The 138231-nt window shown below is 45.3% G+C and overlaps 17 protein-coding genes, 4 long non-coding RNA genes and 1 other non-coding gene across 26 annotated transcripts; 15 read left to right on the top strand and 7 right to left on the bottom strand.

The window, feature by feature from the left end:
- Positions 1 to 10397: 10397 nt before the first annotated feature.
- On the bottom strand, positions 10398 to 14322 carry LOC6610220 (protein extra-macrochaetae). Its single transcript, XM_002034790.2, has 2 exons — positions 13492 to 14322; positions 10398 to 11482 (listed from the first exon to the last, which is right to left on the bottom strand). Exons 1-2 carry the CDS (start codon positions 14053 to 14055, stop codon positions 11447 to 11449), a joined length of 600 nt encoding a protein of 199 aa, XP_002034826.1. The 5' UTR covers positions 14056 to 14322; the 3' UTR covers positions 10398 to 11446.
- A 5598-nt stretch (positions 14323 to 19920) lies between these two features.
- On the top strand, positions 19921 to 19992 carry Trnam-cau. Its single transcript has one exon. It is a non-coding gene; the product is annotated as a tRNA-Met (tRNA).
- A 4431-nt stretch (positions 19993 to 24423) lies between these two features.
- On the top strand, positions 24424 to 26094 carry LOC6610218 (probable basic-leucine zipper transcription factor Q). The gene is made up of 2 exons (XM_002034789.2): positions 24424 to 24746; positions 25030 to 26094. Exons 1-2 carry the CDS (start codon positions 24614 to 24616, stop codon positions 25896 to 25898), a joined length of 1002 nt encoding a protein of 333 aa, XP_002034825.1. The 5' UTR covers positions 24424 to 24613; the 3' UTR covers positions 25899 to 26094.
- A 15520-nt stretch (positions 26095 to 41614) lies between these two features.
- LOC116801241 lies at positions 41615 to 44749 on the top strand. 2 transcript variants are annotated; one of them, XR_004361876.1, is made up of 3 exons: positions 41615 to 41843; positions 41928 to 42318; positions 42377 to 44749. It is a non-coding gene; the product is annotated as an uncharacterized LOC116801241 (long non-coding RNA). The 2 variants fall into 2 exon arrangements; XR_004361874.1 differs by having other exon boundaries at positions 41615 to 41848.
- Positions 44750 to 51208: 6459 nt separating this feature from the next.
- Positions 51209 to 51999, bottom strand: LOC116801019. The gene is made up of 2 exons (XR_004361719.1): positions 51917 to 51999; positions 51209 to 51845 (listed from the first exon to the last, which is right to left on the bottom strand). It is a non-coding gene; the product is annotated as an uncharacterized LOC116801019 (long non-coding RNA).
- Positions 51780 to 52788, top strand: LOC6610216. Its single transcript, XM_002034787.2, has 2 exons — positions 51780 to 51870; positions 51927 to 52788. The coding sequence occupies exons 1-2, from the start codon at positions 51858 to 51860 to the stop codon at positions 52667 to 52669; spliced, it is 756 nt and encodes a 251-aa protein (XP_002034823.2). The 5' UTR covers positions 51780 to 51857; the 3' UTR covers positions 52670 to 52788.
- Positions 52789 to 53246: 458 nt separating this feature from the next.
- On the top strand, positions 53247 to 55202 carry LOC6610215. The gene is made up of 7 exons (XM_002034786.2): positions 53247 to 53907; positions 54084 to 54140; positions 54201 to 54362; positions 54412 to 54489; positions 54547 to 54621; positions 54677 to 54736; positions 54799 to 55202. The coding sequence occupies exons 1-7, from the start codon at positions 53260 to 53262 to the stop codon at positions 55015 to 55017; spliced, it is 1299 nt and encodes a 432-aa protein (XP_002034822.2). The 5' UTR covers positions 53247 to 53259; the 3' UTR covers positions 55018 to 55202.
- A 107-nt stretch (positions 55203 to 55309) lies between these two features.
- LOC6610214 lies at positions 55310 to 57767 on the top strand. 2 transcript variants are annotated; one of them, XM_032718219.1, is made up of 3 exons: positions 55310 to 55606; positions 55665 to 55778; positions 56047 to 57767. In XM_032718219.1, the coding sequence occupies exons 2-3, from the start codon at positions 55767 to 55769 to the stop codon at positions 57514 to 57516; spliced, it is 1482 nt and encodes a 493-aa protein (XP_032574110.1). In that variant the 5' UTR covers positions 55310 to 55606; positions 55665 to 55766; the 3' UTR covers positions 57517 to 57767. The 2 variants fall into 2 exon arrangements, with proteins under 2 accessions (XP_032574110.1, XP_032574109.1); XM_032718218.1 differs by lacking the exons at positions 55310 to 55606; positions 55665 to 55778 and adding an exon at positions 55907 to 55990.
- A 1952-nt stretch (positions 57768 to 59719) lies between these two features.
- LOC116801020 lies at positions 59720 to 60070 on the bottom strand. Its single transcript, XR_004361720.1, has 2 exons — positions 59961 to 60070; positions 59720 to 59873 (listed from the first exon to the last, which is right to left on the bottom strand). It is a non-coding gene; the product is annotated as an uncharacterized LOC116801020 (long non-coding RNA).
- Positions 60071 to 64492: 4422 nt separating this feature from the next.
- On the top strand, positions 64493 to 70477 carry LOC6610212 (DNA N6-methyl adenine demethylase). 2 transcript variants are annotated; one of them, XM_002034783.2, is made up of 2 exons: positions 64493 to 64736; positions 68615 to 70477. In XM_002034783.2, the coding sequence occupies exon 2, from the start codon at positions 68720 to 68722 to the stop codon at positions 70292 to 70294; it is 1575 nt and encodes a 524-aa protein (XP_002034819.1). In that variant the 5' UTR covers positions 64493 to 64736; positions 68615 to 68719; the 3' UTR covers positions 70295 to 70477. The 2 variants fall into 2 exon arrangements, with proteins under 2 accessions (XP_002034819.1, XP_032575094.1); XM_032719203.1 differs by having other exon boundaries at positions 64493 to 64752.
- Positions 70478 to 70674: 197 nt separating this feature from the next.
- Positions 70675 to 72110, top strand: LOC6610211 (vesicle transport through interaction with t-SNAREs homolog 1A). The gene is made up of 2 exons (XM_002034782.2): positions 70675 to 70889; positions 70954 to 72110. Exons 1-2 carry the CDS (start codon positions 70796 to 70798, stop codon positions 71550 to 71552), a joined length of 693 nt encoding a protein of 230 aa, XP_002034818.1. The 5' UTR covers positions 70675 to 70795; the 3' UTR covers positions 71553 to 72110.
- LOC6610210 (ras-like GTP-binding protein YPT1) lies at positions 71627 to 73070 on the bottom strand. The gene is made up of 2 exons (XM_002034781.2): positions 72784 to 73070; positions 71627 to 72638 (listed from the first exon to the last, which is right to left on the bottom strand). The coding sequence occupies exons 1-2, from the start codon at positions 72961 to 72963 to the stop codon at positions 72177 to 72179; spliced, it is 642 nt and encodes a 213-aa protein (XP_002034817.1). The 5' UTR covers positions 72964 to 73070; the 3' UTR covers positions 71627 to 72176.
- A 409-nt stretch (positions 73071 to 73479) lies between these two features.
- Positions 73480 to 74465, top strand: LOC6610209 (retinoid-inducible serine carboxypeptidase). The gene is given in 3 exon segments (XM_032718745.1): positions 73480 to 73561; positions 73637 to 74094; positions 74097 to 74465. Coding segments are annotated over 3 exon segments (810 nt in total). The 5' UTR covers positions 73480 to 73509; the 3' UTR covers positions 74397 to 74465.
- Positions 74466 to 74923: 458 nt separating this feature from the next.
- LOC6610208 (retinoid-inducible serine carboxypeptidase) lies at positions 74924 to 77082 on the top strand. Its single transcript, XM_002034779.2, has 4 exons — positions 74924 to 75130; positions 75652 to 76443; positions 76497 to 76682; positions 76738 to 77082. Exons 1-4 carry the CDS (start codon positions 75064 to 75066, stop codon positions 77031 to 77033), a joined length of 1341 nt encoding a protein of 446 aa, XP_002034815.1. The 5' UTR covers positions 74924 to 75063; the 3' UTR covers positions 77034 to 77082.
- Positions 77083 to 77471: 389 nt separating this feature from the next.
- Positions 77472 to 80102, top strand: LOC6610207. The gene is made up of 2 exons (XM_002034778.2): positions 77472 to 77982; positions 78292 to 80102. The coding sequence occupies exons 1-2, from the start codon at positions 77863 to 77865 to the stop codon at positions 79915 to 79917; spliced, it is 1746 nt and encodes a 581-aa protein (XP_002034814.1). The 5' UTR covers positions 77472 to 77862; the 3' UTR covers positions 79918 to 80102.
- A 769-nt stretch (positions 80103 to 80871) lies between these two features.
- Positions 80872 to 82446, top strand: LOC6610206. Its single transcript, XM_002034777.2, has 3 exons — positions 80872 to 81211; positions 81278 to 81691; positions 81753 to 82446. Exons 2-3 carry the CDS (start codon positions 81278 to 81280, stop codon positions 82203 to 82205), a joined length of 867 nt encoding a protein of 288 aa, XP_002034813.1. The 5' UTR covers positions 80872 to 81211; the 3' UTR covers positions 82206 to 82446.
- A 323-nt stretch (positions 82447 to 82769) lies between these two features.
- LOC6610205 (proteoglycan 4) lies at positions 82770 to 85446 on the top strand. The gene is made up of 3 exons (XM_032719093.1): positions 82770 to 82938; positions 82991 to 83176; positions 83246 to 85446. Exons 2-3 carry the CDS (start codon positions 83142 to 83144, stop codon positions 85305 to 85307), a joined length of 2097 nt encoding a protein of 698 aa, XP_032574984.1. The 5' UTR covers positions 82770 to 82938; positions 82991 to 83141; the 3' UTR covers positions 85308 to 85446.
- Positions 85447 to 105201: 19755 nt separating this feature from the next.
- LOC6610203 (DNA repair protein REV1) lies at positions 105202 to 108795 on the bottom strand. The gene is made up of 7 exons (XM_032717611.1): positions 108760 to 108795; positions 107354 to 108708; positions 107022 to 107304; positions 106536 to 106959; positions 106407 to 106472; positions 105645 to 106344; positions 105202 to 105583 (listed from the first exon to the last, which is right to left on the bottom strand). The coding sequence occupies exons 1-7, from the start codon at positions 108793 to 108795 to the stop codon at positions 105439 to 105441; spliced, it is 3009 nt and encodes a 1002-aa protein (XP_032573502.1). The 3' UTR covers positions 105202 to 105438.
- A 337-nt stretch (positions 108796 to 109132) lies between these two features.
- LOC6610202 (mediator of RNA polymerase II transcription subunit 30) lies at positions 109133 to 110234 on the top strand. The gene has a single exon (XM_002034773.2). The coding sequence runs from the start codon at positions 109208 to 109210 to the stop codon at positions 110156 to 110158; it is 951 nt and encodes a 316-aa protein (XP_002034809.1). The 5' UTR covers positions 109133 to 109207; the 3' UTR covers positions 110159 to 110234.
- A 104-nt stretch (positions 110235 to 110338) lies between these two features.
- LOC6610201 (tax1-binding protein 3 homolog) lies at positions 110339 to 111669 on the top strand. The gene is made up of 3 exons (XM_002034772.2): positions 110339 to 110512; positions 110653 to 110781; positions 110928 to 111669. The coding sequence occupies exons 1-3, from the start codon at positions 110459 to 110461 to the stop codon at positions 111114 to 111116; spliced, it is 372 nt and encodes a 123-aa protein (XP_002034808.1). The 5' UTR covers positions 110339 to 110458; the 3' UTR covers positions 111117 to 111669.
- Positions 111670 to 111932: 263 nt separating this feature from the next.
- Positions 111933 to 114699, bottom strand: LOC6610200 (UDP-glucose 4-epimerase). Its single transcript, XM_002034771.2, has 4 exons — positions 114199 to 114699; positions 113831 to 114071; positions 112720 to 113010; positions 111933 to 112662 (listed from the first exon to the last, which is right to left on the bottom strand). The coding sequence occupies exons 2-4, from the start codon at positions 114068 to 114070 to the stop codon at positions 112141 to 112143; spliced, it is 1053 nt and encodes a 350-aa protein (XP_002034807.1). The 5' UTR covers position 114071; positions 114199 to 114699; the 3' UTR covers positions 111933 to 112140.
- A 4517-nt stretch (positions 114700 to 119216) lies between these two features.
- Positions 119217 to 134806, bottom strand: LOC116801107. 2 transcript variants are annotated; one of them, XR_004361778.1, is made up of 3 exons: positions 133424 to 134806; positions 122966 to 133361; positions 119217 to 122854 (listed from the first exon to the last, which is right to left on the bottom strand). It is a non-coding gene; the product is annotated as an uncharacterized LOC116801107 (long non-coding RNA). The 2 variants fall into 2 exon arrangements; XR_004361779.1 differs by lacking the exon at positions 133424 to 134806 and having other exon boundaries at positions 119217 to 122415; positions 122469 to 122854; positions 122966 to 125283.
- Positions 134807 to 138231: the final 3425 nt, after the last annotated feature.

Raw genomic sequence — 138231 nt, 5'->3', positions numbered from 1 at the left:
GAGTTGTCAGAGGCTAATTTGCTGCTCCCCTCAAATCAAAAACTCAGCCGAATGAGTAATCATCGCTTGACAGGGGAGAACGATGAAAGAAACTGGAATTGTTAATGCAGTTTTATACAACGAGATTTTAATGCTGGATATTACCTGCGCCTTGAGCTCCCTTAAAAACCTAATTTACCCCGAATGCTGGGAAAGAAATACTTTAATTGGCATAAACAAGATCTTGCCCATTTCCGTCTTTATTATTGATCTTTTAACGGACAAATATAATAATCCGATTATATACTTCCGTTTTCGTGAAAGAACTATCAATGCAATAAGGTCAAATATGTTTCATATTTTACAAATCGAGAGCAAATAAGGAAGTATTAGGTAAAGTCAAGGAAATGTGTCAAAGGCTGTATATTTCGTTCAAAAAGGCGACTCTGCAAACTGATTAAGACTTCCTGTTCCGGTTAGTCGATTTTATGTCATTAATATTTAGCATCCAACTATTAAGCCTATTCAAAAAACTATTATTTTTTTAGAGAAGAGAAGAGTTCTAAAGACAAATCTTCTCATCCCCTTCGGTGGAGTATTTTTCCAACAATTAGAGAGGCTTTGTTCCCGATTCAAAACAATTGCTTCAGATCGTCTGCATATTTTCTCCAGAGTTCAATCTGCCACTTGAGCTGCATTTCAGTGCTCGTCTCGTCATCTGCGAATGCAACAGCCTCAAGTGCCCGGTGGAGTTCCTCAAACGCTGCTGACAGTTTCGACATGTAGCGGATGGCCCGCCTGGCCTGATCCGAGACCATTCGATCTCGAACTCATCCACCGCGGTCTGTATGCTATGTCTCAATCGGCGGCGGAGATTCGTACTATCTTTTCCCACATTAATTATGGAACAATTAAAAGATGCGGGGAATTCCACTTGAATGGCTGTCAATAGGGCGAACAATGGGCATCTCGCAAGTGGGTTCCACATACCCATTCTCGAGCCCTTCTTTCCAGTCGAGGGCTTCAAAACTGCACCCGCATATACATACAAATGTACCGTTGAGCGATGTGTGAGCTGATGACCTCCGCCGTGGACAAATCTCAGAGTAACAACAACGTCTCGACACTTACTTCGTGGAAATTACCCACCAGCTGTGTGTGTTTGTTACGCATTTCCTCTCAGGTGTGCGGCAAACAAAAGAGCTGAAAGTAGGTGCAGCTGAGGCTGAGACCGGGATATGGCCCCTAAATCCGAATCCGAATTTGAGTCGGAATCGGAATCGGAGGCTCGGGATTAATGAGCGGCGAGCAACAGTTGCACACAGTACAGCAAAGTGAGTGGGAAAATGGAAAGGCCGCCGCCAAAACAGACACAAATAAGTCAAGGCACCGAGAGAAATAATGCACTGGCTTTGTTTTATGCTTTACTTTAACTTATCAACGATGTGAATAAAACAATTTGAAATGCCTTGATAGAGTAGTTAGATGCCTCCCCTATTAAACCCATTGTTGTGGAACTTTTCCCTCTGTGTAGGCTTCTTACAAGCCAAGCCGCTGAGACTCTGACTCTGTCTCCATTTGGGATTGAGACCGGGCCCGAAGACTGAGACCTGTCGGTTTGGCTAATGATGCCGCAGCTACGTGACGTTCGTTGCCAAGTGGCTGGCGAAGAATGGCTCACCTCTGTCGCCTTCTTTTCCGTTTTATTTCTTCTTTGTGGCTCATGGCTTTATGAATTGTGTGGCATTCTTTCAGACGATGTGGCTGCGGGTTTCTTTATCTGCCGACGCACCTCATTTTCCGGCTTTCGTACAAATGAAAAATTCACAAAAAAAGTGAGGGAAAAACATTGAAAGAGCGATAAGTACAAGTAGCTGCAAAGGCTGTCATCTGGGAACGACTGCCGTTGACGATCTGCATGGCTACCGTTCCACTACCTACGCAGCCGCAGTGAAGCGATCGTCATTAATACACTCGGAGATATTTCGAGCTATAAGTAGAAAATCTTTCAGTCTTTGTTCTTAAAAAATATTAAGTCTACTGAATTTAAAAAAAAATGGTTTAATAATATGCTTGCATGTGTTGAAACATTTTTGCAAGTGCAAGTTGCCGAATATTCATCATCAAAATCAGCATGCAAAAACCATCAGCAATCTCCCCATTTCGCTTACTTCTTTTTTTTTGGTACGCTTTTTAATTGAGGCGAAGACTTTCCACTATAAATCAAAGGTCTGCGATGATTTGTTTGCAATTTAAATGCAAATACCGACCACCCAGCAGCTACAGATCCAAAATTATAACTTAATTTTGGGAGAAGTCTGCATGAAACCAGCAATGAGATGAAAATGCCTTCGAGCCACATCGGCGATGAATTGCGGCCCAAACGGAGTGGCAAGAGGAGAAGGTGGAGGGCAGGTTGGCTAAAACCACAAGACAAAGCCACACAAAGCGATCCACTGCGACCAAGGGGCATGATTTGTCTTCAAAATACTCAAAGGCCCTCTCAAAACCTTTCCCCTCGCCACAAAAAAGAATGCCGAGCTTCGAAAAAACGATTTGCGTTTGGTTTTAGAATGAAATCGAATTGCGAACTTACCTGCAAAAGGTTTGAACTAACTTGTGGAACGTCATTAAATTGAAAAAATGGTAAAGGAACACTCTCACGCTAAGCTTATAGGATAGTAAGTTTAAGTTAATTTCGGTGTTTTGGTATTATTAATATTTTTATATATTTTAGAACCCATAAACTGCATTTTTAAATCCTCTTCATTGTATTACTGGTATTAATCCATAGTCATTTTGCGTGCAGTTAAGGCAAATTAACTTTGACGTATTAATCATATTCCTTGATCTCTGACAGTCGTCTTAATGCATGCAATTTTCTTAAATCTTTCTTTGAAAATAAAGGGCATCATATAAAAGCGTTAAGCTGATCACAAGGAGCGATTCCGAGAAGCTTTGTCTGATACCCTTTTCTTCTCTGCCCAGTTCCAATCCCTAACCGAGCTGCAAAAAGGCCCCGAGCCCCAAACCAATCCCCGAAATATTAATAAAAGTCGTCACCGTCAAAAGGAAGCGCAGTCGATCCCAAAAAACAGCACACACACACAACACACAAGACACTCAAATAAAAAATTGCGAACCCAACCCCACAAAAAAGATGAGCAAAGTAAGCGGAGTTATGCCACGCCGGTGTTCAGCAAATTTCAATCTCGGCTCAAAGGCAAAACCTCTCAAGGGGAACCGAAAAAAGTAGGAGACAAACCGAAAAAGGTTCGCTTTTGGCCTGCACGTGCAGCATTGAAATGCGCCGCGCGTTGGACCCAAAGGATCTTTGCCAAAAAAATAAAAAACAGGAGAAGGAGTGAGACCCAGATCCCAGATCCCAGAAACCCAGGCGAAGCCAAATGAATTGAAAGAATTCCTTGCGGAGCACATCGAGACTCATATTCAGTCCCAGACTGCGACTGTGACTGAGATCACCTTTAGAGCGGGAGTGCACTGAAAGAAAATCGTTGTAACTAAATCAAAATCTCAGGATAAATCATTTTAGTTACAGGGCTTGTGGGAATCCAATAATAAGTAATAAATATCCTTCACTTTTTAATGTAAAATGAGCCAGCGTTTGCTTGTTATGTGTCCCATTTTCTAGCAGTGTAGGGCTGCAGCTCAGCCCCCGGACCTTGGCAAACCTTCGACGAATCGTCCCAGATCAAATGGCGAGATAGCCTTGGTCGACGGATGGACTGGACTGGACTGCACTGGACTGGACAGGACTGGATGACCGTTCTTCGGCTCGTTTTGGCCAAAATGCGACGGCGAGAAGAAATTCTTTGGCTTTGCTCAGGCCTTTGATTTCTGGCTGGCTTTGTGTGCGAATAGTTTTCGGGTCTCGATCTTTTGTCGCTGGCCTTTTGTTTCCGCGGCCTTTTTGCCAGAAGAGGTGGCCCTATATTACGATTTGAATTTCAGATTGAGTTTTAATAGCCGCAACTCAGCCGAACCACACCTGCATTTTGCCCGATCTTTGCAGTTCCTGCCGTGGAGCCGCGGGAAAAAGACGATGCTGATGCCGTCTAGATTTGGGCTCGGATCTTCTTGGGGTGTGAAGTCAGCACTGCGCATATATGGCTAAGAAATTCAATTTCACGCTTCTTTATTAATTGGCCAAGCTCTGGGCAATGGGCAATCGCTTTTCCCCAGCTCTGCTCATTTTCGGTGTGGATTTTTTGGCCTCTTGCGTTAATGAGATTTTTGCACTGCGATTATAAGTCTGGATTTGAATTGGGTTTGGCTGAGCCTCCACTTTTGGCGAAGTGCAATTCGATTGCCTTTTGAGATGTGCCGACTCAGGGTGTTTTTGCCGCTCAACGCCGATGAAGCGTTAATTAGACAAGGTAGATGCCTGATAGACAGGTGGCAAAAGGAATTGAGGGAAATTGCTCGAAAGTTAAGATCAGTGTAAACTGATTTTGGCTTTAGGAAATGAGTGTAAAATGTGCTTCAGTGCATCAACCTAACTTTCCAGGAAAAGACAACGTATTTTAAAAGACATTTCAACAAACGAAATTCAATAAACATTTGCAGCCAATCAAAATGCGAAAAGCGCTGAAATAAAATAGAGTAGAATCCATAAACGAATGCAAATGTTTATGCAGAAATTGACGCACTGCAGGCGTTGCAGTGTTGACAACAAAGTTAGGCGAAAACCAAAGACGCTGCAACGTTGGCGATGCCTCAAGCTGATAGGCCAGCCCCCCACTCCTTCCCTCTACCCATTATTTTGCTCAGTGTTGGCGGCATCTGAACACTTTTTGGCAGCTACCGCGGCAACGCGTGAAAAATAATATTTATGGCAAACAAATTTCCATCTATCGACAGCAAACGGCGCCGCGACGCCAACGTGAATGCAGTTTTTGGAGGTGTGTGCTTGCGAATATGACTGCAACTGCCATATAAAATAATTAGGCAGTCAGGGGTTAAGGAGCGGAGCGGTTAGGACTGAATGTCAACGTAAATTTCCGACTCTTTGCCGGCTAAGTGCGTCCATCAATGGCTCCATAAGTTTGGCTTGGCGGCAACCTAAATCAATCCTCTGACTGAGTACGCTGCACTCAGAAAAGCGAGATTGCTTAAGCCAGAAATGTAAGACCTAAAATCGAAATTTACAAGTGAATTGGTAAGAGGACTAACCTTACATTTCATTATTTGTTCTTTTGATTTCTTTGTGATGTTTGTTCGAAAAAGGTTCCTTTTCGAAATCTCAAAAACATAAAAAATCAATTTTCCGTAGTGCACCCCCACCTTTTCGCTGGGGGCCTCCGCATAATCGTAAATTATATGCGAAGTCGGTTCCTTCGTCGCCATTTTTGGGCATCTTTGGACCGCTCTGACATCGCATGACAAATGGCAAATGTGCGACGGAAGTTTCAAGTCCGGAGTCTCGGAGTCCCGGCTTCGGATTGGAGTCTCTTTCTTGGGTTTCGTGGACTTATGGGCTGGCGGCAGCCTTTGTGTTTCGTGGCTTTCTGCAAATAGAGGAAGAGGTTGTGGCATTTGTGACAAGCTGGCTGGCTTTCATTGATTGCAAATTTAATTCGCCTCAGCGGTGACAGATAAGAATCGCATCGCATCGCATAACGAATATATCTGATGGCCACGCCCCTCCGACTGGCAATTAACGTGGCCAAATCGATCGAACTGTTCGTATCTTAAACAGAATTTGTATTTGCTGATCTGGCCAGCGATAGCGGGGATAAAAGGCCCAGCCTGCGGAGCAAGAGGCAAATTTATTGAATTTAATAACGCGCCAAGTTTATCGCAAAAAGTTTTTGTCAATTTAACAAATTGCAGCCACAGCAGCAACATGGAAACAAAAAACCCGGCCAAGCCCCCGTGCCTCGAGAGCCTCGAAAGCCGCGAAAAGCCAGTTGGCCAGGCCGTTTCCAAAGCCGACAATGGAAATGGAATTGAATTCCTAGACGGCTAATAATGTCTTTGTGCACAATTGACGGCCAAGTGGACAGGCGTGCAAATGAATGCGAGTCTCTGGTCCCGCAGATCGCCAAAGAATTATGTTACGATCTGCGGCAGGATCGGTGGATAATGGGGGAAAATAGCGGGGATCTGGGGGCTGGGGCTAAGCTCTGGTCACCGGGGAGCGATATCGCCAAGATCAATGAATCAATTAGCAAAACGAAATGAAAATGAATGAAATAACCAACTGCAGCGGCGTATTTATTTGCGATTTTCCCATTTTATTTGGCCTAAACACAGCCAAGGCGTGGGATGGCATTTATCAATGTCGGATTTTCGGCTCTTGTTCGCTACCAAGGGGTATAGTAAGTGCTATCAGTAGCTTTCGAAAGTTATAAACAATAATTGAGAATATAAAAGTCGCTTAAATTAAATAAAATTGCAATTGAATCAACTGATATTATAATAATTATAATATTATAATTGTTTAAATATTAGGGTATTATTAAGAGCAGCCAAAAAATGATCACTTTTATGAGCTTGCAGCTGCTGCTGGTGGTTGCTGCTGCTGCAAGTTGCAAGTTGCGGTTGCATATCAATCTCGTCGGCAACTCGGGTGGCGCATTAGTCAGAGCCTCGAGGCAGAGCGAAAAAAATTGAATAGCAACAATTCAATTGGCGATAAGGAATTGTGCATAATTTTATTTAATTTACGGCTTGACACTCGCCGCAGTTCGTCATTTTCTATTTTTTATTCCTTCTTGACCCCTTGTCATTCGATCAAATGTCAGGCGGCAGCAACTGCAACTGCAAAAGCAACAGCAGCAGCAACAACTGAAATTGCAACTGCAGCAGCCGCACCTCTCGACCATTGTCATCGCCATTGTTGGTGGAAAATCTGAAATCCGCGGCTGAGTCTTACCAGTCAGAGCTGTCATTAGGCCAACATGTGGCGGCCACTGAACCGCAGCAGGGGCACCACCCCTTTTCTGCACCACCTTGGCTGCACCACCCATGACAAAGCCACAATGGCCGGGTGACGCAGCTGAAATCAATGCTGTCCAGCCTTCGGGTTCCCATTTCTCGACCCACAGCCATTATTCCCGATCTTTTCTGGCTTTTCTGGCCAACTTCCGCCAGCTGATGGAGCTCGACTGCGGTGGTAGATGGTCGCTCCGTTTAAGCTTCCGATTCGTGCACCTGACTCAAACAAATGGGGTAAAACCACTGGGGCAGCTTAGAATGGCAAACTCAGATCCCAGCAGATTGAGTTGGATTGTAAAGGATCTATTAGCAGAACAAAGTATTCAACACAAGCATAATATATATTATATATTATATATATATATAAAGTGTAAATATTATTTGAAAGACATATTGCTAGCATTCTGACCATGGCTGTGCGTTTACATATGTTTGCCAGTAAGACTTCAACTTGGTTTCGATTTCCTAATTCGCGTGGAACTCTCACCCAGTTTTTCCGCTTGTCCCCCGCTTTTCCCCGCCACAAAGACAGATGGCCGCTTCAATTACACAAAGTCGGTTCCCCTTAACCCCTTAGTGCCCCACCTGGGCCAGCTTAACCCGTGGAAAAGTTGCTGAGCCGTGTCCGCGTTGCTTTCATATAGATATAGTTGAGTTAGTATTCGTGTTGCCTCTATTTTTGCTGCCGCGTTGGTGTCTTGACTTTGTTTTACTTTTCGTTTGCCGGTCGCTGTTGTTGTTGTCCGTGTTGTTTAGCGAAACAGGTGCGTTTTGCGTTTTGCAGGTGTTTCCCAAAAGCCACCACCACAGCAGCAACAACAACAACAGCTCCAGCGGTCGCGGACTGTTTAGTAGTTGCGCTTTACCGCTAGTTACACAAATTGCCACCAAGCAATACCCCCCACCCCCTCAATCAAAACGCCCGCCGCCCCTTCGATTTAAGCATTTTAACCAGCGGCGCCAGTTGCTCATGCGCATTGTATTTCGTGTGAAAATCACAATTAAATGCGATTTTTATGCGCACCTCGCCAAAGTCGTCGGCGCTGTTGATTGTGGTTTAGCTTTCATTTCGGAGACCTCAGATGGGGCCGGAAAAGACGCTTAACCCTAGAAAATCCATAATTCAATAATCCAAATAAATTAGAAAGAGTTTGAATAGAAATATAACTTTTAACGAGGGCAGCTTTGCATTTTAAAATTGTACACCTCGCACATTCATTTTGTTTAGTTTCCATCTTTGTATACGATCATTAACTGAAACCCCACAAATTTGTCAATATTTACTGAACGTGCCTGGGAATTCGAAAACATCAATAGGATTGCACAGTCAGCACCCGCTTACCTTACAAAAATTATAATGAAAAAAAAAGACAAAAAATACTGAGATTTCGTGAGATTTAGTGTTCGAAATTTATAGAAACTAGAGTTATTAACAAACATTGTTGGCCTTGAATGTCCAGAAATCATGGCGTTACGGTCAGTTTTCTATCTGAGGTTAAGTTGCATAATCCCGACCGTAATCCCCCTGGGATCGCAAGGGGTTAAGCCGGGAGTTCGAGCATATAGCTTCGCTTAACACTCGGGAGCCCGGCTGGTTCGGGCTCAGCTGTCAGCTGCGTGGTTGGAAATGTCAGCTTGACAATTATTATGTCAAAATTTTCCGGCACGGCCATTGGAAGGCTGAGCCGAGGCGACGGCATTCGCAATCGCGCAGTTGCCGCAGCTGTTGACTGCTACACGAGTTTTTATGGTAATTCAAGTTTCACTGATTTCTCGTCTCAGCGCAGTCGCACCCAAAAAAATCATTACATGGGAGAAAACCCGACTAAGGTGAGCGCACTAATTGTACCTGGCCAATGGCTCGGAGCCCAAAGCTCTGCAAACAATTAGCGCATACCAGAGTTTGGCTCGGAATCGGAGATCATTGGCCCCGCAGAACGGGCGACGTCGAATAAAACGCACCAATGCACATGGAGAAATTGGGTATTCACTCATATCTGTCACTTAAACTATGCTTAGGAATGGGATTCAAGTCCTAAACAATTGCACAACACTTGTATTACATTGTAACAGATTTTCAATATTTCATGGTTGTTATACTGATTTTTAAAATATTTAGTTACTCAAGCTCTACTCGACATCTTTCAGTGAACAATGAATGTCCCCCGTAGACAATGCATGTGAACCCCAGCGTGTTTTGTTTCTTTTCCTATTAGTTTCCAAATGCCTGGGACTTGACTTTAAACGGCTGGGCATACCCTAACAAGAAGATAGTAATGCGGTTTTCTGGCGATGGAATGGGTATTTTTTACGATTAAATAATTGCTCAATTAATGGGAGGCAATGTAATAAATCGTACTTTAGTGCAGATCTGTCAACAGTGATATTTAAAATATGCAGCAACTTTAAAAAAACGTTTTTTGAAAAAGGTGTTGTGTTAAGTTAATCACAAGGAAATCGATTCCTACTTTAATGCATGTGTAAACTAGTTAATATGGTTGCTATGATATAAATAGTTTATTTTTCAAGACCTCAAGACTTAATGACACATTTTAGGGCCTTCCATAGAGCATCCCAGATTTATGCGCTCCGCGGAAAAGCGCTTTTCGTAGCAGTTGAAAGTGTTTCCCCAGCGGTCCACTGGGTTCCGATCCGAATTGACATTTGAATGGGGCGGCTGTCACCGAGTGCTCCGAGTGGCGAGCTCCGAGCTCCCAGCTCCAAGCCCCGATCTCGAAACCAACCCGAGACTGCAGTCGCAATTGCCAATTGGTCAGTGCATTGTAGTTGCAATCATTAACGCTAATAGGCCGCTAGATAGCGGGAAAGAGAGGGAGAGAGTGAGTGGTGGGCGGTGGGCGGCGGGCCGTGGGAGTTTTAGTGGAAGCGGGAGGGCAGACAGCTGCGGGTAGCGCAGAAAATCCCAAACTAAATCCACACCCAAGTGGTCCGTAAGCGAAATAAAAGGAAAAGCAGCCAGGCCACAGCGAAGGAAATTTTCTCAACGGAAATTTTCCGTCCGCAATTCGCACACGTGTGCAGGTCGAGTTTTCCACGGGACCTACGGCCGTTTTACCTGAGAAATGGAAAATGGGAAAACCAAACCCCTAATGACAAAGGCGGCGGCTGCGTGAGAAAACTCGCTCGCCCATGAAACTCCGAGAATATCATCCACCTCATTGTTCTGGTAATTCGTTGCACTTGTTTACATGTGAAAATGGCCATCCAGCTGAGTTTTCCTCCCCCGGCTACTTGTTGTCCTTGTCTGCAGGTAGTTACCGACTTTTGCGGTAAGATCTGGTAGTTTCGTAATCCCCTTCTCCCAACGAAAATCCATTGACGTACTCGATTTTTAATGTTTTTTAATTTTTGCAATTTATTAAGAGCTAGTGTTTGTTTTTCTTTATGTTTTAGATATATATTTTTTCGCAACATCATCAAATGTTTTCTTTTGTTTTTTTTTTTACATCATGATAGAGTGTTTTTACCATCGAAATGAGAACAAAATTGTGTAATTTCGATTGCGGATCATAATTAAAATCGCATAATTATGCTAAAAAAAACACTTTGTACAAAGTATGCTACAGATCACAGAACATATTAATATATATTTATAGGTTTTAGTGTATATCTGGTAATAATTATTATGCATTATGCGTTATTTCGATTAAAAAAGAGGAAAACGATCCAAGGGACTCGGAAAACTACAAAATGAGGTGTGTGTGTTTCTGTGTGAGTGAAAATTAGTGCCTGGAAATGAACTTTCTCGAACTTAAACGCTAAACGTACTCTCTCGACATAAATTAATGAATTTGAATGTGTGTGCTGCTGAGTTGGTTGTTCTTGTTGTTTATTGGCTGTGGCTAATCAATAATAGGAAAACTCTTCATTGATTAAAATTAATAGGAAAATCATTTGGATTGAAATCATATAATCGTAATGCAGGAAACGCTGATTCAACGTAATTCCAGTTTGATGCCTGTGCATTTTCATAATTTTTTTATTGCTGATCTCTGTTTGCTTTGCATTAGTAACATTTTTTCTTGCGTTGTTTAAACCAAAACAAAACTAAAATTAGGAAAACAAAAATATATGCTTCAGTGTAATTTCAAGCGTTAAAGGAAAATTAAATTGTTTAAAGCTTTGCCAAGTTTTCTTTCTTAAGCGCCATCCTAGTTGTAATGTTTAATTAATAATCATAATGTGTACTTGCTTACGCTGCTCTAATGCTAGGTTTTGTGTTGTTGTGTTCTTGTTATTAAATGTTTAAACTAAACTCTGTTGGAGCCAAAAGCGAGGTCTCGTTTTCCCGGGCTTTCGCTTCCCCGGGAAAAGGAGCGTTGAAGAGATGCGCCTGGGCTGTGGTTTTCTTGAGAGTTTCACACGTTATCTTATGCGGAGATCTTCACACGAAGGTTGCGAGTGGAGTTTTGACTGTACTTTCATTATGCATTTAGTTAATAGGCTTATAGGTTGCGTGGGTTTTCCCGGCTGGGCGTTTCCACGCTTACGACTGTCTGCTGTCTTTCTCCGCATTCGGTGGCTAAAAAGAGAGAAGCGGGAAGATTCAAATTAGTACGTTATTAATGTGCGATTGAAATGCAATAATTAGTTTATAAGCTGTATTATTTCGCCATTCTATGTTATCAATTAGTTCCCTGTTCCACTGATTTGTTTGTTTTTTTTCTGTGTTTGGGACACTCGCCGAGAGGCTGATTTCGATGAGTGGCGGGGATGGGGCAATAAAGAGGCGCCAAGAAAATCAAACGAGCTGTCACTGAGCTTTTGTTTTGCACTTATTTGAGTTCTTTGGCACTGCGAAAAATGATTTGCATGTTCTTAGTGCATACAACATATTTTAAAATAACATTTGAGGGAGCTTGCTTCAATGAAATGCAAAAGTATACCCAGTTGAAATTTTTCCCTCAGTGTCTTGCGCTCTCTTCTCCTCCGTCTTCTGCTCTCTTACTGCGAGGGGGCGGTTGCGGAGGGGGGCAGGATCCGTGGGGGGAACACAATGTAGAAAGCGACCGACTGGCGACTGGCGCACAGCTGCGCGAAAAAAAAATCGAAAAAGAAACAGCAAAAACAACTGAAAACAACCCACAGAGAGAACATTTTGAACACGTGCATTTCTTTTTACAGTTTTCTGAGTGCCCCCATGTGTTCTTCTGTGTGTGTGTGTGCGTGTTTTCGAAAGAATTCTCGGATTGTTGGCTTGTTGTTGTTGTTGCGGCGGTGACACATCATACAAACACAAAAAATATATATGTTTGTGGGTTGCAGATGTTTTGCAACAAAAACACAAAAATTACGCACCCAAAATGAGAAAAAAGAGACCTACGCAAAGCGAACGGAGTAGTTAAACCCCTCTGTTTACTACATTAATCATATAATTAAAAAGAAACTCATAGGAAGAAATGATGAAGGCACGAGTTCAAAACCATCTTTCTGAATTTCGAAGAAGGGTTTCCACCTTCACAATTAATCAACAATCAGCGATCGAAAATTAATAACACTTGCCGGGCCACCCAGTCGATCATTTGTTTGAAAAAACCCATTGAAAAAAGCTTTTTCGAACCTGTTTTTACGAACATATTGTAGGTCTCAAACGAATTTTTTCGCCAGCATCATTAATAACCGAAAGTCCAAACACGAAGAAGAAACGGAGCCGAGCACTAATGAAGTAAGCCAAAAAATAAACCCAAATGAAATAAAATACGAAGACTGATGATTCCCCAATTCCAAATTCCGTTTTCAAGCTCGCAAGTGCGTGTGTGAGCGAGTGAGTATGTGTGTGAAATAAATTTAAGTATCTGCAGGTGTTCATTTAAAACATCACAACAACAGAAAAAGGCCGCGAGAAAAAATTAACAGCTACGTATAGGCCACACACAAAAGAAAGAAACGATGGCGACAACAACCGCAACGCACACAATCGCACAGAGACGGTCTGTGAAATGTCTATAAAAACGGAATGAATCTGTGAGGCGAAGAAGAGGGTACGACGAAATCGGGAAGGCCGCGATATTTATTGTTGTCGAAAGCCGCCCGCCGCCCAGTAAAGAAATTTCCCAAGACGAAACGCGCCTCGTTCTTACGTTAAAAAAAAAAAAAAAAACAAAAAGAAAAAATTAAACCCCTCTCACGCAAACATTCGTCAATCGCCTTATGAATGAGGTCACTCGCGAAACAAAAACAAGTAAAGCCAAACAGTTTGACACTCAATTGTCTCCTAAATTTGCAATGCAAATGTCAAACAGCTGCGGTCAAAAAAATGGCACTCAAGGAAATAGCGAAAATCGGCGGGTCGCAAACATTGGGATATGGTCACTTCCTTATCGTCACTTCTGCAATTAATCGCTTTATTGCCTAGTTAAAACTAGTGAAGTCATATACTTTAACTATTTTTAACTATGTTATTTTCCCAAAAATAACTACTTATTTTCCACAACCCGATTATTTCTTCTACTATTTCGACCGGAGCTGTGCTCATCTGCCCACTTCGTATTTGGGTTTTTCACTACCCTAGCAATTTGTTTGTTAGCTCACCGTTGCTAAACTGTTGGACAGTTGCTGCTGCGATTGCAGTTGGTGCTGCTGCAGTTGCAGTTGATGTTGCTGCTGATGCTGCTGCGGATGGGCGGGCGCCACAAGAGTGTTGGGCGTTTGGCGGTCGGTGAGCGGGAGACGGGCGGCGGGACTAGAGACTTTCGCCGGCTGCTCGGCGTTCAGGCGCTGGGCGAGGACATCTGGATCGACTTCCGCTTCCGCCTCGGCATCCGCATCCTCCATGTCGCTGTCCTCGTCCTCGTGGAGTCCGTTCACCGCCGTCAGAGCGGCTGCCGCATCGAAGTTGCCCATCTCGGGGTGCGTCTCCAGCTCGGTCTGCAGGTCGCAGATGTAGTCGATGACGTGCTGGATGATCTCCAGCTTGGTGAGCTTCCTGTTCTTGGGCATGAACGGAACGAGGTCCTTCAGCTTGGACAGATACATCTTCATCTCGGCGTTCTCCCCGTCGCCGCGGTGCGTGGGGTGGCGCTGGATGCGCCCGCTGGCATTCAAGGCCGGCATTCCGGAGGCACCTGTCTGGCAGACGGCCGTCAGGGACTTCATTCTGGAGATGATTGCTTTACGCTCCTTGAGTAGAATCTTGGCGGTTGTTACACGGTCGTACCGGATTACTTGCGAGGTTCAGTTAAAGATTGCTCTTGACTGGCTTTTCAATTTGATTTGATTTCGGCTTTGTGCGCTCACTTCACTTTGTTTTCTCACTCTGTCGATGTTCGAAACGAAACACTTTAATCCAGCGTGTTTTCTGCGTTTGCGTTCTCGATTCCTATATCTTTTGCTGCGAGCGGTCGGACAACGAATGAGTGGTGCTCGCTCAGAGCACTCGCTTTTATACCCCCCGAACGCGCATTTCCGAATACGATAGGCGGAGTCTTCGCTCTCGGGTTCGTTCGGCTGGAGAGAGATACGTGGTTGGAGAGTGGAGACTGGGGAATGTGCCTCACGGGAGTCCATGTGGAACTTGGATCACAGCTTGAAACCGGAATGTAGGAGAGTTCCTAAGAGGAATGTTTTGGAGAGGTCTGCTTTGGTGGACACGAATGTGGAAATAAGGGGTAGCCCTTCGTGTTTGGTCTTCAGAGTCTTCATTTCAAATCCACAATGAGAATGGAGTACGAATTTAAGGCTAAGAACTTGAGAGGGAAAGATGTGAAATGTGAAGTCCATGAATTCTGAAAAAAATGAGAATAGTTTAAAACAATTTAAAATACAACTGAGCATATATACCATATATATCCTTTCGGATACTTTCAGTTCTTGACGAAATATCCAACAAGTTCTACAGCCTGTTTGCTCCAACATCCACCTAATTGATTTATACCCCGGTTACCAAATGAAACTTAACCTTACCACAACATCCAATCCACAAAATACAATCCAAATTCCACACATAGTAGACGCTCATTAAAGCACTAACATTTCCCCTGATTCCACCACGGTCCACAGATACTCACCTTTGTAGACCCGGCTTAACGAATTCCTCTCCAAAACACTCCAAACAAATCTGAGTACTCTCCACCAGATGCAAAATGCTCGGATTTTTGAAAAGGGGAAATGGTTTTGTGATTGGTCGGCTGCTTTTCTCGGCTGAAAATGAGAAAACACGAACAGTAACTCTCGCAGAAAAATTTTCCTCTCACGACTGCAATGTTTGTTTTTCTTTTTTCTCATGTTTTGTGAATGAGCATGAAAATGAATGAAAAGTGTTTTGTGGGATAAGGAGGTTCTACAATCAACACGAAAAGGCAAAAAAGACAATGCGAGTGGTTCAACAAGGGCTTGATTAATTACAGAATGAATATTAAATATATTCATGAATAAATTAGATTTTAACCACTGTGGAATGGTACATATTTAAAATCATTTGAAAATAAAGGGGAAGATATGTATGTAAGTATTTATAATAAATTATTATGGGCTAGTATCTTAGCTATATTGAATAACAATAACTATACAATCCAGTTAAATTCTCGTATAAACACAAACGATTAAACGGTAGTCGTTCAATCTGTCATATTAATTCCTAAGAAAGATAAGCGTTATGCGCCTCCGTTCAATGGAAAACTAGTCGTTATCAGTGGATTGACCAAATTCTTATTAACGAGTTTCCAAACGGCTAAATCGAAATACACGGCTTATCTGCATCTTATCTTAATTTGGGTCCCCGACATCTTGAACACTCATAAGAGTTCGAGGCGCCTCGACTTCCCTCCCACTTCACTGCACCGAAGAAGTTGCAGGGCTTCTGGGCAAGAAATCCACGATCGTATTTCACACACATGATGGGTACGATCCATTGAGGAAATTGTGGAAATTTTCAATGAAAATGAGCGGGCGCGTCGTTGTTTGTGGAAAACGACACGTCTCTCTGGTTATCGTCTGCGTTGGAAATGGTTTTGAATTGGTTCGCTATGGCTGAATGGGAGACATGACTGGGCTCGAAAAGCTTGTGTTTATTGCTCTTCGGCTTTCGTGCCTTTAATTACTACGGTCTATTTGCAAATTTCCGTGGAAACGCAGTTCAGGAATGTCCCGAGATCATACATATGTTCCTGGAAATCGGGGAACAAGGTGTTGCATGAAATACAGCAGAAATCCATGTTCCATGTCGAAAAACTAGACTCGAAATAACTAAAAAATGCTGGCAAAAACCAGCGACACAGTTCAAATTTCCCAGGGGAACGGAAGGCTAAAAAATACCGATCATAATTTTATGACTGCTGCGGCAACGACGTCTCGAGATGATTTCACGTCTTCTTCGCCAGATTTCAGGAGACTGGAACTGAAACGGAGCATACTTTACGACTCGCGAGTGTTTCGCCTGAATGACAAATGAGCAGCGCCGCCGAAGAACCAACAACAGGTTAAAAGCAGCAGAAACCTGGAAAAAATCTAGAAAATCTGGAAATACGCAATTTAAATACCCTACGTCTGATGGTAAATTGTATTTGATTTGCAGCAGTTTTTATTTATACTACCCATATCTGAGATGTATGTTAATGAACTCTTCCTAAGAATCATTGGTTTAGTTCAATATATACTACAAGTGTAAACTTAATATTCAAAGTGTATTTAAATCTGAAGGCTTGAGGGCCGCTATTTGCAAGCTATAGAAACTTGTGGAGGATGCGATGAAGATGAGGATCACATGTCAATCAGCGGGCGGGCACTTGCGGTGGAGCAACTGGTTGTTTTCCCTTTTTTTTTTTGTTTTCATATATATATAATATATTGGGATAGGAAATCGGGGATAAGGGGATAAGGGGATCCCGACGTATCCCAGAGATGGCGTTGCAGATATGCAGCCGCATGCCGCGCCGCGTGCATTGCATGTTGAAATCCAATACCCGTCACTCAGTCCCGCTCCTCCAGCCCCAATCTCCAATACGATCCCATCCGATCCGATCCGATCCCCATTGAAATCCCAGTCCCAGCCGAACTGATTCCATTCCAATCTCAGCTGGGCTGAGGACATCTAGTTGCCATTAAAGGGGTGCTCTGCCCTGTCACTCTCCGGTGACATCCCATTAATGACTTCGCCTTGGAATTCGGAACCAATTTCGTTTCGCTGCACCGATAAAAATTTCCACACTTCCCTTGGCAATTGCGAAATATAATGGGATCTTGTGGTTTCCATGTGCTAAGTGCTGCTAAGGTTCCCCACTTGACCATTTCGGTTCAAACTGAATCTTGAGCAGAAACTTGGGAATACATCCACTTCTTTCAGTGTCGTTTATTTATAAACATATTTTGCATATGGCCAGTGATGATGATTGGCGATTGGTGATCCAAGATCAGAGATCCCACTTGCAGTCGACGAGGCTTCTTGTCTTGGACTTTTTTGCTTTAGCCGCATCCGGCCTGTGTCGATGGTTTTTTCAGGTTTGTTTAACTTGTTGTTGTCCGTATGGTAACTGAATACTAATTTCGTAGCAGAAAAAGTTCCATTGAGGCGTCGATGATCGCTGAGCTTTTGTTTACTCACTCGCTCCAGTCGCCCCCTTTCCCTTTCTCCTCCGGGCGAAACAATAAACTCAATTGCGTGGGAATGGGAACTGAAACATAAATGCTTTTTTTTTTTGTTTACGCATGGGTATAACTGCCGAGCTCAGCTGGATTTCAGACTCATGGTTGGTCTGATTGATTTGCGTTAGGGGTATGCAGATCATGGGACCAATAACTATAAGTCAAGTATTCTAGTAAAGCAGAAAAAAATATACATAAAACTATTTATTAACGGAGCGCTAAGTAATAGTAGCGATGGAAGCCAAATAGAAGTCGACTCATTGAAACCGAACTATTCAAGGATAAAACAAACTGAAACATGGCTTCAAGAGGAAAACCAAACATAAACTTAAACTTAAACACAAACTCAAACCCCAATCGAACTGATGGGTAGCTGCACTGAAATAAATTCCTAATTTATAAATATATATATAAATATATATGTAAATGGAGTATTGTACTCTTTGGAGCTGAAAAGTTTGATATTAAATAAAACTATTTTTGTTGAAGTTAGGAAATTTGGAGTGGATATAATTTCATAAATTTTTTCGTGTGTTTTTGCCAAAAGTGAAACAGCAGTGAAAACGGCGGCAGAAGGCAAATGAACTGCTGTCAAAATAACCCCAGCCCCGTAGTTAGGGTAAAAAGGACACTCGGCGACAAAAGGCGCACAAAGGACATATCGATGGAAGCCAAAGTGGGAATGCGAATGGGAATCGTGCAGCCGGCGTTACGATAGTGTGCGAGACAGGGACGGGGAATCGAGCGAGAGTGAGAGAGAGAGGGGGATAGTGTGTCAACCAGGTGAACTGATCAGATGCGATTAGGGATTATTATGCTATTACGCAGGATACGATTAACAATGCCCCTCCTCGGCCGGCAGGACAACAGCAACTGCGCCGCACGCCGTCACATATGCTGCAACATATTCCGTTCCCTCGAATCCGGAAAATATATATCCCCGTACATGGTTAGGCAAATGTGCGCTGTATTTTTTGCTACCCTAATTGACTGGAAAAACAGCAGTTGGAGGGCAGTTGAGCAAATGCATCGCATCTGCAGGATAACTGCGCTCCTATACCAAAAACCCAACGGCTGCCTTTGTTTGAACTGCATTTTACCGTTCCGACACACCGGGCTTTTTTCACTTTCCCCGTGTTAATTGCGAGCAGCTGAGGTAAGGGGAAATTACGAGTAAATATGGCATTAAATATTGATCACACTTTCCAGTAATATGTGTTTGGTAAGAGGTTGATCAGATTCGGAAGTGCTTAGTTTCGTTGTTATGCGGGTTAGTGGTAACCAATTATTAAGCTATAATAAAATATATTATGTAATGATTATAACAATAGGAATGTGCTGTTTCTGGGCTGGTATAGCAAGGTATAATATCTCCAGAAGACATGCCAATTACTTACCATCTTAAGCAAACATTTATCGGCAAAATTGAAACCCACTTATGGCTGCGCAAGGTGGTCAAGTTGAAACGCAACAAAACCGATCATATCTGGGTGGAGTTATCCTCATTAGGCGGGCGACAGAGGTGCCCGAGTTCGGATCCGTCTAGACGGCAGTAATGGCCACGGGCATTAGAGGCTTGCCAAAAGTGAGACATTTGGCTGCTGCAACTTCATTTGGGACACGGACTGCGACCAGGTAGTCGGATGTGCAGCAGCAGCCGCCTCTTGGCACAAATATTATGGCCACAATCCGCTCTTCTGGTCACAACACCATTTCCCACTCCGCTTGTCCTTTTTTTCGCACAAATCGCAGCAGGTGGTCAAAACCCACGTATTCTCGTGTGTGTGTTTTTGGTTTTTGTTTCGGCCTCGTCAATTTGTCGCCAGTTGCTAATTGCTTACATTTTCCGCCAGGCAGAGACAGCCCCTGCTGCCGTTGTTTTTACTTTCAAGCTAAGAGATGATCGAGCCGGGCCAGGAAGGCCACTTGCCCACTTGGCCGGCCACTTGTCATATCTGCGATGATGGATGGGAGCGAAGAGCCGGTGTCGTGCAGTGGCAAATGGCTTCTTGAGCCGCTTAAGTCCACAAAAGAGCCCAAAAGTGGCTTCCTCCCGATGACTGCTTCCCGATAGCCCACTCGAAAAGGGGCTAAGCTGACGTCTCAACTGAAGGTAATCACTCCTCGAAGGGAGTCGTCTCTAGTGGCTACCCGCAGTCCCCTGATAAAGTATTTTGTAACTTTAAATTGAATAACTCATTTACCCAAATGAATCTGATGCACATTTAAATGATGCTCCAGAGTTAGTTACTCAGTGTGGCACACCAAACAAATCAATGGTGTTATATATAGAGGCATTGTTTAATAATTATATACCAAAGGTATGCCCTATTAACCTTGATTTAGTTGTTGCACATCGAACATGACGCAACTTCACATGCAAGCAGAGTGGCGCAGTGGAAGCGTGCTGGGCCCATAACCCAGAGGTCCGAGGATCGAAACCTTGCTCTGCTATGTGCTTAGATTTTTTTTGGGAGATGAAACAGAAAATATTAAATTTTTTTGAAAAATATGTAATATTTTAGTGAAGAACTAGAAGCTATATATATTCGAGTTACTTTTGTGTCATTTTCTATCAGCATTTATCAGCGATGCTGCAAGAAACGAAAATTCTAAATAGGTTTCTTTGTAGTTTGAGTTGAAAAATTTCCCATGGAAGTACCATGTCCGGCCAAAAGCTGGGGAAATCTCAAATGCCCACATAAATCTTTCGGCCATCTATGCGGGTTCTGAGATTTCAGTTCTGAATTCCAGTTCGGGTTCGGGGTTCTCCTCCTTTATCAGCTGCACAGTTTCCGATGCCAAAATGTGAGGAGCAGATATCGCACAGCTGCTCGGGGCATTCCACGCACATGTCCACGATCCGAATGAGATTTCCTCCGATTCTGGGGTTAAATCGAGGAGAAGGCGGTGGCCATGTGCTGCTCTTCAGTTTGTCGACGGCGGCGGCGGCTGCATGCCATAAAAATGATGAGGCGAACTGGTTGCCAGCCGTCGATGGAAGTCGCAGATTGGTCTTGGTTTGAAGTTGGTTCCCCTCTAGAAGATGCTGATAGTTGCCAAATGTTGGTATAAAAGCCGCTAAATAAATAAATCATATTTATAAAACATCACCCGAGAAGCGAAATGATACTTTGTATAAAAAAACTAATGAAGCTCTCTAAATAGGTTTGAATTTAGTTATCAAAAACCATTAGCACAATGTTAAATGGAAGAATTTCCAGGAGCCAGAGCTCGTTTATTCAAAATAAATAATATATGATCATCCTTTTTGACTTAAGTACAGTATTCCCGCTCCACGACCCTCAGAATCCGGCAGAATCCGGCATATGTGCCGTGGAAGTAGCCAAGCTGGCATTTCTGATGCCAGAGTGCCGGCTGCATGTGTGATCGCGGATCGGGAGTAGGGCATCGGGGCGAGGAAAGCGCACACATGTGACGTGGACAGCTGGGAGGATGAGGTGGAGGATGTGGCTGCGATGGAAGGGCCTTGCCGAGGGGGTTGGGCGGCGAGGCAGGGAGGGTGAAAGGCAGGCAGAAACAAAGGCAAGCCGAACCGAAACGTCCTTGCCCCGCAGCAGGAAGCTACATATGCGCAAGCTGCGCATAAAAACTTGAACGATCGACACGTGTGCAGAATTTCCGCGCGCTCGCCGGCAAGAGGCCAACAGCAAACAGCAATCGCCAAGGAAAACGTGTGTGGAAATGTATCGCATATGTTGGATGGATGCAGAGCATTCCCAGACTGCGCTATCGATATACTGCCAATGGCAGAGCAAATCCCCTAGGCAGCTGCTCCAGGCTGGCCACCAAAAACGGTAGCCGTGCAACTTTCTATGCCCATGCAATCAAATCGCAAAACGCACCGCAAACGAGGGAAGCGGCGAGCTCGTGAGGCTGGGAGGCTGCCAGGCTGGTGGGAAGTAGGGAAGCTGGGAAGTTGAGTATGAGCCACTGCAGCCAAGCAACTGCCAATGCCGATGGACGGAGTTGCTGCCTGACTTTCATTAGCATTTCTAACGGCCAACGCAGCTGGCAAAGACGAACTCCACACCACTCCGCACCACTCCACAAACAAACAGATGCTGCCGGCCACCGAGGCCAGGAGGAGTAAGTAGCCTCTGGACGCTGGACGCGAACTGGATCGATTCGAGACGACAACGTCATCGGGACGGCGCCGGGGCAAGGTGAAATGTGTCCAGGTGCACTCGGGAAAACTGGGTGATTGATTGGGTATTTAGGCGGGGAAGTAAAGAGGGTAATATACATTTATAGGGCTATATAGGTTATAGCTCTGAGAGTATGCAATAAAAGTTACTGAACTTTTAGACTTTCGGTGACTTTAATACTCAAGTAATTTCTCTGCTCTATGATTATATTACGAATATTTCGCGCAGTGCATGTGCAACAACTGTACGTTGTATGCATTTGCGTTGGAAATATATTTTTAATTGCTATTGGAATTTTTCCTTGTGCGCCTCGTGGACATCTTTCATTCGCTTGCGGATTTCGGACTGCGGATAGCGGATTCGTGTGGGTTGCCAGTTGCAAGTGGCCAGTTGGCGAAATGTATCGCAGTAGTTGGTCTGCCACAGTTGCAGTTGCAGCTTACTTGCTGGCGCACCATCAACTGCGTGACAATTGTCCGGTTGCTGGTATTGAATTCAATTAAAGCCGCTGGCAAAATGCAAGAGCTGAAGCCGCTGACCGTTTGACATAATAACTGGCCACATTAGCAGCAATTGGTAGTGGTCAATTAACTTTTTTCTGCCCGTTTTCGCTCTCCTTTCCCCATTTTCCCCGTTTTCCGCCACGCTTGTCGCGCTTTTCCTTATTTGCAACATTCATTGACACCTGCAATTGCGGAGTTGCAGGTTGCCAGTGCTGCTGTCGTGTTCATGTTGTTGATTGGCAATCAATTTGTTGTCCGTTTTTATGATTCGCAGTGCGTCAATGTCAACTAACTGTTTTTCTGCCGCTCTCTGGCAGTTGGTTATTTATTATGTTGTTGCAGTTGCAATTAACACGGCAGCAACATGCCGCATTTCCCGCAACAATGGCCAAAAGCAAATGTTGCATGTGGGAGTCGCAGTTGCAGTTGCAGTCGCTTTTGCGATGTTGCTTCTGTCGATTTGCGGCGCGTGTTGCAGACGTGAAACCAGCAGCAGTCTGCCAGTCTGCCAGTCTACCAGTTTTCAAGCCAGCCGAACCCAGACATATGGCCGAGATAAGCGGCATAATTATGCAAATTTGTTATAACAATCAGCGGCACCACAGCAACAACAACTGCAATTCCAAGACGACGGCCACATTTTATGGGCAGCGTTAAACGCCGTCAACAGCAATTGCAATTGCCATTTATGGGGCGTTAGAATCTAAGTTAGTACATAATCGCTTGTGATAGTTTTTATTTATTTGCCTATATTTAATACCCATACCCGCGCCATCTTAAGTTGGCGCTCCCAGCGATGAGATCCCCTAGGAATCGAACAAAGCCTTCATAAATCGCCTTTGGCCAGCCCATAAAAATCTTGGAAACTACGTTTGCAAATTTGAATACAAACATTGACAATTGACAGAGTCAGTCCGCCGCAACATTGGGCAGCAACAAATCAATTGCAGCAGCAGCAACATTCTCGTGCATATGGTAGGATACAGTTAGAAAAATTCTTGGTTCTCACAGAATAAATATTCGATCACCCTGATAAGACACTTTATTACTACTTAAGCATAGGTAGATTGATTTGTCTTTACTCCAGACTTTTGTGTGGTGCATGCAGCATTCGAAGCCATTCTTTCTGCGAGTGCCTTTGGTATTCAGATTCCTTAGTGGCTAGGCTACGATCATTGTTTTCCATTCTCCATTCTGGCTGGTGACTACGCATGCATAAATGCCTTTATAATCATTTCGTTGAACAAAATTTAGACGTCACTTGGCTGTCAGTTGGGGCTTGATCGCCTGACGAGCCGGACATGTGGAAGACTGTGCAGGATCGGAGGTCGAGCTCGGGATCGGAGGAGAGCCAGGGCTCCAGATCATGTCCATATTTGCATTTTTGAAATGACACATGGAAATTTTCGATGTTTTGCCTTTTGGAAGAGAGCGGCCAACAGATTGACAGCAGCTGCAACCGATGACAACAGCAACATGAGACAAACAGCACAGCAGCAGCAGCAGCAACAATGGCCTGGAATGGCAAGCGAAAGTCGTGCGCAAATCCGACCAGGCGACAGCATATGGATATGCTGCTACATGTGATATATATGCTATATGGATATAGCCGGAGATAATTGCTGTCGCATATCTTCCACGTCCACTTGTTGTCGCCGACTTTGCTGCAGCAACAACATGTGTTGCTCTCGGCTTTTGGCCGGCTGCCTTTTTGGGTTACGGCGATGGCAACATGTTGCAACCGTCCAACCGTCGAGAGTCCGGCTGTGCAAATATTTGGAACTTCCCCCGGCAGGAAGATACTTGGCTGGCCTATCTAACATCATGGCCAGCACATGTGCGCCATATCGCACGTATTTTCAACGCATTTTGGCCCACTGTGCGAGCAAGTTCAATGTCTGGCACAGCAGCAGTGGCAACAACAACAGCAACATCAGCCATAACAACCGCGAGAACAAAACGCAAATAATATATGTACAGTGCAAAAGGCGAGTGAAAAGCGTTCCAGAGAGATTTTATAATTGGTGGTGTATGCACTTTCCAAATGCTCTGTAAATAGCGAGAGTCGGGCTACGAGTCCCTTCCCTACAATCAAGTGATAAAAAACAAATAGATATTGAATGGTTAATAAGAAACTATATTTTTATAATCCGACTTTTACCTATATGGGACATTGTGTGGAAATTCTACAATCCCGAACGGAAAACACGTGCAGCAAACAAAAGCGTTTGCCAATAATCGGCGATGAGCACACTGCACCTTTCTCCGCGTTCTCTGAGAGACTTCCAGTCGAGAGCGAAACAAAACTTGCGGGGCTATTTTGAGAGAAAGCGCTCTCTGCTCTCTGCGCCAAGGCAGTTTAGAACCGCACTTTGCTCAGTTCGCCAATAAAGACGCTGCCACATGGACATGCACAGGCTGATCTTCGAGGTGCAGCAGCGCCGGGCTCTCTGGGACGCGAGGCACCCGGACCACGCCAACCGCCCGGAGACCCAGCGCCTCTGGAACGCCGTCGCGGAGGCCGTCGGAATGGATGGTGAGTGCACTGAGCGGACTCGGGATGTAGCATGTAGCCAATATTCAATATTCGGATCAACACAAAAATCCAATTAAAACTAATTAAAATTAGTATTATTTTTAGTGTTTCTGGTATTATTATAAGTAGACAAGTATTTTATGGTTATTTGTTATTTCAAAGTATCATTTCAAATCATATAATTGTTACTTTAGTATTAAACTTTCTTTCGGTGTACTTTGTAATGAGTGCATTGTTTACGTTCTCTTTTCTTAATCGCGTATGCTCCTCTCTGACATTTCAGTTGAGCTTTGCCGAACCAAGTGGAAAAATCTGCGTTGCAGTTATCGCCGCAGTAACCGGCGTAGTGGCGTCTTGAAGCACCAGCAGTCGCCCTCGCCGGGTCACCAGTGGTCATATGCGGAGGCCATGAGCTTCCTGGACGGCCAGCGGGAGGAACGTGATAACAGCAACAACGGGGAGGAGGAGATGGAGAGCGCACTGAAGACTGAAGCCGAGCCCATGCCCATGTTGTCGACCTTTAAGAGCGAGGAAGTCTCAGCTGCGGATGAAATGGAGGCGGACAACGATGCGCTCATGCGCGAATTCCAGAACGTGTCCACTCCCCAGGCGTTGCGAAGGCTCTCCGAAAACATCTCATTGGCCAGTGCGGCGGCGGAGGAGCAGGTGCCTCACACGGCCGCCCAGTTGAGTCCGAATTTGAGTCAGGGAAGTGCCATTGCCGCCGCAGCAGCCAACAGTTGCCATTGCGCGAAGAGAGTGGACGAACAGGTCGACTTCCTGGAGAGTCTGGAACGCGAGGAGCAGCAGCTGATGCAGTCCACCAGCCAGGATCTGGCCAGGTGCAAGAGTGTCCTCCATGTGGGCGACTCCGACTACAACTACCTGATCAGCTTTCTGCCGTTGATGAAGCAAATGTCGCCCTTCCAGAATGTCTTCTTCAGGGCTAAGATGGGCGAGCTACTGCTGCAGACGATGCAGCAGCCTCCGGTGCAGCAGCAGTTGCAGCAACAGCAGCAGCCGCGGCAGCAACTGCAACTGCAACAGCAACCTGAGCAGCGGCAGCAGCAGCCCTCGCAAATGTTGTTGAACCAACAGCAAATGGCCTTGGATCAGGCGCAAGTGAGCACAAGCTCCACGAATTGGATCTGAATCGAGGATTAGAACCGAGCAAATAAGATATACAATGACCCCCTTAATGTTAAGTGTGCGAACTGGACAAGAGCGCGAGCACCACTGTGCGCAGGTGCAGTGCACAGTGGTCCGATTTGGCTGAGATTACTTTTGAATTTTATCATTGCACATAAACAGAAATTAATAAAACTATATATAATTTTAAGTCTTAAAATTGAGGGGCTAATTTGCTTACCGGGGATACTGGCTTAGATGTTAAAGAATATTTCGTCTTTTTGTTTAGCAGGGCTGCAAAATATTACCAGGGCTGCCGAAAGCTAGCTTATAAGCTAAAAATACTAAATTTAAATCTAATCCTTTATTGTTTACCAGGGCTGAAAACTCTTTGTTTAGCTGTTTTTTGGGTGTCACACTGTTTACCAGGGCTGAAAACTCTTTATTTATCTGTTTTTTGTGTGTTACACTATTGGAATAACATTTGTCAAATCAAGTCAAAGCGAAAAATAATCTTGCGAATTAAGTAAGTATACATTTGAAATTGGCGTGGAGCTACCAAAATAACAACAGCTAATTCAGTTTTGTGAAAACCTTATCAGAAAATGGCCAAGAAGATATTGTCAGCGTCATCCAAACTAAATGATTTAAAAATAAGTGCCATGGTGCAGAGCCTACAAAGCATCGACCAGAATTATCCATCCGGGTTTATAAAGCAAATGGTAATAAATCCGGTTATGAGCGCCATGACAACCCAGGATGAGGAGGCCAAGATGCAGAAGCTGAAGGAGATTCTTCAGCTGCTAAAGGCAGTCAACAATAAACTGATGAGTCAGCTGCCTTTCGATGTTCTTATAAAGATGATGTAAATTATTGAATACAGCGATGTGATGGTATTCATACGATAACTGCGCTTGAAGTTTCAATTGGGGTGTCACCCAGCATCCATCCGGAATGCCATGCGATGCATGGCACACTATTTTAGTACGATTATTGGGCCCTCTGCCTGCGCGTTCAATGCACTGCATTCTGCTCTGCCCAGCTTCCAGCTGCAGAGTAAGCCCAAGATGATAGTGACAATCGTGTGGGCGTCCGAGTGGATTCTACGGCTTCAACTTCAGCTTTTTAGCCTTACATCCAGCTGCAGATGCAAGGGCATCCGACGTAATCTCGCCTCCGGCTGCCCACACATGTCCGCATTGAAGCGGCGAAACGGGGCAGGGGAATGCGGGGAGTCAGGGATCGCCCGTCGCCTCAATAAATTACTGCACACTAGAATGAACCCCATCAACGACGGTGGTCCTGCTCTTTCCGTCCGTCCGTGTGTTAAAAGCCAAGTCCAAACTTAACATGACCATAAAAAAAGAACGCGGCTTGAAAAGCAAACAGAGGAGGGGAATAGGTCGCTCGAGAAATCAACGCAGCTGCGGATGACGAATCGAAATTGACATTGAACCGAGCGAGGCTGGAGCCTCCAGAGGATCGGGGCTGCAAAGGGGGCAAGTCCAGGGGAGAGGCCACGACAATCGACTTGGTGGCTTTGCTTTTGCTTTTGCTTTTGCCTCTGCGACGTCATGTGTTTGAACTTGTTGCAGTTGGGGCATGGGCATGGCTATTGGATTCGACTCTTGTAGGTTGTTGGTTGTTGATCGTTGCTGCTTGGTGCTTGGTGGTTGGCTCTTGGCCTGCCCCATGAATTCCAATTTCAATGGCAGCCATCCACAGAGGTTACCAGTGCACGGCGGAAAAATATTGTGGACATGACCAGCTAGTTTATTATGTTAAATAAAGATTCGTATCCTATTTACTAAAAAGTACAAAGGTTGAATGGCAAATGGCAGTTTTGGCTAATGAAAAAAGAGGTTTTTGGCTTTACTTTGTATGTTTTCAATTGAAATGCATGTAGTTGATTTTTCGCAGTGAGCTAAGCGTTCTGAAAAACAGTTTAAGGTGTGTTCTTGAGCTTGAAAGCCGTCGAGCCCACAGTGGCAGTTACCGATTCCGATTTCGATTCCAGTGATTGGAAACAGTTGGGGCAGAAGGGGAGGAGGTGATTGGCGGCGCGGGGGCGCAATTAACGGCGGCCAAAAGAAACATTTGCAAATCGAATGCAAATTGACATTTGTCACTCGAACGTGCCCATGGCCAATGCATTGCATAAAAATCCACGGTGCCGAACATTCCAAATTTAGTTTCCATTCGCCATTCTTGGCCTCACATTTTCAACCGGACCAGAGCGTTGAGAGAAGATAAAGGAAAAACCGTAAAGATACCCGAATCGGTGATTGATTTCGCACCTATTCTTCGACGTGTTAATGATGCTGATGGCCAAGCGGTGCATTTACCTGTTGGCTTTGTTCTTCGCCGCCGTTACGGCACATGCAAATTTCACTCTATTCAACTCTCGTCAAATATTTGTACAGATTTCCATGAGAGAGTGCATTCTGGCACACAGGTGCTAAGTCTCGCCGGGCATTGTTAATGACGCATCCTCAGCCTCATTCCCATTTTCCAGAGCCAGAGCCGCTGGCATGTTGCGGAATTTCCAGAATTTGCCTAATTCATCATTCGGGGGTATGAGAAAGGGTTTCGCATTCCAACTAAATCTCCCAGCTCTAACACCTTTTCCGCCTAGTTTCGCCTGGCCAACAGGTGCAAAAGCCATTAATGTTGCAGATGTTCCATGACTCGGTGAAGTAAAAGGGTGGCAAACAAAGGGATTGAGCAATATTTAACCAGAAATTGGTTATGGCCAGGCTGGGCAGCAATTTTGCATTCTGTTAGCCATTTCAGGAAGCCAGTTGCTCATTTCCGACCTTGTTTCTATGAATATTATATTCAGGGGTAGTGAGTTTAATTCATGGTTCATTTCATTTATTCCTTGTGAACTATGATTGCCTAATTTAATCCACTTTATCTATTTATAAAAGGGCTTAAATATTATAATTTCCGCGATTCTAGCACATAATTATTTGATTGTAAATGAGTGCATTTGTGAATCGCACTCTGCGTGCATTCCCAAGCACCTAACACTCAGATTGTAAACTCTATAATTTAGCCTCATCATTAATTTGGCTTTTGTGGCTGGTCCAAACGTGCTTTTGCCTTAACCATAATAAATGCCTGTGACACCTCTTAAGAAGATTATGCACATAAGGTTGCACATTAACCTCGCTGGCAAGATGATTCCAGTCCGCTGGAAATGGCTGCTTCTTTCGGAGTCGCCTGCTACATGCAATGGGCCATAATCTCGATCCGTTTGGGCCGCCACAAACCAATCAAAACATGCACTTAACTTTTGGCTGAACCCCCGGCCAGCCGCACGAGCATCGTTAACACACAAAAAATAAGTGTGTAGCTGCTGAGTCACTGGTACCCGGTCCAAAAATGTACCGCCCTCATCAGAGACCCCCTCCTCCCCTTTCAGCTCCCTGAGCCGCTAGCCGCTCCTGTGATTTCTATATGTTTTCCACTGGACCGACAAGGCAAGCAATCAAGCGGAGTCAGTGGGGCCTTTGTATTGCCATTGCCTCGGAGCAATCAATGCTGTATGACAGCTAGGTTAACTGCCACCTCCACTGCCCCGTCTACGAAGCCCCGCCACATCTGCGATCCTACGCGCTTCCTCTTGATTTCGTTAAGTAAATCTCCAACTTGGCCAAGCGGCTGGGCAACCTTCACGCGCTCGTCGTCGCTGGCGTCTCACAGCTCGGGTCGCACTACTAGTTAATGATAAAAACCTAAAGATGATGGCTAAGGAGCTTCATCTATATATATATTCTATAGTATATTCATTTCTCTTAATACTTACTATAGGTATATCTAATTCATTATCTTATTTTATTTTCAGATTTCAAATCGATTAGAACTTGTCAAACCTCGGGTCCTGCCGCCAAAGGTAAGTACCCTTTATGGTTTTTTATGGTGATTGTTGTATCGAATCCTCTGCCAAGTCTGGTTCCCCTGATCTATTATTTCGCCCACCATAGTAGGTGTTGTTGGCGTCGCCAGCTGTCCGTCCGCGGTTTCCATGGCTCGCAAGTCGCGAGATCATGATCATGGCTTTAACTGGCTCTTGAATCTTGGCTGTTGGCTCTTGGCTCTTGGCATAGTACCAGTACGAGTTCGAGTATTTTTAACTCTCCTATGGACTTGGACGCGGCTGCGTTTATTGTTGTCTCGTTGGGATGCTCGTCCCGTCCCTCTGCCTTCGCCTCGCCACAGCGTCTGTTTTCTTTTTAAACGCTTTTAAACACCTGAGAAACTTGCTTTTTAATGTGCGCACATGTGTGCGGTGCTCGCCACGATGTGGAGATGATGACGATGATGATGAAGATCGCCTCGCTCCTTCGGGCTCCCCATCCCCGAACCCCAAACCCCGAACCCCGAACCCCGTCCCGATCCCAACCACTTCCACTTCTACTTCTACTTCCAACTGCGGCTTCAACTGCCTCGTTTGTGGCGCGATGATGAAGCAAATATAACAAATCTCGGAGTTATCAACCGACGAAGACGACCGTCGCACAGCTGAGTAAATCAATTGACGCGCACAATTCTTGGAATTTTTTGTCGCCGCTCTTTGAGCGCACTTTCTTGGCCCTGATCTTCTATCTGTGCTCCATGGGGCTCAGTTGGAGCTCCTCGGAACTGGATGCATCTACCTGATTTGCATGAAATGGAGGGGGAGTGCACAAAGGCAGCGAGGATAGCTAAGCACTATGTTTTGGATTGTAGCTCACACAATAATAAGATGAATTAAAATTCAGTTATAGTTTATATTGGTTGCAACTCAATGACTTCAAATGCTGATGGCTGAAGAGTAATAATGTTTGGAAAACAATTAGTGGCACAATTTTCCGCTCCCTGATCTTTTCTCGCCAGTGTAAAATTACCGACCGACAAGGACGTTAATGGTCTTCCATGCGCTGGTGCGAGAGTTACTAGATGCTTTCTGGATTGTTGCCCCACGGGCAATGCCAGACAAAGAAGCGATCGAGATTTATACCTAAATGATTAACCATTTTGCCGCAATCCCCGGCTTGGCCAGCGGATGCATGTGATTCCTCTGCGGCTGTGGGTGCCACTTGGTGTGAATTTGTAATGCGTCTGCCTGCGCTCGGTTTTCTTTTGCTTTTCCCGGTGGTTTTTATATATCTTCAGCACTTTTCTGAGCTGTTTTTCTTTTTTTTTTGGAATGTTGCTGCTCTGTGCTGCTGACCATTCTTCGGCCGGCGATTGACACCTGCATGCATTTCTCGTTTCTCAGGTGTGCAGAGCCCCGGAGCTCAGGTGTGTGTGTGTGTTCGTTCGGCTGAGCTGTTTCTTTACTTTATTTCACCTCTTCATTTCTGTCTTCTCCGAGGTTGAGTCATCGGCCATTAAAAACACGATATTGCTGGCTGTGACTGTGTGATTGGAAAGGATTTTCATTTCGTCCCAGGTAGTTTGTTTTGATTGTCCCAGAAGGCATGACGTGTCCGGTTTTATGAGTAACCTTAGACCTTCAAACCCTAATGCATTTTAATTAGGCAAAATGCATTTGTTTAGCTGTCAGAGATTAATTGCCCAGGCAGAAAACAAGACTCTGCACAGCATTTTGAATACCCAAACAGTTTTTATCATATTTCATAAGAATCCTGCCTTTAAAATAAATAAATATATAAATAAATCAGAGAACGCTGCAACGGGTATTTCGAGGCTACCAGCGACTGTCGCCAAAAATTTCGCCAGCTGACAATCTCCACCTTTTTGGCCCAGAAACAAGGTTACGGGCACATAACCGTTACTGCGCCTGTGCGCAGGTGTGCCAAAGCATTAAAATTCCACTTGAAGCCCAGCGAAACAAAAAAGCCGCAAAAACTCTGCTAAATGGTCGAAAAATTTCACAAAAGCTCACACACAGCCAGCACATTAAAATGTTGGCCATCATTCCCGCGCAGCGCAGCTCTCTTTCTCGGAGCGGGGGAAAAAATTAAGTGACTGCACAAAGTTCAGTCTTCTTCGACTCAGTGCCAAAAAAGTGCAGCCTGCAACTCCTTTGCTTGTAAAAAGTTGTACAACAAAATTGGCACGACACTCAAATCACGACTAAGAGCCGAATCGAAATCTGCAGTTGCAGAAAATATCGATTTCGTTCAATCTAGTTCATTCTCAAAAATATTATTTTCAGCATATATAGAGTAAATCGATTATGAACTAAATGCCCTTTTTAGTTTACCTGCTGTTTGGTACGATCGAAAACCAAAATTCTGCAAATCTAATGAATTTATTTTTGAGTGTGATAAAAATATATGTTTCCTCTTCTTCGAGTTGCCAACAATTCAGCTTCAAGTTCAGTGAAGTTCAACGCGAAAAACGTGCGGGAGCAAAGGAGCGACTGGCAGGGAATCCGCTGAGAAAAGGCTAGGTCCGCTTCCAATCATTATAACCAGCCAATCAAACTAGTGGGCATCGTTATTGTTGTTGCTTACCCCGGATTCCCCCCAACCTCTGTCATTAATAAGGCAGCCATATCGCGCGGAAGCTGAGTCTTGCGATCGAAAATCAGCCATCAGCCAATGATCTTGCAGGTGTTCGGTCTGCCAAAAAGCTGCGTCATTGATTAGCCACAAAAATCGGACTAGAGCGCAGATATATATAGTATATAGTGTATATATATACCCAAGGAAAGCGTAGGGAGCAACAACACGCGGCTACAAGTTGCTGGACAGTTGTATCGGTTCGTTTTGCAGCTGCCAAAAACATAAGTCACGATTTTCCTTTTTGTTAATTCATCAACGAACAATTTGCATTTTTTACCAACTCATTTTTTCGGAATACACTTCGGATTTATGGGTACATGCCAACCGATATTTACACATACTCAAATTGATTGTGTCTTTATCTTAATAAAATGCGATTATGTTGTATTTTAGATATAACAGTACAATATGCATCTGTACATTAAAAATTAAATATGTAGACATTATATTAGGGTATTCTTGGGTCAGCTTATTCAATCACAGATGTGATCGCTTGCTGGTTTCATTTCTTTAACGATTTCTTTGGCTCGTTAATCTTTATTTTTCTCTTTCTGGACAACCCTTGGCTGTCTTAGCCAAGTTGCAGTTGCAGCTCCCACTGACAACAAACCAAGTTTAATTAGCATTTTTACGCCAACGACGGCGGCAGCAGCAACTGACTGCAATTATCCAACTAGACTGCAGTTGCGGGTGGCTTAGTGCAGCTGGAAAAGCAGCTGCAACTGGAAACTGCAACTAAGTTGGCCAAGTCTTAGCATTTCCCATTGCCATTCCCATTCCCGTTCCCAGGCTGGAATGCCAGCCTTCCGTTTGCTGCCCCTCTTCGCCAAATGCTTAACGAATTTCAATTAAACGGCCCGTCAAGCGCGATAAGAGCCAAGAAAGAGATCCAACATCCCCAGATCTATCCCATTCGATGCGATCCGTCCGGTAGCCACAGTGACAGCAATGTGTTAACAATTTTCGCGCCACAGCAGCTGCTCGGCATCTGCGCATCGGATCGGATCGGCTCCCCAGTGCCACTCCAAGTAGCCTAATTACGAGTCAGGCTCTGACATAGATTGCACTCGGTGGCAGCAGACGGTAGCCAAGAAGCCAGGAAGCCAAAGTGGTCAAGGAGCCAAGTGGCTGTGGCTTCTGCTTCTAGCTTCCAAAAAAAAATGCAGACATTAACCCACGGGAGGACTAAAGCATCAAATCGATTTAAAATTCAAAGCCGTGTTTACCTCTAATTCCCAACGGATTCTAGCCGGATAGAAGTAATTCAATTTGTAGATCTAATTTCAAATCTAGAAAGAATATTTACTTAGAACTCTTCCTTTTCTGCTCGTCTTATATATAGTATAGTAATCGATACACCGTTTCTTCCTTTATATAATTGTTTGCGTTACCCTTAAGCTGCCCGAATGGGTTAACTCTTTGCTGGCCTGCTATTAGTGGGCTTCGTGTTTAATCCTCATCAGCATTTTCGGCCATTGAAAGAACACAAAAGTCAGAAAGCCGAAACGCTGAAAGACCGAATCGACAAAGAGCATCCCAAAATGTTAAACACAAATCAAATTAAGCTCTTGTTACAGTCAGCCCCAGTATCGCGGACCATTAAAAGTTTCACCACATGATTCCCGTTAATGTTGCACATACAAAGAGAACATGCAACCCACCAAATCAGCAGAAACACCCATTTATGCACTGAAAGAAAACGCCAGAGCGATCTTAGTTTTACTACTTTTAAAGTCATTCACTTGGTGGGACAGACCCATGATCCGTTTTTTCCCAGTGCTGCTGATCCTGCTGAGAAAGCTCGAGTGTCCGTGGCTTAAGATTTCGGTTAAGTGCTTGATCAGGGGCCGCGGGCCACGAAACAGCGACATCGATGAACCTCCAGCTGCCCCGGATCCCGCGAAGTCCCACCGCATGAAGTTCACGATGTGGCAAAAGAGGTCGCACAGTGCCTGCGATCGAGATTCGCCGCGTAATTACACTTAAGTACCGACAACAAGCAGCAACAACGGAGTCGAATTCAAGCCACAAATTAAATGCCCGAAAGGCGCTTTCGTCCTGGCGCAAAGTGAATTGTAATTGCGATTGGGCCGGAGCTCGGGTTTATTTTTGGGCTGGGGATGCTGCAACAGACAGCTGCGGATTGAAAACGGAACCGATCGGAACGGAGCTGCAACACTCGAAGCGCGACTAAATGCGCAAAAATGTGGCCAAGACGGTAATTTACAATTGCAGCCAGCCAGTTGTGTTGCATGCCACACCGCGTTGCATGCTCAGCAATTTGGTCACTCGGCCGAGGATGTGGCTGTGATGTGGCTGTAGATACCCTACCCGCGGGCCAGAGATTCTGGATTCATGTTTCTATGGAATCCTCATATAATCTAATAATAATATATAATAAATGAGTATATTTTCTATGAAACCAACCCATGTTGGATCATAGAAAAAATTGCTTTGATTTAAGATCTCAAAACTTATAGATAATCACAAAATATAATATACTGCACCTCCTCTGATTATTTCTTAATTATTTACTCAGATAGAACATTCTTTGGGTCTGCAGCCCAACTAAATTAGTTGAACTAATTCTTCGCCCTTCTTCCGAAAACAATCTGCCAAAAGCTACTGTGAGTCCCGGTGACGGGGCTCCTGTTCAATGGCGAAATCGAAAAAGTGTTCTGGACAGGAAATGTGCCCCGTCCCCTCGAAGCGAAAAGAACAAGAGGCGCGACAGAAGCCCAAGGAGAATGCAAACATGAAACACGATAATTGAGCAGCGTGGAAAAATTGCCAAAGACGCGAAATGGACAAATACGAATTACAGTATCCAAATCAGTGTCTTCCTGCCCAGCGGCATTGGGCACAGAGCTCCACCTCAGCTCCACCATCCTCAGTCGCGATGCCCCAACTCCAGTGCCTCTGGATGGGAAGAGGGGACGCGGACGGACCCTCTTCCCTCAAACCCAGCAATTTAGTATGTTGCGGCAGCTGCAAAATTCATTTGACAAAAGCACCGAGTGAAATCAAAACAAAAGGGTTGGCTGCCACACTAGCAGAAAAATTGCCAAGCTTTAGAACACTGAAGTCTTAAGAGAGAGAACACTTCATTCCCAAAAAGATCTTATGCATGTAGAGTTGGTAATGGAAATATTCTTATAAGATACTGCTGTTTCAAATTAATTCAGCTTTGACTCCAAATTTTCCTCAGTGAAAAGAAAAGAGTCGGGGGAGATGCAAAGATCCAGGCAGGAGCAAAACCCAATCTCCGCCTGTCCTGAGCAGTGAAGGGAATTCAAATAACTTGGCGTTTAATTTATGGGAATGCGCGGTAGCCAAAGGAACTGAAGGAGCTCCTGGAGGAGGAGTCAGCAGCGGAGCACCAAGAAGCTGGACAGGAGGAGGCGATAAAAATATTTTGGCCTAAATTGAACTTTCCGTTTGGCGGCACGGCTCCTACTGCATTTTTATTAATCATGCGCGTAATTTATTTGGTCAGACATTGCCAATTTCACCCAAAAAAGGAAACTTCCTTTCGGTCCACGATGCGTAGGTCCTCATATCTTTGAAGTACCCCATGGACGCCCGAGGGCATCATCAGGCTTGCACATAATTTACATATTTTTACCACTCGCCGGCGCGCTAAATTGTCACAGGTGAAACGCATGCCGCAGATGGTGATGCATTTTATAAAGTGCAAGGAATGGAAGTAACATACAGTGCAGCCTCGGTAAGCAGTACCATGCAATGCTTTTCGTACATCAAGATCAATTGTAACTTCACTACAAATCGAATAAATGCTTTATAATATTGTGTTTTATTCAAAAGAAATGCCACAACTATCTCAGGTCCCAATTTTTCGTCTTCTAATCTCCGCTTCGGGTTATAGGAGTCCATCTGTATCTTTCTCCTCTTGCATTTGAGTAGATTGCTAACTGCACTGTCACTCGTCGACGGTCCGTGTAATTTGTCTGCACTCGCTTATCGGGAGACCAAAAGACAGGCCGAAAGGCAAACCCAGCCAGCCAACCCAAAGCAAACCAAACCCAAAACCGAGCCGAAAGCAGGCCCTGTCCAAAGATAATTTCAACTCGCTATCAAAGTCCCGGCAAGCAAACATTTGTCTCTGCCTGGTCAGCAGCAGAAATCCGAGTGGAGGCCAGGAGAAGGTCCACACCCAAGGACCACCGCCGCAGTGGGCTTATCTTATCGGTTGCATTCCCAATTCCAATGCCCCTACGCCGATGATGACTTGAACGATTGCCCATGGGACACTTGTTCCCAGGGTCTACAAATGGTGAGGAGGCCTGAGATAATGGAAGAGGAATGACTGTTAGCTAATTGTCTAGTTATCTCAGCGAGGGCAGATCTAAATGTGGTAAATGCAGGATTTCATTTCATTTCAAAATATACGTTAAAAACCATTGAATCCACCCTCTGCACTTGTCTCGCTATCCGTGCTGCACATGTCTCACATTTGTGTGTGCCTCATAATTTCCACTTTGCGTTGTCCTGTTTGCTGCTGGTGTGAAGCATTATCGCAGGTACTGAGTCACCGAAGATTCTGGTACCCCCACCTCTCCTCGGTGAACCTCCATGTGAGCACAAATGCATGCGTGAGGTTCATGAATCCCAAAATCCACTTGAAGCGATGCCTTTGCACGTGTGCATCGTGTGGAAATCTCTGTTGACATTCCAGGAACCCCGTGACCTTTTGATATTCTGCCGACATAACCAACCGGGATTGGGTTTCGCATTACCCATATATACCCATGTATATGTATATATTCGTGGCCAGACCAAAATCACGTCGGTTCGCTTCCCTTCTTGAGGGATGTATTTTTGTTTGGCTTTAATAAGCGTTAAGTTGCCGGGATCACACAAAACTGATTAAGGACAAATTGTATGCACAAGGCGACTCAATTTTCCCTTTCCCACACGCACAAAGGATGCGGCTCCTGATCCTTGGCTCCCGATTTCACTGCGTACATAATGGTGGTGTCTTGATCCCGCCCCGAGGCTCTCGATCGGTTGCAACAAGTGTTCAAATTAATGAGCCAAAGATTTGTTAATTTTCGTGGCTCATTTCGGAAAGCAATGGAATGCACTCACGAGCACTGAAAGAAACTAGTATATTCTTACAAATATTTACTTTATTTCCTAATATCTTTTCAATCTAATCACTGTTCGAAGTACCTTTGTATTCAGAACTAACCCTTTCACTTCTTCTATTGACTTTTGGTGCGAGGTGGACTTCAATCCATCCTGTGAACGTAATTTCTCCGAGTGCATTCGGGGCAATGGGCGTGCCATGCACGCATCACATTAATCGCCGGGCAGGGCAAACAAACCGCATAATGCCTTCGCATCCCGGCTCCATTGCTCATCCTCATCCACACATCAGCCAGGGGCAAATGGACAAGCCTTTGCCTGCGAGCATATTAATGAGTTTTGAGTTTAGATTGAGGAATGCCACGCATATAGCATACAGGGGGAGGGGATTCCGAATCCGGGGACAGAGGTCGCGGACAAGTGCAGACTGCGCCTGAGATATGGAACTGGAATCTGAAGAGTGGCGATCCCGGCATGTGGTATTTCCCCGGGAATCGGGAATCGGGGGAATGGAGAATTTGAAATCGGGGATCGCTGGGGTCTGGGGTCGTCGTCTGCCGATCGGTGGTGGGTTTCAGGTTTATAGACACACCGGAGGGGGCAGATTATCTCGCCACCGATGAGGCATTTAATTATTCCAATTTGGCGTGGCAGGCACTTGTCGATTGTTTGGTATTTCTCCACCTCCATTCCGATATTTTCCTTGAATTCCATTTACATGTTCCTTTGTTGCTACGATTATGGTTTTGGTTTTGGTTCTGGTTCTGGTTCCTTGCAGCCCTTTTTTCTTTCATATCTTTATGTTCTTATGTAACCTGATTAAAAAACGCTGATCGCCAGCCCGTTTCAGGGAAATCGCCTTTCCCATTAATTATTATCAGGAGCCGAGGGCACTGGGCTCGCCTCGGAGTTCAGGGCAGTTCACGTTGATGTAATCGCGATGCACTCATCATCACCCAAGACATTTAAAATCGGGGCAAATATTTGGCCTGCATTAGGTCATCGTGGGCTGATAAAAAACATGAACCAAAAGCAAGCACAAATACTGGGTGCCCAACTTTTGACTCAAGTGCAACGCGTGAGTTGAGCAAACATGCAGCCAAGCCGAACGAAAGTCGAACCTCAAGTCAGTTCATTCAAAGACCAAGACGTTTCGGTTGCCACAGGAAATGGGAGTGCATTCATGCCATAAGTCGCGGTACGTCGTATTTTAGTACAGCGAAAGTCCCTGATAAGAAAAGTAATTCAAATGGTCCAAGGAGTGGCACAGTGGGGCCAACAGAACGTTATATCAAAAACTAAGAAATCGGTTCATAACTTTATTTAGTTTTTGGAACAACTGTGCTGTTCGGTTTACTTAAGAAGTTTAAAGAACATAGAATTTCTTCAAAGCAGCGTAGAGATGGATTATGCTAGCAAGGCGAATTCTTCAACATTAAAGCAATTCTAAAGCAATTCTCTTATTTTTCATAGAGTGAACCCAGTGTGCTTGCGCACTCCACATTGATTCAACATCAACAAGTGGATCCACGCACAGCGCTATCCAGAGTTTGAGTTGGACAAAGGTACATACTGGTATATAAATTTAAACTGCTGTTTGTACACTAGTCGGTTTGCCTTCGGTCGGGCGAATTATGAAGTGTCATGTTTGTCAAGACCGAATCCATGTCCATGGCAATATGAAGTATCGTGTTACGTCCACAAGAGTGTGCACTGTCTTTAAGGTTTTTAAAACGCTGTCGGTCGGCTTGTTTCTTTTTCCCAGGCCGCAGAACTTTCGAGTGAAAGAAACGAAAGATAGATTGTGGTGGACCCGGAGAAGTCACGTCGTGACCCCCAGTCGGGTAGCATTATGTTTTATGAACCTGAACCCGAAGTCTGTGACAGTTTTATGGTGCATTTCGATGGGGATTCCGATTCAGTCGGGCTCCATTTTAACACTTTACGAAATCGAATACACGCCGCGTATTCATATGCATAATGTAATTCGAGATTTATTGTACGAGTATTGGGAACAGAACACCGCAGACCGAATTTAAATGCTGCTGAGCCCACATAAATGCCAACGGTTCGGCGTGTCCAATTTTCGGTGCGATTAACGCTCCAAAACCCCGAACTCCGCCCCTCGCTCCTCCATAAGAAATTCAGAGCTTAATTGGATCGGCTTTGTTGGTATTGTGTTGAGTGCGAGAGTGCGGATAATAGACGGGAAATTATTTTTTTATTGAAATAAATTAAGTGCACGTGCGCCAATGTGGGCCGTCTGTAAAAGTCCAGCTGTTTCAGTCGATCAATTGGTCATTCCCAAGACCCGGCGATGATAAGATGACAATTGCCATTGCTTGAGGAACAGAGAGGCTGTTGAAATCGGAAATGAATAGTTCCCCCATACCCCTATGGCGGCAGTGCAAATGTTAATCTAATCAAGTCCATATTCCTCCCTCAACAAAGAGCACTGCAATTCATAGAAACACTCGCGGGCGATGAGTCAAATTCAATAGATAGCATTGCTGGCGCCTGAGAAAATACATAAATTGGCTTACTTCAAATAAACTGCAAGGTACGAGGTAATAAAAATGCACCTCATAAAAGCAACAAATAAAATTTGTTGTTAGTAGACATTTTTCAGAAACCTTTCCAAGACAACCGAGTCCCAATTAACACAAATCAATTTTAACTCAAGATCAAACTGTATTCAACTTCAGATTGAAAGTACAAAGGCAATATATCAGTTTTCGGCCAATTTCAAATCCATGCTAATATGTATGCCCCATGTTTCGAATTCGCATTCGCTCTTTCAAAACATTATTACCAACCCACATGTAAAACAGATCGGGTCAGCACAGCACACCTTCCCCACAGGCGAAATGCCGGGAAAATATGTCCGACACGAAATTTATTAAATAATATAAACAAAACGTGCGCCAAATTGCGTAGCCAAGCAGCCGTGTTGTTGCAGTGGGTGCCTTGTCTGTGTCTTGTCTGTGTGCAATAGTAATGCCAATATCCCACCTTAACGGTGGCCAAAATGGCAAAACGGCCAATGCAGTTTGCCTAGTTGGACATTAACAGGTCGTAAACCTTTTGGCACGACCAAACAAAAGACAGGCGCTGAAACCACTTGGCACCACTTCGTACTCCCACTCCTCGGGGATCCGAAATCCCAATCCCCAATCCCGAAATCTGAGCCAAGCTCACCATGGCCATAACAATAACCAAACGCCGGCTCTGTCAAATAAGTCCCAAAATAGCAACGCAAATTTGACCAGAGACATAAATAAGTTTTATTGTTGCCACTCGGCCACCGAAGTCATTTTGTCTTTTTCTTCATTTTTCTTAATTTTTGCTCGTTTTTTTTCTATTTTTTTGGCACTTGGGTGCGGGTGGTGGCCAAAACACATGGCCAACGGGCGCCAATGAAACAGCAGGGGAGTAGTGTACGACTTCTTTAAAGGGGGCTACTTCACAATTCTGTTTCGATTTCCAAATTGTGATTCCTTTCTAATCTCTTATGTCCTTCAAACTCGACAGAATGTTAATATAAGCCTAACGCATACCCCTTGATTACCCCCCTCTGGTTGGAGTTGGTGTTATTATTATTAAATATTACGTACGTTTGCTGTCCGTACATTTGTTTATTGGCTCGCTGCGGCGATCGTGGCTAAAAGCAATCGTCATAATTGAATTCCAGCGGCGGGCGTTACTACAGCCAGTTACCGCTAGGCGATCGCCCAGCCCCTTATTTATATTTATCTATATATATGTATATATCCACTCATATATATATATATATATTGATCTTCGGCGGTTGCGTGTTGCGGCGCTGAGAATTTGATCGATTCGTTCGATTAGTTTGCGGAACATGCAATCGACACGCAGCATTCTCCTTCAATTGCTCGCCTCGGTTTCGGTTTCGATATGAAAAGCACAGGGAAAAAAACGTTTTCAATTCAAAACTCGATCAGAACTGAGTTTGGCATAAATAACAAACTGGCATCAGCCAAAAAAACAAGAGACTATTACCACATACTGATCATGATTTTGCTCAGTGTGCCTGGGTTGTGGCTGAGCTGGGATCGTAATAGATAGATCGATCGCTGCTCCGGGTGCTGCTGATTCAATTTACTCCATTGCAGTTGGGCAATTGGAAATTGTCTTATTCGAACGCCGGACAGCTCGGCTTGGGTCAAATGACAACTGGTAATGTCGGACAATTAATATCGCCGCATGTACAGAGCAAGGTGTGACCACCGAGGGTCAGGCTGTTTGATTACTAGGAAATGCATAGTGAAGTTATGTTGTGACATCAGCCCATACAAGACATCAAGAGTCTATATCGGTATTGTAAATATTATTCAAGCACAGCCATGAGATGGTCATGAACTTGCCATAGCTCAGAGTGATCTCAACTACACAATTTCAGGTCCCGCTTTCTACTTTTGAGTGACATACAATCCAACCCACGAAGAAGTCAGACCCCTTTCCATCCTCGGAACCCATCGCCGAACAATGGTGGAGCCTAAATTACAATACCCCAGGCTGAATCTGCAGCCCACACACACGACACAAGTCACAAGACGACCCCTTTGAAACCGGCAACTGGAGCAACTGCAGCAGCCCATCAGCTTTTCCGCCTGACACCGACATGCCGCCAAGAGCTCGAGCTGGGGGTCACTGCCTCGTTTTACAAGGCATTCAAAAGGAGATTTGAATATTTTAGGAGGCACACGGCGACATTTCAATGGACAACAAGTGCCACGCAGCTCCATGACGACAAATGGCAGAGAACCAAGCTGGTACACCGGGCGAAACAGGTGGAGTTGTTATTAAAACATTGTTTTCAAGAAAGAAAGTTAGCTTTAATCAATACAGGTGAAGCTACTACTACCGCAAGTGATGTCGGACTATTTGGACTTATTTCTAAACATCCATGCGCTGTTTAAAATGTTCTCCGAACACTTTGATCTTGGTGTAATCCCGATCCCCGGGCTCTAACGCTGGATCTCCGGTTGGGGGTCTTTTGGTGGGGCGACCCGGTCTGCAGGTGGTCGTCGTACAACTCTATTTTTTATTTTGTCGCGCTCGCCGAAGTCGCCTTGCAGCGGTGGTCGCTCGTTTATTAGGCTGGCTCTTCTGGCTGGCCAGTGGCTACCAGGCGTCCAAGACCTGGACCTCCTAACTCCGAACCGAGGCACCGGCGTCTCGGCTTTGCATCGACATAGTGCATAGAATGCACCGCATACTTGCAGATACAGATGGCAGGCGGCGCATTGTATCTGTATCTGGATCTGGATCGGAGATCGTCTGCCGGTTGGCTGGTGGCTGCATTTTATGCACCTTTTGGTATGTTCATTGTGAATTTATTGGACTCGATTTTATCGCTCAAACAAATGTTGCATTTTACAAGTGGTTCAAGTGCCTGCAAACGTTAGCTTAAAGACGGCGCTTATTAATGAGCCGGGAGTTGGCCGCGAGTATCTGGTATCTGGAACTTGGGGAGCGTGCAAAACTGGCGCTCGATGCCAGCGGGAGTTTTGGTCGAAGAGAACGGGCTAAGAGGGGAGTGCCGCCGTATCGCTTATTCCCGATAAGTCGGGCCCACATTCGTGGGCATTTGGCCAAGTTGCGCCAAACAAATTGCGGCCATCAGTCAGGGGTAGTCAGTCAGTCAGGCCGCACAATTAATATCGAATTAAGCCGCTGGCCAAAAAATTAGGCAAATCGCCGTTGTTGAGCCGCAAAAGCAGGAAATCCAACCAGATTCGCCAACAAAAACAGTTCAAAGTGTTTTAGAAATTGTAGCAATCACTATAATATCAATTAAATTGGGTAATAACCAAGTCAAAATGATTCGTACGGTATTAATAAAATATTGCTATAGCTTAAAGATTTTCACAAATTTGTTCAAAATGTTTCCCAATTACTTCAACGCTGGGTGAGAATACCTAAAGCCCAGTAAATTGCCTTAAGTGCTCGTTAGATTCCTCGTTAGACCTTTGCTTTCTGCTTCCAAATTACACCTATCAATCAATTTGAACATGGCACAACTATCGAATTAACCCGCAATCGAAGGAAAATCAATAGCGATTCGATTCCCGCTTTTCCATTTCGGTGGACTCACGCAATGAACCATTGAACCAGGACACAATAAGGAGCACCTGCGATGATTAGGGGTAATCACAAGTGCTTAACACAAAAACCGCCAATACACTGACCAAAATGAGGTCTTAAATAATACAATTTTGGTATAATTACACAAACATGATCCGTCTGAAGATTTTGCAATCATAAAAATAACTATTTCTATGCAATTCTTTTGCACCTTTTCCATCGATAGACAGTCTTTTCAGCTTTTTCAGTGCTTGCGATCGATATTGGTAATAACTTTCCTGTGTTTGCGGGCCCAAGACATCAATCAACCGAAATCGATTGGTCAATGGGTCATCATTTGACGCACTCGGGGCGGGTTCACTTGTCACTCGCAAGTGCCTTGAATGTCACCTAAAAGAGGGCGTTATACCACGAGTATACATTTGGGGGCGTGGCTGTGGTGCCGGCAAATTGCTGTCACAAGCGCCAAATTATGTGCACTCGCCCAGTGGCTCGGACTTAATCGGAGACGAAAATCTAATTGACATAAAGCCGACATGCTAAACGACATCGACATCGGCCTCCGCTGGAGCTTATGGATGTAGCTAATGATGACTCTGTTGGTGCTGTTGCTGCTACAAAGTTGCTGCTGCTGCTGCTGTTGCTGTTGCTGCTGCGAACCAAGACGACGACGTCGCGTATCTCACATCTTTTGCCGATATTTATGGGCCCGGGTCGAAAGTTCAAATGCTGCCAACCCAACAGCGAGCTGGCAGGAAAGAGGAAGACAGAGAGCTCGGTTTAATCAAGGCCCCTGCAAAGTCGATTAATTAGCGGCTCACGAGGCACGGCGGTGCATCGAACTGGCATCCAAAAACGTACACAGGTGCGAACCTGCGGATTCTCTGGACTCGAGTGAAAGGTGGCTAGAAGCTTCGGCTTTTTGGCCCTCGGCCATGTCAAACCGGACAGACGCCCATCAAGCAAACTGAAATGAGGAAAAAGAGAAGGAAAATAGCACCTGACAGCCAAGCCGCAGCCGTCAACAATATCCATCTGAAAGAGGTCATAAAGCAAACAGTTTAAGGTGAAAGGTGCTCCGCGGACATGCAACATGCAACTCTGCCAGACTCGACCAACAGAAATGCAGAGGATAAAGGTTAATTTCCGACATCGAAGGTGGAAATACCCTTGCGTTCTTTCTATATAACTTTGAGAAGTACATGTCCTTAGAAATGACCAAGAAGAGTATCGTACGGATTGCTTTCATCTTAGGAGTTTGAACCCTTTACCCTTTGCAAAAACGGTTATACCTTCTGCGGGGCCATAAAAATCGCTGTGAAAGAAATATGTCTGAAAATGGCTTGGCTATAATTAATTTGCCGAGCGGGCTGTGTTGGTGTATTGCTGTTATTGCTGCTGGCAGCAAAATCAAAAAAGTCACTTATGACTGACACTTTGCATATGAGGCGGTAAAGTTACCCCTCCCCCACTGTTCCCCGCCCCACAGCCACCTGTGGCGCGGACTGCAGATGAAGATGACTACCCAGACATGCAGTGACTTATGATTTTTCAGTGGAATCTTCGCTCTTTTTTTCGCCAGCCCCTTCGATGATTTACAGAAAAAGTTACGAGCGTTTGATTTACGATCGAGGGAGAGGCAGGCTCCGCGGCTTCAAGAGTTTCGGGGCGTACTGCCGCTGATGGATTTGTCAAGTTTGTGGGTCAAGAGTTGCTACTTTGCTGCCGGGGCGCTGCACTGTGCATTTCCGCCAGCCGATGATTACTCAAAATCGCGGCTCTGGCGAAAATTCGCAGCCGCAGTGAGCACAGGCGGCAACTAATTGCGACAACTGCCGCCGCCAGCAGCTGACAAAAAGATTTAGCATTCTTGCAGAGGGAAAAACCAGTTGTATGGCTGAAAAAGCCAGACGCAGCCGCTGATTGACTGTCAGATGACCTAATGACCCCCGCCGCAAAATAAACTCTCGGGTGTGACAAGGTGTCGATTCAGTGGAATAGGTGCAGAAGCCATATGTCTACAGATTGACCAGAGTGACTAGACTAGATTGGCCCAGCCAGCGAACTAAGATCGATGAAGAAGTTTCGCCGAACATAGGAAATAAGATAAGATCTTCTATACTTTCTAAATAGAAACATCAACTGTCTTGGCCAGTTGGAAGATGTTGTCCACACGTTCCCGTGTTAACTGTTCGGCAACGACATCGCTCATGCGACTTGAATGTCACTGGCAGGCAATTAAAATATTTCAACATTGTTTTCCATTTGTGTTTATCTGTGTCGCCCTATGACCGAAGACAAGAATGTTGCCTGCATGTTGGCCAGAGTTGCGGGCCAACAACACCCCACCTGTGATTTCCATTTAAGCGTTTTGTTTTCTTACCCATGCATGTATGCATGTATTTTCCGCACTTTACTGGCCGGCTTTTGGCATGCGACCTGATGCCGTGAAGCTGGCTCTCTAGAGAGCCCGTAAATCATTCGCCGGCCACAGCGGACAACAACTTGTCATCGGCTCATGGAGTACGGAATACGGGGAGTATGGGACTCCCATTCGGATTCAGATTCGGATTCGGAATCGGATTTGGAGTGGGGTCTTGAGTGGATCGAGTGGCGATCGGGAGTTCGAGAGGCGGCTGCACTCGCGATTTTGAACCAGTCAATGCTCAGGTTGCATATAAATGGAGCTTAATGAGCTCGTGCCAAATAGAATTGTCAGCGGGCTAACTGCAAGCAGAGAGAAAAATAATGCTATTAGTATGCCACTAAGACTATAAGTAAATAAAACGCTATCTAAAAATGGTGCATGCTTCCACTCCAACTAAATATGTATGTCTTATATATAAAATATATACAATACATTGCAATGTATAGAAAATTCCAAATTTTTTTCGTCTGCATGTTCGTGTTGCACTGAAATCGCTGTAAGAATTCCGCAATTTAGCGGTTTTATGGCCGCGCTTTTGATTCGATCACGAACCCATAAAGTAAATACATATTTCTGCCGCAGCCAAATATGGTGAAACGCAGATTTCTTCTTGCGAAAGGGGCGCGGCAGGTGCAGATTCATTTCGGCTTTCCCACGCGCCTAGAGGCGATTTTCGCCAAAGGCGAGGAATATCGGGGGGCCATTGTTTTGTGTGCAATCTGCCATCTTGGCCGTCGGTCCACACTAACAAGCTGCCGAACGGTCCGCAGTTGCACCTTTATTATTTTTAATTGGACTGATTTCCCGCTACAGATACATTTGTATCTGCGCGTGCGCAGCGTTGACATATGGCATCCACGCCAGCTCCAATCCAATCATCCTAGGCCATCACCCATCGACGTTCGCTGAACAAGACGCGACTGTACGGGTACGGCTGGCAGCTGGGATCGGGAAATCAGGATCAGGATCGGAGTCATCTTGACCAGCTGTGTGGCTCCTTGCGTCGCGAACAGGAGGCCAAGGGTTGTCGTTTTCGGTCGGGGTTGTCAGGGTTGTGCCGCAATCTTTTCCCACGATTGCGTCAACATCAGCTGCACTTTTGCGCGCTGTTTTCATCGACTACAGTGGGGAAAAATATATCAATACAGTAAGCAATATGTTTGTCAAGCCAAAAATAAATTTAAGGATAATGGGCATCACATTTATAAACATCTTACGAAATTTATTAAACCTAAAATTGTAACATATTTTGTTGCATACTAATACACCTTTACAACCGATATCAAAGTGAGTTCTCGTTTTCTCTTGAAACATTTTGATTTAAATTCGTTGTTTATACTTTAAATTGTCCATATTCGTACCAGTGTACGCTATTTGATTTCTTTTTTTTCGCGATTGTTTTTTGCGCCGCCCGGTGAGTCCTGACTAGCGTCCTTGGGGTAAAGGAAGACAGAGAGCTGCCGCCAGGGACTGTGGCAAAGCGGCAACCTCAATTAGGGGTTGTCATCTGGCCGGATCTCGATAAAGCAGCCGCTGACATACTGCGACATTGTGACGTCACAATGTGATTCACCGCATTGTTATTCCCAGATATTTGCATTCATCCGAGGCCCAGGTGTTTAGAGGCAGGACTCGACGCCTTCCAGTCAGCGAACACCTTTGTCCTCCGCTTGACTTCCCATGAAGGATCCCCTGCTCATCGGCGGAGAAACGCCCCGAAATGGGTGTGCTATTTTACCCTGTGGGTAGAAGCCATGGCTTAGGGCTTGATTATGTGGGCTTATTGTTATTATTGATTGCTGGCGGGGATCGCAAAAATATTAAACGATTAAGCTTGTTAAGATCCATGAGAATCAGCTTCTAAATAGTGTGCTTCTGCAAGGATATGCCGGACAGAGAGATAAGTTATTAAATATTTGTAATTTAGTTTCAAAGATTATTGAATGTATGGACTAAACAATTCAGCTAAAGTTGAAGCTTTAAATAAACCCCCTGTAGCTTCCGTCATCAATCAGCTTTAAATTTCTAATTCAATTTTAATTTCACATATCGTCTGCATTATTCAATGGCCTGGGTAAATAGATTAATTTATGGCCATCCGTCAGGCCGAAGATCAGCCAAAACTGTCATCGATCTTTCTCCGATTTTCTACGCGAAAAAAACTGTCAAACGGCAGCTCCACTGCCGAGTTGTTAATCAGCCGAATCAAAAGTGTGCCAGCCATTTAGACATTGTAGTCGGCTCAAGGATTTTGACAGCTAAGCTGACATGCAGAAAAGCGAGGGGCCAGCAAGAAACAAATCCATAAGTCAGCCGTAGATGGAGATGCAGGGAACACATGTCGGGTGTCTCGCAGTTCCACGAGTTTCTCGAGTATATTGTATGACTGACTGGCAACCAACCAGGTGAATATGGCAAGCTCAAGCCCAGTGCTCAAAATGCAATGAAACAATCAATCAAAGCGCTGAAAGAGGCTTGTCGAGCAGATCGGAGCACGGAGCATAAGGCTATGGGAGGGAGCTGGAGCTCCGAGATCCACGAGAGCTGCATATATGTATGTAGTATGGGCCTGGCCGACCGTCTAACGGTGGAACTGCGCACAAAAGGCACAAAATCAAATTACCGGCAATGATTAATCAATCAGCACGGGCACTGTGCTTTTCTGAGATACAGCAAGCGAATATCAACCTCAAACATCCCATTCCAATCTATGCACTTATGCTGGCTATACACTTTTGTCAAACATTCATTTAATACCTTTGAACATTACACTTATATAACACGCATTGATTATTTAAATATATGTTTTTTTTTTTTGTCTGTTGGTGAAATGTCCATTAGTCAATTGATTTCAAACGGACCACGGCAAACTCAGCGTTTGTATACCCCCAATTTTTCCGGTGTGGTCATAAAGCCACCGCATGAACACGATCTTTGCCGCTGGCCTCGTCTGGACCCGCTGATTGTGGGTGTGTGTGCGGGTGAGTGTGTGTGCTGGCCAAGTGGGTGCGTTCTCGCAGCTGGATACCCGACTTCCAAGTCCACATCCAAATCCAAGTCCAAGTCAGAGCCGAACTGCCAGCAATCACGATCCGAGCCAAGCCAAAGATACATACGGCAGCACACACCTGCGAACTCTCACTGCCTGCATTCCCCTTGCCACTCCCCCCAACACATGCCACACAGCCCCACGAAAGCCCCCAGCTCCAGCACCATCCCATGCTCCATAGAGCGGGCACATACCCATGCCCATTCCGTATCCACGTGTGCGTTCTGGCCGCCGTCTGGCAATTGGCAGGACCAATGCCCAATACCCAATAACCGATACCAAAACCAAATGCAACTCCAAATCAATGCTCCTTGTGGCGGCGGCTTCTTCCCAAAAAAGGTTTGTGCTCAGCGATCGTGCCAAAAATGGGTTTGCAACTGGAATTCGCTTTTAGCCAAGCAACATACTCGAACGTGTGGGGACCAGGTCCAGCATCTCAGATCCTGCTCCGGCACCAACTAATGCACTCAAAGAAAATGTGACATTCTTACCTCAAATATTACAACAGAGAGAGAAACTATTTCACAGTGATTTTACAAAGGAACTCTCTGATTTCTGCGCACACAGGCTCGCTTTTCTTCGAGTGTAAGGCCTCTGGCCGATCTGCCAAACTCCCAAGTGCAGGTGGCGATTGGCCAAGACCAAAACCAAAACGTCGATCGAGAGACCAGCTGGTGTGAACAGCTAGAAAGTTTTAGTGCCTTACCCCTCATCCATCTATAATCCAATCACTTGGTCCTCAGATCGTGAGAATCGGTGCGGCAGTGCGAAATTTATTTGTGTGCTGACCAAAAACAAATGGCGCATGATTTCAATTTATGGCCATCTAATGAAAATTTGACAAATAGCAAATGAGTAGGCTCTGTATTCGGGGCCAATAACATACATCATGATCATTTCGCTGGCGAAAACTTTGACTTCCGTCAATTGATTGAAATGCCTGGACCCAGATGCATGCAGGCACAGTCCCGATCCCGATCCCGATCTCGGTCCGGATCTCAATCCGAATCCCAAGGAAATCGCAGATCTCGAGCAGTCTGTCAAAGTTCCCGCTGCTCCGATTTATGTCTGCTCGATTGGAGGCAAAGTCGTGACCCGCGAGCATTGAACTCCCAGTGAACCGATCTGGTCTACTGTGGACCTCGGATAAATTGGATTTCGCTTAGGACTTGCACAGAGAAAAATGAATATCCTGAAAGGAGCTACATATTTCACAGTCAAATCGTAGACCTAAGGTATATTCCGATTATTTTCAGTGCTTGGGTGAGATGTAAGCCATAAAAGAACAGCTCACCAGTCAGTTGTTCAACGATCTCACCTTGGCTTCCACGGTGCAACTAACTGCGCGACTTGAGGACTTGGGGCCCAAAGGCAGCGCCACACATTTAAGCGAAATGAATTTGAAATCCGCCTGCACGAAGTGCAATTTCCAAGCAGTCGGCCCGAAAGCCTTATTACTGTGAGAGCTGTTCAACATAATGAAGCCATTGCCATGGGCAGACCGTCAAAATATATAGGGTCCAAAGCGGCCCCGAACCATTGTCAATCATATCCGAGAGTCTATTTTCCCACATTGCATGCCCCACTGATCGCGTTTTGGTCCAACTCTTCATGGGAAAATCAGTGAGCTAGCTTCGCCTAGTTGCGCAACAATTATTTGGCTCTGGTTTCGGACCTTTATTTGTAAGGGTCGTCTGTAGGGTCGGTCCACACCACACCTTATACGCAGTTGCGCTCCGTTGAACCCCCTACCGAAACATTGTTTAAAGTCACATTCTGGGGTTGCAACTACTGACTGCTTTACGTACTACCGAGTTAGCCCTCCACGGCTATTATCTAGGCCAAAACGGAAGTGCGCTTCTTGAGATATTCTAACCAAGTTTTTCACACATTCACTTCGGTGCGCAGGTGTTTCTAGGAAAAAGTGCCAATTGTGCATATGTAAATTCCCTTTTTATTTGTAGCGGAAATTAAATTTAGGACACGCTCGATTGGGTAAATACGGAAAATTGGGCATAGACTCCACGATAGGACTTAACCTTTTTGAGTAACTTTTTCGTTATCTAAAACTTGCAGATAAGTTAATAAAAGCTTATAATAGCAAGCCCTGGTAATCTTATATAATTTGCTTTAAAAATTTATTAATATAAAAATCAATATCTGTGTTTCGGACAGTTTTTTACTGTGTATACTCGAGTTATTTTACATGTATACTACTGCGCCCCTGTCGACGAACTGTTCGGGCGACACCTAGCGTCTGTAAATGAAAGTCGCATTGCCGGTAGATGGCAGCACAGTAATAGTTATGTGCTTATTTTTAGTGTAGGTCCATTTCAATATTAACTTTCTATTATTAAGTTTTGGGTGGTCTCGTCCTACGGCAAGTACTTACTAAATCCTTACTGCGAGACTTTTAAATTCAAAAACTACATAATGGCAATAAAATCGGACTCGCAAGAATGCAGCTTGATAAGCTAAGATGAGTATTTATATAAGATATAAAAAATAAATGTTCCCTCCGAAAGCGAGTATTAACAAAGAAAGCTAAAATACTGCAATACTCGTTAAGTTAATAAATCAATTTTTAGAAAACGAAAGAATATTCCCATCTTTGTTTCGTGCCACCTTTTCGATAGTTATCGATAGAGAAAAATCGAAACACAGATGCTTGGATCATGATACCTTTTTCCCTTACGCCGTCTGAAAAAACGAGCAGCCTGGGAAACAAAACTATTTCGTCATCAAATAAGTAGCTGTTGGAATCAATGGATACAAAGTGTAAGTTAAAAACGTAAATTCAAGAAGAAAACTAATTTATACTTACAATAAGCCAGCTTACGAAAGGAAGTGGTGTACATCCAACACCCGACTTTTACTGTCCCTTTACAATGAACGCCAAGCTGATTTTCGGGATCCGAAAAAAAAGATCAAGGACATTTGGGGGGAAATGGTCGTTGCCCTTGAAAGCCGGGGAATGACAGATATCGATGCCATTCAGCTGGATCGAAAATTTAGGAACCTGAAGAAGACCTACTACAGCATAAGGAGCAAACTCCTGGCGAAGGTACCGCATTTCCATCCGGACTGGCAGTTCTACGACGAGATGTCCGAAATTCTGAAGGATGAGCCCGTCCCACCGCCAAGGGAACTTTCCATCAATAATTACGATGCTGTGGTCAGTGTGGGGACCGGTATCCAGAAAGGCAGGATGCTGTCTATGGGCACCACTGTCAGCACAGTTATTCCCCGGCAAATTCGTACGTATCGCAAACGAAAGCATCCATTGGATGATGTCGATATCAAGATCCAGAAGGACTTTGAAGTGCGAACGGATCTGCAGCGGGATGTGGTCCAATTCGCTGTTATTAATGCCGCCGAACCCAATACAAATGATTCGTCCGAGTACGCGGACGAGATCTCCATCAGCAACGCCGAAGAGGCAATGAGACACCTAAGAGCTCTCCAGGAGTACGCCATGGTTCACGATAATTTCCGGGCCATAGGACTTCTAATACAGGCGGAGCACGCCATTCAATATCCAGCCCAAATCAAAGACTTCGAGGTGGATCAAACGTAGTGTCCTTATAAGATAGTACGCAATTTACTAAAAAAAGCAAAGATAAGATTAGGCACGCTGCTAATTTATACCTCTAGTTTTAAGTTTTTATTATTATATAATATATGTTTATACTTTAATTTACTTTATTTAATTATGGTTCATGCACTTGCGAACACCACTGAAAAATGAATCTGGTTCTGAACAAATCTGTCTTGGATATTGGCTAAAATATTGCGCTGTGGCAATACCGTTCTCTAAAACCTATAGTTAGGACAATCTTTAGGAATTTCACAGGAAAAGCGAAGATTTCTGAAATCTTACTAGTATTTTGAAGAGGAACAAAGTGAATCCTGCCGAGATAAAGGAGAATCTGAAAGCAATAAGGTCTTCGGAATTGACAAAAACCAAAACATCTGGCAGCACCAATTTGACACTAAATGTTTAACAAAAGACCTTCAGGTGCAAAAAATAGAAAATTAAAACATAATTAAAAATAAATAACAAGCATCTTGAAAACATGTAATTCAGGTTTTAAAAAGTTATAATATTATGCAATAATGATCAAATGAAGCAAAACTTTATCGATAACTTCGAAATGGCAACACTAAATGCCTCAGATGGGCAATACCAATGCGGTCTACAAAAAATATTGTGGAAGTCTAAGTTTTGTTAATGTTATGGAAAATAAATCCATTTTACCGGACAACCTGCAGTCCCGGGTATTCGCACTGGGTCCTGCCCCGCCAGGATTTCGACCCCCGGATGCTGCCGCCTTTGTCACAGCGGAGTCAAATCTTAGTAATGCCATCCGCTACCTTAAAGATGTCCATGGCGAGCTCGATCAGTTGCGCGCCGTCATCCAGAAGGAGGGGAATAACTCGAAGCGTACGTCCTACAAGGCGCAGTCCATGACGCTTGCCATTCAAGTGATACGTTTCAAAGGACTTGTCGCTAAGTACAGGGACATTCTGATTGACCTGCAGGATGCCGAAATCTTCAAGGTCAAGCAGTACTTAGACCAAATGGAGGAGATGCTCTCCGAGGTTAACATCTGTCTGGCCTCCATGAGAACCAAAATCAAGGCAAAGACCGATCCCACACAACGCAAGTTTCATGTGGAAAGCTCCTTCTACCTGGTACAGAAACAGCACAAGACCAAGGGACTCTGCGAGCGGTGGCGGGATCGCCTGGACCAGCTGACGAAGGCCAGGATGGACAAAACTGAGCAACTTACTGAGAATCGACAGCTGATCAATGTAAGGCCCATTACAAAAGAACTTTTACATTTTTCATTGCACTTCCATTCTCCGAGTAACGGGGATTTGATAGTCTGTTCTATAGCATTATCTATTCTAATCTCATATCCATGTTTTCACACAAACTCCCATCGAATTCTGATCGAATTTCGACTGAACTCGATGTGCATTTTTAGAAACCTGAAAAAATATTATACGCAGAAACATACAAGTGTAAGGAAGCTATAAACTCGGTGAGTAGGCAAACATATGAAGGATAAGTTAAATGCTAGTAAATATAAAACTTATCCTAGAAACAAAGCGGTCTAATTAAAATGGGATGTAAGAGGTGTGCATACCTTAGAAAGGTGACTAAGAATCGTCCAACAAAACTTTGTAAAGTGTGTAAAAAATGGGCTGATGATGAAAAGGCAAAAGCGGCAGGAAATAAGAAAACCAACAAAACGCCAGAAATGGTAGGACACTATTAAAAAGTCACAAAATAAATTAACACTATTATTGCAGGCGAAGTCGAAGAAATTAGAAGTACGCGTGCGTACGGATTCTGCTTCAGAAGAAGCTATAATTAAAATAGAGATAGAGGTGGGTTCGTACTAGTAGATCATCAGTATCATTAGTACTTATTATTAATTTTCTTAGCATGGTGGATTTACCGATGAAGAGGAAATTAGGTCATTGGAAATGGAATCGAGCTCAAAAGATGAGATTAAGGAGGTTAGTTGTTCCTTCATCCTGAAAAATCTCCTTAATTTTTGAAAGTTTTTTTTAGACTTCCCAGTTAAATCCCTGCATCGTTGCTGTTAAATCTCACGCAACGGCAGTAGTTAAGGTGAGTAAACAGGTCCTTGGACTGTAATAGAACTTACGTAAAGATAAATTCCTCAATGACAGGAGGAAAATGAGACTAGTCAAGACGAGGTGGACCACAAAGTAGACGCTTCCTTACAAAATTCGCTGAAATCCATCGACAGTAAAAATATGGCCTTGGCCTACTTGAAGGTCTTACAGGAGTACGTCATGTTAAATGACAACTATCGCGCCATTGGACTACTCACTGAAGTTGAAAAATCAGTCGTAAATCCGCCTCAGAACGAGGATTTCGATCTATGATCTTAATTGCGCCACAAAAATACAGTTTAGTTTTTACCTGTAATCTACAATCAAAATGTTGGTGTGTCCTGCCTTTGAGAGTCAAGACCCAAAATGTGTAAATAATTGTAATATGCGAAAAGAGTGTATAGAGTGTATTAACCAACAGGGCCCCATTAAAATGTGGTAAATAAACGTTAAGTGAAGCACTAGATATTATTTATACATACCAAACCAGTTTCAGCACAGACTAGGTGGTAATGCGATTTGTGTATTTCGGCATATTAAACCAGTTATAGCTGCTTTAGCGAGAGAATATTTACTCTCGATCCGAAAATAAATCCCATACCGCAAACGAATACCACCAGTCGGTTTAGTTCGCGAGAGAAAGAGCGGAATGTCTCTCTCAATGTTACGGTTTTTCCGCTCCGCCAAACGGAGGAGAGTCCAGATCTCTGCACTGTTCGGGCAGCATGTTCAGTCATTGATTTGCACTCGCTCTGGCAACTCTGAGCACGTGCGGCTGCACATATTTACTGTTTAATGTGCCTAAAAAACTGCTGTATATTTGTGACAAAGTGTACTCTATGCTTTAAGCTGTGCGACTGAGGTAAGTAAACAGCTCTTCTCTGTATAATAACTAATTCGTTTTACCTTCGTTCTTAAAGGAACATAATTTTATCGGTCACGTGAGGAGGGGCAGTGAGAGTGGGAGCGAGAGCACGCTAAGAGAGAGTGCAGAACCTGAAAGAGTAAGAGCGGGAGAGGAAATGTACTCTGACGTAAGTATACTTTCGTAGTGAGAAGTGAGAGTGCAATGCTTCGATTTCAAATTTGTTATCTCTGAGCTAGAATACGCGAGACTCATTTGCGAATAAGATGAGAACATGTTCGTAAATATACATACATATGTACATAAATATGTATGAATGATATATCGCATACAGATAATTTGAGTTCCCAAGGCTATGCACCCTCAGCATCAATAACATATGTAACTAAGCCTAGGAATCGGATTTTACACAGAAATAAACCATGAATCAATTACAGAACGCCCACGAAAACTCGAATGGATCGCATCGCATCCGGAACGTGCTGACTCTGGAGGAGCGCGTGGCTGCCATCCGACAGTACGACATTGTGCCCATGTACAGTAAGATTGCGAGGAACTTCAACTGCAGCTGGGAGCAAATCAAGAGCATTGTGTCCAATCGGGAAGCCATCCTGGAGTTCCACAAGGCCACCAATCGGCTGAGCCAGCCGGCCAATAAGGAAGCCGAGCTGCGCCGGCGCAAGCTGAACTTTCTGGGCCACTGCCTGTACGAGTACATCCAGAGGGCCCAGTTTTACCTCCACAGTGATGTGAACGAGGAGATGATCCGCAACCGTGCAATCGAGTTCCGGGACCTCATGCGAATCGAAGGTTTCGTGCCGAACAAACCGTGGATCAATCACTTCAAGGCCGCCTATAACATAACCCTGTCGAATCGTCAGATCACGATAGTCCGCCGACCACCACGATCTATGGACTTGAGGGACATAATGTCGTACTGTGGGCGACACACCTCGATGTCTTGCAGCTTAGCGCCCAGATCGCCGGAACCTACTCTCACTAGCAGTGATCGACCTCTTTATCGCACAAAGACATTGGTCACCACCTCTTGCCAAAATCAAGCCACCTCGGATGAAGTGCACCTGCGTAGAAAGCGAAAGTTAGCGTTCCTGGAGAAGTGCGTTTATGAGTATATCCAGCGATCACAGTTGGTTCGCCAGGGTCGTCTTGACCTAGACAATTTGCGCTTTGTGGCCATTAGTTTGAGGGACATCCTCAAGATCGACTCCTTCTTTCCCGACAAGGTGTGGTTGAAGCACTTTAAGAGTCGCTATAACTTTAATTTCACGGTGGGAGTTCAGGTGACGAACCGCCGCTTGCCGCTTTCCCTGGACCTACGAGATATAGTCAGTTATTGCGGCCGGAATGAACACAAGATCACGCTGGACCCCAAGAAGTCGCAGGAAGAACTGAGCCAGAGCAACAAGACAGACTTGGACCAATTCCCACAGGTGGAACCAAAACCCGAAGAATCTGAGCACGAAGAAGACGATGATTGCGTGGCCATTGAAGTGCCACCTGAGCTAATAGAAATAAAGGATGATGAGGATGAGCATAATGAGGATTTGCCAGAAAGGGCTACTAAACGAAAATCAGAAGAGAACAGCGGCCCAATGCCCTGTGGCTTGAAGATTCAGAAGATTCAATCGCTCAATGAGGCATTGCCTGAGGAGAATGCGGAACTACTGCCAGCCAATAGTCCCGGTCATTATTCAGAGACCAGCGATGAGGCAAATCTGCCGCGCTGCGTAGAGAGCTACAAGGACGCACTGCGTCTACTGAAGCCCCTGGAGGAATTCGTCCTAATGGAGGAGAACTATAGAGCCATTGGCCTGCTCACGCAGCTGGAGAAGATCTTTGAGTCAGCTGCGAAAAAGAGTGAGGAAATGGACAAATCCCTAGAATAAGTACCAAAGCAAAAAGGTGTGCCTTAGTTTATAAGTATATTTAGACCTTTGAGTACCCTCTGCAGGGTATAAGATAGGCTTTATGAAAACTGCGTTATTTTTTTTAGTTTCACTAAAAATGTGAATTTATTTGTAAGTGAACAAACAAGCGTAAACTAACTATTCGTATATCATATACAAGTTTCAAACTCGCATATAAAATGTATATTATTATTAAGTAATTGTTGCTGAATAACATGTTTCAAAACGAATCCGTTTACCCACCGTTCACTTAAATGGTAATAAGGATTGACATTGTCAAGGTGATGCACCCGAATAGCTGTTCTTAAGACGCTCATGGCACGGCTATCTGGGTCTTTGACCAGGTTTCCAAGCTATAAGGCAATTTTCCACTCGCCCCAGCGAGACCAACAATCAGCGCTAAAACTTTACGTTCGTCCTCTAAAACTTTACGCGATGTGGGATGAGACTGAACGAGTCCGAATGACCTGCAGCGAAGTTGAAGCTGAACGTGCGTGGAACAGAAGCTCCGGAAGTGGGCAGATGGAGAGGGAGCACCGTAGGTGCTACATCAATTCTAGATGGGAGTACAGCCGAAGGTGGGCGGCGAAGGGCGAAGTCCGAAGGGCTGAGGATATATGGGGGAAGCGGATGCCAGCAGCGCAGCATCCCGGTGAGGGACCTTGCGGTGCCAGAAGGTGGACACTCACAATCACACTCGCACCTTCAGATTGCAGAGCATATAAGTGCACTGAAAGAAACTTGTTGGTTTTGTTATATAGTATTTAATGTAAATGTAAATACCGGTTAGCTACTTTATGAGTTGTGAAGTTGCTAAGTCAAGACATGACGAAAATATATAGAAATTGTATTTAGTAGATTTTGTCGCAGTGTCGATTGAGGGCGCTACGATTACACAGCCGGGTCTATGGAGCGTTGGATACGCCACATCGCCATTGCTACATCGCCATCCGTTCCGGTTGCGGCAAAGTTTCGCCATACGATGGCAACCCTCCTGGGCAGCAGAAGCTGAAGCAGGAGCTTCAGGACTTTCGTTTCAAGGATTTCCGACCGACGTCGTCAGACTCGACTGACGGCGACGGCTTGAATATAGCACTCTTACAGGCGGAAAACCTACGAGTGTAGGGTTAGGTGCTCGGGGGGCTCCCCGATAACGGTAGAACGCGAAGAAGAAGCAACATCAATGCAAACACAACAACTTTGGCTCAGGTTACTGCCACACGGCTGCGCCCCACAACAAAATTGAAACCCCAGCGCGTTAAGAGCTCTGACATAAAACCCTGAAAGCGGAATTGCCGTTGAGGGATATACGACGAGCAAGAGGACAGACTATATATACCACTTTCAGCTCTTCAGCTCCCTCAACCTCAATCCTCGTCCTCATCCTCGTCGCCGTCCTCTTGTGCCGCTTCTTCTTTTTCCCTCGAGTAGCTGGGGTTCGGCATATATAGTACGGCATAGTACATATGCCAATCGCAGGACTGAGAGGATGTAAGGCCGAAGGGCATGTAAAATGTCCAATTGGGTACAGTTGACGTGGGTTTCGCCGGTCAGGGGCTTATGATGTTGCACAACTGTTTGTGATCGGTGGATGAATAAAAATTTAAAGGAAGGGACGTGCGAACCACCAAGTGTGTCATGATCCAAATTATGCCAATACCGAGGGTACTTCATCTCAGATATATGAGGTACACACATATTTCGTTGTATGAAACCTCGTAGCTTACCACAATTTCAATTGGAAGTTGCATAGATTTGAGTGCGCTTTTATTCCTTGGTCTTTATAAGAATATCTTAATACGTAGCATTTTATTAGGATTATAAATGTTTGAGCTCCGGGGCCTATTCTATTTATGGCGTTTATATAGCGCTGCTGGTGTAACTTTTTTATTGCGTCGGAATCATCGAGTCCCACTGGTTCCACGCGCTTTTCTCACCCACAAGGGTGGCTCATTGGGATTGGCGTGTCTAACTGCCATGCAGTGCTCCCCAAACTTTATGAAGGTAATTTTATCTTTTATATGTATATAGAAAACTTTTCATTGTCAAAACCAGGACAGCTGGGGAATATGGCTCTTTTGCTAATTTTAAAACGCTGCATAATACCCTTTATTTCTACACAAGGGACTCATTTTTCGATATCTAATGTTTCATTAGAAATGTTATGAAATTAAATAGGTGATTTACCTTTACTGTATTTTTATTTGTCACCTAACTCGATGAGTAATCTTTAGTAATCTTTAAAGATCGTTCGAAATGCCGGGGAAGTTGTCATGGAAAAGGAACAAGAGCCAATTACCTGGCTCATCATCATCGCCCCGATATCCATTAGCATCCTGTAAATGCATGCCATTTCATTTATTTACTTTGGCTGGCGGTTAGTTGCGTATATAGTATTGATTCTTTCATCATACCGAACTCACCCAATCGACCCCTTTAATCGCCAAACATACAAACGATGCCATAATCGTTTCTATTGTATGCCAAATACGAATGGCTCGCCAAAACTGTAGACCCCGGCTCAAGAGCGAATCTACGAATACCCGTTCATCTAGAGTGCAGATATATGTAGCTATATATATTTGTTTCGAGCGGAAAACGTGAGAACCGACTGTATGTCATGGCGATGGCGATGGTGGCGAAACAAGTCTGGTGCTCTAGTCTCTGGTTCTGCTACTCAGCTTTATACCCCGTACTTCTTATTTGGGTTGTCGGTGCGGCATAAGCCTCTTGGGCTTTGGAGGCTGCTGCAGACGATGACGACGATGAGGATGTGGATGATGATGATGATGGCCCTTGAGCCGAGACTCTGGAGGTTCTGACGATAATGACGATGGGCCCTCAGCTTTCTGTCATGCGCCGCTCTAACGTGGCGAGTTCGTTTCTTATACTCGCACATCGTCTTTCCTCGCTTCCTTGCCACACAGCCTTCGATAGATGGTTATCTATCTGTACTGTGCAGGAGATGACGAGCGGATTCGAACTAGGGTACCAAAGAGGGTATCCTTTCTGACGCCCTTTCCCTGCGAACATCCGAAAATATCCTTCAGGCTGACGGTTCCGACAACGACATGTATTGGATTTCATTTGTGTTAGCTTTTGGGTTGAACAAATCGATTTGCCATTTTTTTTTTATATTTTTTTTAAGTGAATTGTTCAGTTTTTGCGCATGTTTGCATTGCAAGAGATGACAAGCCCGAGGAATTACCTGGTGACTTCTTTGTATATGTATATGATACGGACTATCTTAATTACAATCCTAAATTTTTGTGTACAATTCTATTAATTACTACTTATACCGCCACTCTAAATTTTAATCTTTGTGCGAACTTACAGCCTTAAACTTTTATATATTATAATACATTGCATTACATAAAAAATATATTTAAATTCGCATATATTTTAAAGTCTCGCGTTCCGAACTGATTTTTCCAATATCCAGTTCCCACCACCACAGTGCAAATGGAGCGATATTACACCACCCATGTAGTTCAGGGCATAACACGAGATGTTAAACCCCGATATGGAAATGGCAATAAACTCGTAGTAGCGACGCCAATGAGCTCACATCATATGAACGGCGAGGGGGATCGGATTCGGAATCGGGATTGGGATTACCAACAGCAGAGGCGACTTCGCTAACAAGAGGGCGGTGCCATTGAATCGTGAATACGGCGAGGGAAGCGGGCAAGGGAACTGGCAACTGGAGTGGCAGGAGGCACAAAGGAAATTACTAGGAAAAATTCAGGTCCCTATGGTGCTTTTGGGTGCGACAGTCGTCGCATAGACACTCGCGAACTTACACACATACAGTCTCCTGCATATATAGCAAAAGATAATCAGGGAAGCCGACTGAACGACCGACGGACGCTGCTGGCGGACATCACATATAGATTATAGTGCGCACAATGGAGAACGAGCAGAAGATGGGGCGATACCAGCGGAGATATGCACATACCTTCGGTCGAGGGACCAAAACGGAGCACTGAGACCCAAACTGAACCTCCAACTGGCATGGCATCGGAATCCAGCGAGGAACAGGGGCCAAGGCCCGGACCTAATCAAAAAAGGTAATGGCAAATACTATCTCGGGTCGTGGCAGCGACTTCACAATGCTCACTCTGTCCCGAGGGATGAGGAGCTAGGTTCAATATACATAACCATAATAAATTCCATGGCTAAATCCCTGCATCTCTCCAGAAAAAGGTCATAATAGATGAGCTTAGTGGAGCTCAGGGCGAGTGGGCGCTCCTCCCACCTACAGTGGAGCAAAACTACTGAACTTACAATAATATGATATAACTGTTTTCTATATTCTATTTCGAGTATTAGAGCAGATTTGAATTTGAATCCATTTTTATCAATAATAAATATTCAAATTTTAAGAATTTTGTATCCATTTAAATTACAAATTATTGAATATTTTTCATTTTAATTTTATTTTTGTATGAAAGATTTGTAATAACTCTATCAATTTGCATATAAAATGAATACTTCAAGGAGCCAAACGGATCCTTAACTTAAAAGACTATTAAATCCAATGTCCCTCTAGTTAAAGAACATTCCTCCTGCGATTTATAGATGTTCGAATTCTTATACATCGCTGTGCCATTCAAAATGTGTGAGCTCGAGGGTGTGTGCTTGTAGGGTTCCTGGCTCATCGCAATCACTTCGGACTCGAATTCGGAGTCATGAAATGGCAAAAGGAAAGGTCATTTTCTTCGATGCTCCAGCTCGTTGTGTAAAGGTTGCCAAGGGCTTTTACCCCCTGCGACTGCCAGCGGCACCACCCCCCTCGCCTCCACTGCAAAAAAGCATTTGTAGAAAAGTTTCCTTGGCTGGTCAGCAGCGGATAGCTGCTGGAATATACTATAATAGAGTCGAGTCATCGTCAAGCATCGTCAAGAGCATCCGAGGAAGCGAAAACCCGGAGTCCCCAAGCGGCAGGCCACCCAGAACCCACCCATTAGGCACCACCCGCCGCAGAGGTTGATGCTGTGGTTTTATACCTTTTCCAATACTTTTCCTTATATATGTACATTGTACACACACCTAATATATACTAGCCGGATATATGCTATGTGTGCGATTTCCCACCACCGAAACAAAATCGCATCGAGATGGAAGGGAACCGACCGAAAAATACGAACCCAAACTGAGCGTTATCCATTTATATCTTCGAATTGTATTAACTCGAATCCATCAAACGCTTTCGTCAAAATGGTTTCAGCTCTGCCGACGTCGCTGCCGACGCCCAAGCTATTTAGTCCCAATCTCAAACCCAATCACCTGCCAAACCGGGCAGCGATACTTCAAGTTACAGCTACGAGTATATGTACAAGATACAGATACACATGGCCACGGCATCTCGGCTTCCCAGCATCTCTGAGATTTGTGTGTGTGTGTTTTGGCCAGGAATGGATTTTCAATACGTTCGCCTAAACTTTTATATACATATCACAGTTGCGGATGTGTGTCTCCAATGCCTATAATGCGAATGTCCCAAGAACCCGATTCCGACTTCAAACCAAGCAGCTCAGCATCACTACTCGCTTATATGGAGTATCCATAGGAAAACTTGTTTAAATTGGCCCGATGCCAAACAAAAACTAAATCTTACAAGACCCACAATTCGAGTGGACCAAAATATGGCCTTGGTTGAGAGATCCCTAGCCCGAGATACGTGGATCCCATAGATAGAGAATGAAAATCTTGGTCTAGTTATTCATAACTTAGGGATTAAGTTACTGAAGAACATTTTTCCGAAAGCGATCAAGAAGATCGATCACAAAAGTGTTTGGGTCCACCTTAATATTTGCCCTAACTCCGAATATTGTAGAATCGAAAAAGTCGATAATAGTACCCAAATATAGGTATAATTACCATCGTTTGTGTGCGGCCATACATCCCAACGATAGATATATCTGCCCCAGGCATATAGATACCGGAATTCCAAGCGAGTTTCGTCAGACCCATAACCGAAACCACTCATTCACCTCAAAAGAGATACAGATACACACGAACACGGCGAGATGGACGAGTTTGGGTAACAGGGAGGCAGTTTCCATGGCGAGCTCTACGTAAGCCCGAAAACCCGAAAAACCCATCAGAGAGCTATATACAGTACAAGCGCCCCAGACTGAAGCCGTAAACGCACCCCAAAGGTAGGACGAGATGACAGGTTGGGCTTCGGATTGAGATTCCGATTCGGATACAGGTTCGGCCGTTGGGTTCGGGCTGGATTCACAGTTCGGGTCTTCGGGCATATATCGCCGACGGCGGACGGACTAGACGCCCAACAACTGACGCCACCCCCGTTCAGTCTGGCGATTCCACGTTCAGTCGCCTGGTATTTGCTACTTTTGTTGTTGTCGCTCTGCCTGTTTGTTTTTCACGTCTTGCGCCAACGCCAGCGTCGACTGCGGCGCCCCTTGCGGAGCAGAGCTGATTGTCTGGCTATTTTGTGGCAATCCATTACAAGCCAGGTACAAAATCCTATGGGGAAAGGTTTTCAGAAAGTATGCTAAGTATGCTACCAAGGAAAACATGTATGATTACTGTAAGATTACATTGTGGCATAAATTGAGTATTAGTACAAACAATAATACAGATCTCTCTATTGAGCGGACACGCATAGTCGCGGACAACAGAAATGGTGTATTTAATACTATTAGGCGTACGTCGGAAGAAGCAACAAGAGCATCCCTATTGCGGCATAATGACGAACATTTAATTTGCCTTAGAGGATTCAGCTAGCACCACAACACTGTTGGCATCTCAGCTCGAGGGGTTCTTGGCATCGAGCCGTCCTTGCCGCCGTTTCTTTGCTTCTTCGGCCGCTGTTGCTGCGCTGCCTCTGCCTCTGCCGCTTCGCTGGCAGCGCCTTAGGTTTTTGGTTTGGCATGGCTTGTTTGGGATTAAATATTTCCTATAGATGGGAAAAACGAGTCGGTCGGGGTCGTTCGTCGAGTCGTGGCTGTTGGCTGTAGCTGTAGCGATGATGTTGTCGCTAGTTTCAGTTTCGTACACTCTGTGTTGAACGTTCGTTGGCGGCGGTTCACGCATCGCGTCCGCAGATTTTGCGCCGAGTTCCCGAGTGGTTCGAAATACCATAGATACCATACCATAGAGGCCTGGATTTATAGACACTGATTTGTGGATATATCTGAACGCATTTGCGTTACACGGAGACACTGGATGTGAGTGGAGTCCACTGTGCGGATGAGTGATATTCATGATTTAAGTAACTGCGATGTGTGCTTGTTTGGGTGGTGTAAACAAACGGGGTCCTGAGATTCAGTCGCGTCGCTGCCAACGCCTCTTTGTTATTGTTTTGGTGTGTTCGCAATTAAAAAAGCCGCATTTGCATGTGCGTTTGAGTTTGTTGTGAGCGTGCCTTTGAAAAAAACCCGCTTTTGTTTTTATTTGAGTTCCTTAGACGGCGCGGCGTCAGTGGGGTTTGTTTTGGTTTTCATTTTGCATTTGCCTTTTTGTTTTCGCTGCTTTTTGCGTGGGTGTGATAAGAGTACATTGCCCGCTGATTTGGCGCCAATTGAATAAACGTGCTTCTCGGGAGAGAGTCCTTGAATCGGCCAAGGACAATTGGCAATCGGAGTGGGCGTGCTGGTGGTCGGAAGTGGGTGCTCTTGGCTTAAATGGGGCATGACTAATAAGTAAAGCTGCTCGTTGAAAGCTATTTTATTGAATTAGCAGTAGTCCTGTGTATAATAAATGCTTAGTCGGATAAACGGTGTGCTTAAGATGGAATGGACATTACTACAATAGTAAACCACCTACTAAAAGCTACATTTCAAGATTTAGAACATTATTTTTCGAATAAACCACCACCTACACAATATACAAATATTAATTGTGTTATAACAGCAAAGCCAATCCCTTTCACTTAAATTCAACTACAATCTATTGTATTATACTGCCAGCTATTTGCCATCCATATCTCACTTAAATGACCTCATAGACATAAAATCGAGATACAAACAAACAGCGAATATGTGGCCAGCATAGACATAGTCTGTTTCTTTATTCCCATGAGTATATCTTCCCCCTCAAATCTGTAGGAACTCACAAACACAGACACACCACAGAAATCCGAAATTCGAATCATGGCATGCCATATAACATCCCATCCATTTATGCGCTGCTGCTAAACCTAAAGCAGCCCAAAAAGGTCCGACCAAACCAAACCACCTTGAGATATAAGATAAATAAGTTAACTCATGCCAAGCCGAAGCCCAAGAAAGACGAAAACCAATCGCAAAATTACCTGACATCGTGAACCGAACCGAGTGAAACCCAAAACTACCAGCTTAATCCCCAGTGCGGCGGAATTCGGGACGGGGAAATACTTACTTTTATATATAGAGTATACTTTGCTCTAGAGCATGGACGAAAGGGCGCGAGGCAGAAAGAAGGCATGGCATGTAGGTAGAACGTCTAAACGAACCAACCGAGCCAAAAAACCGAACCGAAAACCAAACTTCCTAGGCGAACAATGGCTGGAGATACTGCGATACCGAGATACAAAAGATATGTGGCCAACAAAGGGAACCTGGGTTCGTTTTGGGAACTGAAACTGCAATTGGGATTGGGGCTCAGACTCAGACTCAGACTCAGGCCCAGGCCCAGGCCCAGACCCGGAATGGAGCATCATCTTGATGGCTCCGATGATAATGACGCTGCACGAAATTTCACGAAGAAGAACCCAGGAGCTAAGGCAGCCCAATCGACATAGGCAGCCATTAGGGCGAATCTGTGGGAGGAGAGGGGGCGTCCGAATCGGAATCTGCAGGCTGGGAGAAGGTGCAGGAGGACCGGCACGGGGAATCCCCCCGGGGACTGGCGAGGGACAACTCTCGAGGCGATTAAGATAAAGTGCCAATCGATATAAGGGAAAGAAAGGCAAGAACTGAACGGGCGAACTGAACTGAGCGAGCTGAGATGTCGAGATACTCGTACTTGGAGCTACATCCACGTCTAACGTCCGCATTCGATGCTCTGTATATATGCACAGGCCCCGCCACAAATATAGTAGCGGCAAAAGGGCATATTTTGACATGCTCTACTCAATATATATAAGATCAAAAAATTATGTATATAATGTACAGTAATTGTAATCAAGATTTTCATTTTTCGAAACCCACCGCTATTGCCTTGGCCGCTGCTGTGGATATATAGCCATACTCAGAGTCTGAGCCATAGCCATACCCATGGCAATAGCCATAGCCATAGCCACAGCCTGGGCCATAGAGAGCGACATAAAAGGAAATATAAAACCATTTATAAAGCGAGTCAGTCAGGGAGATTTGAATTGGAATTGATGGTGTAGTGCACTCGACTGCGTCGTGGTGTGCGTGCGGATATACACACAGATACGCACATACACAGGGCCAAGACATAGACGAAGCGCAGTCGCGTTGTGTGTGTGTGTCAAGGTGCGAGCATAAGATATATCTTCAAGATGGAGAAGTGGAAGGGTTCTTAGGTTTGGGTTCCTTCGGTTCGACTGAGTTTGGATTTCTCGGGCAGTGAAACTTTGACGCTGGCAGCGCTGCTGCCAAGAAGTTTCCGGCACAAAAACTTTGCTCGAGCAGAGCGAACAGCTGCCCGAGGCACGACACAGGGACGGGAATCGAGTTGGAATCTGCCTGATAGAGCTATGGAACAGTGAGCAACCCCTAAGCTGGCCGAGAGATTAGGTTCGATTCCGTAAATCCATGTCAACAACTTGGGCAGCGCTTGGATGCGTGGTAACCACCAGACGTAATGTCGAATCCATCCCTTGGGACTGAGCCATTCGTATCTGTTAAATTCGCAGGAAATCTCTCGCACTCACTTCTCTAATGGGAGCCACAATTGATTGTATTTTATTATTAGCAAATCTATGTTGATCCTGGGATTAACCAGCCCTATTTCTTAGATATCACAATTAATTTAATCAATGCCATCCGTGCCTTCTTTACCTTTATATTTAACTTACTTAACTTATTAACTTACTCAAAAATATGGCTTTAAACCAAGATACGGCCTTAAATCCAAGAAATTAATCGGACATGCTTGTTAGATTAAGTCATCTCGATCTCCCAGGTTCTGTGTTAATCCAAAGACCGGCTCTGAGTCAGGCAGGTGGGTTCCGTTTTGTGACTCAGCCGAGGTGCACTGGTCTATATCTACTTCGCTACTCTTTGGGCGTACGAAAAGGGGCGCGACCAAAAGTCGTTCGAATTAGGAAGGCATCTCTGTGAATCTCCAGCGGTGTGTATCTGAGCGATACGAAATACAAGTCACAAGTGGGTGTGTGTTTGCTCCGATATGGTTTTCTAGCGGTATGGCTTTGGTTCTGGTTTTTCGGGGACTTTATTGATTTCCGAAGGCGTATGCAGCGCCTACAATTATAACTTGTATAGTTTTTGTAAGTGTGTGTATATGTATCTTTATCTTTTGGTTTTGTCTCTGTATCTTTAAATTCTCTAGAGTGGTCTTCCCATTGGCAGATGCTCTATAGAGGTTTCGAGGTTGTTCCTATATACTGTGATATACTTTTTTATGGTTATGTATTATTAGCTTGCCATTATTTCGATGACTCATGTCATCTGCTGTAAGTCCCAAGAGATAGACACTAGCTTGTTCGATGAATTCATTTTACATTTGTTTAGTTGTCCTTCATTGGTTTGTTGTAAATATCTGTTTTCTGGGAAAACACGATCTCAATCGGGGAATTTACTCGTGTTAATCATGGGGATCAGCACATTAATCTATTGTTGTTTGCCAAACTCGTATACGTTTAAAATTGAAATATGTAAATACAAAACTCCAATTGCATTGCAATATGGAAATCGTGGGCTCAATTGCACCAAGATAATTCAAATGCAGACACTTGTTGCAAAGTGCGACATGGAAAAGGGTCAAAGGACCTCATGCCCTAGCCCAGGCCTTGCCACACCTCCTTAACTTTGGTGGTAAATTGAAAACGCGGCCAAGAAGAAACACAAAAAATCGCAGATACTTAAATTGAAGTTAAATAGCCAGCTTACTAATGTGTGCAAACACTCTCTTGCAGATTCCAGTGGATTTGTTTTAATTTCATTTACATTTCGTGGCCTGGCGAAGCGTGAGCAACGCCAGCACTCCAGCATTTAAGATTCGGGGCCAACAGCAATTCGAGATGCCGACCATCCGGCGGTGCTGCATCATCGGATGCCTGTCCAATTCGCGTCAGCACCCGAGTATGCAGTTCTTTGCGTTTCCCCGGCCGGAGAACCCCTTCCACAAGCTGTGGAAGGAGGCGTGCCACGCCTCCCTAAGGCGAATTGTGCCCTTCAAGAAGCCGGTGGTGTGTGCCCTGCACTTTGACCCCAGTGTCCTGGGCGGCAGGCGACTGCAGTCGAATGCGCTGCCCACCCTGCGCTTGGAGGTTCCCTCCAACCTGGAGGCCGTTGAGCAGCAGGCCATGGTGGAGGAGATCGAGAGGAGCCGAAAGTGCGCCTACATCAATGCAGTGGTATACGAATGGCTAGTAAGGGCCAATATCAATCCCCAGCTGCGAGGTAGCATTACCCACGGAATGATCAAGGACAAGGCGGAGAATGCCCGACAGGTTATAGGGAGCACATCCTTTATAGCAGACAACCGCTGGTTAAACCGTTTCCGAGAGACTCATCTTCAAGGCTTTGCCCAAAAACTAGCCAGCAACCAGTTGAAGCCACTAGGATCCTCCCTGTGGATCCCGGACATCGTACAGGACCTAGCCCATCTCTTTCCGCCCGCGAGCGCTGAAAGAGTGGCCAAACTGGAGGAGATGCCCGAGCAGTACATGACCTACATGCAGCAGTACGGAGAATACGAAGAAGATGATGACAGTATGGATGTAAAGGAGCAGAGCTATCAGGAGCAACAGCAGCACTTTGCCCTCCAGCAGCAACATATGCAACAGCAGCAGCATCAAATGGGCCACCCATGGCCCCCGTTTCCAGGACATCCCGGACATCCTACTCCGCACCCCGGGTTCGCCAGCTTCAACGACTTTTATTTCGAGCGGCATCAGCAGCAAATGCAACAGCAACTCCAGCAGCAGCAGCAGATGCAGCAGTTTCCACCCACTATGCCACCTCAAAGGGAACCCTTTCAGCCCCAATTGCCGCCAAATGTTCCTCCACAGCGGGCCAGTCCCTTCCAGCCCGTTCAGTTGGCCAAGAGACCCAAAATGGAGTCACCCGATGACGACGAAGTGCAAGAGATTAACTCAGCGGTGACCTCACCACCATATCCACTAGCAGAATCAACCTTAACCAGCAAGCACAGTCGAAGTTCCAGTCCCAATGAGCAGAACAACAATAATAGCGGGGGAAGAGACAGTGCCAGCAGCAAGGAGAACGCCCCCAAGGGAGGCGGCGCAAGTGGCAAATCCACGCCTGCCCTCTCCTCCAAGGGAAAGGACTCACCTGCACCAGCTCGAGCTGCGTCCACCAAACCCGCCTCTGCTCCCGCCTCGCCGAAAAAGATCCCCAATGGATCCAGCTCCTCCGGCAGCCAAACTAATGGACACACAACCCCAGACTCCGAGGATAAGAAGGCTTTATGCATGCTGAAGGAGTTGGATAGCTACCACCAGGCCTTGGAGTACCTAAAACCGCTGGAGGACTTCGTGCTCTTCAAGGAGAACTTTCGGGCTATTGGCTTGCTGTCCCAATTGGAACTGGTGCTCCGAAAGGGGGACAAGGCCACACTGGTCGAGGGTTAAGAGTATCCTAATCGCGGACTAGGACAGCACAAAACACAAATGTGATGAACAGTGTACATATGTATCAAGTAGTATTATTGAATCGTACTACCGCCAAAACAGTTTTTTGGGTTAACAAAGAATCTCCACTCGCATAAAGCTGAACCTAATTATTTAATTTATTAATTACTCTAAGTACAATAAAATGGAATTTATAAAATATTATATACGTTTGTGTTTTCTTTACGTATTTAATACGGAAGATGGTTTTAAAATATCTGAACTCTTAAGAGAAAGCCGTAGTCCTTGATGTTGGCAGTTTTTTTTACATGAGTATGGCAACGCTGACTTAAAATCAGAGTGACCACAGTATTTACGGATTGCAATATTACTATTCAACTCATGACTCGGTCACACTTGGTCAATGTTTACTTCTTTTCTCCGATCAATCTGTAATTTTCGCGAACTAAAACGAAACAAATACCATACGCAACTGAATAAGGAAGAATAAAAGCCGCACAAATGTCGCTTCTGGAGCAATACGAACAGCAATACGCCACGTTAATAGCAGAAATAACGGCCCATATTGGACGCCTGCAGCAGCAAAACAACAATAGTGAGTGCGATGATTGTCCATGGATTGTCCATTGTGGTGATTACCATTTGTCCATTTACCCCAGGCGAGCGTCATGATTTGTGCAACAAGATCGACTCCAGTTTGCCCGAGGCTCAGGAATTGCTGGAGCAGATGGGTTTGGAGGTGAGGGAGCTGAATCCCGGACTGCGGAGCAGCTTCAACGGAAAGTTGCAGGTTGTCCAGGCGGAACTGAAACGCCTGCAGACGGAGTACAGGATGACCAAGGACAAACAGCGCTCCCAAGCTAACACATTTACCACTCTAGACTTTGGTGACAGCTATGAGGATGTGTCCATAAGCACAGATCAACGCCAACGCCTCTTGGACAACTCGGAAAGGATTGAACGGACGGGCAACAGGTTAACCGAAGGGTACAGAGTGGCCTTGGAGACGGAGCAAGTGGGCGCCCAGGTCCTAAATGATCTGCACCACCAAAGGGAAACTCTACAGGGAGCCAGGGCTCGACTTCGAGAAACCAACGCCGAGCTAGGAAGAGCTTCCCGCACTCTGAATACCATGATGTTAAGAGCCCTGCGAGAGAAGGTGGTCTTGTATGGAGTGGGTGTCTGCTTTGTGGTGGCCGTGGGCGTCAGTCTCTACCTGACCTTCGCACCCAGTTCCAGCAGCTCCGTTTCGTCGTAGTTATTTTAGCTAGCAAACCAATAGCCAATGATCTTAGCCCCAATTCAAATGGTATAGAAGCCTGTACATTCCAATTTCGTGAGTTGATTATTTATTGTTTAGCATATTTTATTTTTTCGAGATATTCTGTGGAAGAAAGCTGCAGGTTACGCACTAATCTATATACGAGAGGATGGGGTATTACGTGAATAAGAGTCGAAACTTAGTGTAGTTATCTGCGGTCAAGTGAGGAATTATCGTTGTCTATATATTTTGTTGTCCTTTTACCTTTAAGATTATTTTGACCTTCTTGTTAATCGATGGAATTCCTATTACTTTTTAATTCTTACCGCAGATTTCTAACCTATCCCTCGCGTATCCGCCATCCTAGCTTACGTGTACAAAGTTTAAGTGGTTAATGTTTGGCGCCTGGTTAATAGAAACTAATCGTACTACTCTATGACTCGAGTTCGCATTCGGGACGTATTTTTCGTAAAAATTCGAAATGAGCATGTATGTATCTAAATATCATAACATAGCCAAGAGCTATCAATAAATAAAGGAAACAGTAAAAATGCATCTCTGCATGAGCATTGAGCCTGGCGGGGATAACGCTTCCTAGCCGAACTCAATGTTCCCCAACTGCTAGCAGCCGCAGGAGGAGGCGTCCTCCTCGTTGGTCGCCGCACTGCTGCTCGAAGTGTCCACCTGGAAGCTCTTGTGTTCCAGTGCCTGCAGTTCCATTTTAGAGCGATTGGCATGGACCAGTTGCCTGGAGATGTCCCGGAACATCTCCTCCACACCGGCGCCGCTGCGACAGGAGGTCTTGTACGTGGCACTGATCAGTGAGTGGCACTGCTCGCAGAAGGCTTCCACTTCCTCGTCGCTGACTTCCGGCTCCCTGCCCTCCAGATCGCTCTTATTGCCGCAGATGAAGATCTTGGCATTCTCTGCATAGGTCACAATGTCCAGCAAGTGCTGCGACAGCGAGTGGAAGGAGGCGGCGTTGTCCAAAGCAAAGACCAGGATAACTCCCTCGGCGAACTTGTAGTACGAGGATGTGACCGAGGCCACACGCTCCATGCCACCGGTGTCCCAGAGTTGGAGCTGCCAAAGAAGACGGTGTATAAGTGTGTTACAATGCAATAAGTTGCAAGTCTGAAAAATTGTGGCTTTCGTCTAGACATTAAGCCAAAGAGCTTAAGGATTCAAATCTCAGCCATCGCGGCCTATTTAAGGTTCCCGAGCCCACCTTGATCTGCTTTTCATTCACACTGTATTCCCTATCGATGTGGTCCAATCCCAACGTGGATTTCCTGTCCGTATCCGTGACGAAGGTGTTGGTGGCGAAGCGCCGGAACAGGGAGCTCTTGCCCACTCCGTAGTCGCCGCAAAGGATCACCTTCTGTTTGGGTATGCGCATCGTGGCCATGGCTGTGATCGCTCGATTAATCCCAAATTAATCCAATTATGATATTATTTTGCACCTGCAGACACAAAGGCGACAACAACAGTGCGACAACAGCTGTTTGTGCAAAAACAACCAACATCGCAGAGTTGCCAGCCATTTGAACGCTATCGATGACCGATAATTCGAATTATCTCATCGAATTCAAATGGTCTTATCAGTTGAGATCCACATTTGGTTTTAGTTTAAGGGAAACCATTAATAATATATTATATTGTAAATCAGTCTTGAAAAAGGGATTATTTATACAGAATGTTATCGTTTTAACAATAGTTGTACCTAAATTTTTAACGGGGAATGCCATACCCTATCATAAGCAGATATTCAACATCATGTTAAAACTGAATACACAAATTCAAATATGATTATAATTCCTCCTCTAAATGATTGAAAGAACCAGATCGATAGAAGTTATCATTTTTGAAAAACTATTATCTGATGTCAAGTTCTGCTGATAGTGCTGTACCCGTTAAATAAGCCCGTGCGCTTGAGTATCACTTCCAGTTGAAAATGTCGATTTGGTTGGTAGCACTCCTGGCGTTGTTCGCCGCCTTGGCGCACGGTAAGAATCGTAAATCAAGCGCTATCTCTGAATAGAAATGTAGTAATCTTTAAATGAACAAATGGCAAATCCTAGGCAAACCCGGATATGGGCCCGGGGAGCAGGACTGGGGCTACGTAGATGTGCGTCCCGGTGCCCACATGTTCTACTGGCTGTACTACACCACCGCCAATGTTTCCAGCTATACCGAAAGACCATTAGCCATTTGGCTCCAAGGAGGTCCTGGTGCCTCTTCGACGGGGTATGGAAACTTTGAAGAACTTGGGCCCGTCGATTTGTACGGAGATTGGCGCAGCTGGACCTGGGTGAAGGACATGAATGTCCTCTTCATAGACAACCCCGTAGGCAGTGGTTTTAGCTACGTGGACAACACGGCCTATTACACGGCCACCAATAAGGAGATCGCTCTAGACTTGGTTGAGCTGATGAAGGGATTCTATACCCTGCACCCGGAGTTCGAGGAGGTGCCGCTGCATATATTCTGCGAAAGCTACGGTGGAAAGATGGCGCTAAAAGGTCTGAAATCTATTGAATGACAGTGAACGAATTGCTGGAGAAGACTCCTCTGAAGGTCGGCGTATTCTCCGGTGGCCTGGATTTGATTTGCGCCACACCGGGCACCGTCAACTGGATAGCCAAGCTAGACTGGAGCCGCAGGGACGAGTACCTGGCTGCTCCACGCAACGCCATCACGGTGGACCGCATCTTGGAAGGCTATCAAAAGACGGGCGGTAACTTCACCATGTTCTGGATCAACCGAAGTGGTCACATGGCTCCGGCGGACAACCCTGCGGCTATGAGTCATGTACTTCGAGAGTTTACTTCATTTGGGTAAATTCATTAAAATTGAATTATAATAAACTCAGTATGCAAGCCAGTTGTATACTATATGTGTCTAAAAATAGAGGATTGTTTTACTAAAAGTATAATGTAAGTCGTAATGGGTTATTTGCTCATAGGAGCTGGGGAAGTAATCATATTTTTTTGTCTGGTCTTTAAAAAGCAATGGCCGGAATTGATGCATATATGATTCTATGAATCTTTACTGAATCAATCAAAGAATGTTGATGATTTAAGAAGATACCTTAGTTATCTTTCACGCATGTCACGTAGGATGAACTGCATGTGAAACCGAAAAATAATAGGAAAAGCCCTCGGAAAACCCACTCAAGATAGCAAAGTGCAATCTTTGCGATGATTTTGGGGCTTCATAGGCTCTATCTCTATCTAAATATATGACACAAAGATTCGCCAAATCGGACAAGTGACAAGCACAGATTGACCAAAAAGCCGCGTCACCGTCCAGCGAAGGGCCATAAATACTCTGCAAACACAGTTCCCCTGCCCGCAGATTACGAATTCCAGGTGTGTCAGGTGCTGGCCGTTGCTATTTTACCTTCGATTTTTGGAAGCAACCAGCGATCAATTGGCGGTGGAACTGCCAAGTGTGCGGTTGTGTCTCGATCGGTGTCTCTTGGAGTTGGAAGTGAAACTGGTGCACCATGGCTGGACGCGCTATCATCGCTCTTTTGGCCCTACTGGGAATTGCCGGCTTGGGTTCTGTTGACGGTGAGAAGCGTGATTTGTATTCCAATGAGGGGTGCTAATCAGCGAGAAAGTGTTCCAAAACAAACGGTTATTTACGACTTGTAGAACAGGCCAATAGAACTATCAGTTACAGACTTGTTTACCTAATTTGATATCCGTAGTTTGAAATACATATGAATCGATTTGGGACAGATCTTATTAACATTGTAAAAAGATTCAGTGACCAACCGCTATGCGGTTTGTTTCCATGAGATGGCAAGACTTTATTAAGACAATACAATCAACTATCTATAACAATTAATCTTATCTAAGTGGCTACTCGTGCAGCCGTTTAATATACTTAAAGGCCAGATTACTGAATTGTTCCCCAGAAATCAGGGGCTATCATGAAAGTGCGTTTATGCGCTCATAAATTACAAAGTCAAAGAGTTAATAACTATTTAATCGAATGGTACATAATAGGTGCTGCATAGTGAAATTGACTTAAAACAAAGAGTGAAGAATCAAAAATATATATGAGCTATAATTCAATATATTACCAGCACGCAAGGGCTATGGACCCGGTGATCAGGATTGGGGATTTGTGGATGTCAGGACTGGCGCCCACATGTTCTACTGGCTGTACTACACCACCGCCAATGTCTCCAGTTACACGGAGCGCCCTCTGGCCATTTGGCTTCAAGGAGGTCCAGGTGCCTCCTCAACGGGATACGGAAACTTTGAGGAGTTGGGTCCTCTAAAGCTCGATGGCAGCTACCGCGACTGGACTTGGGTCAAGGACATGAACGTGATGTTCATCGACAACCCCGTGGGCAGTGGCTTCAGCTACGTGGATGGATCTTCCTACTACACGACCAACAACAAACAGATCGCCCTGGACCTCGTTGAGCTGATGAAGGGCTTCTACACGGACCACCCGGAATTCAAGACTGTGCCGCTACACATCTTCTGCGAGAGTTACGGCGGAAAGATGGCCCCGGAGTTCGCCTTGGAGTTGGAGTACGCCATCCAGCGAGGAGAGATCGAGAGCAACTTTGTTTCGGTGGCCTTGGGAGATCCCTGGACCTCGCCCATCGACTCTGTGCTCTCTTGGGCTCCCTTCCTGCTGCAGTTGGGAATCGTCGATCAGGATGGGCATGACAAGATTGAAGCTTCTGCGCTGAAGACTAAGGACTATGTTGACCGCGAGAAGTGGACACTGGCCACTTTGCAGTGGAGCTCCACCCAGTCGGTGGTGCTGCGCGAGTCCAAGGGAGTGGACTTCTATAACGTGGAGACTCCAACCCTGGGTGATCAGTACAGGTTGATGTCCAGAGCTGCCATGACCCCGGAGGGTAAGATCCGTTGCGTAATTTATCGAGCTGATACTCACCAACCACTTATCCAGAGATCATGTATCGCACCCTCGTGAAATTCGACGTGGATGAGGACCGTGACAAGTTGCTGGAGGATCTAATGCTTGGACCCGTGACTGAGGCCCTCGGAATCAACACCGGAGTGAAGTGGGGCGCCCAGAGCGGCACCACCTTCACCAAGCTGATGGGCGATTTCATGAAGCCAGCTGTGGATATTGGTATGTGTCAACAGTCTGCATGCTACCTGAAATTATAGCCTTATGACACTTTTAGTGGGTGAACTGCTGAGCAACACCACCGTAAAAGTGGGTGTGTTCTCCGGAGGACTGGACCTGATTTGTGCCACTCCGGGTGCCGTCAACTGGATCGAGGCCATGGAATGGTCCTCCAAGCCCTCTTACCAGGTTGCTCCGCGCGTGGGAATCACCGTGGATCGAGTTCTCGAGGGTTACGAGAAGACCTATGGCAACTTTAGCATGTTTTGGGTCAACCGGGCTGGTCACATGGTTCCTGCCGATAATCCCGCGGCCATGTCGCACATCCTGCGACACTTCACCAAATTCGGCTAAACGAATTAGCTGGAGAAAAGCTTAAAATAAAGATTATATTCGAAATGTATGGACTCGTGTAAATTATTGGGGTTGTTTTGTCTACAATTGGTGGTGGACTTACTTTTGATTAATTTAAATCAAATATTGATTATAATTCGCAAAAACTTGATAGTTACATTTGAGATCCTGTGAAATCAATTCATTCTTAAACTGAAAACAACAAATGTTCCCTTTAATCTCACTCCACTTAAAAAGCGATCGCCTGCAGAGTTGCCACATGGCGAGAGTAACAGTAAAGTTGTCGCATGCGCAGTTGCACCCTCTCAGCTGCTCACACGCACACACACTCTGGCACACGCCGACTTCCCTTCCGTTCTAGTTGCCCACGTTGCGCATGCGAGAGCGAGAGAGGGAGCGAGCAGAGAATGAAAAACTGCGCGAGATAACGCGGCAGCTATTTTTGTATGGGTCGTCGTCTAGTTCGCACGGACATCGGAAAATACGCAAGGTGCAGTGCACGGCCAGTTGGAAAATCACAATCAGCTTACAAATCAAGTGCCTAGGAAGAGAAAACAAAAGCGAATAGAGCCAAAGCACATGAAAAGGCCAAAGAAAAGCGAGAAAAGCAATGACGAAACGATTTGACAGTCAACGCGCATAATCGTAGCCATCGCACACACACAGCCGCACGGACACACACACACCGGCGGGCGGCAGTGTGAGTGAGAGAGCAGAAAGGGTGCAAGGGGCGGGCGAAATTGAGTGGGCGCAGCAGCAGCAACAACAAAAGCAAACAAGACGAAAACAAACGGCAATTGCCGTGTAAATTGCACGGAAAGTAAAAACAATGCGGATACGGGAAAAACGCAAGTTGCAGAGGGAGCTGAGGGTGGAGAAGCGCGGGGAGAGGGAGAAAAAGGAGCACAAGGAGGCCTCCAAGACGCAGGACAACAACAACAAGGCGAAGGTAAGTGGCCACAGTCAAGCCTCGCAAAGTGTTTCCACCCCATATCACTCCTCAAAGAACACGAGTGTAAATGACTTGATCTAGGCGTTTTATTTTATTTATATTCCATGAAATGTCGCCTCTTTTAACTGTTGCTTTTCTTAACAGAACTAAATATGCAATAACGAAAGCATATGTTGTTTTGAGGACATTTTTAATGTTCAGAGGGAGCACTGTATCCCTACATTCATGGTGGCATTACTTTGCACGATTTCAACTGTTACAATAAAACGCGGTAATAACAGCACTCTTTTTTCCCTTCGTCGCTAGGCCACTGACACGGAGGTTCTCACACCAGCTCCTGCGCCTGCGCCTGCTCCACCAGCAGCACCCACTTCGACTGCATCACCCACACCCAGTAGCACGCACACCCCCAGCTTGCCGGCCGCCGAGAAGGTGGCCTTCGACAATCGCATCAAACGCAAGAATGTCCTGGCCCTCAACGAAAAGGTGGCTGCTCTGCGGGAATACGATCGGCTGCCGGTTTATAAGCACGTGGGCCGGCTGTTTAACTGCAGCCCAGATCAGATCAAGCGGATCGTGCAGCAGCGCGCGGAGATTCTGAACGCGTGGGATCAGCGAACTCGCAGGAGCCAGGACGCCAAGACCATGGAGACGAAGACCGTCAGGGTCTCGATGTTGGGCAAGGCCGTGTACGATTGGATACGCCGCATGATGTACTACAAGGACTTCATCATCTCCGACGGACTCATCCAGAAGATGGCGCTGCAGTTCAAGAGCTCCATGAATCTGGCACATTTCTTTCCGCACCAGGAGTGGTGCGACAAGTTCCGACGCACCTACAACATCCAACACAGCGACACCAAACTGCTGAAGATAGGCTACACGCAGGGCTACTCGGTGCAGATCAAGGACATCGTCAAGGACGTCATGTCGGAAAGCATGCCAGAAAGTGGGTCTCGGAACGACGAGGAGGGCGAAGAAGAGGTCAGCTTGGGCAGCCCGCTGAGCAGCCATCCCCGCAGCTGTGCAGAAGACGAGGATGACGAGGTGGATGTCGACGGTGGCGGTGTTAGCGGCGAGGATGATCTGGAGGAGGAGCCTGATGTCAAGCCCTCACTAAGCGAACTGAATTTTGCCAGGGCTCTGAAGCCCTTGCCGCCTCTAGTTAGACTGCCCCTCCAAGCTAACACACCGCCAGGCACCTCTCAAAAAGTTCTCCTGGCCACACCCATTGTTCCGACGCAAGCGGGCGGACAGCCCATGACCATGACCATCATACCACTGGCCACGCTCGCTCAGAGCATCACCAAAATTCCTGCCCCACAGCAGCAGGACAAAGGACCGGTGGTACCGCCGCCCAAACTAGAGATTAAGCAGGAAAAGGAAATCAAAGTGGAGCCCAAGGACCCGGAAGAGCTCTCGGCAAAGCAGCCGGAGGCGGAGCTCCAGGAGAACAATGACCGAGCACAAAGGGAAAAGGATCTTGAAATTCCGCCTACAGTGCACATAAAAGTGGAGCCAGAGGCTGAGCTGGAATCGGAACTGGACCAAGATCCAGCGGATCTCGATGAAGACGCGAACAATGGTCGCTCCAGTGTCACCTCGCTGGCCGAGGTTCTGGCGGCCAATGTGGAGGACGAGATGGAGTACATCGAGCAGATGCGGCAGCGAAAGGTGAGTTCGCCTGCGGCCGTCGAAAAGTCGCTGAATCCTCGCCAGGGCAGCAAACGTCGCCATGAGTCCGCCCAAGATGATAACAACAATGGGGGATCCGGCCAAGAATGTGGGTCCAGTGTCATCAGTTGCGCCGATGCACGCAAGTACCTAAAGCTCCTCGAGGAGTTCGCTCTGTACAAGGAGAACTACCGGCTGATTGGGCTGATCACACGAGCCGATGAAGTGATGCGCGAAATGGATGACAATGTGCCGTAGAATGCTCCAAACGGTGAGCGCTACATGGAGGAGAACGAACAGGAGGAGGAATAGCTGCAGCCAAAGAGCGTAACCTTTGCAAACTGATGCATCTAGAAGATGCACATCGGTCGGATGCAATCAATCATTAGGTCTAAGGTGAACATAATTTGTATTCGAACCAAATAAACACAATCAAAACAAGATTCTAATGAGTAAATTTGCTGTAGTTTTAAGTATTGTAATGAATGAGCTAATGATATTTATTACGAGGTGAATTGTCAATTGCTCTTTTGGGACTATTTCATCTACATTTCGTATTTCCTGCCTTGATGCTCTGGTTTTTACTCCTGGTATAAGTGTGCCCGACTGTAACCCTAATATTTTGACCTGCGTCGTATGTTATTACAGCTACATGTTTCCACACATTCACGCCAGAACAAAAAGTCGGCTAAATATACGCGCTGATTGCTTTTTTTTTCGAAGAGCGCATGTCTGCCCTTAGTTGAGCTTCTTCTTCTTTTTTCGCCGGGCGGGAGGTCACCCACTACCGCTACTCACACACACACACAAGCGAACCAGAAGAGAGAAAGAGACAAAGCACACGTAAATGAAAATAACGGAACAACGAGGTCAATCATTGAATTCAATCTTGTTAAAGAGAGAATTTCCCTGCTTCAGAGTGTATTTTAAATATGTCCCCGATCAGTGTGAAATTTTGGAGAGCGAGTTAAAAATAAAATCAGATTTAGCTGATTTCCTTATGCCGACAATCTTGATTGCGGCTAAAACGGGCAAGTGCGCAGGTCTGCCCTTAGTTGAAGTCCGAATGTGTGCTGCTTTCCTCTCTCGCACACACATGCATCTAAATTGCGGCGGAGCTGTAAGTCATTGTTTGTAAATACTCCATACAATTAAATCCAATACAATAAAAAACGAACTAATTTCGGATTCTGTTTCGTTTTTGTTTTAAAGTTGTATGTGGGAATAAAATGATTTATTGCGCATTTCCACACGCACACATGCACATGCCCATCGGGTCAGTCGGCTAATCAATCACTCAATCGAGACACATGCACACACACCCGTCCGTTTCGGCTCTACATCAATTCAGTTTGTGATTGTCGCTTGAGGAGAGCATAACGCCGGTCGCCAGGTAGTGGGAATAAGTTTATACATATATGGACATCCAGATCCAGAGCAACTACAGAAATCAGTGGGAGTATGTAAAGTGTTTACCAACACTAGACGCTAGAAGTGGCAACTCTGGCCAACTGTAATCAACAACAGCTGATTGCCTTGGACAACAGAAAAGGTAAATGTTTATGTTTACATGCCAATATGTCAATTAAATGTGTCTTTCTAAATGCCTTGCTGGAAGATGGCAGCTGCACTGCCAGATCGGTTTAGTGCGGGCAAACGGCAGTTCTGGCGCGAGTTTCTGGCTCTTTATCAGGGAATGCCGGAGCTTTGGGACGTCCACCACCTCAATTACCGGAACAAGGAGCTGCGGAACCGGGCGTACGAGTTGCTGGAGAGGAAACTACGGGAGATACAGCCGAACGCTACGCGCTCAGAAGTGGGCAGGCGCATCAACATATTTCGCACCAATTACAGGCGGGAGCAGATGCGAATCCTCAAACAGAAGGAGCTGGGGCTGCACTCCGACCTCTGTAAGCCGACGCTCTGGTTCTACGACTACATGGGCTTTCTCCTGACCCAGGAGACCTTCCAGCACAGGACCAGAAAAGGTCGGGGCGGCAGACAAAAGCCCGATTTTCGCAGGGAAAAGGATGTAAGAACGCAATTTTCAATGATTGAATGATTCTTCAACAAATAAATAATGTATCTCTTAGGACAAATACACCTTGAAAAATCCAGATCTCAACACGGAAAGCGTTTGTGATTGGCCGATCAAGGATGACAACGCTTTCAACTACCAATCCGAACCCACTGCCCCGCAATCCGAGGAGGGTTCCCTGCTCAGTCCAAAATTGGAGATCATAGAGGCGGAAGAAGGGCAGTGTGAAGTCAAAGACGAAAATTGTTTGGGAAATTCATTGGAAACAAAGGAACCCACTTCCTCGATTCAAACAGATCCAGAGAACGAACGAGGAACTGCACCCATGCAACTCAGCGAGTCCTCCGAAGTACTGGCCAGATCCTGGGCTATCCAGTACGAGGAAATGTCCCCCACGCAACGGATTCTAGCACGAAAGGCCATAGCAGACATCCTGTTTGAGGGATGCATGGGCAACCTGCGAGTAAACCGCGGCGAACAACAGAGCACCGTCTCAAATCATTTCTAAACCAAAGATTACTACTATTACGTCATTGGATATTCCTGCATTTGTCACTCTACGACTTATTGAGCATCTCATTGAAGATTTCGAAAACACAGAACTAAGCATACTGCTCTAAAGAAAGTTCGAAACCACTCAGGCCATAATATGATGAACGAGGCATTGCAAACTATAGAACTAGAATTTAAGAACTAAAGAACTACAAGTACAATTAAGAATACAGTTTGAATATATCAACAAAACAGCATATAAATGTCTCTTTGTACAAAAAATTTCATCCTCGCATTTAAATTTCCCGCCCAAACGCAACAGGGTTGGAAATCGACTTCCAGACAAACGAAGCAATAAATGTAGAGATGAGTCTTTTGTTGTGCGAACACGAACACCCAATGTGGTAATAATTTATTGTAATATTATTTACAATATATGGAACTCGGTTTTAAAATGTCCTTGCATTTTATTTTTACGTTATATTTTAGATGTGTCTCTTTAAGTTTTAGGTATGTTTGGTTCTTGTTTACCCGAGCTATCGGGTGTACAATCCACCATATAATTGTCACGCACACATCTCTCCTCCTCTAATATTATTTTTCTAACGTATCTGGTTAAAGTGGATAAAATAAGTTTAGGCGTTACCTGAATTCGGTCAAGTGCTGAGCAGGCGCTGTTTCTTAAAAAGCATTTGCGCCTTCGATTTTGAAGGAGTAAACATCGTAGGCCATAAACTATGCGATCTGTGGTAAGTGGTATGTCAATGTTCTATACTCAGCTACATTCTACATTCCACTTAGACTTCTAAAGACGGACCTTGAAAACACAGTAAGACTTCTTAGGATCCCCATTGCATTCCTGGCGAAGCTACAAAACGATAATAGATAATAATATCAATATCTGTGATGCAGCAATTGCAATTCTCTCCTAATTTACCAAAAACTATCAATAATGCAAAGGTGCAGTGAACTGGGCAAGAATTTAGAGTGAGTAGCAGTCACTATTACTTGTTAACATTCTACACATCACGAATCATCAATTCAATTCAATCGCAGGACCTGGCAGCTCTTACTTCGCTTTGATCGGAACAACCTGAAGGTGAAGAAGGGCCCAAACGGTCACTATTTGGATAGCGAATGTCGGGATGAGCTGCGCAAGTCGATACCTGCGAAGTCATTCGAGGAACGGATGAGCAGGGTAGCTAAATCGCTGAAACGGCTGGACGAGGTGAACGATATTGGGAGCCCTGAAGCGAAATCTCAGCAGGACAACGAAAAGCAATCCGAGTTACCAGCTAAGAACCAAGCGAAACGGAAAGTTCTAGCTAACCCATCAGTTGTGGACCTTTGCAGCGATGAAGAAGATGAGAAATCAGTTGTTCGCTTTCTTGATAAGGAGACCCTGGACGCCGAATCAGTTATCTTCAATTCCTCGCTTATGGTCCTTGACGAGGAGCTGGGCGAGGTCAATCTGAAGGACTATGCTGATCACCTCGATGGAAAATTGGATGAAGCGTCTTTGAGGAAGCGAAATCTCCGGGAGGAGGATAACACATCTCTTAACGCCAATAAACAGACATCGATAAAAGAGTTCCTGACTCCCAAAAAATCGAAGCAAGACCAAACTGCATCTTTTGCCTCCCGGCACTGTTTGAAAACGTATGTCAGACGACCAAAGATATCAAGTAATACAAGTGGCGAATCAGGCGGCCATGTACTTAGAGAACTAAACGTCACAGATGGTATCACATATAACATCTCCTTCAAGGAGAAATCATCCGACCTCATAGTAATGGTTGACCAAGAATTCGCGGCTATCAATGAAGAAACCCGCGAATTTTTTATAATTAAGAATCGAAAACCGAAAACCCCAACAGATGGGGAGCCTAACCAAAGTGATATCAAGAAAGATGTATCAAATTCCGTCGCTTTGATCGAGAAAGATGATTCACCCTGTGATTCCTTAGCAAGCTTAGAAATTAATGTTCAAAGTAAGTCTCACCCAGAAGTGGCTTCTGAAATTCATGGAGAAGCGAAGAAAAATATAAACATATTGATCGAATCACCAAAGAAAGTAGGAGCCAAGGACATTCCGCTCCCGAAGGGCATACTTTCAACTGACCAAGAGGCTCATAAAGAAAATAACCCGAATACGGGTATAACACCAGAAGTTCCTCCCCAATCCCCAATAAATGCGAACCGATTTCGTAGTGACCTGGTTTCCATCCCAGAGAACATGATTTGGGTTCGCACTGACCTCTTGCAGGAGCAAGTGGATCGTGCACCTGACAATGAGTTATTGAAGACAGCTGGCCCGTCTGATCCTTCCAAGGCACTGAGAACTGGTGAAAAGCGAAGGTTGTCACCGCAACCGTCAGGAAAACAGTGCAATAGTCACGGGCAGACGAAAAGGACAGCCGTGGATGGCTATAATCCCACATCAGTGGCAGCGTCTACATGTTCACCGAATATTCCGAAGGACGCTGCACCAGCATTTAACTACAGCTATCAAGTAAATAGCCCACCACCACCCGCTGCAGCCACATCATCCAGCTATCCGGCGACTGTTCCCTATAATGCTTCTCCAGTTTCCACTTCCCAACCCTCTGGTCTGCTGCCCACACCAGTATTAAACGGCGGATATTCCCGGCCTATCTCTTCTACTGTAATCAACTCCCGCTATCCAGTGGATCCGCGACCAGCCAATTCGTATTGGTGCCTTCCCGCTAATCCGGTGGTTACTCCGGCCAGTACCACGCCTATTTATCAGTCAACTCGACCACCAGCTCCGACCACCAGCTCCAGTTACCAAAGACAAAACCCTGTGCGTGCTGTATGGGCTAGTAATTATCAAACAATATTGCCAAAAATTCCATTACTAGAGACGCCACCCCCAAATATTCCTGGGCGTCCTGTTCCCTCAGCTGCAATTAATAATGCGCCTACAGGATGCAATCCTCGCACCGACTTGACCAACATCATGGACATGCTAGAACAGGTGAAGATGTTTGCCTACGGTCAAGAAAATACGGAGGCTTTCCACCTAATCAACCAGCTACGCCACAGTCTTCAGACGGGAGGCGCACCTAGATTCCAAGCTCCCCGGCGAAATGTTTGAGAATTGAACCACACTGCAAACGACGACCTCATCTCGAATATTTGTTTCTTGCCTAGGTTTAGGCCTTTGTTAAATACGCAATTATAATTTTGATAGAAAATATCAATAAAATCATAGTAATACAATATTACGAATTCTGGCAGCTGAAAAGTTTTATATGTTTACTGGCACTAATAGGGACTTACAATGATGTATTGTTTTTTTTTTTTCAATCCTGAGAGAAGTGGACTTGTGAATGAGTCAAACATCTGTGGTCAGTAGTGCTGCATCTGCAGCCCATTACACTCATCTGATGATGAGCTTACTCCCCTTCATGGAAGATACTACTCCACCTTGTGTTGGGTATACCGCACCTGACTTAAGCCTACAGCTGCACTGGAACTGATAAATCTTAATTTAATGTATAACAAATAAGTTCAGCAATTAAGTTTCCATACAAGTTACTAAGCTCCAAGTAACAGGACTCATTCTGCAAATTAAATTATTCTGCCTGATTTCCTGGGAAGAATTAACCACTATATCCGTGACCGCTGCTGTAGGCCCGCAATTAAGCTAGACAAGGACAGGGAAGAATTCAAATCACTGCAAAATGCCGATTGGGCCTGGTTCCGATGGCTCTGAGCTGTTGTAGCACTTTGCACCTGTCGTCCGCCCAGCGCAAGTGAAAAATCAAGCGCAGCTTTAATTGATACAACAACCGCAGTGGAAACCCAGTTCTGGGCGAGATGGGGTGATGGGATGCTGGCATTCTGGGCAGCAGTTGCAGTTGCACGTGTTGCCCGCAAACTAGTCGCGGCAAAAATGCTGTAAAAAATGCAAGGCAGCTGCCGCTAAAAAGCGGGGGGCTCATGGGCCACGATGCTTGGGACCCCACAATCGAAAGAATCAGAAGGGAAAAGCGCCCTTCGAGGGGCCGAGTCCTAAATGGGCATTGAAATTAAATGCAGCTGCTTTATTGACGCTGCAGCTTGGTTCGGCATCATCGTGTATATAGAGATGCCTACTTGGCCGTTTCCACATTTATCTATGATTCAATAATATCTATAAGCTATACCATTTCACTTACTTCTTGTGTGTAGTTTTGAATATTTAATTATTTAAGGAAGAGGAATGCGCCCCAAGATCATATAAGGGAATTATGTACGGAATAATTTAGTTTAGCTTAAAATATAGTTAATTAATATAACTTGTATTGAGTGTTTTAATAACCAAATGCCATTTTAATTAGTATAGAAACACACTTAATTGTTAAGTATATTTCGAGTCATCTCTGAATGGATAGGATGCGATAAGCGTTGGAGCGGATGGGGAGGCCTGACCTGGCCAAAACCGTGAATATGCAACAAACGCTGCCCCAGTGGGCGTGCGGTGGGCGTGGCAGTGCAGAAACGGAGTAAAATACCCGCGGTGGTCGCCGATTTTCTCCACTTGGTGGGCGCCAGCAATCTGCAACAGCAGCAATCTGCAGCAAAAACATCAACGGCAAAACTCTGCAGCAGCAACAGGCACACAAACAATGTGCAACACGGCGCCTTTGCCTTTTTGGGACATTTAATGGGAGTTGCCGTTGCCTTTTTTGGTGCAACGAAATCAAGCAACAAAAATCTTTTTATCGCTCGATGCTTCTCAGTTCTTCCCCTTCGGATGATGATGATATCGTTTGTTTGTTTGTTTGTTGCCCGTTTGTTGGTTTATTCGCCAGCCAATGCAGTTGCATTAAAGTAAACGCTTTTTGAAGTGCCTATCTGGGCGAAAGGAGCCGCATTTGGGCCTTAACAGCGGCTCAAATGATCGCAATTTGGCCAAAACCAGCGCCCAGCCCTCTGGAAATGATTCGATTATGAATTCGACTGCATCAAGATAATCGGTAGATATATAACATCATCAGTTGGCCAGCTCAAGCGTAAAAGCACTTGGATATATGACTACTTTTTCCAAATTAGTCGTGCTTATTACATCTGTATTTCCAGACAGCCTTTTGTCGCGCCCTAAAGTGGGTAAACAGTGGAACATTAACTAATGGCAGTTCCCACACACTGCGGCACGCGTCGGATACGAAAACCACCCCGTAATCAGAGGCGCATCCAGCGGATTGCAGGTGCGACCACAGTCCGAGGTGGCGGTCACATAGGGGTGGGAACTCCATTAGATCTGGGCTCTGGACAGTCGGTTGCTTCTCAGCGCGTCGCGAGAATCGGGAATCCGGAGAGTCACACGAGAACCGAAACAGTTGCTCATGTTGGGAATGGAAATGAAGTGGGAATGGGAAATCGCGCCCAGAGTGAGGGTGGGATTCTTGTGTCGTGTGAACTTTGGCGAGGAATTATTTGCCCACCAACAAGAGGAAGATTCTCCAGAGCATAGGAACCCGGTGCGGGGACCAGGAGAAGTGCTCGAATTCAAATTAAGTTGGAGCAGATATTCTCAGGAGGTGTGTCTGACTTAATGTGGGAAACAGACCCAGAATGCGACTGGGAATGGGTATGGGAAGAATTCCTCAAATTTTCGGGCTCCTCTCGGTCTGCGCTGGCCAGCAATTACACGATCAAAAATTCTCCTCGCACTTTTTGCCGCATTTTCAATTCGGAAATGTCTCAGGTGCTGGTTCGCATGACTGAAGTGTGGGACTGAGAACTGATTCGGATGGGTATGAGCACATATAGATTTGCTATCCTGCCTGCATCTTAATGAATTGCCGGCCATTTGGTGCCGCGCTGCTAAACGAGCATTACCTATTAAGCCCAGGCCATGAGCCCCATAAAAGTTGACAAGAGCAGCTGGAAATTCAGAAATCCACAGCCAGAATTTCGCGTTAATGATGGGACAACCGAAAAAAGGATACGGCGCCTTTTGATTCTCGGCATATTTTCTGCTCAGCACGGCGTCGATTGTTCCTTTTTTTTTTTGATTTTTTGGCCGAAACTTTTATGAGCGAATGCGTAAGCCGAAAAGTGGAGCTTTCGACGACACCTTTTAAGCGCGCCAATCGAATCAGTGTTTTAACACGAGAATACCATTTCCAAAACGAGCTAATTAACGACTCCCGAAATAAAAAATATAAATAACAATATATAAAAAGACAGCCCGAAATTCTACGAATACCCCGCGGGCAGCTGCAAACGGAGAATTGGGCAAATGGAATTCATATTCGTTTGATTCCATTTCGCCATCCTGCGAAAGTGAAACCGCAGCAGGTGATCGCCATCATCATTTTTTGCCAACAAGTTTTGGCAATTTGAAAATCTCTGCGCTAATTACTGACGACTGGACTTGGGAATCGGGCACATGCAGCTGCCTGGGAATCGGACTCCGGATTGGGAACGAAACTGGGACCCAACCAGGGACCTTGTTGCCTAATTGAACCCATCAATTCGGAGTTAATGAAGTGGCAGCCGGTCCAGAAAATGTCGCTGGGCATTTTCAGCTCCAGCGACACTGCAATTCATGAGGCATCTCTCTTTTTCGGCCGATAACGGGGCATAAAACACATTCGCCAACTGGGAGGAGAGCTTCCTGTACAGCAGCCACTGGCTACCGTGGCGGCCTTTTAATTAGCTGGTTAATTGGCCATGAGCCATCGCCATCCCCATCCCCATCCACCCATCCACCATCCACTCCATTCGCCTCAGCCCCTCGATTTTGCAACATCATTAATAACTGAGATAGCCAGATTTTCTTTGGCCAACTGCCGTTTGTCATAGATAAATTTACAGAGAAAAAAAACAGGGCCTTTGATGATCACTAAGCACACAAAAAGCACAACTTGTTGAATTAACATATCATCTATTCGAACTAAGATATTCTTCGCGTGCATGTGGAATCTGCAGTCGCAGCTAGGAGGCTGTTTTATGGGAGGAGAGCCTCTATCGACGGCGCAGTGACAAATGATATGTTGACAACAGCCAACAGGTAGTTGCAAAATTTTGACTTTTGCTTATCGTCGAGGTGCGAGACATTATACGTGCATAAATGTGCAGAAGGAGGAGGACGGTGAATGGAGGCTGCTGACTGAGAGCCCCGTCTGCCACAGCTTCATTTGCGAAATCTCCCGTTTACGATGATCATTTACCGCCTCGCAATTACTCATTGTTATCAGCTCCCAAGCGGGGATCTTTATTTAAAGAAGCTTTTCTGGTAGTCATCCCAGCCCATCACGGATCATCGATCATCATTTACGAGGACTATCAGTTAAGTGGAAGGGAACAATCTTTAAATGGCAACGAAAAATAAATAAGAATATTTATGAAAATTTTTTACATCTTAAAGAAGATTAAAGCTTGGATGACTTGTGCCTAAATAATATTGACTTACTTCAGCATAGTAACATTAACGAAGAGAGGGTTCTCTCTCCAAAATAAAATATCTGTTCATCTGATCTTCTTAGCTCCAAAAATGTTTCCCCTTCTGTGTAGCATTTCGTTTCCCCTCTTCCGTTTGCAGGGAAACGGCACTTACGTTCCCACGGAGACTTTATACCCCAGGCAGCACCCCTTAAAAACCCCTCAACCCAAAACCCACCACCTTATAACTGCCAGCTTACCCCTTAACCCCTCCATGGAAACAACTTCCACACAGAGCTTCCCCTGAATTTCCCCTAAGTTTCTCCTCACTGAGCATGCGCGACCGTTTCCCCAGCTGAGGAACCTTCCCCAACTGGCTGAGGTTCCCCACCTTGGCGATCCATTGGAGAATTGCTCCCACTCTCTCTCTCTCCTTCGTAAGATCGGCTCTGTGGCAATGTTGGAGCAGCAAACGAATTGGGTTCGTGTTCATGCGGAAATGATCGCACTGACCTTTCTGCAAATCGATGCTGGCTGCATTCTGCATTTTCCAGACAAATTCATCCGCATTATGGAGTTTCAGATTTTAAGGGCAAAACCAATTAGGGAACTTAAAAAAATAATTAATCCTGCTAAGTAGGATTTCCTACCCATACAACCACATTTCATGCCAATAATCTCAGCGGCAGGAGTAGAAATCATCGACGGACGACCTTTTGATCTGCTTTGTTGCACTCAGTCAATACAATTATTATTGATTTGCGCTGGCTTTCGCGGGCTTGGCTTTATTAGGGCGCTCCAAGGTGAACCTGAACCTGCTCCTCGCATCCCGATCTTTGGCTGAGCCGAAACCTGAATCTTAACCCCAACCTGAAGCTGAACCTGAACCTCAGCGCTGCCCATGGCGCGCAATTTGCGTCTACGTGTCCGAGATTTGTAGTTGCAATCAGTTTGAACTGTCGAGAAGGAACCCGCCAGCCTGGGTACCCGTGGAGCCACTATTACGTGCCGGGGCCAGGTTCAATCTCCATCTCGTACTTCTGACTTGGGCCGCTCTTGGACTCCAATTTAGGTTCAATAACTGTGAAACAATCAGTGGCCGGCAGATGGGGTAAAAGTCAAATATTGGCCATCATTTCGATGCGGTGTACTTGGTAGTGTAAGGGGAATCAAATTTATTTGAATATTTTATAATGATTTTATTTCGCAGTGCATAATCTCTTTGACAACTCCTCTTTGAATAGTATTTATCCTGGCATAATCTACATATTCAATGTGTTCATCTGGTCATCCGTTATGACCACGATTACTCACTTCCATCGAGAGGGCTTTAATCCCGCAGACACGGCGATCGGCCGAATTACTTTATTAAAGGCCTTCCACGACCATGTTGGACTTCAGCTTTGGCTAAATGGCATTTTAATCAAAATTGTCGCCCGGGGGCCTTGGCCAGCATTAATGCGCTGCATTATGGCCGTGGCAGCAAATTAAAGCCGCCTAAATGTTAAACAATTTGCACTCGGGCTCGGGTGCATTAGTCAGCGAGCATGGGAGCCAGGGAGATGGCCGAAAAGCGCTGTCTGGCTGCAAACAACCCGGTTTTGGCCGACGGTCTTGGTCAAGTGGTTGGATCGTCTGGCTCACCGTCTTCCTGGCTGGCTGGTTGAGTGACCAAAGCCGGGTCTTCTCTAGTCTAGTTAACTTAATTTCAACGTCACGTCGTCACAGTTGGCCGTCACCGTGGTCGTCGTTCTGGTATTCGCAGTCGGATTTGTATGCTCTAACTGCCATTTTTGCGTCTGCTTCTAATATTACTCGATTTCGAGGTCATGGGAAAAAGCATATTCAGTTGACCGCACAATTTCAACTAAAATGGGGAACTAACTAACTAGGAGATTATTAATTTATGGCCCAATTTCAGATATATTATTACTCACTAGTAATATATGAAACAACCCAATATAATTAAACTTTTTATACCATTCAACATAAACAGTTACATAATATGTTCAACATTTCGAAAAATACTTGGATGCAATTTAATTTGTTAACTCAAGATGATTTCACACCTGAGCATTTAGTGCTGCCCGACAAACTTGACCCAATTGGAGCCTCTTCGTTCCTGGGAATGTTTCTCCAAAGAGCTGAGGGCCACTTGGCGATCGCCGGTGGGCAATGCCAAACAATATCAGCTTAATGACTCAATTCCGTTTAATTGAACACCGGGCTGGGCAATTACACAAGACATTTAGTGGCTGTAATGCGACCACTTGACTCGTTTCGTTTCGTTTCGATTCGCTGTCGTCTGGCGTTTCCACATAATTAAAAGGCCGGATTCTAATTACCGCCCCCCCGCGCAGTGGGGAAATGTGTCAGAAGGCATTTAGAGGGGCATTCGTTTATGCAAATGCCACAACAAAAATAACGCCCAGCTGCAAACTCGGGTGTGCGCATGACAAACGACTTGAACTTGCGACTGGCGGGCAAAAGACACAGAATCATAATAAAAACGAAAATGAAATTCGCAAAATTTAATAAAGTTTGTCGGCCGCCATAAATTGCGTTAAGCGTTTACCATTTACATACATGTGTGCGACATGCTGAGAAGTCTCGAAGGTGAACAGCACGCAGAAACTCACAAGCTCAGAAAAACGGCAGCCCAGAGTCAAGTTTGTGCCTTAAGTCTTTCGATTTTTGTCAAGTTTGTGTCTTGACTCTTTCGATTTTTTTTTGGCACAGTGCGTTCGCATTTGCATTTGGCTGCAGCAGCCATTTTTTAATTGATATTTAATTGCGGGCACACAATTAAACGCAAATAAATTTATATAGTTTTTTAATGCCCGCAGCTGCAAATTGAACGCAAATGTAATTTGATTTTATTATTTTATTTCACTATTTACATATGAACTTAACGGGCTACTTAAGTTTTTATTGAAACCCGAGAGCAGCTGTCGTTGGCAGACAATGGGCGGCGAAAAGGTGGCAAGCTTTCGAGAGCAGATGCGGCAAAGTGGCTGCCATCGGTGGTGCCCATCTGGTCTAGTCCCGAGTCCCATCTTTTGTCCTGGAAACCCTTGTCTAACACTCATCAAGTTCAATTGAAGTTCTCACGTTCGCATTTGGTGGGCTAATTGGAGTGGGGATCTCATTCTGTTCAGAGTTTTTCCAGTGAAACAGGAAACGCACTCAAAGAGCTTTGGATTCTCGTGTGGGAATCCATGGGATTCATTTGATGATTGCCTGGCAAATGGACGCGGCAAAAAACCAAGACCAAAGCTTACAGACTGTTCAAATCCTCTGATTGAGACAAACTGATCGAAATTTGTCTTGTCGGTTGCCTAAAGTTGGCGTTGGCGGGGCTTTGAATTGATTTCAAATTGGCTTGAAATGGGGATCAAGTCGATTGAAAATTATAGTTCATTTAAGCCAAAGGATTCAAAGTTTTGTAAAAGGAGAAATCGAACAATGTTAAACGTTTATTTATTTGTTGCGAGTTCTAGTGAAACGACTATCCTGCTCCTTAGCCCTTGACCATGGCTCTGAATTAGTGTCTTTCGGTAAACTATTCCTGCTTATCTGCTTGTCTATATCAACGTATCGGCCGCTATCTGGCCATTCGGCCATTTGGCCGTTTGGCTGCCTGCCCGCGGCCTAACTGGCCGGCAACATTGAACTCGACAAGCAAAAGCAAGGATTTTGTTGCGTCTGCAACTTTCTTGGCGTCTGCAACCCACGGCCAAGATTTGGCGCCATTGAAATTGAACAACATGCAAAGCAAGGCTGTTAAGAAAAAAACCAAGGAAAAGCCCCACTGAACAAGGAGAACTCGAACTGGGTCTGCGCAGCAGACCACGCACCTCAACCTCAAGCTCAGCTTCAGATTCAGATTCGCATTCGGATGCAGGCCCGATCCCAGATTCAGCCCAGACATTCGTGGGGTTTTGTTTGCCAACAGACAACAGGCGCAAACGGGGGCATTGAATGCTTTATTTGGTAGTGGAAACGATTTGCCAGCTTGGTGCCAAGTTATGCGTCGCCCATGGCTGCGAAAAAAGAAATAGTAAAGCAGTAAAATGGGCAAGACAACAGGCGCCCAGCTGCACTCGGAACTCGAATTTCCGTCTATTGAACTTTCGGCTGGGAACACCATGTCAGCAGCATTCGATTAACTTTAATTTGGGGCGCAAATCGCAGATGCTGCTGCTGCTGCTGCTGTTGCTGCTGTGCTTGTTCGTGTTGCTGATGGGCAGATGTTGCTGCGTTTGTCATCGCTGCGACAACAGCAACTTGCAACATGGCTGTCAGGCTTTTTGGACAGCGGCAACTGCAGCAGGGACACTGAGCATCAAACGATGCCGCGTTTGCTTCCGCCATCATTAATAATCCCAATGGCCATATGCTGATATACTGAGGTAGTGCAGCACTGATGCTACCAATACCAGATACTGCTGCTCTTGTTCTTGTTCTGATGTTGCCTGATCTTGTTGCTGTCATTTCGCTGGGACTTTTAATTTATTTATGGTTTGGCCTTTGCCGCATTCAACTGCCAATGGCAACTGGCCAATCTGGATGGGATGTAACTGGGCATCGGGGATCCGCCAGCTTGCAGCATCCAGTGTCGAGTGTCCCCCTAAATGGCAATTAAGCAAACAATTTATAGCGAAAATGTTCGATTTAATTAATGTTTGGGCTGCACGCAGAAATTAGCAAACACATGTGCCATTCGGCTGGAAAAGCTGGGAAGGCAGGCACCTCGCTGATGGAGAGCCACCAAGTGGTACTTCTTGGGCAGAAGTTACAGGCCATAAACACGCCAAAATTTCGAGTCGACAGCGCCAGCAATTTAAATAAAACTTTTGCTTAATTGCATCGCATGTGGCTGCAACTGGGCTGCAACTCTCCGTTTGCGATCGTTAATTTAAATTGAACACATTTAGGACATGGACTTGGATCTCGCATCTCGGACTGGGACTGGAAGTGGAACTGGGATTGGGATTGGGATTGGGTTGGTCTGCCTGCCTGCCGATGGGTGCTTTAATTGCCATCGAACCCGGAGCTCTCTGCAGATGTTGGCCCCTTGAGCCGCGGCTAAACGATTTCGTTTAATGCAAGTGCCCATCATTTTGGGCCTTTCCACGTGCTGAAAGTGATTTCCCCTGCCTGCCCGCCGGACATTTTGGTTATGGCGAACCGGCAATTAAGGGTCCTTTCGGCTCACCTTCCTTTTCGAAAGTGGGGAGTGGGGCTGGAGCCCCTTGCCTAATGACTTTTTAATTGGCCGCTTCGATCGGAGGCGCAGGCAAATGTCCATGCCCAAATAGACCAGAGGATAACTGGAAATTCGAGTCGCAATTGAGCCATCAGATGACGATGTGCCCGGTAATCCGAGACGCCTCCATCTAAGCTCCGATTCGCACTTGGCAGCGATTCGTGTCAGCTGCATCATTAATGTCTCAACTCACGGCCGTAAAAAGCAAAATACACAAAGAACAGAAGCTGCAGCCTGAAACGGTAGCCAAAAATCAAGGCCACTCGAATTACAAGTGGCACGCTCTTAACTTGATTTTAAGAGTTACTTTCGGGTGATTTACTAGGAGTCCCAGATCGTATTTTAATTTGGCGACCGAAGTTGACTTGGTTATGGCATGTTTTTCAAGTTTCTCTCCCTGAAATCATTTTGTCTTCATTTTTTGCATTTACCCAACCACAACTAATCACTCATTATAATCCCTGCCCAAAAACTCATTTTTCTTTGGGCCAACCCGAAATAACGTTATTTATTTCCCCAATTTCAGCTCATCAATTTCTGCCAACAGAGTTACATCTTCATGTGGCAGAGGCAGCCGGACAAATGATGAGTATTCCTCTGGCCCCGAGTTCAGCTCCAGAAATCAGAAATTAAAGCGGGACACGCAAGGTAAGAAATTCAATTAAGGATCTGTCGTTCTGGGGGCTTTGACATAACTTAGATGCGGCTGGCTCCCACTCGAAATTCGGAATTGGCCTGGCCAGGCACCGCAGCAGGGTGTGGCGCCTATAAAGGACATGGACATGGGCTGGGACTGGGACACGGAACATGGTCATCGGATGGAGGAGGCGAGCGCAGCGGGCTTGTGCATTTTAATGCCTCCGAGGGTGGCATCGATGTCGGTATCGGGAGGAGTCAGGTATTGGATCGGATCGGTTCGGATCGGATCGGGTCGTATTGGTCTGTCTGGGACTGGTTGTTTATGCTGGTGTTATTTTCATTGCAAACAAATGATGAGGAACACGCAAACGCACTCAGACGGTCCTTCGTCTGCTGGGCCACAGGAAAAGAGGCCCCGGGGTCTCAAATTGAAATCACAATGAGTTGAGGACTTCTGAAGTCCGACTGGCAGGCACATAAATTTCATCGCAGAGCGAAATTCGAGCAAAATTATTGGATGATTTTTATGGTCACTTAAAGTGGGTTTTATGTGGCCCATGAGGCAGTGAGCAGTGCACATAAAAATAAATGGAAAAGCGCAAGAACATTCTGCCTGCCCGTGATTAAAAATATATTTTAAAATTCTGCTAAAATCGATTGCATCTCAATTTTTGGCCGTTCGCTCTCCTCATTTTAATTTCATGTTAAGAATTCTTTATGCGCCCCGCGCAAAAAGGGATAAAATATTTACAGTTTATTAAGGCTGATTGAAATTTATGCGGCACCGCCGAAAAGCCACAAAAATGAGCCGAAATTCCATCAGAGTGCTAATGCGTGTTTGATGCTGCTTGCAGGTGTTGAGGCAACTGCGTTTTTTATGATAAGATAGCACCCCAGACGATCGACCCAAAATCGGTGGATTTTTTAATGAGCCAGAAGGCAGTGTTCTGGGGTGCCCAGCATGGAGGATCCGCCAGCATTCCACTCAGCAAAAAATCAAAACGATTGGCAAAGATATCAGCTACACTCAGAATTCACTACGCCGCTATCAAAAATTATTATAGGAATTTTTCAAGACTTTTCTGTCGCAAATCGATTAGATAGATGTGCTCTGCGACATGATTAACTAGTTAAGAGGTGAAAATCAGCAGTAAATAGATTTTTTTCCTGTTTATATAATACGTGAATTCTGCCTGGAACTTATCGCTCAAAGCCGTTGGAATTATGCGAGCAACTCCTTAAAAGACCAACTCTTGGCAATATGTGCTGGGGATCGGGTTGCGAGCCGCCGCCTGGTGATTGACCAAGTCGTGACTTGGCCTCCCACGTCCCGCCAACTTTTCCACTCCTCTCGGCAAATTGAGTTTGCACTGGGAGCCTTTGTTTGCCAGCCTGATAGACAAGTGCGTGGGCCAGGCTGAAACCCCAGTCTCAACCGCAGCTGCCTCCAAAAGGGTCGCCAGTCTGGATCCCCATCCCCAAGTCGCTTCGCCATTCCCTGCTTGGGGTTCCAGGTCCCACTGGCGACATCTGTGATCCTCGGCAGACTTGCCTTTTTAAGGCAATCGAGCCGACAGGCCCCACACACTTCCCCTCGTCTTCGAGGGCTCTATGGTTCCATATTGTGGTCCAGCTGCACTCCTCCACTTTCGGAGGTGCAGCTATACCGCATTTGATTTGCTGCGATGTTGGATGTCTTAGAACTAGTGGTACAACTTACTATGTTATATTGATTTCATATATGGTATATCTTAATACTTACATACGAATAGAGAGAGAAGTTGCCATTTAATTCAAACAACATTAACATTAACTACACCTCTATATTGTATCTATAATATTATTGAAATAGTATTTAAATAGTTAAAGCACTTAATAACAGTCACCTCTTTAGTCACCGCTATAGTCACTTGCTAGTTGCAACCATGTCTAATAGTTGCGGCGGAAAATGTTCTGGTTCGTTTCATTTATGGCTGCTATGATGTCTGCGCGATCGTTGCGTGTTTTTCGAACTTGGGTAGCTGGTGAGCTGGTCATAGTGGCAGGATGGGTGTGGAGTGCTGCTCTGGGGAGTGGGCGTGGCCATGAGGGGGCGCTGGATTAAGGTGGGATCTGCGTGGGCCGACTGCAGGTGTTCCCACAGACTGATGGGCACCATTAGCAGACGAGATGTGGGCGCCGCGGAACGCCCATTTCAATGAAAAGGCGCCAGGAAAAGCGCAGCGGTAATCTTTGATGCGAATTCCTTCGCGGCCTCGTCTCTCGCCAGTATGCAAATTACCCGCGACGGGAACTTGGCGACACTCGGTGACACATAAAACGCAATTAAAGGTTGGACACTAACTGCTTGTCCAACTGTCGTCGGTCCAAGTGGATTGGAGTTGGAGTGCAGTGGTATGCCATGTGCAATGTCAAAGGGGAGACACACAATTACGCTAATGGGACACCAATGGCAAATTAATTAGCCGCAGTCAACGAGAGCAAGCGGCTGCACAATCAGTTCCAGCAGCTCTGACAGCAGCGAGAAAAATATGTCGGAAAATCAGAAATAATCAGCAGTAATGAAGTACTAAAAAGATGTACTATGTGTATGTTATTTGCACTCAGAATGTGTATATACCTTTTATAGGTCCCAAGTGCACGAGCACCAGACCCCCAGGAAGATATCCCTCCAGTGGTTCGCCGAGTTGAACAAAAGCTCCATGCATTTCCCGGGGCAACATGATTGCCGGGTAGGCCGTTGCAGAAGGCATCTACTGATCAAGTTTAATTGGCAGTGAATCGGGCAATCGGGCCCGGACAGGTGTCGATCACAAAGGCGCACTTGATCTCCTTGCCCAGGTGTAATTGGATAGATTCGGTAGCCGTTTGTGGGACCGCCTTTCCGATTGCTAATCGAGCCAAGTTCGAATTGCTGGCGCCGCGGCAACATGTAGATTTCGTTGTAAGCCGAGAGCAATAACAATAATGTCCATAATTACACACAGAGCGCAGCCAAAGTCAATGAACAAGCGGCGACAACAATGCCAACAGCAACAGCAACAGCAGCAGCGGCAGCAGCAGCAGCAGCAACATGTACGGCAGCAACAATGGCCAGGTTCTTATCGCTTACAACTTGTTTCGATTCCGCTTACCATCTATGGTCAACGCGCCTAATTTGGCCAACTCGGAGGCATTGTTGTTGCCGATTGTTTAATTGCCCGCGTATGCGGCGCCATAAATGCCTCACAAAAGGCTGCACACCGAACCGGAGGAAGTCGCAGGAAATTGGAGTAGCAGAAGCCTGCGATCCGTAATTGCGGAGGACCAATTGATGGCATCGAACGGATCCAGAACCATGTCCCTGGCCAAGTCAGGTGGCTAATGATGGTCCCCGCCGGCCCATAAAAGTGAAAAGAACATAAACTTGAAGCGCATCCAAAGACGGTCAGCAGATCGCCGTGACTTCGCGAATTGGTGTGAAATTGGCCAAGTGGCCGGCCAGGTCGCTGGCTTCCAGGAAGGCGCAACACCCGAGCCGTGTAATTAGGCGTATTCCCGCCCGATCTCGCGGCTGTCGAGGATGTTTAAAGTTGATGCCCTAAAGCTGTTGCTGCTCGCATTTATCAGTGCAAACAAGCGCTAAGAGGCCGCTTAGCCCAAAATCGAAAGCCGCGAAAAGCAAGGCCAAAATGCGATATCAAATCGGAGACAGGCTAACTTGCCTGCAAGGTATTTCTAGATAAAAGTCAAATCCAATATGAAATATTTCTAATTGCCAAGGAAGCTGTTTTCAAGATTATATCCCTTTTTAAAAGTCCATTAATTTGTGTATATATGGTGCTTTGCTGCTTCTCTCGTGCTGTTTTAAGTGACAGATGGCGGTTGTGCTCATCGGGTAGCCACTGTACGCCCTTCGGCGAGGGGACCGATGTTTTATGCCACAACTAATAAGGATAATTGCAACGCCGACTGGGCGTTAAGTGAGCTCAGACGGGCAGTTTCCACTTGGCTTTGGGGTTTGAGCCTTAGTTTTAAGTTGGGCTTTAGCCTCAGCTCCAATTTCGATGCGGAAATTTGACAAATTGCCATCTTGGCGGTTGCGCATGCTCATGTTGCTGCTGCTTTTGCTGCTGCTGCTGCTGCTGGGTTGTTGCTGTCGTGTAAACGGTTGCAGGTGTTTCGGGTGGGCGTGGCCGCTCCGATTTGGACTCGGATTGGGACTGGGAATGGGATTGGGTATGGGACTGGACATGGGTCTTAGACCCTCGTAGTGCGATCAGTCCGATTTGTATCGCTGTCCAATTAAGCCGCGCAACATGCGGCGGCAACATGTTGCCGCTGTGCGATATTGCTAACGAACCACTGACAATGCAACTGCCGTCACTTTGACACTCCCGCAGAAAAAACCGGAGGAGAACCGCGAAAAATTCATTACGATTTCGATTTAAGTTGAATAATTATTTATCTAGATAATGCCGACTCTCCGTCGCGGCGTGTGATTCATATCGCCGCCATTGCAGGCGTGTCAGCGGCAACAGTTGCTGCTGCTGCAGTTGTTGTTGCTGCTGCGGCTGCACCGCAGACACAGTTGCAATCTCGACCGGCAAATGGCAACGGCCGCTGCCTGACACAAAACAAATAGACTGTCAGTTTATGTAGCGTTTGGTATGACTAAATGCCGCTGTGATTGCGCCGAACGCGCTGGGATTTGGCCGCCGTGGGTGGATAGGTAGGATAAGAGCGTAATTGCAACGGCACCGGGAGTGTTGGCAGCGATATGAGATCCCACAGGAAGTGTAGTAGGCTACAGATACAGCAGAACCAGACGGAATCCCGGGAATTCACCTAAACGATTCGTGTAGCCATTAGCATGGCAGCTGATGTAATGCCGCGATTAATGTCACAGCAATATGGCCATATAGTGAGTAGTGTGACTTGGCCTGAACTCTGCGAATGACGGCGATCTGCAGAGCGCCAATGCACCTGTCAGCTGCCATCAACAGCTGGGCGATTGACCCCCCGTACCCCCCAGGAGGCACTGAAGGGGCGGGGTCGTGCTTAGCATATTTCCCAGGTAGAGCGGCACACCGATTCAATTACACTTAGCCGGCTGCACACGACATGTGATTATCGCCCGCCGCAGATCGGATATATATGCGATATACCTGGATTTGCTGGTTGGGAAGGGGGAGGGGGAGGGAGTAATTAAAAATGCGTGAAAGCGCGCAGAATTTTATCTGGCCGCCGCTGAGGGGCTGGCATAAATCAAAGCGTGGACCAGTTTGCAGCTCAATTGAAAAGGCGAAAAATCAGCAGGGAAATAAATAAATATAAATAAATAAAGGAAATCCATTGGCGGGCAACGGCAATTTTGAGGCAAGATTTATGTGGCCATAAAGGCGATTAGAGAACCAGGCGAAACGTCAAAAGACAAAATGCGGCGCAAGAAATAGAAAAACCACCATCCATGTCCGAGTCCAGTTTGCACTTTACACGATTTTGTAATTTATTTCTGACGCTTCGATTGGCGGCGGCGGCATTCTAATGGCAAGTGCACACACATATGTATGTATGTATGTATGACTGTTGCCTGTTGCAAGGGGAAGTTGCTGCTGCTGCTGCTGCTGCTTCAGTTGCTGCTGTTGCTGATGTTGCCACTGGCTGTGTTCACACTTCCAATTGCCAATTTGCATATTTTTGGCATACGTAATGCCCACAACAACAACAGCAGCAGCAACACGAGCATAAATCAGAGCCGCGTTTATATGGCTTATCGCCCGCCAACATCTCCGACTGGCAATTCATCTCGCACTCAATTTCCCTCCATTCGTTTTGTATTTGTTTACGCGGCGCATAATTAATTCCATTTGCACATGCGAGCGTTGCGCATACGCCGTGTGGACTCGCACCCAGAATAAAGTCGCGTGACACGAGCGAAATTGAGCTATTAGCTTATAAGCTCGGAATTGAGCTGCTACCCTGCGAAATATGAGTACGGGGTTAAGTTTACTTTACATATATTAAATAAATCCTCCTTCTGTGGAGGATAACCTCCTATATATACCCATGCATTTTGTTGTTGTGCTCACGACACCAACTCTATGTTTTTCCATTGACTGCCTTATCGTTTGAAGTGATTTTCGAACCGCCCCGTTTGAAATTGGTCTCGCCTCATGTGGGTGTCTGCAGCTGGATGGGTTGCGGGTTTCTCAGCCTTTTCTGGCCTGGGAAGCTAAGGAGCCACAGAGCCCAATCTCGGAATGCGTGGCCAGTTGGCTATTGGGCTATTGGCCATTGGCCATTGATGCTGCTGATGTGTTTTGACTGCTGCGCTGATTTACGGCCAGCGCCTGCCGAGCGGCAATTTGTTTGGACTTTTAGTTTGGACCAAGGCCACAAACGAGGAGGCAAATTAACGCGCCAGTCGGCACATAACTCGCCGTACGCATAAAACACGTTAAGTAATCAATTGGCGGCCCTGCGAAAGCGGCAAAGCGGCAAAACGGCGGGATGGCTAAATGGCAAAATGGCAAAACGGCAGCCACATAGAACATCCAGGCAAGTGTTCATGGCCAAAGCCGGAGCAAAAGCCATTGCCAGCGGCGGGCCAGGCAACAATTGCCTCATTTTTAAGGGCCGCGAAACACGTGCAGCTCCTCCTCGCTGAAACTTCAAAGTGTCCTGCGGCATAATGCGCTTAATAAACCATGAATCACTGTCCGCGAGGAGGCTGTCAGAGCTTCAGCTGCAGCGGCAGCATCAACATCCCCGCAGCAACATCGCAGCAGCAACGGCAGCATCAGACGGCCAACATTGATTTTGTCACGACGCAAACACTTTAAAGGCAATTGCTGAAGTGCGCTGCTCCGCGCTGCGCTGCACTGCGTCCCTGTCTCCTTTTCAAGTAAATGATGTGCGCATGTGATAAAGGGCCGTCTTGGCCACAAACGAGCTTTGGGCCGGGTTTACTCCTCCCGCTGTCCACCACTTCCTTGCTGCCCAGCTCGACCTGGGATCGGCGAGACCCTTGTTGCAATCCCTGTTGTCGCCGCTTGAGTGGCATAAAAAACGACTTGCACTTGGACTCGAGTGGGTTCTCCTCCCGCCTCTTCGACCTCTTCCCCTTCCTAGCCATCTCGCCTCCACTCCCACTCCGTCGGCTTGGATCCATGGGGCTATCAACATTCTCAGGTGCGCCTGCGCGGCCTTTGTTTCGGCCACGGTCATTGGGCATCGCCATCGCCTTTGCCTTCGCCTTCGCCATTGCCAGCTTTTGTCAGCTCCTTACTCAGATGGCCAAAAATTAACTGGACATCTACTCCTGCACGGTAAGAAAAGGGGATGACCGCACTCGTATCCAAGGCTAAAGCCCAACCTATAAAAAAAGATTAAAAAGCTGTCGTAGCTCATTTGACAACAAAGATAGTGAATTGGTTTCAAAATAGATAGCAATACCATTTCTCTCAGTGCTTTATTGGTAACCCTTAGCCCACCACTGAACTAGTTAAGTTGTTAGCCGGGCCTCAGGGATTTGGCAGGGGTCTCGGTGGTGTAACCCCATCGGACTCTGCAGTTGCAGTGGCAACTGCTGCCCCACTTCACCGCAACCCATCCCGGCCAGGCATCATTAATCAGTTTGGGTTCATCAGCGGCAACATGGTTCATTAGCTTTGGTTGCTTGCTGCTGCTGCTGCAGTTACTGCTGCAGTCGCTGTTGCTGTTGCTGATGTGGCTGTTGCCGCAGTGCCCGTTTGGCGGCCTGCCTGTCGACGATTCTAATCATAAGGCACAGCACCAGGATCGGACTTGGGTCTCCGGCTCTCCTCTGCCGCCGGCCAAGTTAATTGGCTAGAAGTTTTGCATAGACCCAGGCTCGCCTCATCTGCAGCTTTGGCAGCTAAAGCCGCATCGTCTGCCGCTACTTATTTGGTAGCAGCCGAAACCGCAGCAACCTCGGGCACTATCACCATCTGAGTCTCAAATCCTCGGCAGAGCCAGCATACACACTTGCATAGGGCTCAAACCATATAGCAGCATATAGCAAAGCTCTGGCAGGGATCTTGTCGCATAGTCACATCCGATAATGCTGACAGTTTCCAGCTGCTCCGGCAGCTACTGTTGTTCGGCTGACTTCACGAGCGTGGGAATAAACCTGGCAGCACGCTGGGACTCCGACTTGGCCTCATGTTGCTACCGACTGCCTACACTCGCCCATCTGTCCACCGATATTTGTACATCTCCTGCAGTAAACTGCAGTTTTTCTTGGTATCTGTCAAGTCACTTTACTGAAATCTATCGTTGTATTTACGTTAACAAAGTGTGGTGACCCCGCCCACTTCCTTAACTTTTTGGTAATTCATTTTGAAATGTTTGCAAGAGGGAGTGTACTAAACTGTAGCTATCTCTAGTTCATAGGAATAACCCATGCAAAGAAAACTCAGCACTCCCAAGAATCTGGGCACCTCCCCTCACCACTCCACACCCAACCAAACCAAACTTAAACAACCCAAACCAGCCGCCGTGGAGTCGTTGACAAATCGCGTCGGCAGCCAACGAGTCTATCAAGACTTGACAACATTTGCATCTGGTCCGGGCCAACTTGAGATAACTCGACCAGATCATGGGGCAAGTTGCAGCGGCTGCTGCATGTTGCTGCTACCGAGTTCCGCGACGACAGGATGCATAAAATTTATGAAACAACGACGCCTTTTGCGCACATAATTAAATCAGACAAAGCGTAGCTCATGTAAATCCCGAGTGCCGGGTGCAGCCCATTTCGTCCCATCCCATCACAACCCATCCAGAGCCAAGCCAGCCCACAGAGACACCAGCCGCATCGCCACCGGATGCTGAGCCAGAAATGCAGCTTGACTATTTTTAATTACCGGGTAACATCTGCTCCATCTTCAGCTCCATCTGCCAGCCGAAGTGGGGTGGCCTTCAGTGATGGACATTGTGAGAATTTATTGGCCAGGTGGGATACGAGTTATATTGTACATGCCGGATAAACAATTACTTAGCTGAAGTACTTTGGAAATAGGTAATGATTTCTAATGCAAAACGAAACTCGAATATGGATTAATATTATTAATATTATTATATATATATTAATATTATTTATAATTCTATACCTATAATTTTCTGTATATTCTACTAAGTCCATTGACTAATTCTACCCATATGGATTCCCAACTTTCTTTCCCAACGTTCTGAACTTTCATAAAATATAATTTTTAGATTGATCTAGGTCCTAAACAAAAATCCTCATAAAGTAGATTGCTCTATGAAACCTTATCCTAATTTCTTTGAGTGTAGGCATGCTGCATGCGAATCAATTACATATTACAGCCGTCGCAGCGATTAACTGCAGTGACTTTAGAGAACTGTTCAACACTAACCTGTTCGAGTCGATGCCGCTTTCATTAAAGTGCAAATTATGACTTGCCAGTTCCGCCAGGTGTTGTGCCCGCCTGGCCTATTTGTCTTGAGTGGCCGGGCGTCGGTGAGAAAGAGCCACTGGGGCGTTTGGTTGAGCCACCCGGCGGTGGCTAAGACGCGGCTCTGCCCTTTGCGTATGAAGTTATCAACGCCATCGTCGCAGCGGCCACAGCCCCACTTTATTAACCGCACTTGCAACATTAATTGTTACCTGTTCCCCGAGTTGTAGATGAATAGCAGCGAGCTATATATCTATATATAGGATTTAGTGAGAAATGGAAAAGTATTCGTGTTCTTGCAGGGTACATTTATTCAAAATTATAACCAGAGATCAACAAGTCAGTTATATGGTCTGGATTCTGATAAGGGATTCATCAGAATGTTCTCATTTTGGTTCGGATTAATGGATTATTAACTAATGGCTCATTAACTTTATCAGCTGGCCGCATTCATAGCTTGGCGTTACATTATTAAATTAATTATTCTGAATGGCACCCAACATGCGTTCTAAATGGCCAGGACCTTAAGAGCACTTTCTGCACCGAATGTACTCAATGAAGAGCAGATTGTAACCCTCAATCGTGAGCATTTGGTTCTGGATAACCTCCTCAATGTGCTTGTAAGCCATATGCCAGCAGCAAGAGCAGCTGCGTTTCATATTGATGATGCTGCAAAAGAAAGGTAGCCAATTTGGGCAGAAATTAAAAGTGTTTTGAAGCAACTACTTACCGGCACAAATACTTCATCACATCGCACATGTGGTCCAATTGGTCGTTCCTAATCATACGAGAAACATGCTTGAGAAATAGATCCACGTCATTCGGACTTGGCGCCTCCTCGCGACTGACCCACTTGTTCAGCAAGTCCTTGTATTTGTCCCCCATCAGCAGCTCGGGTACCTCCGGCACCTCCGTGACGGGATGTGAGATGAGCTTCAGAATATGGGGATGCACAAAGTCAGGCATATCTTCAATGTAATCTGCCACAATGTGATCCGATCGGATGTAATGCTCTTGTTCCTTGCGCTCCTTGCGCTTTTGCAATTTAGCCACAGCCGCCCGGGAAGTAGATGGCTTAAGATCGGTGGCCTTTAGCGGGCTCAGGTTGGTGGAGACAGACGGATTTAATAAAGGCGGTGATTGGAGGGCCGGGTATTGTGGAGAACGATTTCCATCGTACTCGGCTATGCAGAGGTGTTCCTCCCTATTGGCAATCACCTCGAGGCGTATATCCTCCGGCAGCTGAGCCAAAACATCCTCATCCAGCTTTGGTACAGGGGATAATGGCCGAGTTATCGGCTTTGCAGTTCCTCTTTGACTCCTGTCTTCGTTTACCGATTTCCTGCTCACCGCTGCTGCCGTGAGCATACTGAACACATTCCTGGGCTCCCGGGGCTTAGGTTTATTTTCAAACATCGATGGTTTTTTGACTGCAGATAGATATACAGGTCTTAAATATGCTGGAAAGTGAACTACTTTTCGGCTTAAATACCTTTATCATCGCCTACTGCTCCGCCTACTGCTATTCCGCCAACTGCTTCTTGGGGTATGGGTTTATCTAATGGAAACGTGTTTTATAATGTTAATAAAATAGTTATAAAAAATTAGCCGGATTAAATACCTTTCTTCATTTCGGACATTTTGCCGAACATCTGCTTGATAATGTTCTCCTTCCGAACTGCGCTGGCATCCTCCAGCCTAGTGAGGTGTATGCCTAACCCACGCAATTCGTGGGGCGGTATATCGGCTTCTTTCATCAGGTTCAGGACCACCGTGGTGATTACATTTACATCATCCGTGGCATGTTTGATCAGAGAGGACTTGTTGATGGTATCGCAAACTCCGTGGCCCATGTACTTGGACGTTTCGACTGGCGCTTCGGCGGCGCGCACCATTATCTTCAGGTTAACCGATCTAGCCTTGCGCTTGATCTCAACCAGACGCTTAGTAACCTCGTGGCTGAGCTGACACAGAAATTGTTCGCACTCGGCCGAGTTGGTAAAGCGGATACCAAAGTTCATTTCGGCAGAAACTGTTTTGCGGGCCTAAACGAAAAGTACGATATTAGAAACAAATATGTGGCACGCAATGAAATCTGCACGCCAACCTGCTCGTAAGCCAAGGGACGATCATCAATTCCTCTGCAGTTCTGGAACAAATTCTGACCAAGCTTTTTGCCCAGCACTCTTTCCAGCCTCCCCAACGTTGTTTTCTGAACATCTCCGCAATTATTCAGTCCCGCCTGCTTGAGCTTATGGCTCATGCTGCTGCCGACTCCGGGCAGTAAATCCAAAGACATCGGCGCCATATAGGCCAAAATATCATTTTTCGAATCCAACAAGAACTGGCCGTTCGGCTTGGCCTCCTTGGTGGCCATACGCGCCAGCAACCTATAATAATATAAACATTATAATTGTAAAGGGTAATTTGCTCTCTCACTTGTTGCTTGCCACCCCTGCTGAGCACGTACATCCCGTTTTGGAGTAAACCTCCTGCCTGAGGTGACTCACAAAAGCCATCACATCTACATTCAGTTCGTCTACCAGATCGGTTAGCTCCACAAACATCTCGTCGCAACTCACAGCCTCGATGTTTAAGGTGTACTGAGCCACTGTGTCGTACAGAGTGAAAGCCACCTCCTTGTAACCTTCGAAGTCGTACGGAATCGTCTTTAGCTCCGGGCACAGCTTCAAGGCCTGGCCCACAAACATTCCATTGCGGATACCCTTTTCCCGCGCCTCGTAGCTGCAGGAGGCGATCTCCGAGAGCGACATTTTCTTGTCGAAGCCCGAGCGCACCTTTTCCGCCTTGTCTCCATCGTGGAAATGGTGCTCGAAGCGCTGGGCAAAGAGTTCCAGCTCTGCCTTTCGGTCCGCCTGCGGATGCACCGGTACATCGGTGGCTGCGTTTCCTCCCTTCGAGTGGGTCACCGCAATCGGCAGCCCACGAAGCTCAGGACGGGCTCTTAGGCCCACGGACACAAAGAAGCAGTCCATGTCAATGTGCATCACATAGCGAGCCAATCCATTTTGTTGTGAATTCGCGAGGTACTTCAGTGTCTCTCTATTGGGAAAGCCCTGGGTACCATGCTTCTGACGCAACCGGCAGACATACTGCTTGAAGCCCGTGCCTAGGGTGGCGATGTGATGCAGTCGTGAGTTTTTATAGAATTCACTTAAGAAGTTTGGATCTGCGGCTGTGCGAGCGGTGGTCGAGTTATTCGAGGTGGTGGATAAGTTTGTGATCTTGTTCTCTGATGCACTGTCCTCCTTTTCCGGCGAAGTGGCCACAGCCTGATGCAAATGCTTGAGAATGCCACCCAACTCCATTTGTGTTTCATCGTTTGTAGAGTCTACCTCCATTTCCGCGCCGCCGAAAGGCTCCACATCCGATTTGCTGTCATTTGCGTCGTTGTCTTTGGGTTTGCCAAACATGAGCCGAGGCTGCGATGTCTTCTGGTTCGTGTACAGCAGATAGGGCTTGTAGTCTACTATCTTCTTTTTCTCCAGACAATCCACCACCCACTTGGCGCTGATGAACTTGCTGAGATTCATGTTCCTGACCTTCACATCGGGCAGAACGGAGGCTATTATATACGTCGTGTGGCTCCTTTCGTAGTGGTGAAAGGTCCCGCCGTGCACCATCATGATCCGCTTCAGTTCATCCGCCGAAGGGTCGGTCCGGCCGTTCACATATATAGAAATTCCTTCGAAGAGGTCCGACTTGCGAAATGGATCGCTGGCCGCAGCGAACTGCTCCTCCAGTTTAGATTTCTTGGCTTCGAAGTAGCCGCCCTGAAAAAAATGGGTTTGGTTGATGTTTTTGACAGATTATTTTCAGCTTACCCATTCACTAAAACCATTATCCTCGTCGCGGGTCATTTTTAAGCGTTTAAAAACATGAAAAAACTAAAATGGAACTTCACCAATGCCGCTCAGCTGACACACTCATGCTCTTTATTTTTACGCCCATGTGGCAACTCTCATTTCACATGGCCGCACTCCTATCGAGTTTTGCAGGGGGTTATTATTACCATTTTGGGTATGACTAAGAATTTAAATTTTAGTAATCACCAAATAAAAACTTAGTAAAACCACTCAATTTATCTAGTTAAAGGAACTTAGCAATTTAAAACCCCCAACTACGTCCTGGTCTTTCTTCTCAGCTGTTCGCGAGCATACAGTTTCAGCTTTGTCTAACACTGTCCTTTTTTATCAGTTATCGACAACAGTGTCATCTGCAAAGTTTATCGTTCTGCGTGATATTTTGTTTATTTTATAAGGAATTTGCAAAATGTGGAAATATGGTCAAAACCAGGGTAATCAGGGGCCTGCGGGCGGTGGCGGAGGAGGCGGGGGCCCCAACATGATGCCCATGGGCGGATTCGGCATGCAGCACGGTAATATGCAGCAAATGCACATGTCGCCGCAACATCAACAGCAGCAACAACAAATGGGCATGATGGGCGGACCGGGTAGCATGCAAATGAATCCCCAAGGACCTGGAGGTCCTGGCGGCCTGATGCCCGGCATGTCTCCGCAGCACCAGATGCAGCAACAGCAGCAGATGATGCAGCAGCAAATGATGGTGCCTCAACAAGGAGTGAGCGTCGGAGTGGGAATGGGCGGCGGTGTGGGAATGGGAGGAGGGGGCGTGGTTCCCCAGCAGCAGCAACAGCAGCCCCAACAGAACATGACCCAGCAGAACATTCCCCAACAGCAACAGCAACTCAATCCGGTCGCAGGAATTCCACCCGGTGGAGCCGGGGGCAGCAACAATATGCTGGCTATCTCGCAGCAAAATCCTCACAAGGAGATTAACATTGTGCAGCTGTCGCGTCTCGGTCAGGAAACGGTGCAGGATATTGCCTCGCGCTTCCAGGAGGTCTTCGCCTCCCTCAAGGGCATACAGCCCACCTCGCACAGGGAAAATAACTCCGAGAAGAAGGTTCAGGAGTACTTCCGCACTATCCGGCTGCTCTTCAAGAGGGTGCGCATCATCTACGAGAAGTGCAACGACGCCGGAATGGATTACATGAGCGCCGAGAGTCTGATTCCCTACCGCGATGAGCCGGAACCGAGAATCGAGCCCTCGCTGTGCGACGAGTACCGGAAAGTGCTGCAGGAGAACCATGAGCTCATAGAGACCGTCAAGCTGAAGAACAGGCAGCTACGCGAGATCATCGATCGGACACGCATCATCATCTGGGAGATCAACACCATGCTGGCCATGCGGCGCTCATAAGCTTAGGGACTCTAAATGTGTAATAGCGTATAAATAAAACTAAGAAACATTGCCAAACAGCAATGGTAAAGACTTTCATGTTTTCTTTGGTTCTATACGGAATATGAAAAGTATAAATTTAAAATTGGCGGCAGTCGCAGGCACCAATCGCATCACTGCTGCGACCTATCGATTTTTGGCCATCGATAAATGATTGCGAGGAAGAAGCAGAGTTTGTTGTGGGCGACAATCTTAAGACGAATTTACCAGCAGAATATTAGCTAATCTAGCAAATTAAAGTTAGTCAAACCATCGGCAGACATGGCGAAAATGGCATTCCAGCACCAGGCCGGCACGGCGATGGAGTGCTTAAGCGTAAGTTGCGAACGAACTAAACCTGGCTCACACGCACAGTCGCCTGTGTGTGTATAGGTGAAATTGGGTCGCTGGAGCAAAAAAGACACAAGCCACTTTCAAATTCGAGTGATTGATGAAATGTGACTCACAATTCCCAGATTCCCATCACGCTGCACAAGGAGAAGGACTACGACCAGGAGGGGCGCGAGATCCTCAAGTGCGGCTTCAAGATCGGCGGCGGAATTGACCAGGACTATAAGAAAAGCCCTCAGGGATACACGGATTATGTGAGAAACTTGGGACACTAGAACCAAATTCCGGGCATAGAAGAGAGCTAATCTGATAGCTCTCCTTGAAAGTCTAGGAATTTGGTTTTAGTTCGGTATCTTAACAGCAGTTGCAATGTTACAACGTTTTTCCCCTTTGCAATTAGGGCATCTATGTGACCGAGGTGCACGAGGGCAGTCCCGCCGCCCGAGCAGGTCTGCGGATCCACGACAAGATCCTGCAGTGCAACGGCTACGACTTCACCATGGTCACCCACAAGAAGGCCGTGAGCTACATCCGGAAAAACCCGATACTCAACATGCTGGTGGCCCGCAAGGGCGTGACCTCCACATAAGTGGTGCTCGGAGCAGGGTCTCCACAGACTACAGCAGTATTTAAGCGGCATTTAAACTATCCCCTCCACCGGCCTCTGGGCCAAGGATCTCTTTGCCTACTGCAACCTATGCGAATACTTAGAACTACCATATTATACATATTAATTCATTACGTATGCATATCGCACACACATGTAGCCAGACGTAAATGTAGCACCTAGTAATGCTTCTTGTTGAATTCGATTTCTTTGCCCCTCCATCACTTGTTGAACGAATCGCCAAGCTCCTAAGCGTAGAACAGATTGCCAAATACCGATACAAACAAACACTCCCAGAAACAACAGGCTCGAATATAAACAATTTTGTACTTTTATACGTGCAGACCATTCCAAAACCAAACAGAAGCAGCAGACGAACGCAGAGTTGTTGAAAGAAACATACATTCATAGTACATACTTGTGATAAATGACTAACTGTGCAGATATGTGCGAAGAAGGCGCATCACTTAAGTTTAAAATTGAGTTTTTAATGTTATATTGCATTTGAATAAATGTTTGCTAAATGAATATGCGATTTAGACGTCTTCTTGTAACTTTGGTGCGCATTATGGGATTTATGGGATATATGTGTGCACGTACTGGAACGAACTGAATCCATTTTTGATTGAGATCCGACAAATGGTTGATGCAGTTGACTGTTTACTCAGGCAAATATTTTCCCTAATGCCAAGTAAAATCTCCCAGTGCCACCTTTTCGGTGACCTTAATTACGCGATTGCGCCAATTGGCACGCGTCAATGATGCCAGCGGTCACCAAACGCGTAAGTGAGCACAAAATTACATGACAACAGCGAAAAGCCTTTTTAATTACAAAGTACTTTGGATTACATACGCACACTTGCACACATCGAAGTGCGCGAATACTACACGAAATTTGGAAAGAAATATACACAACTAGAGGCAAATAGAAATTGCTACCTGAGCCATTATCAGGCGTAGTAACTCAGGAACTTGCGGAGCGGCAGGAACGAGGCGATGTACAGCTCTACTTGTTGGCATACCCGTTGGGGTTCTGGCTCTGCCAGCGCCACGTGTCCTCGCACATCTTGTCGATGCCACGCTCGGCCTTCCAGCCCAGCTTCTGATCCGCCAAACTGGCGTCCGCATAGCAAGTGGCCACATCCCCGGACCGTCGGTCCACCAACGTGTAGTTGACCTTCTTGCCGGAGGCCTTCTCAAACGCCTTCACCATGTCCAGCACCGAGTAGCCCACGCCGGTGCCCAAATTGTAGGCGAAGAAGCCCGTCTCCGCGATGTTGCGCAGCTTGTCCAGCGCCTTCACGTGGCCCTCGGCCAGGTCCACGATGTGGATGTAATCGCGCACCCCGGTGCCGTCGTGCGTGGGAAAGTCGCTGCCGTAAACACTTAGGCTGGGACGTCGACCCACGGCCACCTGTGCGATGTAGGGCATCAGGTTGTTGGGCTCGCCGTTCGGATCCTCGCCAATCCGTCCACTGATGTGGGCACCCACCGGGTTAAAGTACCGCAGCGAAACCACTGCCCAACGCTGAAAGACCGAATTCCTTAGTACAGAACTTATGGGCATCAAAAAATGACATCGTACCTTGTCAGACTTGCACAGATCCTTGAGAATCTCCTCGGTGAAATATTTGGTCTTGCCGTAGGGCGATGTGCAGTTGCCCGTGGGATGCTCCTCGGTCACAGGCAAGAACTTTGGCTCGCCGTAGACGGTCGCGCTGGAGCTGTACACGAACTTGAAGACATTGTTGTCGGCCATCGCCTCCAGCAGGACATTGGTGCCGGTCATGTTGTTGTGGTAGTACTGCAGAGGGATGCGGCAGGACTCGCCCACGGCCTTCAGGGCGGCAAAGTGGGCCACCATGTCGATTTTGTGCTGAAAGTGATGTAAATATACATTAGTTGGGAATTCCAAAGCTGCAATAACCATCTCTTCAGTGATCACAAGGATATTGCCTCCTATAAACGCAGTGCAGAATTTAATAGCAATTAAATGATAGTATCACATTGCTTTCAAGGTGATTAATAGCAATTAATTTTTTTATAAATAGCTGTGATAGTGCTGATTAGGTAAAATTCCACCATAACAAATATTGCTCAATCAATCTATTCAGTAATCAGTGCGCGTAAGCACAAAGCTGTGTGCACTTATGGTTGAATAAAAATATGGAAAACATTAAAGTATCAGCTTAAAGTTTGCGTATAAAAAACTAAAATATTTCATGGCTATTTGGGCAACAATGTGCATTTAAATAATGTCCATCAAATGTAAATAAACGCTTTGTTTATATACACGGCAAAAAACCCCCTTTGATCAAACATCTCAAGAATGCGTGAAAACCTGCTCGAATAAGCGAATTCTCTTGGTTATCAGTTGATGTAAACACTGCAATCTGGGCTCCCGACCATCTCGATTGCAGTGTACGTGCCCGGGAGCTGCTACGGATGTGGATGTGGATGCCAGCGCACCAACTCGAATGCGACCTCGCCAAGTGGCTCTTTCATTCAGGGTCGATCAGCGCGGCGGTTCGTCGGAAGTGCCGCACCACTTGAGCAAACAACAAAACAAGCGCGAACAAGAAAAGCTGATAGCGCACATGCCAGATAAGCTTGATTGAATGGTATCCAGTTGGCACATTTGCCCCAGAATCTCCGAACTGCTGACGTGCCAGCTATGTAATGCTACGTGTGCTCACCTCCTGGAAGACGGAGCGCACCTGCTCCCTGTCCGTGATGTCCACTCTATAGAAGTTGACCTTCTTGCCGGTGATTTCCTGCACCCGGCTGAGGGCCTCCGGCAGCTTGGCCCCGCTGCTGTAGGCATTGCACAGGTTGTCCACGCAGATGACGTTGTAGCCCGCATTGAGCATCTCCAGAACCGTGTGGGAGCCAATGTAGCCGGCTCCTCCGGTGACCAGAACCGTGGGTGGGGCCATCCTAAGTGGCGAAAGGGGAAAACACACGGAATTAGGCCACACGAGTACCCAGTTCTCATTGACGTCACCAAAATCGTTCGGCAGGCGTGCGAAACAGCCGTCTGCTTGGCGAAAAACGGGTAACTCACCTGTTTACAGGTGATTATGGTAGAGAAGCCCCGCTCAGTGAATCAGATTGAGATTGGGTAGACGCAAGAGACGTGCCCTTGAAATGATTCCGCCTCGGATTCCGATGCCTAAAAGCGCCTCTGACCTCCGACGAGATTGCAGGTGTAGATGAAGATGCCAAAGATCGCTGACCGTTGAGTGCTATCGTGTGCTAACTTGTTTCTTGCACTCTTACTCATTCATCTGTGTTGTCGTACGTCTGTTTTGATCTGCGGTCGCTGGCCAACTGAACTGGTGGCTCTCCACGGCGCCTATTTAACTTGTTCTCAGCTCTCCGAACGCGTACTTCTTATCAGTCTCGTTGGTTGGTGGGCTCGCAGCTCTCCTGTCACTTTGATTCAAGTGCTAGCAGCAGGCTAACTTGGTCGACGGACTGCCGGGGTCACCTCGAAGTGCATCCTTATCGCCGCTGACCTTTGGCTCCCGATTCCATGCCCATTTATGCAATTTCCAGGTGCTCTTCACTTCGCTCTCCGAATAAAAGTAAACAAAGTGGTAGCGTTGCCACGCGACGTGGCTCGTTCGGCGCTGCCACATCCGCCGACTTTTCTGCTTTCTGGCCCGGCAGATATCATCTCGATAAGTTTTTTGGCTGTCTATCGATATGCACAACTTAAAACAAGAAGTGCGCCCATATCGATGTTTAAATGTGAAAACATTCTGAAGACGCCAATAGGGGTGCCAAACAAATTGTTTTCATTGTAAAGCGGATTAAGTCACGATTCTTAACTAAGGTAGAGAACTAAACTGAAAAGGCTAATAATAGCAGAATAACGCAAAAATCATTGCAATGTAATTTGCAATGCATTCTATCCCCGATATAATTATTTTATATGATCTGGCATCACTACCACGTGCTTCTGTAAGTTTACATGTAGATAAACTTACATTTTACATGACTGCTAAACGGAAGATTCAAAATTAAATGTAAGACATTTTAAATTCGAAAAGTAAACGTTTGATAACAACAAACTTCACTTCAATCGTACTATATCGTCATAAATAACTAGAATCGCGCAGTGCGGGCAGCTTTTTGGTGACCCAAATTCTGCTCAAATCTTTAATGATAAGCGGAAGTGCATGTGCTCAATACGCAATGAAAAAGATCTCACAATGTTTACAACTCAATTGAGAATGTATTTGCGCAGCGACGAGTCTCTCAATGAAATGCGCCTGCCTTCGGTTCTGAATGAATGGAATGCATGAATGGGTCGAAAGCTTTGGAGCTTTAACCTAGATTGGCATTTGACCAGCACTCTGATTGGCTTTATCTTATGGTTTTTGGAGTGTCGATAATCGTTGTTTGAATAGTTCTATCTCAGTCAATAAATCGGTTTTCTGATTATGGGTTCCGAATTCCATTTCAATTTAACCCAACAAAAATTCCGGCATAAGTGAGACAAAACTAGAACAGCGCGTAAAATACTGCTTGGGCACAATAATCTACATAATCATCTGGAAACGAATCGATTCTCGAAAGAAAGCTCACTCGATAAGGAAGACGCCGTACATACCGCCAGACCATGCTTACCGCACACCGCATGTACATACAAACATACGTACATCTACATATATTTTCAGATTCTCGGGCGGCACACATATGTATGTACATACTGACAACCGGAAATGAGTTAGTTGAACTTCCGGCATTGCTCGCCTCTGAATGGCGCTGGCCTGCAATATTTTTTATGTGAGCGACAATAATTTGCACAGTCACAGTCGCAGCCACAGAAACTGAAACAGAATTGGAAAGAGAAAGACAGAGCGGACAAGTCTCCAAGTGGAAGTGGTGGCTTTAGGTATGTATTTGTACATAATGTGCTGCGGTCTGGTCTACATAAGATTGCGGACTTTAGACCGCTCCACAGGGAGCCGAGTGGGTCGAGCCCTAGCGGAGATAAACAAATCACAAAAAGTGTAAATAGCATACGAAACATTTACTTATGTTAATATAATAATATTTTCGAAGTCGATATTTTATTTTGATTACTTTCCACTCCGTTAAGTTGGGCGACGCAACGAGCTGCCAGGCGAGTAGAATTGCCTTGCTTACACTTATTGTAAATTTCGGTTATCCATCTTAATAAAAGCAATTTTCCGCATTATTGTTTGTGCCCGATAATCATCTATGTTCTGCGTTCCCTGAGAAGAGCCCACCCCAGATAAGCACAGACTCTGGCCTGGCACTTCAATTTGATCTCGGATCGGCGCTGGAAAAATGAAGTGGGGAAATAGTGAAAGTGGTGCACTTTTCACATGACCCTGATCCGACGGAGACCGACTTGGAACTGGGATCGCCCGGGCCACCATAAATGCTTATCACAAATTAAGCAATTTATACATATGTATTTCGTGACGTTTTCGTTTTCGGTTTTTCGCCTGGCAGAACCCGCATGGCCCGTCTGAAAGTTTTCAATTCCTAAATTGAAGATATGGAAAATGAAATTCAAAACGCACATGAACATACAATTAGCCAATTATCTAAAACTTTTCTACGTGCGATCCGAAGTCGAGACCGAATACATAAATTTATTACATTTGAATGCTTTGGTATCTGGGTGAACTTTTGGCGTACTTAGACTCTGGAGAAAGGGACTAAAAAAAATTTGACCTCTCTTCTGAGCTTTTCTGCCCACCTTACTTATGCTTATGACCTTAAGGATATTGTATTGAAACCTCACATTACAAATTAGACTATATTAGAACACATAACATGAGAACCACCAATGCCTAATGTTGTATTGTTGAAATAGATCTCTATTTATCTTCAGTAATTGTAATACCCATGCTGCAATACAAGAGTATCTATTAATCTCGAGTGAAGAGCTTGAATTTGAGTACGAGTACGATTCTCGGTCGTTCAAGTAAGTGGAGTACACGCGCATGTGCGGCGATACTGAAAAAGTTCTTCCCAACACTGGGAAGCAACAACAATAACAACTACGACAACGACTTCAACTACAACAATAATAACAACATCTTCAACAACAACGATCTACAGAGCAACAATGCGCACAACAACCACTACGACACGACTGGGCAGAGTTTTACGCAAGTTTCCAGTTGTCAGTGATCTCATTTCGTTGCTTTTTTTTGGCAAAACTACCACAAAGGCTTAGAGGGGTTACGGGTTGGCGGGGGGTTCGGGACGGGCAGGGGCTTCCACGGCCGTGGGGTGGGTATTTAGAGAGTATCTCGGCCTAGCAACAGGCAGCAAATGATGAACACGTGTGCTGCCTGGCTCTGGCGGGTTAAGATATAGTCAAAAAACAGGGGCAACCACCCTGAACGGAACGGAATAGGGGATCGTGGATCGGGGATCGTGGATCTTTGGGCACCCTCCGGTTTCACACACTTTTACGAGCTATTGATGGCGGTGGCAATGGGCTTATGAATATGAATAGATCGCCTACTTCCTACCTGGATCTTGGATCGCGAAGGTAATGGCAACTTAATAGGACTTCTTCTCCCCGAGGATCGGATCGGATCCGTTCGGGTTCGCTTTTTGGAACGGGGTTAATGCGACAAAAGCGCATTCATACCATAGAAAATTTAATTAGTTGTCTGTTGGCTGCCTGCCCTCGGGGCATGTTTATTGTTGCGAAAATGGGAAAAATATGAGCCAGGAGGGCGCTGGGCTGCGGTGGTTGCTGCAGGCTCGGGAAGAAGCCAAAGGACACGAGATACATCTGCAAACGTGATCGAACACGATGCGCAACTTCAACAAGCTTCAAGTAAAGTCGTCCATCCGAATCTTATTCTGCTTCACTCAACTGGCAGGATTATCACAGGGGTTCTTTGTGCGTCGCCAAACCAGCACAACGCGATCATTAACAATGTTTGTTTGCGTCTTGCACCCTTTTTAATTGCTCTTATTCAGTTGGGTTTTCTAGTTATTGTACTTGGGACTCGTTACTCTAATTAATAGCATTATAATAGTAATCTGCCATCATTATTATCGTTCGCGTTCGAAATATGCATTTGCGATTAAGAAACTCTCGCAGCAATTTCCTGAGAGTTTCCGGAGCAATACAAATCAGGATCTGTTAGCCGCGCTATGATATAATCTCCGTGGGAAATTCGAGGAGGAAACCGAACCACATGGAAACGTGGCCATCTGAAGACCAGCCCAAATCCAAGCCCAACCCACATCACCTGGCCAAGAGTACAATGGAAAGTGCATTAGCAGAGCCTCCGGTGATTTTTCTCTTTTTGTGTTTTTCTATTGCAGCAATTGCGGCTATTTTCGCTTGGCCCACAGATGTATCTGCATCTGCATCTGTGTTCGTGGGGCTGCAGCTACATCTGTATCTGTATCTGTGTGGAGTGCAGAGCGACGCTTTATGGCCAAAACCCCAGCCCCTCTCCTCGCCCGGCAACTTTCCCGGTTAGTGCCACCGACATTCCAATGCGTATCCGGGATTGTGAAATGTTTTCATTTCAAGAAAGACACATTTACCGCCGTCTAGCGTCTGCAAACCGTCTGTATCTGTATCTGAGCATGCACTGTATCTGTATCTGTTTGCGTACACTTACAGAAATGTACCCCATAAATGCAGGGTAAAGTTAGCTGAAAGTATCATTAAGCTTTAAAAAGTTGTTGTCTTTACTCGCAGTTGTTGATATTAGTTTCTCATCTCCTTTTCTGCGAGTGTAGCGACGATTGTGCTTTCGACTGTTTCTCTTTCTCTTGGCCACTCTCCTTCGACTACGTGCCGCATTTTAAACAATATCAGCACAGTTCACTTCGAGCCAAGGAATCGGAATGCGATGAGCTAAGCTTGGTAGAAGTTTCTCCTGGTCATCTATTTTTGTATCTTGGCCATTTACAACACTTGGATCGATTCTATTTATAAGCATTTTATTGCAGAGAATCAACATTCCGTTGCGACGAGCCAAACTAAGTTTATGCCCCTGAATTGGAGGTAATAATAAGAGAGATTTTCATGTCAAGCCCTATAATTAATAATGCCTGCGATTAGCGATTAATTTGCACACCGGATGCACGTTTATTTTCAACATCTCTTAAAATCCAACATGTAATACAATACAATTCAATAGTTCTGGGATGATACATTTAAGTAATGATTACAAAGTAAATGCAAATTATGTAAGACTAAAAACTGTGGAGCTTTATAGATAAGCTCCATCATTTAAGTAGACATAAACGGGCCGACAAATACTTGTTTTCGGATATCTCTCGGCTTTGATCTTCCATCCTAATGAGGCACAGCACAATAACTGCCCACTAAATCGCCATGTGAAGTGGCACATCTCGGGCCTATAAGGCGTTTAAATTTAGTTACACAAGGCATTCCAGGGAGTCGTCGCTCCAGTTTGCATAACATACGAGTTTATATTGAATTCTAGGAAATCGGAACCGGGAAGTGGGGAAGAAACAGCTGCAGCTGCCACGGGCCATTTAGAAAGTCACCCCAAATCCAAGTGCCCTTGCCCATGCCTATTCCGATTCCGATTCCGATTCCTATTCCTATTCCAAATCCAAATCCAAATCCGAATCCATCGCATGTACGTGGACCTATGTGGAAATCGATGTGTGTGTGCATGCTGATTAGCACCTTGGAATGTGCTATATGCCAGAAGCCACATACATACATACTAAGCGATATATGTTGGCACTTATGTAAGTCAACGCGTGTTTGTGTTGGAAAATAATCAATTGGTAAATATGTTTATCACGACTTTTCGGCCGTATAGCTCTCCACCTCTGTCCAGTCCAACGTGCTCCACTTTGTCGATCGTTTCATGAATGAAAAAACCGTCGGACGGTCGGACGGCCGGAGTTCATTGCCCAGGTGGGTCGCCCCGACCGGGTTACGTACTCACTCGCACTATACCCACAACTAACTACACACATACATCGCTTATCGTCTCCGCAGCGTTATCAGCGCCGCGTTTACGAATCAAAAGGGCTTTTGTAATGGGCAAACAAAGCATAAAATACCAACATCAAGTTGTTTAGATTCGGTCGCCGCTGGTATGCTTGGAATGCTGTTTACCCAAGCAGGCCTTCTCATTGACTCCGATTTTCATTCTCCACGTCCAACATCCAACTCGCCTTGGGATGACAGTCGGAAAAGAGCAATAGAGACAATGTAGCTACAGCAGCGGCGCAGGCGCGGCTCTTACACTGAGCAAAATCCATCCAGCAGCATGCTGTCCATTTCTATGGAATTAGCATTTATCCTTAATATTTTATTTTGTTATTAATGGAATTAAAAGAGAATATCACAAGGTATGGTATAGAGAATACATGATTAGAGTCTAGTTTTTGGCAGATTTAATATGTGGTCAGCATCGGTATCTTTTTCGAAAAATTTGTATTAATACTAGGGAAAGATAACAAATATTTTTATGAATATAATTGTAGTGAAATCTTTTCAACCTTTTAAATCCATGAATAAGTTTTTATAAGTGCCATGGCACTGCAACTCACCTTCGATTTCCCAGCCCCATCTCCATCTCCATCCCCATTTCGATCCGACTTGGATCGGTCGGCATAAGTTCAAAGCTTTGTTACACGATATCGCTATATCTGTGTAGGCACACCAAACAACAAAAATCGACCATCGGAATGTGGAATGTGGTATTCATTGACAAAATCAGCTTTCAAAATGATCTCACTTGTATGAAAAACAGTCAAACCAAATCGAAAACCGGTTTCGTAGTCAAATCATTGGAGTTACAAACGCTTTTCGTTCGTTTTCGGTTTTTCCTCACTCGATCGTGGTCTTTATAACATCAACATCTGCATCTGAGCGTTTTTCACGCACGTGCCTGGCTCACATTTAATAACTATAATTATAATGTATGTCAAGTCGACCGAAATTATATGCTGCCAGTTAACACTTTAAAAAGCTAGAGAGACCACAAAGAAGCGAATAACGAGGGACTCAAAAGATCCACAAGAGGCGAGAATAAAAATACCTTGGCTAGCCTAAATATTTTCACACGCGCCGAGAGAAAAAAATGATCTTAAGGTTTTAGTCTTTCATTCTTTCCTTCTTTTCTTTTCGTTTTTTATTTTTTTTTTTTTGTTTAATAAAAATAGCACACAATTAGTGGCGCTGAGTTTTTGCTTTTTTTTTTTTGGGTGGGTGGACGTGAACTGTAAAATGCCTGTGAGTTATCAAATTGGGGATTACATACCTTTATAAATAGTTTCTGCGCAGGCGCGCCCGTATTTCTCCAACTGCATTGGTGTGTGGAGTGCCTAGCACATACACACACACACTGACATAAAATACACAATCTCCATTTAACAATCATTAATTTAGACGTCGTTCCAGCGGGACGGAGAGGAAAGCGTGCGAAGGGAACGGTGGCGCTGCTCCCGCGATGATCACACGCTGCTGGGAATGGCCTGGAATCTGGAATGGGAATGAGCTGGAAGCTGTGTGGGAAAGTATGCGCCGCCGCCTCTGCCGCCGTCGACGTTGCTGAAATAAACAAGACCAAAAACAAAAACAACAACCCCAACTGGGCCCCGAAAATTAGGTCAACATTTTTTCATTCACTCTTTTTTGTTGCTGCCATACATATTTCGACACACATATTTTGTGTGTTTAAGTTTTTAGGTATTTTTTATTAACACAAACTTTCTATTGAGCGGCGAATAGTTTTTGTTTCTTTCCCTCTTTTCTCATTTTTTTTTCCACTCTTCCACACATGAACTTCAGCAGACCGTAGCATTAACCGTTAGCTTTTTTATAACACATTTTATGGCGGTGCGACGGGCGCAACTTGACAATACAAATATCTTTTTAATTGACATTTATGATGTGGTATAAAAACGCACCGCTCGCTGCCCTTTCCTGTAATTCCTTCGTCTTTCGAGTATGCAAATTAATGGGCCCGAAAAATCGGTTCTCCCATCGATATCATATCGATATTCCCGCTGAAGAGCTCTTTTTCTGCTGAATTTGGTTTTCGGACGAAACAACGGAATGCCGACGAGGAACTGCAAAACAAACGGGATAAGTCAGAGCGAAGAGAATGACCGATGACACTGTGAAAAAATATTACGTTTAATATCGCTCGAATTACGATATTATGAGGGTAAGGAAAAACGACTCTTAACCTTGTAAACATAGATGGTACATTTTCTTACGATGTTAAAAAAAATGTTCATTGACTGTAGTTTAACCAAAGTATTGCTGCAAAGAATATACGAGTTCAGTTAAGATCTTAATTTTCATGTTCACCTTACTCTTATTTCTCTCAGTGTTTTTCGGTCCCTTTTCCCTTTGCCTGTTTTGCTATCCCGCTCGCACCCTGACGCCGCGTGCACGCTCTTCTTTTCTCAGTAAAACGGTTCTTCTGCTTGTCGCGCCTTTTCTTGCCGCCACTACTATTGCCGTCTCGCCTGTCTGGCAGCCGCATTCTATGCTGGTGGTTGACTTGTTTGTGTCTCCGTCTGCCCGCCTCTTCGTCTTTTTGTGCTGAGTGATGCAACTTTTATGACTGTTCCCGTTCCCGATTCTGTTCCCATTCACGTTCTGGCGGCTAACTCCTGTTCCCAGTGAAGGTTAGGATCGTCGAGTCGGGAAGAATGAAACGGGTCTCAAAAACCCACGCTCAGTCGCATGACTCACGCTTGAAAAATTTCAATTTGAATTTCTAAATAACCGCACATACACACAGCATCCAATTTCAGCCAATAAACGGCGTTGTGTGTGTGCATGTTGTGTGTGAATTCCGACTTACGAGTGTTCCCATCGAAGGTTAGGCATTATTTTTTTCGTTCGGATGTCAATGGAACCCGATTGGCCGACGACGACAGTCTAAAAACCGAAAAACCAGTTTGAAGACATATTTTCTATTAGTTGCTTATTCTGCTGCTGCTGCTTCTTCCTCTTCTGCATTCCACACACATACACTGGCACACTGAGTTCGAGTTCGAGTTTAGTTTTCCACTTTCCCCCTTCTTCCAGCGTTATTTAAACTTTCTGGAATGCGGTTGTGTCTGCTCTCCTTGTAACCTCTTCGCTGGAACCGCTTTCCCGTGTTCATTTGTTGCTCATGTTGGTCAAGTTAAGTTAAGTTTAGTTTTAAAGTTTTTATATGTACGCTAGTGTTCACTTTGATATTTATGTGTTTCTCGTTTCGGTTTGTTGCGCGAAAAGCAAGAGCAGGCGAGAGCGGCACAACCATGCGGCTGCAGCTATGAAATTTTACTGAATGAATATTTCTTTTCTTTTGCGCCGATCTTTCATCTTGGCGTTGGAATTCGAAGTCGACAGAGGCAGCGGCGGCGGCAGCGGCAGCGGCAGTGGCGTCGGCTGAGCAGCGGCTGAGGCAGCGACTTCGTTAAAAGTTGTACCTTTCGAAAGTCGCTTAAGTGTGTGGCTGCGTGCGTGTGTGTGTGTCGGCTGGATCGCGTTCGTATGTGTGTCGGTGTGCTAGAAAGTTTCGATGCCGAACTATGTTTGAAGGCGCATGCATAAGAAACTTACAAAACGGCATTCCACAAACAAACCGACACTGCCCGCCCCTTCCAGTCGCTCCTCTTCCAGCCGCCTTCTTCTTCCAAGCCGGCGAGAAGAGTATCCCTATCTGCATTTGAATCTGTGCTACTTTTGCATTTTGTCACATCAGTATACCGATATATCGGAGTGTAGCGCACTCTTCTTCTCGCCCCCGAAAATTCTTCAGCGCTTCTAGCGTTTTCCTATATGTTGTAATCTACGGAACAATAAAAAGTGCTGTGGGGCTTTCGTAAGTGTCTTTTTGGAATTTTCGTTTCGGTATTTTTATTTTGTTTTTCTTCGTGTGTTTGTAGCTGGTGGCGTTCTGTTTTTTGTTTTTCGTAAACAACGTACACACACACACACACTCTGTAAAATTCGTCATTGAACGGTAAAAAAAACAAAAATTCCAACGTGTTTGACTTTGTCTCTAGACAATCTCGCTCGTGTGTGTATGGATTTTTTCAATTACAAGTTTGTAAATGGAATTTCTGAACTTTATGTGAACGAGGTCATTTACAACACACACACACACAAACGTTTGTAAAGAAGGGCGCGGGGCTAAGGTTGCTCGGGGAATTTTTGTTACATTCGTCATGAACTTATTTATAGGAAATTCCATAGGCTTTACTGGTTATTTATGGCCGCAGATCGCTGGGGGGATCTACTGGGTCCAAAAGCGGGGGAGTGTTGTATCGGTCGGCTGCATGCATATCAAATGCCAAATGGGACAATCCCCAACTGGCTCGGAAATATCCCGAAAACGGAAATAAATCAGACCCGATTTGATCGTGGTTTTCAGTAGCTAGAAGTACTTTCTGTTTAGATTTAAATCTGGATATAGATCTTAATAGGAATGCAACTCGAAAATTGTGTTATGATTTTGTGGTCTGGTAACTAGATTTTTTTCGAAATTCGAAAATTTACGTGGAGATCTTTAAAGATCTTTAAATTAACTAGATTTTATCTAATAATATAAAGCTGTTCTATTTATGCCCCTTCTTTCTATAAATACCACGAATTCATTAAATTCTATTTGGTTAAGCCTTTGCACCTTTCTGATTAGCTATTCCCTGAATTCCGGGCGCCAGGTGTATTTACGATGGCCCACAATCAACCCAATCAATCCAGCCAACTGTCCCGTATCAATGCCATCCATTGACAAGCTTTCCTCGCTTTCGCGGCCCTCCAGTGGAGTAACACAGGAATCAGTGGACGATCGTCTGAGTGATAAGCTTTTCGGGGCGGCTACTTGACGCAAGAATTTCTGGAATTTCGAAAGTGTACACACACCTGTGGACCCCTCGGTAGAAGCGGAATGAGGCCCGGAGCAACCAGACCCAAGCAGCCCAGTCACAAAGCACGCGCTCAATCTACGGCTTATCAACAGGCCGACGACGGTAGGCCCATACAAAGGCCAAACTATAAATGACATGTGATGCCATGGCCGTAGCCCCACCACAACCATGCGCCAAGGGTACGAAAATACTCAAGATTGAGTCACATGCCTGGCACTTACCGGGTGGAAAAGAGTCGGCCTCAGGCGGAAATTGAGTTCTGTTCCTCTTCTCCCTCTGGAAGAAAATTGAAAAACAAAGGGAAAACCAAGCAAGATTTCCCAATCGAAAGCTTCTTGGACTTTCGACCGACTGTGTGTACTATTTACAACATCAACGGAGCAACGTCAAGACCATAAAAATAATTAATACAACTTATCAGCAGGGCCGCGATATACCACCACTTGAGGAGCACCTATGACGTGGAGCGACTGGCACTGGCACTGGCATTACCGTTTTCCTTCCCATTCGCATACCCATTTCCATTCCCAGCCGACTGCATGGTCAGCGATCGTACGGTAGATGCGATCCGATTCGATGGCAAAAGAATTCCCCCTTTCGGTGTAATTGCTTTTGGCCTGGTCGAAAGTCGGCCCGAACCGAACCGAACCGAAGCACACCGCACCGAACCTAATGATAATACCCGCGATCTAATAGGAAGCACGTGATGCGCATACAGCCCACCGATCATTAAGAAGCAGTAATGCACTTGGAGAAACTAGAGGCAGCGAAACATACATACATATGTATGTATGTACATACATACATCATCTTATATCAATTGTATCAAGTAACAGAGTGGTGGTTATGTTTACCATTGCATTTTGAACTTACATAAATAATTCAATCCAAAAACAATAGTAAAACCCGAACCCTTTACCACCGAACTTCCTTTATGTGGAACCGTACGGGGCGGAGTGAAATGGAATCGGAATCGAACTGTAGACTGTTGTAGAGTCTAGAGTCTAGCGACTAGCGACTAGATACCAGACCCCTGGCTAGACAAATTGCACATAATTTCTACTCGAGTGAGCGCGGTCAGCCGGCAAAAAGTGCACCGAACCTGCCCAAAACAACGGCAACGGGATGGACGTGGACGTGGTTGTGGATGTGGATATGGATATAGCCGGTGGCTATATAGTAGTACTGGTACCACTCGGCTTGGTTAGACGTCGGAAAGAGACGTCGACAACGACGCCGCACCGGGAGGATCCCAGCCATTTCATGAAAAATTATGTCGTGTACAATTTTATGCATGAGAGACTTGCACAGCAGCAAAAACTGGGCAGCAAAAAACTTGGCAAAATTAACAGTGGCTCTTCAGTTGCACTCGCAGTTGCAGTTGCATTTGCACGGTGGTGCAGTGGTGCAGTGGCCGCCAGGTTGGAGGAGATAAGCCGCTGACGCTGACGCCGCTGCAAATGGGCACACGCACACTCGAGAGCCATCAACTGCAACTGCAATTGAGGCAATGGGGAGGCACAGTGGGTCGGATTGGTACTCGCATGGGTAAAAGCTGATGTCCGGTCAGAAAGAATTCCTACGACGATCTGCCAGATGTACAGAGGTCCCAAAGGATATCAAAAAACATAGCTCTATTTTCATATGCTTTGTTCGGTGACAGCTTGTCTGGTCCCACTGTGCTGGGAAAGCGAAGGCTGTTGCATTAGCATACAAGTGTTGGGCAGCGCCACAAAGTCACACAATTGAAAGGCAAAAAAAAAGAAAGAAAAACAGAGGCAGTAGTGACAACAATTGGCCCGCTAACGAACCGCCCGACGGACGCCGCCCCACCCACCAGTCCCCATTTCCCTCCTGAATGAACCCGATGATAATGAAAGGGGGAACTTGGGGGAGGCGCAGGAACCGGAGCAGGAGTGGATATGGAAATGGCAGTGGATGTGGATGTGGCTATGGCTGTGGAAGAAAGCGCATTCGAGCGTCTTGCCGCTTGCATCTTGCCACGCCACCCGACCCAAATTCCAGTTGAATGCACTGGCCAGCGCCCGCCTTTGTGGCCGTAGTCTAGTTGGATAGTTGCATCCGCATCTCTGTCTCTTCCCAAGTCCGTGTCACTGGCCCAGAGCCGTACTTTTGTTCTGACCAGGCGTTATATACATAAGTGATTTGTATCGAGCACCATTCAATGTCTTCCAGTAATCTTCAAATATATAACTATATAGTAAACTCCCTAAGCAGCATATACCCCACCCCACCCCGTTCTGTGGCATTCGCATTCCCGCGAGGCGGATGCAGAAAATCGTGGAGTGGCCAAGCGATCTCTCTTCGCTCGGTTGGCATAATAATAGCACATTCCTCGGCCAACCAACAACAAACTGGCTGCAATCGGATGTGGATGTGACCAAGTAGGAGTAGCAGTCGTCGTCGGAGTTTGGAATCCGCTCCAAATGTGGGCGTCGCCCCGGCCAATGCTGCCCGGCCTACTAGATGCTACGAGAGTTCCCCCCTTCGTCACTATTTGCGTGGTCCCCGCTGTCAACGCATGATTTGCTTCCCGCTCGCATGTGCGGATCTGATGTATTAATGACATTTGGCCCAGTTTCGGGGCCTCCATGCCCTGTGAGTGCAGCGTGGGGACGAGCGGCGATCGCTGCGAGTGGAGGAGGCTCATTCATATTCATAAATTTAACGTCTTTTTGCGTAAGCCTCGCGGCGGAAGTAGTGCCCCTCCCACCATCGTCGTCGTCGCCGCCACCGCCGCCGCCTTTCCTGATCTGAGACCCATTCATTCGCCCTTTTTCGCCACGGCTATAGCTGAAGCTAAAGCTAAAGCCAAAGCCAAAGCAGCAAGAGCAGCAAAAGCAGCAGCAGCAGAAGCAGAGGCAGCCAGACGATTTGCCGCTCTATTTTCGATGCATTCCCAGCCAGAAAGAGTCAGACACACATGAAACGAAAGAGACGGCAAGAGGGGTGCGAGAGAGACGGGACGGGGACGGGGACGGGGCAGCTAGAGTTCAAAGCACTATTGAACTCGGGGGCCCAACAATAACAAACTCCACCAAACACTTTCGCCATAAATAGCAGCCAGTGGGATCGGGACGGGAGGTCGCGGGACTGGGTTTTATCAACGGAAGCTAAAGTGGGGATATATGTATGTATATGCGTGCATTTGTGGGGATATATGGGACACATGGCGCGGGCGGGTGTCTCAAGAAGTGAAAACAAAAGTGACTAATGCGAGTGTGCGAGCATTTCCGCTCACTTCCGGTGCTTCCAAATGGGGAAGTGCTGCCAACTGCATTTTTTGAGTGGCCAACATACAAGCACACAGAGAGAAAAGTCACTTGGAAATTGGAAGTAATTGGACAAAAAATTCGAATCTTCGAAGATTTGAATTGGAAGTACACAAATTGTATTCCTTCGGTAAAATAGTTCTCACTTTAAAATGCTTTTGGAATTTGTAGTGCATGACAGTCAGATTTTTTTAAGTGTGCAACATGTTGGGACGAAAGGCAGAGAAGAAGCAGCCGGTGAAGAGCCGTAAGTAGGCAGAAGACTACGCTGCTGATGAAGAAGAAGTTCCGACGCCCCAGCTATAAATAAAAACCCAGCCAAAAGCCGCCAGCCGGAAATAATGTGACCAAAACCACACCGACGAAGCAAACACGAGTTGTATGTGTGGGTAGGGTAGCTGCACGTGTAGGTGAGAGCCAGTGTGCGAGTGTGTGTGAACTTCATTCATTCATAACCGTACACAGTGCATAATCACAGTTGTGGGCAAAATAATAGTAGTCACAGGGTGGATATTAGTGGGATAGTATCAATTTCAAACTAGATGCCAAGGGTTGGCCAAGTATGACTTGACTCCGACTGACACTGTATCGATACTGTAGCGTATACACCATTTATTTATAGTTCTCATTTATTTTTGTAGTTTATTGGTATAATCGCGTACCGGAAGTACGTTTAATAGAGTTTTTATTATATTATTACCATAATTGTGTACACAATCGTATATTGTGAATGGACGAAATCAGCACATTAAGGGAACTTGGATGGGACAAGCTATGCTCGGGTCGATCCTATTGAATGACTGACCCCATAGCAAACAACGACATACGATAGAGATAGGGATCCGATCCGAAGTTATCAGCGATGGTTGATGGTGTTGTTGCTTCCGTGCTCTGCGTGCTCAATGAAATTTCATTGAAATTTAGAACGAATCTATAAAATGCAACGAAGCCGCCGCTGGCGGTGGAGGGGGAAATGGGGAAATTGTGGAAATGGAGACTGGAAACGGGAACCACGGTGCGATGTTTGGCATAGATAAACCAAGGGGACACAAAAAGAAATCGGGCTTGAATAAACAAATATTTTGTAAATCTCTATAGCTTTGAAAGCTGGTAAGTAGGCTACATTATTTTTCTGCCAAGTGGTAAATTTTTCATTAAACAATAACTTAAAAAGGTTCTGTGGTCAAAAATGCACACTAACCAGCAAAAACTATTATTTCCAGCAAGGGGATATTTCACTCCGTTTCTTTCAGTGCATCGGCAGCAGCAGCAAGAGCGCATTTGAGGTTGCTGCTGCCGTAGTGCTGCCGCTTTTGTTGTTGGAGCGATGATACGAGACGCCGACGCAGGCAGAGCCAGTGGCAGAGGCCGCAGTGTGGGCGTGGGAGGAGGGGGCGGCGTTTGTTGCTGCTGCTGCATGAATTTATGAATGAATCGAATACGTATTCGTGTGTGCGTGCCGTCGCAATCGGCGCATGTGTGTGTGTGTGCTGCGCTTGCATTTAATGAATGAAAATCGCAGGCAGCGACAAAAACATAATACACACATGCACCCACACTCAGATCCGCACATATACGCTCACGACACCCACACACCCACACACGTGCACACTCGCGTACACCCATTATAGTAGCAGCGGAAGTAAACCGAGCAACAGCAAACAACACAACTAACTCATTCAAGTCCAAATGCGAGCGAGTGTCTAAATAAGTCGCTTGAATGAACGCTTGATTCCCAGCCTCTTGTTCGGATTATATAGGATTTGATATGGCACATGGACGGGGGGCACATGTATCTGAATACGACTACCCAAGGCGATGTGGTCGGTTCTGATACCCAGCCAGTCAGCCACTCGAATCCCTCGCATTTGCCTGAATTGTCCCGAGTCTGCACTATTTAGGGTCTGCTTCACTCCAACATACATAATACATTCATGTAATTACTTTGTGAATATCATATTATTGCTAAAAACAGACATATGGTGGCGCTTGGCGAAAAGTATTTAAAAACTCGTCGCAACTCGTCAAAAACTAATTACTAAGTCCGCTGATTCACTTAGAGTTCTCTGAAATTCTATCGACCCTTGGTATTTATATAGATTAGAAAACGGCAACGATCAACGATAGTTCCCAGAATAGGAAATCGGATTTACACATTTGCAGATTGACTCACAGGCGACCTATGAACCAGTCCATGAGCAGCTCCAAGTCCATATGCAAATAAGCCCAGAATAGCCGAGAAAGTAGCCATGCACTTAGTCACTTTCGGGGAAACTCGATGAGTGCGATCAACGACCGCCGACAGATTAGGAATATATATGTACATATAGTTCCTCCGCAAGTAGATATGGAAATGGCCAGGCAGTAAAGAGATCGAGAATTACAGAAAACTATGACGCACGCAGGGAGTCTTACGAACTTATGTACATATATCTGTGTAATTTGTGCAGGTCCTGGACTTTTACAGTACAGAGTTGATATTATTATTGGAGATGCGGCGGCGATAAAATTGCAAAACAACTGCTGCCCAGAAGGGAAAGAGCCGTGGAAATCGCTGCTGAAAAAATAACAGCGGCAAATGACGCACAAAAACTTTACAAGGTTGTCTGCTGCGGCAATGTAAAGGGGCAGTGTGCGGTGGGCGGTGGGCGGTGGTCGTTGAGAGGCCAATGTGTACGTCATCGAGAGCTGAATGAAATCGAAATTGACTCGGGCCATTTTACGTCAGAGCCAAACAAAAAAAAGAAAAAAAAAAAGAACGAAGAAGCTAAACGATTTCCAGGCAGTGCCGCGATTTCCTCTCAGATCTCAGATCTTGTTAATATTTGTTTGGCCGCGTATTTGGATTGCGATTATTTATGCTGCTCGATGACTTTCGCTTGTAAAAGACTTTGGCCAGCGCCTTAATTGCGCCAACTGTGCGCCTAATTATGGCAGACACTGTGGCAGATATAGCCACCAGAATATAGCTGGCAGAAGGAGAGATCCGTCGCGGCATTTATAAATAAATCGCTGTCTATACGAAAATAACTAAACGGATCATTATCGTTGGACATGTGCGACAGCGTCTGGTCAATTAAAAGCCATAAAATGTCATAGAGCATCTAGGATAGAGGGTGTCTTTAAAATAAATATTTTGGGAACATTTAAGTTTACTGCAGCTCGAGAGAAGTTTTATAGTTTTAAGCTGGGAAATTTAATTTTTACCAGACGTATAAGTAATATTTTGTTTCAAAGCTCTTGGCTAACTCAGTATGTTGGCGTATACTTGATGTCTTAGAGATCTTTATACAAAATATTGGATTTTAAAAATCTTCAATAAAATTCGATAAAAAATAACAGAAATCGAAATATATTGTGATTTTCTGACTAAACGTATTTTCCTCAATGTGACATTATCATTTGAAGAGAAAGCAACACGCTAATTGGAGGCTTGACAAACATTCCTGCCTTACCAATTTGTAGTTAAACCCTTAATGTCTTGCCATTATGTTTTGGTTCCCACAAATTAAGCAAAATATTGGTGTCAAATCGGATCGATCAATCACGAATATGGAACATGGAGCATGTGGTTAAGTGTTTAACTTAATTTTACCCCCAGAAAACGAAATTATTTTAATTCTTGGCTCGTGTTTTTTATCTGCAGCCAAAGATCTGCTGTTCGCGGATTTAGGTTGTGCGATTTTGATCAGATTCGGACGACGAATGATAAATGCGTAAAACTCAAACTGGTTCAATTTTGTGAATACTTTGATCTTGTTACCGCTTCTGTTGCTGTTGTTTTCTTGTGGTTAGTGTTGTTGTTGCGCTGCCACGGGCAGTGCCAATCTTAATTGCGCATTTAAATATAATAGAAAGACAGAAACTACTACAACAAGCTGAAAAAACTACCATACAACAATAACTATAAACACAGATACACATGGCGACTCGTTTGTCAGTTCATTCCCTCGATGCGAACTTGAGGCTCGAAGAAGGCGCCTCCAAGTACAACAATAACACCAGCAACCATTGAGAACTGGATAGGCCTCGGCCCCCGATGGCCCGAGAGCCCGACAGCCCGAAAACCCCTTCCGAAAAACTATTTAGTGTGTGCCCATCTGTATCCGTATCTGTCGGCTCTGTATTGAAGCTTCGCATATTGCGTCTTGGCTGTTTATTACGTACTATATAGTACGGACAATACGCATTGGGGCTGCAAACTCATTTTGCGCACTAGTTTTGCTGCTCACCAAATTACCGCGGCGCTTTGGCAACCCTAATGGGTTTCAAATTACCAGAGGCGCACAAAAAATATTAATAATACTCGTAACAATGTTCAATTATCGAATTAATTAATTTCATTCAAATACGCTCGATCTAGGCTAACTGGGTTGCATTCAACTTCTGTAATTGAAAACCATTTGCCCTTCTGAACGAAATTTGAAAAATGTAGTACAAAATAAATATTTTAAACTCAATAATTTTACAAAAATTGCCTGGGATATAGGCTTACCGGGATAAAACGTTTTCAAAAGAATGCAACACCGTTTTAGTGCTCACACTACAATATTAATTATCAAGTTTACTTAGATCAAGCTCAATTCGAAAGAATATATATTATTTGGAGCACTGTTAGTGTTTGTGATTTATACGAAACGAAATATTTATTTTAAGTATAACCATTAAGAGATATTTTAACGCTTAATAAATAGTTTTAATTAATTTACCGGTACAACTGTGGTTCCCCTTTGCGAAGTTTGCCTGTACATGGATTCACTTGAATAACAGTAAATGACAATCTGGCAACGCCGCGCGGAGAGACCACTCGGTGCTCGCTCGCTCTTCCGATTGCGGTGTCGGTTGCGTATACTTGATATTTTTTGGTGCGCAAGAAAGTCTCTCACAATGACTGCTGTAAGGACACATGGCTGCGCAGCCGGCGTCGCAGTCGCTCTTTTTGTTGTTCTTTACTTATTTCTTCTTTTTTAGGACTTGCAGTGGAACAGCTGTTTTGTGTTATGGCAAACAGCTGTTCGAGTTGCATTGCATGCACACAAGGGCGCTGCACATTTTAACACACGTAAAATGATATAAAACATTTTTAAACAAATTGCAAATACTTACAAACAAAGCCCATTAGACGGTGATTATATAAGCACTAGACTGCCAGCCCTGACAACTCAGTGTGATAGTGTTGGTGTGCCTCTTTGTGTGGCTGTTGTTGAGTGTTGGTGTAGCTGTTGGTGTGTTTTAATTTTTTTTCGTTTTCCGTTCGCTGGTGTTGGTGTGCGTGTGTGCCAGTTTAGTTAAATGCTGAGCACACGCACTGAAATTCAGCAACAACAAGAGCAGCTACAACAACACACCAACAACATCAATATAAGGCTAGGCAGATAGGCAAGTTTGCCTTTTAGTTGTTTCTGTAGTTTACTTTGTTGTTTTATTTGTCGACAGCGGTCTGACTGGCTAGCTCTGGTCTGGTCCCCGCCCCCTCGTAGACCCCATCGCCGCCCTCCCCCTGGCTATATGTCGTATCTAAAACATTTGCGCTTTAAATAAATACACAGAGGGTATTATAAAAAGGCAAAAGAAACGAAACGAGGAAAACTAGTCGCGTACAAAAAACAGCAAGAGCAACAACGACAAATTAGTTCAATGCACGCCGCCAAAAGAGTGTGTATATAGAGCTTATCCACTCTCACCGCACAACTCTGTTATATGGTGTGTTTGTTTTGATTTATCTTATATCTCGGTATCTTCTAGGCCCTTTTATTGATAGTACATCGGTCGTACATCAGCGTAGGGTACAGTTTCATTCATCATCGCTGCCTTAATCATCATCTGCGTCTGTCGTCTCATTGTCACTGGTACAAAGTTCACATGTACACATACATATATATGGACATGCAATCAAATAAAAATTTTTTGATTGTATAAGTTCACAGTTTCTTTGTGCGCCATTTTTTGTTCTTTCCAAATACTTATATACGTACGTATGTGTATAAGCGTTTCGGGTTCTTTATTTGAAATTTATTTATTGTTTTTTTTGTATTTACTTTTCCGCTTCTAATTTTAATTATTCAGTTGCGAGGCTCAAAAGTCGCGAGCGAGTTTGTTTTTAATTCTTGTTGTTGTCGCGTTTGTTGTTGTGTTCCCCTAGTTTCGCCTCTCTCGCTTTAGGTTTTTTCGTTTTTTTGTATTGTTAAATACGTCGTTTAAGTTGCTCTTGGCTGGCTTGCTTTGTTTTTTTTGCAACTGCGTCGTAAAAAAGTTGCAAATTTTTTTGGGCAATTCAAACGTTAGGTACACTACACTTGTTCGAAGACACTATTGAGTCTTAAAGATTCGAGAATTGAAAGAATCCCGGCACGTTACTTGACAAGAACCCCCTTAACAGTGTGACCAGATGCCAGCGACAGTCCTACTCCATACTCAACACTCTACACACTAAAATTCCCAAGTGCTGAGTCCGGCTCACCGCCTCCTCCTTCTTTTCGATGGCACTGTCTGTGACGTACTGAAACAAATGCCTCACGAAACTTTAGTTTGCGGCGCAATCAACGACATACCAATACACCGACACACCAACACATTAGCGGGGAGTTCACACTGATACAGATACATGAGCGCAGAGCAACAAGTATGAATGAATGCGCGCTTGCCGCGGCCTCTGCCGACGGCTCTGCCGGCATCGCCTGTAGGTGTGAGTTTGCATGTAATGGTTAACGCCACACAATCGAAGAAACGAGGCCTGCGGAGGGCGGTCGGCATCTAACATTTTTTGGCCCGCTCTGTCTGCTTTTGTTGTCGTTGCTCCGCTGTGTTCGGAAAAACATAGCAAGCAAACCTCGTACACACACTCGCCCAGATACTCGCTCCGTCCCTCTCTCGCCGACAGCAAAAGCCTAGCTGCTCGATTGCATTGGCGTGCGAGAGCGTTGTCTAAGCACAGCGAGAAATTTTCATTAACGAAACGATCAAAAGCAAAATGGCGGATTTGGCAAAAGGCAATCATAACTATTAGTCGCATGGTTTGCGGTTTTGGGATCCCATATTTCGAAATTGTCTTTTAATTTTTGCATAAGTTGTGCATAATGTTACGATGTTTTGCTCATCGATTTACAAAAACTATCTGCGTTATATCGTCTGCAGGTTTGCATTTTCCTTTGAAAAGTTTTAATTTTCTAAACAATCCAAACATTTTTATGTAGCCTAGCGTTCTTGGTTTATTTCATGTATGTAAGTCCCCATTTCTAATGTATTTTAGGCCCATAAATTCGTATTCATTTCGCTTAAATCATCCCGAATATGTAGAAGCCATCCAGTACAGAAAAGCTTGCTCATGCAAAAGAGTATTTAGACTCAACACAATCAACAAATAGCATTAAATGTTACTATTAATAAGCGTAAAACGAGTTTATTTTTATTGATACCAGCAATGTAATTGCACTGGCATGTGATTAAGGCTAAGTCAAATTGATTCATGGCGTTTCTTAATGATTGTGTAGTGTACCTTATGTGATGGGAACGACACGGGAAAGGAATATTTAAAAATATGTATAGAGTAATTACGTGCTATTATATATAAATAGGGTGCAATTCAATATCTTATAACTATAGTTTCTTAGAATATGCCCAAAGAGAGATATTACGTAAGCCGAATGCTCCTTATTTTACGATATTTTAAAGGCATTATTTTCATAGTGCGACCAAGCTGGTCCCGCATTGTGCTCAGTGTAAAGATTCACACACAAACGCACGCGATCAAAAGGCAGCAACAAAAAGGCCCAAAAGAAAAAAAGAACGAATTCCTGTGGCGGAGGCGCGCGAATGGGAGGATTTTCGGGGTACGAGGGACTGGGGACTGGGGATTGGAATTGGGATTGGGTTTTGGGGGACTTCGAGAGCTAGTTACGCACACTGGGAAGATACAGATACAGAACCAGTCAGTGTGCCATACGAAATATGTAACATCAAGCTCATATCACAAGCGAACGACAGCGACGTTGGCGAGTCACCGACACAGAGATAAAGATACAGATACAGATGCAGATACGAGTACTACGACGTGTGACTGTGGGTGTGCGAGAGGGCTCTCAGCTGTGTGTGTGCGTGTGTGAGCCAAGGGGGCAATATTTTCTTATAGAAAATGAATTTCAGATCAAATCATATGGCAACCACCCTTCACGGCCATTTGATGAAAATAATGATGAGCTAAAAACCCTAAGTAGACCCTTTTATTTACGTGTTAAGCTCTGATATCTGCCACTCCAACCGATATCACTCCACCCCCTGTCCCCCCAATTACGAATTTGATCCTAAATATTTCGAGTTAATTAAACGCCTTAATAACAGTCCACGTGCTACTGCTGACGTAAGGGTCGTCAGCAGTAATACGACAACTCATAGGGGCGTGGACAACATCCAATACCAGTCCAAATGAAATAAAAACACCACACAACGATACTTTGTTGTGCCTTGGTATTTTACTTACTTTTTCGGAGCATTTCTCACGCACACATCGAAGGCCCAAGACTCTCGCAAGGGGAATAATATTTGCGAATTTCTACGCCCTAAATTTGCCAATTAATAACGGACCCTACACGTAATCCCCTAATTGGAACCCACGAACTATCCCCAGTCAGCAGCTGAGCCAATTAAAGGAGCAGATGAACCTCCAGGACGTTCCCCAGTACTCCCCCACCCAGAATTCTTAGCCGAGAGCGCATCACGTGGTCACCCACCCCAAAACCCCACACCCTCCCCCCTCAAAAAAAAAAGAAATAGAAAGAGCAATCCTCTCACGCAAACAAACGTAAATATCACACAAGAGAGGCACCCGAAATTAGCAATAATCTCGCCGAGAGCGAAATTCAAGCAACAAAAATTTATATAAAAGTATTAACAACAAAAAAGTACAACAATGAAAGAGACCGAAAACAAAATGGCCGTCAGGTGTAGAAATTTCTGTGGACGTGTTGAGTTTAATTCCCAAAACTTTCTGCCATTTTATACCCCATTGCATTTGCATTATAGACTGCTCGAATTTCCCACACATCGGATGTGTAAATATGCGTCTGCATTGTATATACACCAAATATATACATGGGGATATGATGACGCCAACAAAATGGCGCCAGTCCAGAATGGCGACGATTTTATTTGTAACTGTGCCCTGTAACAATACTTTCCCGACTTCGTTCGATACTCGATCGGCATTGAACTTGGGACCATCGAAGCCCCAAGCGATATTATCAACAGAAAGGAGACATCCATACGGTCAGTGTTGATAAACAAGTGTTCCAAGAAGTTAGGAAAAGTGGGTAGTATTTTTTTTGAACGTAACGTAAAACCAAATGCTTTCAAAGATGTATTGGATCTGATTTACCTTATAGCAACTAGAATCACTTTATTACTATTGTTTGGTTTAGTTAATAATAATCCAGATAATCCATTTAAATAAAAGTAAAAACCCTTATTATATTACACCAACTATGTTGACTAACACTCCTCTGATCGCAACTATCTGAGTTGTCAATTTACAAATCTTATAAGTCACATACATTAATGTTTATCATAAAGATCAATTGAGGGTTAGAGCCCTCATAAATATTAATCGAGCCCCAGTTTCAATTAAAACTCCCCACGGCTGTCAATTCGAGCTGCTCGATGTAACATAATTTCTATAGTTATAGGGCTATTATTCTTATCATAGTTTTTAGGAAACCAAAAAGTAATACAAGTGCCTCCCAGAAGCATTCCAAGTGGCTTAATTAGTCGAAAAGCGGCCTGGTCGAGTTGCATGTGCCGCAAGTTAACCGCATAGTTACACCGATTAGACATTTAATCAAATTTGACCCCAATAATTGGCATTCTGCATTCAGCTTTTGGCCGCACCACTTCTCGTACACCTCGTTTGCATCCGAATCCGA

This window comes from Drosophila sechellia, chromosome 3L (assembly GCF_004382195.2).
Source record: "Drosophila sechellia strain sech25 chromosome 3L, ASM438219v1, whole genome shotgun sequence".
Lineage (NCBI taxonomy): Eukaryota > Metazoa > Arthropoda > Insecta > Diptera > Drosophilidae > Drosophila > Drosophila sechellia.
Note: the sequence above shows the minus strand (reverse complement) of the source record. Positions and strands in the feature narration are given on the sequence as shown.

Excerpts from the sequence above, each read along its gene's own strand:
- LOC6610214 (XM_032718218.1), top strand. The coding sequence starts at position 55,922 with ATGAATGATATATCGCATACAGATAATTTGAGTTCCCAAGGCTATGCA. Across the intron at positions 55,991-56,046 it reads CCTCAGCATCAATAACATAT|AACGCCCACGAAAACTCGAA; the intron begins GTAACTAAGCCT and ends AATCAATTACAG.
- LOC6610205 (XM_032719093.1), top strand. The coding sequence starts at position 83,142 with ATGCAAAGGTGCAGTGAACTGGGCAAGAATTTAGA. Across the intron at positions 83,177-83,245 it reads GAACTGGGCAAGAATTTAGA|GACCTGGCAGCTCTTACTTC; the intron begins GTGAGTAGCAGT and ends ATTCAATCGCAG.
- LOC6610201 (XM_002034772.2), top strand. The coding sequence starts at position 110,459 with ATGGCGAAAATGGCATTCCAGCACCAGGCCGGCACGGCGATGGAGTGC. Across the intron at positions 110,513-110,652 it reads CGGCGATGGAGTGCTTAAGC|ATTCCCATCACGCTGCACAA; the intron begins GTAAGTTGCGAA and ends CACAATTCCCAG. Across the intron at positions 110,782-110,927 it reads CTCAGGGATACACGGATTAT|GGCATCTATGTGACCGAGGT; the intron begins GTGAGAAACTTG and ends CTTTGCAATTAG.
- LOC6610211 (XM_002034782.2), top strand. The coding sequence starts at position 70,796 with ATGTCGCTTCTGGAGCAATACGAACAGCAATACGCCACGTTAATAGCA. Across the intron at positions 70,890-70,953 it reads GCAGCAGCAAAACAACAATA|GCGAGCGTCATGATTTGTGC; the intron begins GTGAGTGCGATG and ends CATTTACCCCAG.
- LOC6610208 (XM_002034779.2), top strand. The coding sequence starts at position 75,064 with ATGGCTGGACGCGCTATCATCGCTCTTTTGGCCCTACTGGGAATTGCC. Across the intron at positions 75,131-75,651 it reads CGGCTTGGGTTCTGTTGACG|CACGCAAGGGCTATGGACCC; the intron begins GTGAGAAGCGTG and ends ATATATTACCAG. Across the intron at positions 76,444-76,496 it reads AGCTGCCATGACCCCGGAGG|AGATCATGTATCGCACCCTC; the intron begins GTAAGATCCGTT and ends CCACTTATCCAG.
- LOC6610220 (XM_002034790.2), bottom strand. The coding sequence starts at position 14,055 with ATGAAGTCCCTGACGGCCGTCTGCCAGACAGGTGCCTCCGGAATGCCG. Across the intron at positions 11,483-13,491 it reads TGTCCAACAGTTTAGCAACG|CCACCGAATGCGGAGAAAGA; the intron begins GTGAGCTAACAA and ends CTCTCTTTTTAG.
- LOC6610203 (XM_032717611.1), bottom strand. The coding sequence starts at position 108,795 with ATGACCCGCGACGAGGATAATGGTTTTAGTGAATGG. Across the intron at positions 107,305-107,353 it reads GCAGGGGTGGCAAGCAACAA|GTTGCTGGCGCGTATGGCCA; the intron begins GTGAGAGAGCAA and ends ATATTATTATAG. Across the intron at positions 106,345-106,406 it reads AGCAGTAGGCGATGATAAAG|TCAAAAAACCATCGATGTTT; the intron begins GTATTTAAGCCG and ends ATCTATCTGCAG.
- LOC6610218 (XM_002034789.2), top strand. The coding sequence starts at position 24,614 with ATGGACATGCACAGGCTGATCTTCGAGGTGCAGCAGCGCCGGGCTCTC. Across the intron at positions 24,747-25,029 it reads GGAGGCCGTCGGAATGGATG|TTGAGCTTTGCCGAACCAAG; the intron begins GTGAGTGCACTG and ends CTGACATTTCAG.
- LOC6610200 (XM_002034771.2), bottom strand. The coding sequence starts at position 114,070 with ATGGCCCCACCCACGGTTCTGGTCACCGGAGGAGCCGGCTACATTGGC. Across the intron at positions 113,011-113,830 it reads TGCGCTCCGTCTTCCAGGAG|CACAAAATCGACATGGTGGC; the intron begins GTGAGCACACGT and ends CATCACTTTCAG. Across the intron at positions 112,663-112,719 it reads ATCTGTGCAAGTCTGACAAG|CGTTGGGCAGTGGTTTCGCT; the intron begins GTACGATGTCAT and ends TCGGTCTTTCAG.
- LOC6610202 (XM_002034773.2), top strand. The coding sequence starts at position 109,208 with ATGTGGAAATATGGTCAAAACCAGGGTAATCAGGGGCCTGCGGGCGGT.
- LOC6610206 (XM_002034777.2), top strand. The coding sequence starts at position 81,278 with ATGGCAGCTGCACTGCCAGATCGGTTTAGTGCGGGCAAACGGCAGTTC. Across the intron at positions 81,692-81,752 it reads ATTTTCGCAGGGAAAAGGAT|GACAAATACACCTTGAAAAA; the intron begins GTAAGAACGCAA and ends TGTATCTCTTAG.
- LOC6610212 (XM_002034783.2), top strand. The coding sequence starts at position 68,720 with ATGCCGACCATCCGGCGGTGCTGCATCATCGGATGCCTGTCCAATTCG.
- LOC6610207 (XM_002034778.2), top strand. The coding sequence starts at position 77,863 with ATGCGGATACGGGAAAAACGCAAGTTGCAGAGGGAGCTGAGGGTGGAG. Across the intron at positions 77,983-78,291 it reads ACAACAACAACAAGGCGAAG|GCCACTGACACGGAGGTTCT; the intron begins GTAAGTGGCCAC and ends CTTCGTCGCTAG.
- LOC6610215 (XM_002034786.2), top strand. The coding sequence starts at position 53,260 with ATGCCTCAGATGGGCAATACCAATGCGGTCTACAAAAAATATTGTGGA. Across the intron at positions 53,908-54,083 it reads AGAATCGACAGCTGATCAAT|AAACCTGAAAAAATATTATA; the intron begins GTAAGGCCCATT and ends GTGCATTTTTAG. Across the intron at positions 54,490-54,546 it reads TAATTAAAATAGAGATAGAG|CATGGTGGATTTACCGATGA; the intron begins GTGGGTTCGTAC and ends TAATTTTCTTAG.
- LOC6610210 (XM_002034781.2), bottom strand. The coding sequence starts at position 72,963 with ATGGCCACGATGCGCATACCCAAACAGAAGGTGATCCTTTGCGGCGAC. Across the intron at positions 72,639-72,783 it reads TGAATGAAAAGCAGATCAAG|CTCCAACTCTGGGACACCGG; the intron begins GTGGGCTCGGGA and ends CTTCTTTGGCAG.